The following is a 144,179-nucleotide window of genomic DNA, read 5'->3' as shown; positions in this document are numbered from 1 at the left end:
TCTCTCAATAAGAAGCTCTCTTTTTTAGTGGCTTTGTCTAAATAGATAGGATGTATGCTCAAGCTTATGCTTAAAAAAGGGCTTCAAATGGAGTTGGAATTTGGGTGTGAGTGTATGGTTTTGATGTAAAATGGCTTCTTAAAATGGCATTATGACTTTACTTCATGGATTGTGTTAAAATGGCTTGGGAGAGGATTCCTTAAATAGGCAAAGGGCTTGAGGGATCAAGGGCTAGGATGCAAGGATGGGAAAAAGCTTATGGAAGGCTTAGATTGCATGAGAGGAGAGCACATGGATTGTGCTTCCTTATAGCCAATCAGGGAGTGACACATGTCACAGGGTGAGAGGATGGAGGAAAGGGGAAGGATGAGTCAACAAAGGAGGCTCAAGGGATAAAATCTTCATAAAGACCCTCATAATGGCTTGTAAGAGCAATAAAAGGGCTTGGAAGAGTCATTTATGGCCTAGTGGGCTTCATAAAGTTTTATGGTTGGGATATTTTGAAGGAGATGAGAGGAATTTCGACTTGGGCTTGATTAGGAAGGTTTTAAGCTTGCTTAGGATTGTGCAAATGATTAGAGGATGGATTAGGATGGTTTAGGATTAGCTTAGGGATAGGCAAGTGGATGGCATTTAATGAGGGTGGGTGAAGGAGGAGATATTTGTTAACTTTGGCTTGGGTTAGTAAGTCTTAACCCATGTTTAGGGAATGTGACAAGGTTAGAAGGGGATTAGGATTAGGTTTAAAGACATCTTCTAGAAGAGTCTAGACTTTGGATGAGGATAAAAACTTTTTAGAATAGTCTAGAACTTCCAAGGATGAGGATGAAGACTTTCTAGAAGAGTCTAGAACTTCTTAGGATGAGGATAAATTAGATTTTTAGGAAATAAATAAAGTTTTATTTATTTCAAGGGTTTGGGTTCAGGAGATATTTATTAAAACTTTTTTAATAAACAAGAGGATTAATATTTAATCTTAATTAAATATTTTGAGTTGGGATTAGGGGTAGGAAATGATGGGATTAGCCTTTAATCAAAATTAAAGAAGGATTAGAAGATTTTGGAAGAGACTAGTGATCTTAAGGAAATTGGCCAAGTTTTGGGCAAAAAATAAATTTTTTATTTATTTTGGGTTTTTTGGTCAATTTATTAATTAAATAATTAATAAATAAGGAAATAATGTTTAAATAAGATTTAAACATTTTTGGGAGGGATTCCTTAATTAAATATTTTTAATTAAGATAAAGGGATTTAATGGCATAAAAATAAATTAATTATTAATTAATAAATGATGATGTCATTAGGGACTTTTTTCAGAAAATAAAAATATTTTATTTTCTAAAGGGTTTTTAGGTGTCTACAGTTTGATGTGATCTGCAACATGCTTGGAGAAAATCGTGATATCATCCAAATAGACCAGAATGAATTTGTACATCAAATTACTGAAAGTCATTTCCATGGCCTTTTGAAAAGTTGTGCCTGCATTAGATAAGCCAAAAGGAATTCTTCTATATGCCATAGTACCCCACTTTGTGTTGAATGTAGTTTTGAACTGATCTTCTTCTTTAACAAAAACTTAGTTATAGCTCAAGTATCCATCAAGAACTGAAAACCTCTTAGACACTAAAATATATTGGAGCATTTGTTTCATAGATGGCTAAGGTTGGTGATCTTTCAATGACACTCTATTAAGGTCTCTAAAGTCAACATATAATCTTAGCTCCCCATTCCTTTTTCTAATGAGAACCAAATTTGACACCTGACTAGTGTGCTTGATAGAGAATATTAAACCACTCTCAATGAGCTTGAAAACCTCTTTTTGTATTTAGGGTTCAAGCTTTGGGTTGAACGGCCTTTGCTTCTGCTTTATGGGTTTGGAATTGGGTTATAACTCAATAGTGTATTGGACAAGGTATGGATAAAAACCCTTAAGATTTGCATATTCCCAGGCAAAAACATCATTGAACTCTTGGAAAAGTTGAATGTAAGATTGCATTTCTTTAGCAAGAATTGCCTTACCAAATTTTAAATTCTTTCCCTCTAAAATCTCAAGGTCTTCATAATGATTTTTCTAAACCAAAAAGCTAGTTTTATTCCTTTTGACTTGGTCATATGTGTTAAAGAAGAATTCTAGAGTAACCAACCCCTTGGTCAGTTTATTGGAATTTAACTATATAACCTGATCACCATATTGTTGTCTCACTTTATGTTGATTAGAGGCTAAAAGCATGTCTTCTTTAAGATGAAAATTAAAAATTTGTTCATCACTATCAAGAGCTTGCCAATTAACATCATTTTCTGGTATAGAGGGTCTGACCACAACTTTGATATGTTTCTGTATATCTTCCTTGTTAATATTTTTAGCTATATAAAATTGTTCTCCTGCAATAGCTAATTTGTTGGCATGACAATTTAATCTTCTAGGGATGATGACCATATTAAAATCATCAAAATCTTCAATCATATCCCAAACTCTTTCTTTTTAGCTTTTTAATTTGTCATTTTTGGCCATGTGCAACCCTCTCACCTAGTTAATAACTAACTTGCTATCCCCAAATACTTTTATGCATTTGACACTGCTCATTCTGGCCTATTCCAAACCTTGAATTAGCCCCTCCTATTTAGCTATATTGTTTATGCATGTAGAACTGAAATGGAAAGCTGCATAATATTTATCTCCATGAGGGGAGGTCAACATTGCTTCCCCACCTAAACCATTTTTTCTCCTAGAGCCATCAAAATATAATTCCCAAACCTCATCTTGCTACTCAAAATGATCAGTTGTGTCTTTGAAAAGGTTTGACATTACTAACTAAGCCTCTTGGAAGACATAATTTCAAAGACTAGCATCTGTAATATTGTTGGTCCCATCTATTAAGGTGTTTTTTTCTCACTCGTCTAACAAGACATGAGGGATACTAAGAACTTGAGTATTTGAATCTTGGACAAAAAGGTCTTCTTCTTGGTCAAGCACAATACAATTGGTATTAATCACACTGGGTGTATAAGGATCAAAGTGGTCTTTTGTAAGTAACTCAGACCTTATTTTTACTTTGGTTCCATATATAGTCCTAAATAACATGTTTGAGCAATCTACAGATAAGTAGCCTCTTATCTTGGTTGTGAATTATGTTGACAAACAAAAGGTGACATATGGAGGAAAATCTAATACAAAGATATCTTGGGGAATAAAAAAGGTGGGACATGCATGGAGTGGCAAACTTGCATCCTTTATGAGACCCACTGTGTTAACACATGAACCATCTAGCTAGACTACACCTTTCTCTAAGGGTTCATACTTTAAACCTAGCTAGTCTGCTATTTTCTTGGGCATAATAGAGCTTGTGGCTCCACTATCTACCATACAATTATGAACCAACTTGTTTCCCATAATAAATGAAATATAAAATGGTGGAGGTTTTACATCCATATCTTTGATTTGATTTCCCTTCTTGCTACCTTCTTGAGTAACAACTCCTTGGTTTGTGAATATAACCCTTTGAGGTTCATCAACAACTTGATTTGGAATATTTTCTACCAAGGCCTCTTTCAATAAGTTAGTTTTCCCAAGAATAGCTAAAGGATCCCACATAGACATCATGATGCTCACCCTCATCATGTTTTCTATAATATTAAATGATATAGGAGTGTGCACCTTTGATTGGACTTTAGGAACAACGAGATGTATTTTTTGTTATGGTTGTTCTTGAGTGGAAACAAGAGGATCTCTTTGTTGTTCTCTTTGTGCCTATCAAATAAGAAATTCCACTTCAAATTTTGGACCTCAACATCCTGCTACTCATGGTGTTCCACGATCAGTATCAAAAATGGATGAAGAAGTGGTGGAACATACAAAACCACATATTGGATCACTCCATAGAGGTAAAGAGAAATTGATAGAGTACAAAATGTATCTTCAAGTTGTACCCCATTCTTATCATTCAAAGGGTGATCTCAGGGTCACTTAATCAAGTCCATTTATTTTGATTGCAGAGATAGCGAGGCAGAAATGACTAAGTGACATATATAAGATGGCGGTGACAACAACATGTCATATAGAGATGGCTCGATCTGTAACTCCTCAAGCGACAGTGGAACAATGTGAATGCAGGATGTGGAATGATTAATTTTTTTCCAACTCCTCCCCTGTGTTTCAAAGATCCAAAGTGAGTGCACCATAGAGGGGATGCATGTAGAGGGTGAATGGAAGGGATTCACACTGCAAACATCAGGTCATTTTTTACTGCATGCAGAGATCTTCCGCTCGACCTACCTATACCTATCAAAGGGCCTACAACATATTGGCTGGGGAGTTACGGGGGGTAGGGCTCTCAAAGAAATTGAGAGGCATGCTAAACAAAGCTTGGGGAACTAGCAGTATTGGCATTGGTGGGCATAACCACACACTCACATGGTCTTTGCCAAGAGATAGGAGCATTCAATGGAACCAATGAACTACACTTCTGGATGTGTGGGACAGAGGGCTTGTGGTACCTACTACCTACCCTTCTACTTTGTTTCTCATGTGAACAGAGAGAGAGTAGAAGGGAAGGAGGTCCTCATATGGATGGATACAATGAAATGGGTTGCATAATGGGGTGACAAAAGAATGGATGGAATTTGAACTTCTTTGATGAACACTATAGAACCACCATCACCCATACCATAAAATTATAGGCTAGAGGCCTATTATTTTATTACACCCCACCAATATAATAGTCGGCCCCCCCTAGCCCCCTATCATTTTATGGCCTATAAGTAATAGGATGGGCCCTACCCTACTCTACTATTATATCCTATCCATCCTCGAACCCCCCCTACAATTTTATGGTGGGTATGGGGCTAAAGGTCCTTGGCCCCCCCAGTGGGGTGGGCAGCAATAGGGAACTAAAGAAGAGGGGTGGGGGGGGGGCTAAGGTTGAGTCGAGTTCTTCCCCCTCCTTAACCCAATTGCCTTAGGGATCCTTTTCTTCACCAATAAGATTGGGTGCTCGTAGGGCAAGCCAGATTGGCAGTGGGGGGTGTTCTTTTGACGGATAGGTGGATAGGGCATTGCCCTCGACCCAACCACAAGTGCATAAATGACTCACCCTCATAGAGAGATAGGGGCCCTCTGCATGCATGTAGTCCTCTATGGGATGAGCGGTTCACCCCCGTTTCCCACTGTAGGGCTCACTGTGCATGCAGGGTGGGCCCCTACTATTCTATGGTGGAGGCCCTACAAGGTTGCAGAATTCTAGTATAGCTTTCTACAGCTTGTTAGGTGGGTAGAAAGGATGGGGCTAACCCCCTAGGCCACCTCTGCCTCTACCTCCTCATGCAAGGGTGGGTGGTCTCTTTATAATAGTAGAGCAATTCCCAGGTAGGGAATAATCCCCTTCCTCTAAAATAGAGGAGAAAGGTAGTAGGGCCCCATAGGGGTAGGGGGAGGAGGGCGAGTGTTCATGTGGCCCAACAATTCTATGGCCCCTACATGCCCCTACCCTAGAATAATTTGTTTGGGGGCCCTAGAATTTTTAGTTATGGTATGGTCCACTAAATAGACCCTATAATTTTATGGTATGCCCCCCCCTAGCCTAGGTCTAGCCCTAAAATTTTATGGTATGGTTGGGGTCCCCTAAACATATTATTCATATTATTGTAAGTTATTCGACTAGGGTGTGTGTGGAGTTGGGTGGGGGGCATAGTATGGTAAAGATAGATTAACTAGTTCTAGTTGTAGATTAGCCCTACCCCCTACCCCCTACATTTATCTTCTAAGGGAGGGGGCTAGGGTCGTGTGTGCAGGGGGTTGATTGTTTCTTTTGGGGTCTCCTTCTTTTTATTTTTAAGAGGACTATAGATAGTCGTCACTCCCTGGAAGAGAAGTTTCCCCACTCTCATGTAATGGAATAGATGGGGGATCCATCTATTGGGACAGCCATGTTATGCTAACCTTATTGCATGGTTTAGAGAGCACTTGTGCATGCGATGTGAAGCTCAAAGTAAGGAACTTTCTGAAGGTTGGGCACTTGACTAACATTGCAGAGGGCTAGGGTTCTCTCGATTGATCAAGGTGTGGGCATAGTGAACCCCTCAGCCTCCTGGCATCGGTCAAGTGCATTTATGCTCCAGAAGACCAGTAGGGGGAGGAAGTTGATGGTTGACCCCCCCTCGACACTATGGCTATAATTCCCCATGAACACTACCTTACAATAATCTACCTTTCTCAATTTGGCGGGGCCAACTAACTATAGGGCTGCAAGGTGGGCCATGACACTTTATTAGTCCTACTATAGCCCTACCCTACCCCTACTATTATAAGGTAAGGTAAGGTAAGGTAAGGTAAGGGGTAAGGCATAAGGGGCCTTTCTTGTCTGAGGTTCTAAATTAGGCGCCTTCTATTCTATATGCACCCCCCAAATCCCATAGTAATTTTAATGTAAGGGCCACTTAGTGTTCTATTTGGTGAAGCTACTCTCGAAAGAATTTTTAATGTTCTTGGGGAACATGTGGAAAAATTAGGTCCTATAGATTCTCTCACAACATCTCCTATTCATAGATATTCTCCTACCTTTACACAATTGGATACCAATTTTTCAATCTTTGAAACAAGCATTAAAGTGGTGGATCTTTTAGCTCCTTATCACTGTGTGTATAAGGGGCATGATGACTTGAAATCATCCTCACCTTCCTCTGGCTTAACACTGATAGTCTATTTAGAGTTCCAAACTTTATGGAAACTAAACATGAGGGTTGTGCTCATTGTAGGACTTAACCCAACACCTTGTGACATGAACTAACAACAACCATGCACCACTTGTGTCTGCGTTCCCGAAGGCACTCCTCTTTTTCAAAAAGATTCATGGAATGTCATCCTTGGTAAGGTTCTTCGCTTTGCATTGAATCAAACCACATGCTCCACCACTTGTGTGGGCCCCTATCAATTCCTTTGAGTTTCATTCTTGCGAACGTACTTCCCAGGCATGATACTTAATGCATTAGCTGCAGTACTATACAGGTCGATACACACAACACCTATTATCCATCATTTATAGAAAGGACTACTGGGGTATCTAATCCCATTTTCTCCCATAGCTTTCATTTTTGAGTGTCAGTAATGGCCAAGAAGAGTGCTTTCACCCTTGGTGTTCCTCCTGATCTATACGTATTTCACCGCTCCACCAAAAATTCCCTTTGCCTCTACCATACTCTAGCTTGATAGTTATAGGAAACTATCTTGACAGACATAGGAAACTATCTTTATTGCCCAAGTGAGCTCAACATACACTAATTGGCAATGATCTAACATTTTGTGTGACATCAAAGAAAATACACAATTAATCAATTATTTTCAACAATCTCCCTCTTTTTCATTGATGACAACACAAGATGTCATAATACAATGAATTTTTTAGAGAAAGAATAAAGTGAGGAACATTTCCTTAGTTTCATTCTAATTCTCATCCATGAGAACTCTCCATATCGATGTGAATTCCCTTTGCCTTCAGTTTCTCCCCCTGTCAGCAAAACTCTATCTTCAACATCTTTTTCTAATAGCAACTTTCCTTCTTTGATATCAGGCAAAGTTCTCCTTCTTTGACATCTCTAAAGTAATAATTTTTTTGTGAGATATGGTAGCAAACTTCCCCTCTTTGACATCTCATGCTGAAGATAATATTTAATAAATAGCAATGTACCTCATGTACTAATTCCTTTGCAATGCACCTTGTTAATACTTCATCAACTATATGATCTTCAACATGCTCTAGTTGATACATCACTAAATTACATTTAGTGAGCTTCAGATAGGGGAATGACCCCTAACTTACCTCTTAGATACAAAACTTTATCTTTAGGTGATGGCTTGATGAATATATTTACAATTTTATCTTTAGTATTCAAATATTCCAATCTTACCTCTTTATCTTGTAACGATTCTCTCAAAAAATGATATTTTATAGCAATGTGCTTGGTTTTTGTATGCATCATAGGATTTTTTGATATATTAATTATACTGGTGTTATCATAAGAGGTAAACACTTGATCCTTGACCTCTATCTTCATACCTACCAATAGTTACTTGAACATCTTCAATTAATCAGCTCTTTAGACTTAGTCTTCTCTATTTGGTCATGTTCTATATAGTGGAGGTTCTTCATGTTATTAGTTTGATAGTGTTTCTAGCTTCATGCTTCAATGGTGTTCTTCATGATCATCCTTTTGTTCCTATCTTCTAGAACATTCTTTCAATCTCTTTTTGGAGTAGTTTTTTTCTCATGTGGTTTTCTCTATTTCTCATCTTTTTAGAGATTTGGTTGTGCTTGGTTACCTCATCATGCCTTGTTGTCAAGACCCATTTCTTCTTTAAGTAGTAGTTTCTAGGTTTTTAGCTACTCTCTAAGTTTATCTTAAGGGGGGTTTTTAGTGCAATAAGATATTTCCTTGTTAATTAAATCATTTTGATTTAATTATTAAGATACTTATTATCTCTATTTTACTTAAGCTAAACTTTAGGCATATAATAATTAATTCTTTTATTAATTATTATTATGTAACCTAGGTTAGACCTTTTTAGGGTTTTGATACCCTTTATAAGGATGATATCTTTTTTTAATTATTGATTAATTCACTTTTGATAATAGCAATCTCTTTTTTCTCATCAGAAATGTTTTCTCTTCTATGAATCTATGAATTCAAGCCTCCATAGGTTTTCTCCTCTATTTTTGTGATAGGTGTTTGCATGCAAGTGATTCTTGGTAGCTGTGGAGTTGAGCTTTCATCAAGTTGAACATTGTATCAGAGCTCCAAATCTTCATGCCCCTATTTTGTTTATGAGAAGTTTGGTTTGGCTTTTAGATCTATGCTTTTTCTTTTCAAGGGTTTTATTTTTTAGATTTATTTTGTATTAAATCTAGGGAGTCACTCATTTTTGGATCACACTAAGCCTAAATGAACATCACTGTTGAGCTCAAAGCACCCAAAAACTCCTATTTTCATATAAAATTTGTCCAATTTGAACACAGTTTGAATTTGACACTGAACAATATTGCTTCCAAATTTGGCAATCTATTTTTGTTCATCAAGAATGTTTCCTCTTCTATGAATCTGTGAATTGAAGCCTCCATAGATTTTCTCCTCTATTTTTGTGATAGGTGTTTGTATGCAGGTGATTCTTGGTAGTTGTGGGGTTGAGATTTCATCAACTTCAACATTGTATCTGTAATTTTTGGCATTGCATGTTTGTGACTAAACATCTTCAACTTGTTGCTCAAAACCCACTTGTTGGAAGATTGAGAAGATTGGTTGAAAGAATGAATTTTGATGATATTCCTATGGGGGAGTACTACTATGATGATATGTTACATTCATGACTGAGTTTGTCATTGATGTCAACATAGCAATTTTTTGTGGTATCTAAAAAAAGAATAGTGAAAAGATCAAGTTGGTACAGATGACTAGTTGAGCATTATAACTACCCAAGGTTATGGGAGATAATTCTAAGTATCTAGCATATGAAGTTAACATTGAAAGAAGAAAGGATAAGTCTAGAAGAAGTTATGTAAGTTTTGGTGATGTCTGTTTTGAGATAGATTTTACAAAGGCATGTTCTGGTAGACTTGTTATATCTCTTAGCAAAGTTGATATCCTGAGGATCGAGGTTGAGGACATAGAGAAGACATGTTGAGGATGATGTGGCTAAGCTAGCTCATCATAATATTGTATGTACATAAAGTTATTCAAGTTGCAAGGTGAAAGATTAATGTTATCGCTAAGTGTAATGTGTTCTTAATGTGGTCCTATAATAATTAATTGAGAAGGTCTAACAAGCAACTTAGGGAATTTTTTTATGGACTCAATATAAAGGAAGGACATTTTCCTTTATCATAAGTGTGGATTTTAATTATTGAGAAGCACTAGTAAAGTACAGAATGTAAAGTTGAGTAGAGCAGTACAGAAGTGAAGGAAAATTCATTGTCGAGGTTTTAATGAGTGATCTATGGTTTGGTATTTGGATTTGAGGTTCATGACCTAGTCTACAAGGTTTGATAGTAATTGGTCTAGTTGATAGAACAAAGGAAAGAGCAAAGGAAAAAGGAAGGTAACAGTAAATTACTTGTTTGAGTAGTGAGCTTTTCTTGTAGTTGAAATTGCATGTTTGGGTAGTGGGCTCTTCTTGCATATATTGTACCACAACTCCTAATAGGATTGGCACAACTCCTAACCAGGTTGGAATATCCTAATAGGGATTCAAAGTCTCCTAACAAGGACTCATTGTACTAAATTTTGTAATAGACTCCTATCAGGGTCCATACTCTAACAAGGAATATTTATATTAGTACATCATCTTGTGGGCATCATTCCCACTGGGGTTTTCCCTTTGATCAAGGGTTTCCATAGTCAACATATCTGGTGTGATTGTCTATGAGCATTTATTATGGTTTTTGTTTACTTTCATTGAATGGTTGAGTTTGTTTAAAGAAGATAAATGTTTTAATTTTTTGATAACTGATTCACCCCACCCCCATCTCTCAGTTATCTTGGTGGACTATTATTTCTAATGATTGGTATCAGAGCATTAGGTCCTTCAAGATAAAGTTTAACAAATTTGGGAGATCCATGATGAATATGTTTAGGAAAGATGGTAGCTAGAAGGAAAAGATGAAGACACATTTGTTATGTATGGGTCTGGGATATTGGATCCTGACAAAATCGGTGAAGACAATCATTGTTGAAATAGATTTGGAAATTTGCACTAAGGTAGAAAGAGATATTTTCATGTGTGACATGAGAGCTAGAGAAGCACTATTGACTACACTTCCTACAAATGAGTAAAATCAAGTAAAATCACTTGCTACTTCAAATTTTATTTGGAAAGCTTTGAAAAATAGTTTTGAAGGTGATGCACATTCTAAGAAGTTGAGGCTACAAAGTTGGATTTGTGCATTTCAAGATGCTAAAATAATAGAAAATGAATATGTGAGAACATATATAGGTAGGATATTAGAAATTATTATAGGTATTAAAGCTCAAGGAGGAACCAAAGAAGATGATGAGGTTATATGGAAGATATTGAAAACTTTAACACCACCATTTAAGTCAACAGTTTAGATAATACAATTGTTGATATCTTGTACCAAATATTTCACAAAGGAGACATTGCTTGGAAGACTTGAAGTAGGTGAGAATAAACTTAGAAAGTATAGAGAATTGACCAGAATAGAGACATCTTACAATGCCTTGAATATTCAACATAACTTATCAAGGAGCACAAGTGCTAGAGGAGATTTTGCTAGTAGTAGCAAATCTAAGGAAGACAAAAAGATTGAAGGAGTAGCCCTTCTGGTAAGAAGAGAAAAATTTGTGATGAATATGGTCATTATGCATCTAAGTTTCCTAAAAGAGAGAAAAAGTATAAGGGAAATCATAAGCCTAGAAAAGATAGAGAGAGTTTGTATGCAAATGAAGATAATGATTCTGATAGACAAGTATTAAGTGCTAGTGATGATGAAATTGGATTTGTGGCAATTAAAGAAGAAAGTCCAAAGAAGGTAGCTTTGTGTCACAAGTTGAGAAGAAATATAATTGAATAATTGATAGTGATTATTTGCATCACATGATTGGTGACATGAATAAGTTTGTTGACTTCAAAAGTTAGGATGGAGGAATTATCAGAGTTAGAAACAATGTAGCATGCCAAGTAAAAGGTATTAGATCTATAACTCTTGATGGTAAAACTAACACTAAGGATGTATACTTTGTTGATAGTTTAAAGCACAATCTTTTAAGTGTTGGACAATTAGTAGAAAAAGGTTATCAGTTGCAATTCACAGAAAAGACATGCATGATCAAAGATAAAGATGGAAATGTAATTGGAATAGGAACCAAATCTAGAGGTAATGTATTTAGGTTGAATCCTACTGAAATGATATGTTTGGTTGCAAAGGTAGATGATAGTTGGTTATGGAATAAAAAATTTTGTCATATAAACTTTGACAGTATTGTGAGGACTAGTAGAGTGTTTGCAGTTAGAGATTTGTCAAAGATTGTAAAGCTTGCTAACACAATTTGCAAGGAGTGTGTTTTGGCAAAGCATAACAGAACTTCTTTTCCTAGCAAGAAGTTTACCACTACAGTGAAGTTGGAGATTGTACACATAGATATCAACGGTCCTACAAAGACTAAAGGATTCTATGGTGAAAGGTATTTTATGATTCCAGTTGATGATTTTTCTAGACTGATGTGGGTTGCATTTCTTAAAGAGAAATTTGAGGCATTTGACCAGTTCAAAATATTCAAGAATAGGGTTGAGAATGAACCTAGCATGAAGATTAAATGTTTAAGATCAGATAGAGGAGGGGAATTTACTTAAAATGAGTTTAACATATTTTGTGAAGAAAATGGAATTAAAAGGCATTTATCAGCTCCAAGAACCCCTGAACAGAATGAAATTATAGAGAGAAGGAACAAGTTAGTTATAGAAGCTGCAAGAGCTATATTAGCTAAGAATGATGTATCCAAGAAATTTTGGAGAGAAGCTATGAGTACAATAGTTTACACTATGAATAGAGTGCAAGTTAGGAAGGACACAAACAAGATACCTTATGAACTATGTTTTGGTCACTCACCTACAGTTAAGTATTTCATAATATTTGGAAGTAAGTGTTACATAAAGAGTGATGATGATATTGGTAATTTTGATGGTAGAATTGATGAAGGTATGTTTCTTGGTTATTCATTGAAAAGCAAGGCTTATAGATGTTATAATCAAAGAACTAAGACTATTATGGAAAGTGCAAATGTGAGAATTGATGAGAAATTCAAAATACAAGAGAGAATAGTTGATTACAATTTAGATGATGTTTTTGTTGGTAAGCCAATGAATGATGAGGTATTTCTTGAGATTAACAATAATTTGTAGAATGAAGGAGAGCCAAGGCAAGAACAAAGCTTAGAACCTTTAGTAGAGTCAATAGTTGAGATAGAAACTCCTACTTCAGGAAAGAACATGATAAAGAATCACCCATCCAAATAGATCATTGAAAGCAAAGACAAAGGTGTGGTGAAAAGAAGTAGAGTAAATGAAGAACTATGCTTGATATCTCAAGTTGAGCCTAAGAATGTAGATGAAGCATGTAAATATGACTATTGGAAGCAAGCTATGATAGAGGAATTGGATTAGATAGAAAAGAATGAAACATGGGAATTGGTCCCTAGACCAGCAGACAAAAATGTGATAGGAACTAAATGGGTATTCAGGAACAAGATGAATGAGCAAGGAAAAGTTGTAAAAGAAAAAGCAAGATTGGTATGTAAAGGTTATTCTTAGCAAGAAGGAATAGATTATGAGGAGACTTATGCTCTAGTGGATAGAATAGAAGCAGTAAGATTATTCTTAGCCTATGCAGCATAGAAAAAATCAAAGTATATCATATAGATGTCAAGTCAGCATTTCTGAATGGAGAACTTAAAGAAGAGGTATACATTGAGCAGCCTAAAGCATGTTCTTTGATAGATGATAAGGACATAGTATGTAGATTAAGGAAAGCATTGTATCGATTGAAGAAAGCACCTAGAACCTAGTATGAAAGGTTGGCCAAGCATTTGACAAAGCTTGGATATAGTGAAGGTATGGCAGATAGTAATCTGTATTGGAAATAAAATGATGATGGTTTGCTGATTTTGGTAATATTTGTTGATGACATTATATTTGGAGAAAATGATGAAGAAAGTGAGAAGTTTGCAAAAGAGATGAAGAAATAATTTGAAATGAGTAGGATAGGAGAGATGAAATATTTTCTAGGATTGTACATTATACAGAATAAAGAAGGAATCTTTATTTCTTAGATTAAGTACCTAAAGGATTTACTAAAAAGGTTTGGTTTAAAAACAAGCAAACCCGTTGGAACACCTATGGTAACTAGACACAAGTTATCTATGAAGGATGAGACACCTATTGTTGAGAAGAAGAAGTATAGATCTATGATCAAAGGATTGCAATATATGACTCACACAAGGCCAGATATAGAAAATGCATTTGGAATTGTTGCAAGATTCCAGGCTGATCTTAGAGAAGCACAATATTTAGCAATCAAAAGGATATTTAAATATTTGAAGGGAACATCTGAGTTTGGATTATGTTATGAAAAATGTAATGATTTTACTCTAAGTGCTTATATTGATGGAGGAGCTTTCTTTCTTGGAGGAAGATTGGTTTCTTGGTTAAGTAAGAAGTAGGATTGTACATCTCAAAGTACAGCAGAAGCAGAGTATGTTGCAGCAATAAATAATTGCAATCAAGTGATTTGGATGAAGTAGATGCTGAAGGATATATAGACAAAAATTAGTGAACCTATTGTTATCTATTGTGACAACACAAGCATGGTAAATATGTCTAAGAATCCAATATTGCATTTGAGGACTAAGCACATTTCTATTAAGTATCATATGTTGAGAGAAAAAGTTGTAGAAAAGGAAATCGGATTGGAGTATGTGAGCACTAAAGAGTAGATTGCAGATATATTCACTAAGCCTCTTTCCAGAGAGATTTTTGGATATTTGTGAGATGTGCTTGGGGTTACACCTCTTCCTACATTAGAGTAGAAGATGCAAAAGTGTATTAGTCTAGGGTAACAAAGCACCATTATTTGTCTGGACTAAATTCTTATGCTTTTTGAAAGGAGGAGTATCTGTGATGGATAGAGTCATCGAGGACTCTTGATTGGATGTTGTTTTGAACAATGTCTTTTGACACTTGAGCTAGTAAGTATTAGTTGTTGCAGAGTTTGATGCAGAAATGTTGGTTACAAAAACCTTTGACATTGATGTTAATGGGGGAGAAGTTTGGCATGAAAAATAGTATGTTGAGGAAGATGTTCAACATAAGCACAATATGTGGAATGAAAGTTTGGTATAGAGTACATTGAGGTACATCAATGGGGGAGTATGATTAATGAAGAGGATTTGAAGATGAACTGTCTTTTTTTTTTTTATAAGATAAACAGGTTTTAAGGGATCCTGAAACCCATAAGTTTTACAAAAAATAAGGCTGATAATAAGCAAAAGAAGCCCAGCCAAAACAAAGGTCCAATAGCTGAAAAAAGCCCAAAGGCCTAGCCCAAAACAAAGGCCCACAGAAAGGCCAGAAAACAAACAAACTAAAACAAACTACAGAAAGCCTGTCCAAAAGCCAAAAAACAGAAAGACAAAAATACAAAAGACAAGAAAACTAGTCTTCAGTAATCTTCTCCATTTCCTGCATAGTCTGAGCTGCCTTGACTATCTTTTGTTACTCCTTTGTCATTTGATCCTAGACCTTCTCCATGCCCTGATCCATACTAGTGAACGTATTGATTGTGGCCTTGTCATCATCGGGCTTGGCCTTATCCCTGTTCTGTCCTCCCTCCTCCACCAGGAAGCCCCTGTCCTTAAGTTTACCAGTAAGGGATTGGATGTTGTCATTCATTGAACTCAGGAGAGAAATCATCTGACTTACCAGGTTGTGGTTGTAGTTTTCAAGATTTCTAAATCTCCTTTCATTTAAGCTTTCTTTGTTATCCTGGTCCTCCTAGCTGTCAATACCTATCTTATTCTTAGTACTTTCCATTTGGGATACCCTTTCTCTAACTTCCTCCAGCTCATGGAAGAGCCATTTGATTGATCTGAAGTTGTTAATAATACTACTGTGGGCATTATTCAGAAGGTTCATTCCATTCTCCCTTGCATTGTCTGAAATGGCCAGGATAGTTGGGTCTATGAGCTCATTGAGCCTAGGCTCCTCCAGGTTGTCCACCAAGATCTGAGGGTTCATAACTTCCCTAAAAATCCCCATAGTAGCAGTCCTCACATTAAAAAATTTCCAGGCCTTTCTTCTATTATTGACCTACACTTCCCCCTCGTTCTCACCAGTGATGACATTCACTTTTTCCTCCGAAGGAGGCTAAGACTGGATAGGGGAGAGGGGAAGAGGAATAGCATCTGTCCTCTAATTTCTAGTCTCCTCAACTCTCACTAGCTCCCTCTTCCATTTTTTCCCAGGTTTCTCCTCTTCCAACTCCTCCTCTGACACTTTGTCAGAATCTTTCGTATCCATTTCCTCCTCCTCCTCAGCATAACTCTCTTTTTCTTGAGCTTTTCCGTGATCCCTAGGGATTTTCCTGCTGGGAGTTGTAGCTGTGGATTGTTTCCTGTCTTGACCTTTTTTCTTCTTTCCTGAGGTAACATTCTCCTCCTCTGAGCTAATGCTCTCAATGTCATCAGAGTCTGAAGAAAAGCCGGAGCTGCCTTTGTTAGCATCCTCAACTTGAGGGGGGTTATTGCATATAGACTGAGCTTTGAAATGCTCATGGATGAGGAGCAATAATCCCTCATGCAAAGCAGGGTTAACAGTGGCTTTATTCTTGAAACTAGAGATTTCCTTGTTCATAGAAGTGAGAAGGTAAAAGGGAATGGAAATTTTACTCTTATGGAAAAAATTATTTAAAATCACAAAATGGTGAGTTCTAACCCGATCAAACCTAGGGTCTAGGGTAACATAATCAATGAGGGCATATAAAACATACCTCCAAAACTTCTTTATAGTCTCCGTCACATAGAAAGACTCTTTCTTTTCCAGCTTGTTCATCCCTGCAGAATTTTTCATGAACTCCTTGACTGCATTGGATGAAAGTTTCTTGTCCCTGTAGAATTTGAAACCCTCCATAGGGATACCAGTTACCTCCGCAACCACCTCCTTTGTGATTTGGAAAGAAACCCCGTTCACCTTGACCTTGACATTGTTCCACGAGTTCACTATGTTGTTGGTGACCTTAGGGTCAAAACCATGGAGTTTCTTGAAAAAATTTGCAACCCTACCCTTTTCCAATTTTTTCTAGACTTTGCCCATATTCTTCCACTTCTCCACTTCACCCACCGGCTCCTTTCTGCTTCATTCTCTAGTCATGACATCCGTTTTTTCTTCAACTATTCTCATGAGCCCCAATCTCTGCAAATTTTTTCAGCCAAGATTTTGGCTCGGTTTCTATTATTGGGTTCGTGATCATTTGCCTCTCTAATACAATAGCAAGTGAAAATGATAACGATCCTCCAAACATGTCGAAATGACAAAAAAAATCCCTTGAGATTACGAAAAACAAGAAACTTATTATGGCTCGTGCCAACATCCAATCTTTCTTTATTAAACATGATAACAATTTGATTGACCCATACTTCTGTGGATTTTCTCCAGCTCGATTAGTGATTTAGCCTCCATCGAAAAATCTTTTCCAGAATGCCAAGTCATCTCTTTGTCTGCTCCCACCCCTTTGTTAGCGAACCAGTCAGCAATTGGGTTTGCCTCTCTAAACGCATGAGTGATGTGGACCTTCTCAAATTTTGTGAGGGCGGCACGTGTCTCATCAATTATATTTGCAATCGACCACGAGGGGGGGAAGAGATTCCATTAATATTGTTAATTATGTTTTTGGAGTCCCCTTCAAGCCAAAGCTTGGAAACGCTAGCTTCAAAAGCCAGCTTTACCACACTGCATGCGGCTCTGGCTTTGGCCAAATGGTTGGTCTAGGTTCTAAGAGGGAGAGAAAAGGCCGCAATCCCCTCCCCAAAACTGTTTCTTATAATTCCACCACTTCTAGAGGGGCTAGGGTTTCCCTTAGAAGTGCCATCAAAGTTGGCTTTTAACCATCCTTTCGGGGGTAGAATCCATATGGCATCCTGTCTTTTGGGATTCCTGTCTTTTTCTTTAACTGTCTTCCTGTCCCCTATATCAACTTCCCCCTCTTTCATCACTTGAAGGTTTTCTTTTATGTTTTTCAAAATCTTCCTTCCCATAATTATTGTTGGCTCCTCTCTATCCCTGAAAATTTTGTTGTTCCTTTCCTTCCAGATGCTCCAGCAGAAGTGAGGCAAAAACAAGGCATAATTATCCTATCGGCCGGCAATTTTACAAAGGCTTTTCCAAAGACTGAAAAAGTCAATAAGGTTATCTGGCCAGCACCAGAGAATCTCCATTTCTTGATTAAGAGAACTCCACACCTCCCTAGCAAAGTCACATTGAATGAAGATATGATTTCTCGACTCAGACTGGTTTTTACAGAGCAGGCATCTGCTGGGCATAATATGGCCTCTCTTCATGAGATTATCTTGCGTTAGGATTTTGTTTTGAAGGGCCAACCAATAAAAATGTTGATCTTTGGAGTGAGGCCCGTGAGCCAGGCATCCGTCCAAGGGGGTTTCTCCTTTAAACCCCAGAGAGAGTTGTAGCCAGAAGCAACAGAATAACTTCCATTGGGATTATCCATCCAGACCAGCTCATCCTTATTATTACTAGGGATCGAAGAGTTAAGCATAGTCATTATTGGTTTCAAATCCTCAGAAATGAGGGAAAGGTCTCTCCATTCCTAACCAACCCTATAATTGCTTACTTTAAACCCATATAGCTCCATGCATTCTTGCACCCATCTCTCAAATACTGGGTTGTTAGAAAGTGGGCCTTGACATAACCACCTGTCAGACCAAAACTGGATATCCTCCCCATTGCCTAGTTTCCAAGAGACCCTTGCCTTAGCCAGCTCCCTAGCCTTCAGGATACCATTCCAAATAGTCAACCCTTTAAGGATGTCCTCATTGAATAAAGTAAACTGAAGAGAGGGTCTTCTGAGGTATTTATTTTCTAGAATGTCTCTCCATTCACCAGTGTTATTGAACATTTGCTAGATTTGTTTTGCAAGAAGCGCCTCATTGAGATGGGTAAGCTTTCTAATGCCCAAACCACCATACCTCTTGGGGAGGCAGACCTTCTCCCAGGCAATAAGAGGGTACCTTTTCTTTCCTTCAAGTCCGGTCCATAGAAAGTCTCTTTGGATTTTCTCCATTTTCTCTACAAATTTCACAGGAATTCCAAAAAGGCTCAGAGCATAAATGGGAAGGTTTTGAAGAGTGGATTTGACCAATAAACATTTCCCAACCTGGCTGAGAGAGGCACCTTTCCATCCAACCATCTTCTTGTTGAATCTGTCTAGAATTCCATTCCAGAAAGAGTCAAGGGGAGAGGAGCCCAAGGGGAGTCCTAGATAGGATGAAGGGAGAGAGCCCACCCCACAACCAAGGATTCTAGCAATTTTCCTTTGTTTGACTTCAGGGGTGTTAACAAAGAAGGTCGAGCTTTTGTTCCAGTTAATCAGCTGTCCAGTCCCTCTGGAGTAACTATCGAGAACCTCTTTCAAAGTCTTAGCTTCTTTCACAGAAGCTTCCCCCCCCCCCATTATAGTGTCATCCACAAATTTTTGATGAGTGAAGGGGACATTTCTCAAAGAAGGCTTAATTCCTTTAAGACTTCCTTCAGACTTTTTACATTCAATAAGCCTCCCAATGCATTCAGCTAAAATAATGAAGAGAATAGTAGAGAGGGGGTCTCCCTGCCTGAGACCTCTAGAAGGTTTAAACAAATCAAAAGGGGCTCCATTAATCAGAACAACAAGAGAGGAAGTAGACACCAATTGAGAAATGAGTTTACACACTTTATTGTCAAAACCAAAGGCCTGAAGGACCTTCCCAAGAAAGGACCAGTCCACCCGATCTTAGGCTTTTGAAAGATCTAGTTTGAGCAACATACCTTCCCGCTTGGAAGCTTCTAAAGAATAAATAACCTCATGGCCCATCAGCACTGAGTCCAAGATTTATCTCCTAGGAACAAAACTAGATTATTGCTACGATATGATCAGATGCAGGATTTTAAGCATTCTGGAAGTGAGAACTTTAGAGATGATCTTGTAGAAAGAGTTGCATAAACTGATAGGCCTGAACTTGTCGAAAGAGTCAGCCCCTGGGGATTTAGGGATGAGAACCAAGAAGGTAGAATTTATCTCCTTAAGAATACTTCTAGCTCTGAAGAACTCCTGAACTGCCTTAACCACATCCCCCATGACCATCGGCCAATACATTTGGAAGAAAAAGGTGGGAAACCCGTCTGGACTAGGAGATTTGTCACCAGGTAGGGAGAAAAGGGCCTCTCTAACTTCTAAAGCATTAGGAATAGCATAGAGAAGTTTATTATGGTGGGGTTGAATAATCTGAGGAATAAAAGAGATGATATCCTCTTGGTCCTCCTTGGAAAGCAAGGGGTCCTTGGAGAGAAGAGAAGAGAATAAGGAGACCGCTTCAGCCGAGATATCTGGATCTTCAAACAACAACACCTGCCCCTTTGTGATTCCAAATATCCTATTGTTAGCCCTATGTTTTAGGGTGGAGAGGTGAAAGAACTTCGTGTTTTGATCTCCATCCCTAAGCCATGAGATTCGAGATTTTTGCCTCCAGAGCTTTTCCTCCGTGTTGATGATGTTATGAAGATCTGACAGGATCAACAGCTCAGCCTCCCTGTTACTCGCATTATATCCTTCCTTCTGTATACTATCTTGGATAACAGATAGATTGTCTGACAACTCCTCCTTGTCATGGAAAATATGGCCAAAATCAGACTTGTTCCAAATTTTTACCATCCTCTTCACATTGCTGAGCTTTCTGGTGACTCTGAACATGGCTGAGCCATCAACACCAATCCCCCACCATCTTTTGACATTATCCAATAGGTCAGGGTGAGTAGCCCACATTTTCTCGAACCTAAAAGGGCAATTTCTCCTAGGCTCAAGAGGGGACACCGCAAGAGATATGGGGGAGTGGTGAGAACCAACCCTAGGAAGCAGAGATAATCTATAGCTAAAAGAGTGCAACCAATCTGGGGAGATTAAAGCTCTGTCCAATCTGACTTGAATGCACTCCTGACCAGCTCTCTTGTTAGACCAGGTAAAGGTACCCCTCAAGAGCTCCAAATCCATTAGGGCCAGGTCATTGATGAAATTGGAAAGAGAGCTCCAAATCCATTAGAGCCAAGTCATTGATGAAATTGGAAAGATCCTACTTACTTTCCCAATCCGGGGGCAATCCTCCCATCTTCTCCTTGTCCTCCAACGGAGAGTTGAAGTCTCCCAGGATTATGCCTTTCTTAATGTCACTGGCTTGCACCAACTTTCCAGCTTTGACCCAGTAATTTTTTCTATCTCTCTTGTTGTTGGGAGCATAAATGTTCACTAAAAACCAGCAATCATTAGTTTGCAAATGTTGAACTCTACAGAAGAGGATGTTATCCTCAGCATACTTGGGCACAATATTGAAATGTCTGTTATTGAATAATAGTAGCAGCCCTCCAGATGCTCCTTCTGAGTTTGAGGCAATTCCATTCATGTTGCTGTTGAATCTAATTTTTTCCAGATTTTCTTTCTTCATTTTTGTTTCCTGAATAAGAAATATATTAGGCCTTTGATCCGTTATCATATTCCTTACAACTTATTACTTGTGGATTCCATTGAGTCCACGAATATTCCATGAGAGGATCTTCATGCTTTAATTGATGAGCAGGCTTCCTGGATGGTGCGTTGTGTTCCATCCATGATGTTTCTTCTTGCTTCCTCCTTCCTGATTTCATTCTTGGTTTTCCTTCCCACCAGGTTGGTTTTAAGACCAAGATCTGCCTTGGCCTTGCTTCTAGTTGAAGCAGGAGAGGCAGGAGAGGGGTCCCGACTATTCTTCTTCTTTCTTCTTCTGACTTCTATCTAGGGTGGCTCTTCTTCTTCTTTACATAAATCAAACAAAGCATCTAGCCTGGCTAGTTGTTTCGATGTTGAAGTAGATAGCCATTCTAAGATTCTATTCACTATCATAGGGGGTTCCCTACTAATCAGGTTTGTGGAGTTTTGAGACATTGGTTTCCCTTCCTTTTGTTCCTCCATAGAGTTCGAGATAGAGGAAAGATTCAGATCAACCTCCTCAGAATTGTCAGGGATTTGGGACTCCATAATACTTGCCTCTTCAAGATTATCCTTGGTTTCCTTCATATGGAAGGGTTGTTTTTGTCCTTAGTTGTCACTTTCCCTTCTCCTTCCAGTGCATCCACTACAACCTGGAGGTCCCGGGGTTCAGCTTGGAGATTAGGAACAGTAGCTTTTCCTTCAGCCTCTCCATTTTTCTTGACTTGCATTTCTTTCTTCTTCCAAATCTTTTTGGGAACATGAGCATCTTTCTTCCCACCTTGAGGGCGAGCCTTTCCCCCCATTCCCTTTCCTTTGAATAATGGGCAGAATCTAGCCTTGTGGTCTACCTTCTTACAATGGAAGCACACAAAAGGCACACTTTCATAGTCAATCTTTTGGATTCTGCTTCCCAATCGAGATTGAAATTCTATAACTTGAGGCATATCATGTCCTTCAGTCACTCCTACACATATCCTTGCATAGGTAAGTCTCTTCTTAGCTGTCGTTATAGGATCGATGGAAAGAAGCTCTCTAAAAGACCTGGCAATGCCATCAAAGACGTCCTCATGCCAGTATTCCATGGGCAATTCTGGGAGTCTAATCCAAACTGGAGCCTGGGATAGGAAATCATTATTCAAGTCTAGATTGGAAGACCATTTCTACAAGATTAAAGTAGATCTCCCCAGAGACTAGTTCCCTGCGCACAAGATTCTAGAAAAGTCTTTCGAGCAAGAAAACTCAAAATTCATGAATCCTTTAGCCATTGTTGTCACCTCTACATGCCCCTTTAAATCCCATTTGTTTCTGGTAAAAACCCTCACAACATCAATGTTGGGCCTTGGCCCTATAAATTTTCCCACCAAAGTATTCGCCATACTGTGGATATTGTGGTCTATGATTTCTCGAGGAACTTCCAGAGCAAAGATACCCTTCTCCTTGTCTGATTTATCAATGACTTTTGAGAATGTCGACTTACCTGATGGTTTGACTCCAAATAGGTTTGACTAGCGCCCCCAAGCCCCAGGCGGCCCACCACCTGAGTGAAGAGGAGGAATCTTCTCACCTGGGTGAGGCAGCAACTTTTGTGGTCCCCATCCTTTGAGGCATCTGCATCATTCACCTCTGATTCCTGCCCTGTTGCTGCAGATTGCCCCCCAACGCCCGTGTTCTCCTGATTCTCGCCTAGCTGCTGATTCAAAATCCCATTCTCGCCTAGCTGCTGATTCAAAATCCCATTCCCGCCTAGCTGCTGATTCAAAAACCCATTCCCGCTCGCTCCGCATGCTCCACTCCCCATTCCGCTTGACACTAAATACTTAAAAGTTACTGATGTTACTATAATACTTTAAAGTTACTGATGTTAGGCACATACTATAATTTTATTTCTAACTTAGCACCTAAACTACTTGGCATCTACTATTCACTTATGAACAGTCTTTTGTTGGTATTCTTGGAACTAGATGTTTTTCATATATGTTTCCATCAATGCCAAAGGGGGAGATTGTTGGAGGATTGAGAAGATTGGTTGAAAGCATGAATTTTGATGATATTCCTATGCGGGAAGTACTACTATAATGATATGTTACATTCATGACTGAGTTTGTCATTGATGTCAACATAGCAATTTTTTGTGGTGTCTGACAGAAGAACAATAGAAAGATCAAGTTGGTACGGATGGCTAGTTGAGCATTATAACTATTTGAGGTTATGGGAGATACTTCTAAGTATCTGGTATATGAAGTTAATGTTGGAAGAAGAAAGGATAAGTCTAGAAGAAGTTATGTAAGTTTTGGCGATGTATGTTCTGAGATAGAGTTTACAGAGGCATGTTTTGGTAAACCTTTTATATCTCTTAGTAGAGTTGATATCTTGAGGATCAAGGTTGAGGACATAGAGAAGACATGTTGAGGGTGATGTGGCTAAGCTCACTTGTCATAATATTGCATGTACAAAAATTTATTCAAAATGCAAGGAAAAAGATTAATGTTATCGCTAAGTGTAACGTGTTCTTAATGTGGTCCTATAATAATTAATTGAGAAGGTCTAATAGCTGACTTAGAGAATTTTTTATGGACTTGGTATAAAGGAAGGAAATTTTCCTTTATCATAAGTGTGGATTTGAATTATTGAGAAGTAGTAGTAAAGTACAAAATTCAAAGTTGAGCAAAGTTGTGCGTAAGTGAAGGAAATTTCATTGCTGAGGTTTTGCTAAGTGATCTGAGGTTTGGTATTTGGATCTGAGGTTTGTGACCTGATCTAAAAAGTCTGATAGTGATTGGTTTGGTTGAGAAGACAAGGGAAAGAGCAAAGAAAAAAGGAAGATAATAGTAAATTACTTGTTTGAGTAGTAAGCTCTTCTTGTAGTTGAAATTGCATGTTTGGGCATTGGGCTCTTCCTGCATACATTGTACCACAACTCCTAACAGGGTTGGAATCTCCTAGTAGGGACTCAAAGTCTCCTAATAGGGACTCATTGTACTAAATGTTGTAATAGACTCCTAATAGGGTCCATCCTCTAACACAAAATATTTATATTAGTACATTATCTTGTGGGCATCATTCCCACCAGAGTTTTCCCTCTAATCAAGGGTTTCCATAGTCAACATATCTAGTGTAATTGTTTATGAGAATTTTATTATGGTTGTTGTTTACTTTGGTTGAATGGTTAAGTTTTAAAAAAAAAAGATAAATGTTTTAATTGTTGGATAACTGATTCACCCCCCCTACCCCAGTTATCTTGGTGGACTATTGTTTCTAACACCACTATCTGCTACTCAATAACCTATTGTTGCACCTCGTCATTTCTTGTATGTTGGGAAATTGTAGCTTGGTTCGCTTATTCATTTGGAGTTTTTGGAGAATCATCATCCACATAGATGAATACACTATAATCTTCAGGTTCTTTACATGTAAGGTCATTTCTTTCTACAAACTCATCAACTTTCACATTGTCACTTTCCACAACTTTTTTAGTGTTAGAGTTTAAACACTTGTAAGCTTTACTCTTGGTGGAATACCCTAGGAATATACCTTCATCACTCTTTGCGTCAAGTTTTCCATTCCTATTATCTTTGAATATATAGCATTTATTTCCAAAGACTTTGAAATATTTTACATTAGGAGCATATCCATATCATAGTTCAAAAGGTGTAGCATTTGTACCTTTCTTGACTTGTACTTTGTTTAGGGTATAAATAGCAGCACTGACATCTTATTTCCAATATTTTTGTGATACATTCTTCTCCATCATCAATGTTCTTGCACAATCCATTATTGATTTGTTTCTCCTTTCATTTATCCCATTCTGAGGAGGGGTCCATTTTAATTCCTTTGTCATTGCAGAATGTATTGAACTCATTGGAAATGAATTCACCACCTCCATCAAATCTCAAACACTTCAAACTCTTCCCTATTTATATTTTGACTCTGGCTAAATACCACTTGAATAACTAAAAATACTAGATTTAGCTTTAAGAAACATCATAATCATCATCCTAGAATACTCATCCACAAATAGAATGAAATACTTATCTCCACAATAGCTTTGAATATCAATAGGTCCACATAAGTCAGTATGAACCAATTCCAAAATTTCACTAGATGTATATGTTTTGCTCTTGAAACTAGACGTGGTCATTTTTCCCAATTGGCATTGTTTACACATAGTATTGTCAGGCTTCTTTAGTTTTGGCAACCATCTTACTTTCTTCATTTTACTAATATTCACCAAATTGTCAAAATTCACATGACATAACCTCTTGTTCCATAACCAGACATCTTCTTGTTATGCAAGCACACATGTTTGATTAAATAAATCTAGGTAGAACAAGTTACCTCTTGTCTGATCACCACTTCTAATTAACTTACCATCAACATCATATATCTTGGTCTTTTTGTGATGGAATTTAACTCTATATCTTGATTTTTTCAACTGTGAAACACTCAACAAATTATAGTCAAGTCCTTCAACCTAGCAAACATTGTCACACTTGATCTTGCCAGTCAATTGAATTGTACCTTTACCTTTCATAACACATGGAATATCATTACCAAATTTAACACATCCACCTTTGTATGGTCCAATATCCTCAAAAAAATAAATCACTAATCATATGATTATGGCAACCACTATTAGTAATAAATATATCACTCTTGTTCATATAAGAGATTAATGTAGTTTTCTCATCTTCATCAGAATCTTCTTTCATAGCAACATAGAAAACTTCATCATCATTACTTTCAGATTCAGTGTTAGTTTCTTCTTTAATAATATAACAAGACTTCTTACATTTGTCATCCTTGTTCTTCTTGTAACCTCAGTCATCTCTTCTTCCTTTGTACTTACTTTCCTTTCTTTCATCCTTGTCTTTTCTGTTAGGACACCTAGCAACAATATGACCAACCTTGTCACATGAAAAACAAATAATAGGTAATTTACCTTTGTATTTACCTTTGCCTCTTCCAAATCTTTTTGCAATTAGGGCTTCGGATTCATCAAGCTCATCATTAGAACTATCACTATCCCTATTCCCATGTTTTCCTTTCTTTTTGCTAAGAACTAGTTGAGACTTGAAAGAAGATTCAATAGTAGTAGGTTTGTAGTTACCAAAGTAAGACATCTCAAAAGTAGTAATTCTACCAATTACACCTTCTAAAGTCAAAGTGTTACCTGGAGTACATCTCAAATCTTGAATTCTAGAAACTCTAATGGCATATATGGGAGGTAGAGTCCTCAATACCTTGTTTATCACTGTTTCATCCTCAATTGTTCCATTTATACCTTGAACAACATTGACAACTTCCTTGATTCTTATGCAATATTGTACTATGTTCTCAACTTCTGTCATTCTCATGTCATCAAATTTACCTCTCAGGCTATCTGATTTGGCTCTCAAGACATTGTCATCTCCTTCATATATGGTCTTTAGTTTGTCCCACATTTTTTTTGCACTATCACAACCCTTTATGTCATCAAACTTGTCATAGCTTAGTGCTAAAGCAATTTCCAACATTGCTTGATTGTGTTCTTGTTTTTCTTTCAATTGTTGAGTAGTCAAAGGAACAGTTGTTATCTTCACATACTCATTGTCCACAAAGTTTATAGAAGCAGCACTAATACTGGATATATGTAGCCTCATCAATGTTTTCCATGTAGGAAAGTTCTCCTTGTTCAACTTTTGTACCTCTCATTTGTGAGTTGTGATCTTTAGCTTTAAGTATCTTCAAACTTCTCTTTGTAAGCATTGAGCTCTGATACTGATTGTTAGAATTGTTTAGAATAACTTAGTGGGGGGGGGGGGGGGGTTTGAATTAGTTACTCAAGATCCATAAGTACCATTTGAACAATCAAACATTAATCATTCACTGATTTTCTTATCCTATTGTAGCCTGGTCTTTACTGAATACTGATAAACAAATTACTAGTAGTTCACTGTCCTAAGATAACAAACTTTGTTGGATGTAAACTATGTAGATGTAAAATACCACAAAACATTCAACACAAGTTTGACACTAGGATTTAACGTGGAAATCCAATTTGGGAAACACCACTAGCAATATGTCACCAATTTTTCTCTCTTTTGAAGTGAGCTCTGTTAGGAGTCAACCTTGTTAAAGGTTAAAATACACACTATTAAATGTGACCTGGTTAGAGGATTTTTAATCACCCTTTTAGGAGCGGTCTTGTCAGGGGACTTTGATCATTCCATTAAAAATGTCACCTTGCTAAAGGATTTATATAGGCTGTTAAGTCCTTCAAATGACTATTGCATCAACCATTGATCAAAAAAATACTTCAATACAAATTGTTTACAATTATTACAAACAAAAAAATAGGGCTTTGATCTGTATGATTGCAACTCACTTTTGTAGTTTTAGATCACTATTTAGTTCATATGTTGATTCAATGATAAGTCCCTTTGTCAATTCTGTCTCTTAACTCGCTTGGCAACCCTTCAAGCAGTCAATCTTCTCCACATCAAACTCAAGCCTTCTGCTTAAATTTACTTGTCAATATTAGCAACATCTGCGTAAGAATTTTATTTCTCTTGTTTCACTCTCTCACACACACTTGTGCATTCATCCTTGTGTGCCTTTGTTCCACCTTTATCTTTGCACATGCATCTAAAGTTTGACTCTATACCTCCTTAAATAGGCAATTCTAGCTTTACCATTTTTCATGATCATCATAGATCTTAGGTTTGCAATCTAGTTAATCAAGTTCATTATATCTATCCATCTTCCTTATTTTCTAGAAACTTCTCATCCATTGAATTAGATCATAGGTATTATACCTAATCCTCTCCTTGAATTAAATGATCCAACTCATCAATCTTATCTTCAATTTGCTTTCATATCCCAAGAAATCAATTGAATCGGCTGGACATCACGATTCCTCAAATACATTCAAAATATTGTTACTCGACAACCACTAAGCTCTAACATTCGGTCATCACCTAATAACTAGGTCATTATAGAGTTGCTTGGCTCGACATCAACTAGCTTGCTTGATCAACACTAGATTTGCTTGGCTTGCACTAGAACTCAGTTGATACTAGCATCACTTGACATTCCTTAATCTTTTACGAGCTATTTCTCAATTAAGCTTTACATCGATGATATAGACAATCACCTTGTGTTATCAAAGTCTAACTAATAAAATGTCCATCATAGCTTCCTTTTCATAACTCAACCTTTCCTCTTAGGTGTTATTGTTATGAGAATTCTCTCAAATTCTCTTCATCAATCAAATAGATATGATATTTAGATCAGATAGCAACATGTCTTATCAATAGATTTGACATCAATGACCAAACAACAATTGTTCAAATTGTAAGTTTCCAACAGGGATGTCATAGAAAACCTTTAATGAATAGACATATACATGTAATGATATAATCCTCAATAAATTTAATGTTTTCAAAAAAATTAAAATCAAAGTATATTGACTTATATAAACTATTAAATCAATTGATAAGTTTGAAACAAAATACAAATTTGTGATTCACTAAAATTATTATTCATATGAACTATAAAATAAGGAACAATCGATTAAGAAAAAGAAAGGCAAAAGAAACAATATAAATTATAATCTCATTCATGAAAAGCCTTTCGTATAATCTTTTCAGTTTGACATGGAGAAAGTTATTTGCCTCATAAAATTAAAAATTTAAGGAAAATTTCCACTTTACTCAAATTATTAGTAATATGAACTATAAAGAAAGAACTTGCCAAAAGAAACAATATAATTAATAATCTCATTCATTAAATGTCTCGCTTAGAATCTTTTCAATTTGACATGGAGAAAATCATCTATTTTATAAATTTCAATTTTTTTTTAAAAAAACTATTCTTTGTTTTTTTCTTTACTCTTAATTTTTTCTTTTATATACATAAAAATATATATATTTTGAAACATTTCTTTTCACACATAAATATAAACATATACATATACATATACCTATATTCGTTTATATCTTATTCTCAAACACTAGAATTTAGTCTTAATTATTGTTGGAATTAAAATGAACATCCCTTTCAAATTGATCATCTAAACTAGCTTCCAATTTAAACCTAGTTCATAAGCACATTCAAAAATAGTATAAAAGCTCTAATTTTGAATCACTAATGCATTCATGAAACAAAAAAATAAAGAATAACAATGTCTAGTAATGATGCAAGAAGAGGTGAGCACATGAATCAAGGATTAGTAGGAGGTGAAGCAAAAAATGGAGGAGATGAATCAATATTAGAAAATATGGTGTGAGAGCCTATCATTTGTTCATCTCTCCAAGAAGAAGAAGGTGCTTTCCCAAGCATAGATTGTGCAACAAGAGCAACAACTAATCCAACATTTGCAACAATGGTGGGTTGAGTGAAGTTTGCATTAGTCCGATCATCAAAAAATTCATCTAGGGATCCAAGGCCACCCACCATGGACCCATTTAGGCAGTTAGGGTTGGCTTTTGTTTTTGTCAACCATTTCTTGCCTTCATTGTAGCTGTAGCGATGCTTGCCAATGGAGATTGAAGGGATTGATGCACCTCTATGATATACATGGCCTGGATATTTCTTCCCATATCCCACGACGTAGCTCATGTTCATGGGATTATTTCCAAGAATGTAATCCATCTGTATATTCAAGATTAGATTTCAAAATTCATATCTAACAAATCATGATTTTTAAACAACATAAATCAAATCAAAAGATTTTTAAAATAATACATTTTTTATTTTGATTTGTTTAGATGGCTCATTTAAAATCATACTGGTGAGTCTTATAAAAAATAGTTTTAACTTTATTAGATAGTTCATTTGAAATTATGCTAATAAATGGATCTTATTGAGAAGGTTTGACTTGTTTTAGTGCTTCATTTGAAATGATACTAATAGATGGGTACTCTTGATAAAAATTTGACTTGTTTAGGTTTTCATTTAAAATTATACAAATACATAGGTTCTATTGGAGACACTTTGACTTGTTTAGGTGGCTTGTTGAAATCATATTGATAGATGGGCTCAACTAGAAAAACTCAGTTGTTTAAGTGACTTATTTGAAAGCATAGCCATAAAAAAATTCTATTAACGAAACATTAACATGTTTAGTCCAGCCCTTCAAATGGCACTAGTACATCGGATTCTACTAAAGAAGCTTTGACTTGTTTATTTGATCTATTTGAAATCATATTAATGTGTGGCCTCTAGTAGAGAAGCTTTGACTTGATGGGGTGACTCATTTCAAATTAGGTCAATAGATGGATTCTACTAAGATGCTTTGAGGTGTTCAAGTTGCTTATTGAAATCACACTAATAGGACCTGGATTCTATTAGAGAAGCTTGACTTGTTTAGGGGCTCATTTGAAATCATATTAATAGGTGGGCTCAACTAGAGAAGCTTTGACTTGTTAAGATTGCTTATTCAAAATCATGGCAATAAGGAGATTCTACTAATTGACCTAAACACAATTTCACTTATTTAAGTTACTCATCTAAAATCACACAATAGATCAATCTTATTCAAGAATCTTTGGCTTATTCAAATAGATCATGTCAAACCATACTAATAAATTAATCCTACTTTATATGTTTCATTTGAAATTATACTAATTACTAGATACTATTAAAAGAAATATGATTTGAAGCTCCACGATACAATCTAAACCTTTAGATTTCCAAGATTGAATTGATTGTCATACTAACCTAAGATGTTACAAATTGTTGCAGTATTTTTGAGTGGTAATAATCAAAGCCACACATCCATCCATCAACCCCTATTATAGATAAATAATCGTTGTATAGTTTGTTGAGGAAGGCTGCAGTTGCAGCGTATTGTAGATGTCCACCATTGTCACTTGGCTTCACAAGTAGCATCCCTCCTTTGGGATTGAAATACTAGTGAATATCTAGATATATATAACTGAAAAAGTATGGCATGGGTATAAATGGAAAATATACCTAGCATGTTATCGAAGTTGGGGAAGCCTGGGAGATAGGAGCACATGGTCCTCTCGGTTGTTTGAGCACCTTTTCGTGGGGTAGAGAGGGTCCACCAGAAACCTCAACCTTGTTAACAAAACCTACAACCACAAAAATCCAAACATTTAGGTATGCATAATAATTAGAAATATTTAGAAATGTAATATGAAAGTAAACTTCAAATGTTCAAATATTTTGACATATAAATTTGCTTTAGGAATTAATTAGAAATGCAATATACAAAAGTAAATTTTAAGTGTTCTAATTGTCTTGACAAATAACCATCCTTAAGAATCATCTGAAAATGTAATACAAGCATAAACTTCAAGTGTTCAAGTGTAACACAAGTGTACATGGGAAAAGCTCTTCATAAGAAATATGCACACACTCCAAAGTAGCCCAATACATTATTTAGTAATCTAGACATGGTCTTTATAGGAGTATCATAAACTAAAGATTTAGAGTAACTCTAGTACAATATTCATCCACCTATCATAAATATCTCATGATCTACTTATCAACTTAGGTGTTTCATTTTGACTTCATTGCCTTCCATTCAAAGATGTGTTATAATGTGGTGTAACACCACTTAACTTGGTCAACAAATATAACTCCCTTTTATAGTTGTTTCTATGTCCTACAATTTCCTACATTTCTAATGTAAGAGGTCTAACTTCCAAAGATCACAACTTTTAATTTTGAAAGCCATTAGAACCCTTTAAAATTGTAGAACTCAAAAATATCCACACAGTAAACATTGCAAGCTTTTCTAACATATTATCCAATCACAACTTCTTCATTTCTCTATCTTTATTACTCAATTATTGATTTATTTCAATGTAGACTACATTTAATCTAATTCAAAATATAGCTATATAAAAGATATTTTATTTTACAAATATTAAATAAATAAATTTTCAATAGTGCTAAAGATATTCATTGTATGTTCATAACACTTTTACACATCAACGTATCAACATTATTATAATTAGAAGTGTTGTAAATTTATATGTCTAAGAAGACAAAATCTATGGTAAAACTAGAACTAATGTGAGAGCCGCTTCAATTGTGGTCAAATTAGAAATGAATACCATAGTTAACTCTTTTTTAAGAGCAATTGAATTGACTATCCTATCCCCTTCCAATTTGACTGACTTAATCGATCATTATTTAAGAAGCAAATGTTGAAATCAAGTTAGAAGTGGATATAACACCCAAAGAAGCAAATGTTGAAGTCATATTAGAATATTGCATAAATGTACATATACAATATATGAACTTAATAATCAATCTACATATACATTCAAAATAGTTCAAATATAAATTGATTGAACCAAATATTTTAAAGCAACATACTTTTAATTTCAATTACTTTTACCTATCACATTCTATTATCTATGATCAGTATTTCTAAAATCAAAATGAAACATCAACAAAAAATTGAAAAGATGATACATGTTGATTCACGTATTGTTGTTAGAGAAAGGCAATGCAAAATGAAAGAAGATGGGGGGTTCATACCTGTGTTGCCAAGAGTTTATTGTCCCAATCAAAGACTCAAACTAGGGATGCATTTTTATCGGCCTCAACACTGGCGTTATATCCATTCATGGCGTCTTGCAGGTATGACCAATTTCCCGTTGCAAAGAAAACCCAAACTCCACTCCAAACGAGCTCCTCGTAATATCCAGAGGAAGTATAGAAACCCACTGCAGCCCCACCACATGCAGAGTCATGTGTGTATGTTCCCTTCTCCTTTTTATGCCCAAACTCATACACTTTCTTGGCTGCCTCCACCAATTTGGCGGAGTACGCCGTGTCCTTAAACACAAGTGAAGCGGCGCTCACGGCAGCAGCCATTTCTCCTGCCAAATCGGTGGCAGAACCAGTGCATTCTGAAACAGGCCTCTTGTAGTCCATGTCTTCAGGCCTCTCCCATCATTCTATCTCCTTTGGTCCAGTCCCCACCTATTCATGTCAAACAAGAAAGAAAGGCGATATCAGATGTTGATAAGTAGGCGATACTTTTTACAATAAGTCAAATTATGATATTTCATTAATCTATATTTCATGAGTAGTAGTTCACACAAATCATCTCTCATGAGAATGAATGGAACACTTCCCACAATCTAAGATGGAATGAGTGCTAAGTGTTCGATTCATTTTCATGAGAAATCTAGATGCAATGAGTGCTAAGAGTTCCATTCATTCTCTTAAGAGACAGGGTTGTGTGAATCACTACTCATAAGACAAGGGTCACTATGTTTGACTCAAAAAAGTACACATTTGAATCATGATAACAATATTGCATATCAGATATTGTTAATCCTTCTTGTTTCTGAATTAAATTATTCATGGATTCTGTATATGGACATTTCAAATCATATTGTAGTGAATGTTTATCTTCTTGATCAACTTTTCAAATCACATCTAGATTATGAGAAACAAGAAACTGATGAAGTGTGTAAAACAGAATGAAACAGCGGAACTGTTGAGAAACAGGTATTATGGTAGAAAGTATGTTTCTGTTATTGTGATGCAAAATTTCGTCATGTCTCTGGTAAATATAGACCGTGTTTCATACAGAGTTATAAAAGTAAAAAAATTACAGCTTTCAATTATCTTGATGATGGATCATGGGATGTGATTTGATTTAAAATCTTGTACACGATGTAATTAATATACAATAAAGATCATAAATTTCTTTGCACACAATCTAATTCATTCCTCGAAATATTGTCGTATTTCAATTAGATTGTACACAAGTTTTTGAATCAATGTTTCACTGTGGTCCATCAACATTATAATAGAAGTCTTATCAGATTTAACAAATAATCTATATCTATTATTGTTTTTAGATACTATTTTGAATGAATTTCTCATATTTGGAATCACACTCCACTCATAATCAAGATAATACAAAGTTATAGCAGTTAGAAAAAAGATTTCTACTATCTTGATGATAGATCATAAAATTTAATCAAGTTGGAAGGAATTATGTAATGAGGTCTATCAATGATATCATAACTTTTTATTTTTTGTTCTTTATATTGTACAAGATTTAAACTCTATAGACTTTGTCATTAGACAAAGTGTGAGTTGACCTGATATCAGATTATTCATTATTGTCCCTGAATTCAGATTATGTATAAATTTATTGTATCAACATTTTGAGGATAAACACATTCATCAGTTATTGAAATCAAATTTTTTATTTATAATTTTCTATTATCTTGATTAAAAAACATAGAATATACTTCATTGGTATAAAATCCTACACACAATCTAATCTAAAACAAGAATGTTTATAAATTATCTAGAATCAATCTAATCTATACAGTCGACGATTACTGTATCTAAATTGAATTCTGTACAAAAAAAAAATTGGTATCAGTCCACAAACATAATGAAATAATAGAGAAAATTAAGTTCTCCAAATAGTATTCTGATGATAATAGAAACGACTAATTACAAATCCCTCAATCTAAATTCACAAACAACAAATGATGATAAGATTCTATCCTCACCTGCGAATATATAACGTCAATTTGATGATTCGAGGAGTTGAAAGTCTTGAGAAGATAATCAGTGCCCCACTGGATGATATCCATGACATGATCAAGCTACCCTGCAGCTTCATACTTCTCCCTCTATTCAAGCACGCTCCAGCTAATCAACGTAATCGTATAAGCCGTCGGAAACCCATATTTCATATTGTTTCCCGAATCATAAAACCCTACAACCAAATCAAGTTTTTAATCGCCAAAACTCCCATCTTGTAGCCCAGAATCTCCCCTAAATTCAACTCTCACGTTTGAGGAATTCAAAGAACCAGCTGCAATCCCCAATTTTAGCATCAATCACAGACTCAAATCAGGAACGGGCTCAATCAAACAAAACTCCCCAATTTTTTAACAAATCGGCGCAATTTTTTTTTTCTACTTACATTTCTGGGCATCGAAAAACAGGAGCGCTTGATGCAGAGCAAGTGTGTATTCATCGGGCGGAAACAAATGGTGGTGTTTTCTTGGTGCAAAAATGACAATGGCGGCAACCAATCCGGCCAAGAGAACCGCTCTGAAAATTGTGAGATGAATTTAGCGAAAGTTGATTTCTTGCAGAGGAAAAAACCGAGATCGACGGTGTTCTTCGAGCCGGCGAGATCGAGGGGATGAAGCAGCCAACTCTTTTGTGTTTCTTGAATCTCTTTGTTGGACATACCTCTGCCATACCCACTTTCTGAGCTGCTAACTCCGATGTATTCCTTGAAAGATGTCATGTTGTAGTATTGAGTTGTGGAGATACTGCAGTCGCCCATGCCTGAACCCTCTATTGACATTTCAAACGAGTTTCCCGACCTCGACAAACTTGTCAGAATGTTGACTTCCTCCCTATTGTGAGGAACAAAGGAGTTACAATATTGTGTATAGTTTTGGTCCTTGGGTATGGTGACCTCTTATAGCCCATGTTTGGAATTTTTAGACATTAGTGATAAGTGGAAGGGACTACTTACATATCATGGATCCATGGCCTGCCCAATAAGATATTGTATGTCAGCCTCAAATCCAGGACTTGAGAGATAGTTTCTTTTACTTCTGGGCCAACCTTTATGGTTAAGATAAGCATCCCTTTCGAGGATATCTCCTCATCATCATAAGATTTAATTGTTGACTTTTTCTTAGGATCAACAACATTAATTGTATACCTGAGTGATTTTACTAGGTTTAATGTGCAAATATTTAGGTCAGTTGTATTGTCAACCAAGGCTCTCTTCACTCTATTCATGTATATGAAGACTTCAATGTGCAATGGGGAGTTTTGAGGGTGAGTGAAGGACATGTCATCTTGTGCTGAAAAGGATACAAAATGAGGGACAAAAAGGTTGCTCACCATGTTTTGGAATTTGTTTACGTCAAGGTCATTGGGAACTAAAGCTTTGGTTGAGTATCTCCTTGTGCTTCGGGGATTTTTGCAATAATTCAAAATGAAAATATGAGCAGGATTTTTCAATAGTTTGTTGACCAAACTATATTTGTGTATGGTGGAACTTGTTGTAGCTTGGTCTAAACTGGTGGTTTCCCCTAACAAAATCACTTTGGAGGCTCAACCTCAGGTGATGATGTTCAAGGCTCGTTTCTATTGTTTATCTTTAACCATGATGACATTGACAATGTCATCAAATCTTGAGATCATGTTAATTTTGTTGTCATAATTATGAGTGTAGTTGACTTTGTCATTAGAGGATGTGGGCTAGTTACTTTGGAAGACTCACCTTTCTCATGATTCATGAAAGGATTTTTAAAAGCTGTGTGATCCTCATTATTGTGAAGATGTTGTACTTCAATTATATCATCATCAAATAATTTTTGTCTGGATCCTTTAAGAGCATAATAGTTATTCATGAGATGTCCTCAATTCTATTGATAAGTGCAAAAATGTTTTTTATTCCACCACTACGGTTTGACTTGTTGCTCATAAGGTTTAGCTTCTGGTAGTATGATGACCTCATCAACTAAGAGTGTTTTTAGAGCTCTCTCTAATGTCTCACCAATGGACCCATGTACCCTATCTTGGGTATGTTGGTGGACTTGTATCCTCTCGGGGGAGGAGCTTGGTTATATGTTGTTTGTTGATTAGGATTGTTCTTCGTTTGAGGAGTAGTTGTATTTTTTTTTGGTAGAATGGACAAATGTTATCTTCTTTTTTGTAGATTTTGGTGAGTATGTACATTGGTGTTATTGATCGTTGGGTATGGTTGATTTAGATAGGGGTGAGATTGTGGTTTGACATGATTGGCTTCTACCACCCCGTTATATACGATGTTTTTATTATTGTTCCTCCACCACAATTTATGTTTGTCATTCGATTTGTCAAATGAGTTATGTAGTTGTGAGGAGCTATTTGACCTTGCTAGTGTCATAGTGTCATTGCTTAACATGGTTTCTTCCACTTTAGCTGCATTTTCTAAAGTGGTTTTAAAGTCTTTTGGACCTTCGAGCCACAACCAGTAATTCATGGGTTTAGATAGGCTATTGATGAAAATATATGTTTTCTCTTTATCTAGAATGTCCTTGTGATACTTGGAAAAGGTATGTCTCCATCTCTGTAAAAATACCTTAAATGACTCTGCTGGGAGTTGTTTTGTATCGGATAAGTTAATAGTGGTAACCTCCCTTTCAATGGTGTATGAGTATTGTGTGATGAAAAATGAAGCTAGTTGGTTGAATGACTTGATATTGGAAGGGAGTTTTGAGAACCACTCCATTGCTTGTCCCCTTAAACTCCTACGGAATAACTGCATAAGGTAGGTTGTGACATGAAAAAATTCCATACTTAAAGTATAGAATTGTCAGAGATGATCTTGAGGATCTGATGCGCCAAAATACTCGTCCTATTTTGGTATTTGCATGTTCTGTGGAAAAGGTGTTAAGGTAATGCTTATTTCAAATGGGAGAGAGCATACCTTCTCAAGGCTGAACTCAGTCGATTGGACTTTTGCCCATTTCATTCTCTCCATTTCCAATTGCAGGTCTTGAAGTTTTTGATTGACAACCTCTAGAGGTGATTCTTCTTAGTCCCTCCTAAGGTTTGATATATTGAAGTTGGATGGTAATTTCACACCTTGTTATGCCAATGATAGAAAATAGAATTTTGTATGTCATTCTAGTATCTTTCCATTAGGTCAACAAGTTTAGGATTTTGTTGTAAATTCTCAATCTTTGTTTCAAGTCTATTATCTTCCCACATTTGAGATGAACCCATTTTATTGGAGGGTTTTGAGTTCTATTGTTTGAACAAGGGTGATTTGTTGGCAATGGTGGTTGATAAGCTATCAATGGGCATAACAAGATCAATGATATTTGGAGATTGTGCATATTTGATAGTTCATTTCACTATTCTGGCACTTACCTATATGGGCAATCTTTAAGGTTCCTTTTGTTTTGCACCTACACTAGTTTTATGCACTGGCATGAGACTCAAATGAGGCCCCTATAATTGTTCCACATTTCAATGGAATGAGTTTTTTTTAGACCAAAATGTGTTGGAACATCAAGCTATGTTTCAAAAAGGTGTTAAGTGACGTTGATAATGATAAGACTCAATTTTGTGAAGTTAGGTAAGGGATGGATGCGTGTTTACATTTGTGTTTGACTTGATGTACAAAGTTGAGGTAACAATGGCTATTGGATAAGAGTCCCTATGTAGGGTTGGAACATTGCTTGCTTTAAAGATGTGGGTCATTTTCAAAATTCCTCAGTTTTTCAAATGTTAATGAAGGAAAGGATATCCAAATCTATTGTCTATTTCTGGATATCCTATGTGTATATAGCCTATATTTTGAAATTTCTGTTAGATGTATTCTAGGAATTTTCAAATGCATTATTTAAGTGCTTATATGTGTCATTTCATGGTGTGCCAAACATTGTACTATAGGGTGAAAGCATTGTTACATATGCAAATGCATTATTATATTATTCAAATGTGTTGTTTCACTTGTCAAATGCACTAGTATAGGATTTAAATGCATTAATGAAGTGATCAAATGCATTGTTTAAGGTGTTTAATGCATTATTCCAAGGTATATAGCAGTGTTTGTATTTAATTTAGTGTTGGTTTGTAGTTGCATTTAAACTGGCTTGTTAGGAGTTGCAAACTGAAGTTCATTAACATGTATTAAAGTTGACACATCCAATTGCAACAATAGTAGAAATGATAATGAAATAATCCTACACATATCTAGAAAATGACAAAAATGGCTTCCTAACAAGGTTTGCTAAGTCTGGTGCTTACTAGGATTTAGTGTTCTTGACCAATAGTGTTCAAATTTACCTCTCTTGCGATAGAGAGCTTCCGACCAATGGGAAGGAGGTTTGGCTCAATCTCTTGCTAGACTACTAGAGGAAGGCTATATTTCAAATATGATTTAATTGCATTTGATTATGAATACAAGATGGAAGACTTTCCCTCTCACCAGCACGACTAAGAAAAATCTTGGAAGTTAGTCTTTCTCCAGCTGAATAATCTAGCTAGTAAAAAGCAGGAAAAATAGAAATCAAAAGCATGTTTGGGAATTTGATCACTCTAAAAGAATGAGAGAATATCCCTACTAATCTGATCTCTCAAACATGATAAACAAGATTATTCAGCTACGAGCCTTTACTTATGAAAGGCAACAAACTCCTATTTAGTCAACATGTTGGTTCATTCCCAGATTGATTTCTACTGAGCCTTATAGAAGGTTTGGCTTTTTTATCAACTCAATGAGTTGAGAGCGTAGACCTACTTCCAAACAGATCGACTAAATCAAACCTCTTAATCAAGCTAGGTTATGAATTTGGAAATTTCACGATCTAACTAAAAAGGGTTTAGGCCATGTGTAAGATCATGGTCAACCAAACTATGGCCTTAAGTAGTAGTGAAAAACTAGCAAATTAGGGTTATGTTGACACATAATTTTAAAGTAGTTATGGGCTTTATATTAAAAAATTGTAAGAAAAGAATATGTAGGAAATTGAATGTAGTTTCTAAACTACTAGGCCTTATCTAGAGAAAAAATTATTTGATTTTCTCAAAATTTTGGATTTTAATGCAGTACTACAAAAATTATAGGGCGAAATAAACAGTAGGTGTATGTCTGACCACCTTAATCAAAATCAAATGATAATATTTTTAAATATAATTATAGATATAAAAAGTAGACTCATGCCCAAATGTGACACATATTTTTGTGTATTTTTATTCCAAATAAATTATTAAATATGAATTTTCTACTATAAATTTTCAGAACTAAAAAACTCTTGTGTTTGACCACCTTAACTAATTAAGAACTGTACATTTTTTAAATTATTTTCTTAAACTAGGCGAAGCATAGAATCTGACGCAACTTTGGATTTCAAAAAGGTTATACCATTTGAAAGTTAGAGCTATTTTTCAATCAGTAGTTTAAAGACATCTTCATTAAAAATTGACTAATAAATACTTATTTAACTCATAATTTGACAACAATTATATCGATGGAATCTTGAGAGTTTTATCAAAAAACTCTTTTTGTTTCATTGAATTTTGATGAAAAAATATTTTCAGGTGACTACTCAAAGTCTGAATGTCACTAAAACATGTCTCAAACACATTTTTTGAGTTGACCAAAGAGGTTTAGTAAATACCAAGCCTAATCAGGTACCTGATTCTAGATCGGGTATTCGAAATTTGGTGGCAAAATAAAATAAAAAATTGAGTGCCTGAATTTTGGAGGGAAATCAATTTGGTAAGTGTGGGAAATCAACAACTATTGTATATTATATTATTATTATTAAATATATAATAGTAATATATGATTATTATTATTAAATGTAATATAGTAATATATATGATTATTATGATTATTATAATATAATCTAGTAATATATTATTATTTTATTTAATATATAGTCATATATTATTAATATTATTATATAATATAGCAATGTGTTATTATTATTATATAATATAGTAATGTTGAAAAAAATTGATACAAGTATAGGAATGTGCTAGAAATGCTTTAGAATAACTGAGAGGGGGGGTGAATCAGTTATTCAAGGTCCAAATGTCCTATTCAAACTTTTTCACTTATTGAGCCAATTCAGTCATTCATTCATCCAAGCTTTAACTTTTCTAATCAGCAAGTTACTGTGAATAAACATGCAAGCATAACACATAAGAAATCAACTCATAACATAGTGATTTACGTGGAAACCCAATTTGGGAAAAACCACCAGTAACATGCTACTCAATTCTCACTCTTTTGAAGTGTTGCCCTGTGAAAGGCATGCCCTGTTAAAGGCTTACAACACACTATCAAATGTGACCTTGTTAGAGGATTTAACCACCCTATTAGAAGTGGGCCTGGTTGAAGGACTTTAGAACATTCACTTGGAATACTACCCTATTAAAGGATTTACAAATGGTTGTTAAGCCAACCTTAGTCCATAGGATTTTCATATCTAATACAATTGCTAGAGAGTATTAGAAAATCTTTGACCTGACTACAACATACAACTTATCTTGCAGATCTCATATCACTTCCCAGCTCATACCATTGCCTGGCCTTCAATCACTGCAACTCTTTACAGATTTCCCTCCTTTCAAGCTCACTCTCCTTGAGTCTCCATGCTCAATGTACTAGTGCAATGATCTCTTCATGAGAACTCATAGAAGCAAAGCCTCTGTGCTCTTCCTTCTCCTAGATGTCTTCTCTTTGACACCCTTCTAACTACTTTGTAGTTTGGCACTTTAGCAGCAACAATATTAGCAGCATTTTCTTCTTGGTCTATTACTCCTTAAATAGAAGTCTTGGAGTTCTTTTCCTACTCGATTCTTCCATCCTTTAATTTCAATTTTCATGGATTAGGTAGGATTCATTGCATCTAACTCATATTTTGTTTCCTCTAGAAACTTCTTGAATAATCCTCTTGAATTTGCTCAAAAATGGTTTACATAGAATTCTGTGCCACCAACTCATCATCCTTATCTTCCAACTCATTAACAAAATTCAAGGCAACCACTTTGTCAGCTCAGATTTGGAAAATCTTTGTCATTTGAAATAATGCATCAGCTCAGCACTATTGAAATACGGGTGCTTAGCACATATTGAGTTACTTGGCATCAACTGTGTTTTTCTTGATGCTCGGCACCTGAAGATCACTCGGCACCAAGATTTTCCTGATGCTCAGCACCTAATCTTCACTTGCAACCTTAAGATCACTCGACACACACTACAATTTCATGTTACTTAGCTCCAATTGAGAATTTCTCAGCTTCAACTAACTTTCCCGACACCCACTAATGATCTTAGTTTAAGCTTTGGAGTCAACCTTGTTTAACTTATTCTTCCAATGTTTCTAAGTGTGACCAACCTCTGTATCTTTGAGTAAGTTATCAATACATCAATTAACCATTTTCTTAACTGATCCTTGCACTTCATTACAACATCATAATTCAACCTTTACCTTAGGTACTCTTGTTACATCTTATTGATCATATCCTCTTCATCAATCAACTAAGTGATAGTACTTGGATCTTATAAGAAAATGTCATTCCTACAAGTAGTAGGTTTGACATCAATGAAAAAACAATGATTGAAATTTTTTTTTAACAAAAATCTTCTTTCTTTTCAACAATCTCCCTCTTTGATCTTCAATAATGAGCTTTTCAATCAGATTTCCAACAATCTCCCTCTTTGGCATTGATGCAAACCAAACTGATCAACCATCAGACTAAACTATTTAACCAAATGCTAAAATAGTAAGTCAAATGCCAAAAAGTAAATTGTGACTTCACATCTCCTTCTACTATTCTAATTGCTTCATTTCTACTTCTCCTTCTTAGCTGTTGTATCCTTGTTCTTTATGTCTCTCCCTCTGTATTGCTCATCTTTTGTTGTTCTAATCAACTTCTGATTACTTTAGTCAACTTTCCCTCTATCTTCTTTTGATCAGTATTACCACAACTTCTCCTATTGATCATTTTCTCACAATTTCTCCCTCTTTGACAACAATGCCAAAGACATATTAGCATCTTAGTATGCAAGTGTAGCTTTTGTAGGTTCATTCATTTTCTCCCTCTGTCACCTTGCTTGTGACTGATTTGGAACTTCAGTACTTTTACTACTTTAGGCATGAATCCTAAAGTAAACATCCTCTACATCAATATGTAAAATCTTTTAACAATCAGCTCATTTGATGCAGGGCAATCTTGCTTTTGCTTCAAGTAGCCTTGGCTAGGAGTATCACCCCTAATTTACCTCTAAGATATTCAAAAGCATCTTTAGATAGTGCTTTTGTGAAGATGTCAGCAATCTATTCCTTTGAGCTAACATATTCCATCTTCACTTGTTTTTCTTCCACCAACTCTCTTACATAGTGATACTTTATTGCAATATGCTTGGTTTTAGCATGCATTACAGGGTTCTTTGATATGTTGATAGCACTTGTATTATCAAAATAAAGTATCATAGACTTAGTTACCTCTTCCTTCATACCTTGTAGTAAATGTTTGATCCATACAATATTGGTGTAATTTATAGCAGCTACAACATATTTAGCTTTAGCAGTGGACTATGAGGTATAGCTTTGCTTTTTTTTGGTCCATGTAATCAACCTTTTTCCTAAGAAAAGTGCTCCTCTGTTGGTGCTTTTTCTATCATAAATGTTACCTCCCCAATCTGCATCAATGTAGGCTCTTAGTTCAAATTTTTCACTTCTTTTATAGTACAAACCTAAGTCATTAGTTCCTTTGAGGTACCTTAGTATTATTTTCACTACCATTAAGTGATTTTCTCTTGGATTTGCAGAAAATCTTGCCACTATTCCAATAGCTAATGCAATGTCCAGTCTACTATGTACAACATATTGTAGCTTTTCAATCATTGACCTATACAATATCTGATTCACTTCAGCTAATTCATCATTATTGGATAGCTTATGTCCTGTTGCCATTAGTGTGCTAACTAGTTTTGAATCTTCTAACTGAAATGTTTTGAGTATCTCCTTGATGTATTTGGATTGAGTCACAAATATGTCATGCTTCAATTGATGTACTTATAATCCAACAAAGAATTTGATTTCTCCAAATATTAAAATTTCAAATTCATGCTTCATTTGATCAGTAAAATCTTTGCAAAGAACATCTTTTCCTCCAAATATTATATCAACAACAAAGATTTCTGATATCAAAATATCTTTACCTTCTTCAACTTTGATGTACAAGTTTTTTTCATCTATTCTCTCAAATCCTATCTTCATAAGATATTTGTGTAGTCTCTTATACCAAGCTCTAGGTGCTTGCTTTAATCTATAAAGTGCTTTGTGCAGTTTGCAAACCATGTCCTTGTTTTTCTCATTTACAAATCCCTCAAGTTTTTCTATGTAGACTTCCTCTTCTAGTATACCATTTAGAAAAGTAGACTTTACATCCATTTGGTAGACTTTGAAACCTTTATATGCAGCCTATGCAAGTAATGTTCTTACTCCTTCCATTCTTGCAACAGGGGCAAATGTTTCTCCACAATCCAATCCTTCTACTTGTGCATAGCCTTTGCAAACTAATCTAGCTTTATTTCTTGTTACCTCACCATTCTCATCAAGTTTGTTTCTAAACACTCATTTGGTACCAATCACATTCTTATCAGTTGGTTTGGGAATTAGGGTCCATGTTTTTTTCTTCTCAATCTGATCTATCTCTTCTTCCATGGCTTTATACCAGTCATCATCTTGTAGTGCATCCTTCACTATTTTAGATTCAACCTTGCTTATCAAACATGATTCATTCTTGAGTCTATTCCTTGTCATTGGTTTGACATCCTTGTCACCAATGATTTGATCAGCAAGATGATGTCTTCTCACATACTTGGCTAATCTTGGTTCTATCCTGCTTTCCATGTTTGATCCTTTAGCTTCAGAGTCATTTTGTTCTTCGTCATCTGGCACTTCATCATTCTTCTCACGTATATTGTTTTTAGAATCAGAATGTGAATTTTCTACATTCTACAACTCAGCTTCTGAATGTAGCTAGGCATTCATAGGTTGAGACTCAGTAGATACTGAAATTTGTTGTTGAATCCCAACTTGATTTGCAACATTGTCTTCTATAGTCATTCCTTCATAGAAATATACAAAGGATCTATAACCCTCTGATTGCTTAGTTTCATCAATCTAAACTTCTGCATGCTCATAAAAATTTATATTTGCATTCTCCACAATCTTATTAGTGTTAGTGTTCAAACACTTATATGCTTTGCTTCTAGTGGATTACCCAAGGAATATGCCTTCATCACTTTTTACATCAAACTTGTCATTTCTAGTATCTTTAAGAATATAGCATTTATAACCAAATACTTTAAAATGTTTAACATTGGGTGAGTGACCATACCATAGTTCAAAAAGTGTTGCATTTGTACCTTTCTTGACTTGGACTCTATTCAATGTGTAGACTGCAGTACTTACATCTTCTCTCTAGTACTTTAGTGCAACATTTTTCTCCACCATCAAGGTTCTAGCATAGTCAATCATTGACCTATTTCTTCTTTCAGCAATACCATTCTATGGTGGAGTTCTTGGTGTTGATGTTTGCCTTTTTATACCTTTGTCATTGCAAAATGTTTCAAATTCTTTTGATGTGAACTCACCTCCTCTATCTGACTTTAGGCATTTCAAATTCTTTCTTATTTCCTTCTCAACTTTAGCCAAATACCACTTAAACATTTGAAATACATCATATTTTTTCTTTAAAAACATAGCAGTCATCATCCTGGAATAATCATCTACAAATAGCATTATGTATATGTCTCCTAGGTAGCTTTGTACTTCTATTGGACCACATAAGTCTGTATGGACTAATTCTAGTACTTTTTTAGAAGTGTATGTTTTGCTGTTGAAACAAGACTTAGTCATCCTCCCTAGTTGACATTGTTTGTACATTGTGTTTTCAGGTTTCTTTAATTTGGGCAACCCTCTGACCTTATTTTTCTTGCTGATGCTAACTAGATTATCAAAGTTAACATGACACAATCTTTTATGCCATAAGCACACATCATCAAGTCTAACAACAAGACATGTTGCATCTTTCATATCTAGGTAAAACATATTACTCCTCGTTTGTTCACCTTTTCTTATTAGATTTCCATCAGTGTCATAGATCTTGGTAGTTTTATTTACAAATTCAACTTTGCAACCTACATTGCCTAACTATGATACACTCAATAGGCTTTAGTTCAATCCTTTAACATAGTATTCATTTTCACATGAAATTTTCTCTGTGAGCTTAATAGAACCTTTTCCTTTGATTTGACATGGAGCATAATTACCAAATCTAACATTATTTCCATCATATTGAGTAAAGGTAATGAACTTACTTTTATCTCCTGTCATGTGATATGAGCATCCACTGTCTATGATCCACTTGTCATTCTTGTTCACATAGGTAACCAATGTTGTTGCTTCATCTTCATCTTTATTTGATTCATCCTTCATGGCCACATAGACTACTTCATCATCATTCTCATTAGAATCTTCTTCAACAATGTAGCATCTCTTGCCTTTTTCCTTGTAGTCTTTTCTGTCATCTTCTCTCTTGTTCCTATAGTTGTTTCCTTCTTTGTAGTTCTTCTTCTGTGTACATCTTGTAGCAATATGACCTACTTCATTACAATTGAAACATATGATAGGGATCTTACCTTTGAATTTACCTTTTCCTCTATGAAATTTCCTAGCTAGTAGTGCTTCTAATTGTTCTACATCTTCCTTATCTGCACTGCTATCACTGGATGCATGTTTTCCCTTTCTTCTCTTTTTTCTTGATGTCTCCTCCTCAGTCTCTTTTATTGTCATCTTGGCCTTGAAAGTAGATTCAAGGTTCTCAGGTCTATGTTATCAAAGTTGGATAGCTCAAATGTAGTGAGTCTTCCCACTATTCCTTCAAAGGTTAGTGTGTTTCTTTATACACACCTTAGCTCTTGATTGGCTAAAACTCTAATAGCATAGATAGGGAGAAAAGTTCTTAAGTATTTTTTGATGACATTTTTGTCTTCCAATTGACCACCTATACTTCTTATTGCACTTACCACTTCTTTTATTCTTGTAGCATATTGAGCAGCATTCTCACCTTCCTCCATTTTCATGTCATCAAACTTTTCTCTTTTTTCTCTTTGGACATTATGATCTCCTCCATAGATATCTAACAAGGCTTTCCACATCTTGAATGTATTGTCACAATCTTTGATGTCATCATATTCTACATAATTAAGTGCAAAGGCAATTTCCAACATTGCTTGATTGTGCTGCTTCTTTTTATTCAAATCGTCTGTAGTAAGAGGTCCTACTGGATTTACATGTTTTATTCCAATTAAGGTTTGTGCATTGTCACCTATTGATCCAAGGTGTAATTTCATTCAACTCTGCCATGCATCAAAGTTTTTTTTGTTGAAGTTGGGAACTTCTCTCTTGGACATCTTGATCTTCCTGCTTCTAGTACCTTGAAACTAAATCAGTAGTTAGCTCTAATACAAATTGTTAGAAATGCTTTAGAATAACTAAGAGGGGGGTGAATCAATTATTCAAGGTGCAAATGTCATATTCAAACTTTTTCACTAAGTATAGTGATCCAATTCAATCATTCATTCATCCAAGCTTTAACTTTTCTAATCAGCAAGTTACTGTGAATAAAATTGCAAGCATAACACATAAGAAATCAACTCATAACATAGTGATTTATGTGGAAACCCAATTTGAAAAAAACCACCAGTAACATGCTACTCATTTCTAACTCTTCTAAAGTGATGCCCTGTGAAAGGTCTGACCTATTAAAGGCTTACAACACACTATCAAATGTGACCTTGTTAGAGGATTTAACCACCCTATTAGAAGTGGGCCTAGTTAAAGGACTTTAGAACATTCACTTGGAATGCCACCCTGTTAAATGATTTACAAATGGTTGTTAGGCCAACCTAAGTCCATAGGATTTTCATATCTAATACAATTGCTAGAGATTATTAAAAAAAAATTGACCTGACTACAACATACAACTTATCTTGCATATCTTAGATCACTTCCCAACTCATACCATTGTCTAGCCTTCAATCACTGCAACTCTTGACAGCTTGCTCTCCTTTCAAGCTAAGTCTCTTTGAGTCTCCATGCTCAATGTACTAGTGCAATCATCTCTTCATGACCACTCGTAGAAGTAGAGTCTCTATGTTCTTCCTTCTCCTAGATGTCTTCTCTTTGACACCCTTCTAACTACTTTGTATTTTGGAACATTAGTAGCAACAGTATCATTAAAATTTGCTTCTTGGTCTATGACTCCTTAAATAGAAGTCTTGGAGTTCTTTTCTCACTCGATTATTCCATCCTTTAATTTTAATTCATATGGATTAGGTAGGATTCATTGCATCTAACCCATATTTTATTTTCTCTAGAAACTTCTTGAATAATCCTATTGAATTCACTCAAAAATGGCTTACATAGAATTTTGTGCCACCAACTCATCATCCTTATCTTCCAACTCATTCACAAAATTCAAGGCAACCAATTCATCGGCTCAGATTTGGAAAATCTTCATCATTTGAAATAATGCAACAACTCGACACTATTGAAATACTAGTGCTTAGCACATACTGAGTTACTTGACATCAACTTTATTTTTCTTAATGCTCGACACTTGAAGATCACTTGACACCAACTAATATTTTCCTAATGCTCAGCACCTGATCTTCACTCGGCACCTGAAGATCACTCAACACACACTAGAATTTCCTGTTACTCAGCTCCAACTGAGTATTTTCTTAGCTTCAACTAACTTGCTCGACACCTACTAATGATCTTAGTTTAAGCTTTGTAGTCAACCTTGTTTAACTTATTTCTCCAATGTTTCTAAGTGTGACTAACCTCTATATCTTTGAGTAAGTTATCAATACATCATTTAACCATTGTCTTAACTGATTCTTGCACTTCATTACAACATCATAACTCAACCTTTCCCTTAGGTGCTCTTGTTACATCTTGTTGATCAAATCCTCTTCATCAATCAACTAAGTGATAGTACTTGGATTTTATAAGAAAATATCATTCTTATAAGTAGCAAGTTTGACATCAATGACAAAACAATGATTGAGGATTTTTTTTAACAAAAATCTTCTTTCTTTTCAACAATCTCCCTCTTTGATCTTCAACAATGAGCTTTTCAATCAAATTTTCAATAGAAAGTGTTTCAATCATTGTTTTGTCCTTGATGTAAAACCTGCTACTTGCTAATTCGATAATTTCTTAAATGATTAGAGTATTATCATTTGTTTGATTGATGAGGAGTTTTTGATCAAATGAGATAACAATAGCACCTAGAGGAAAGTTTGAGTTATGGTATGAGAAATGAGTATAAAGATCATCTACTTAAGGTTACAAAGGATTGATGCACTAATTAAGTTCAGAAGAATAAGTAAAATGAATTAAGTCTGCTAAGCTTAACAACTTGCACATTAGGTGTTGAGCAATGTTAGCACAAGCTGAACAAAAAACCAATTAGAGTCAAACAAAGTCAAATTTTGATGTATACTGAGTGATACAGTGTAAGCCAAGTAAAGTTTAGTTGATGTCGAGCACTAGTAAACTTTAGTTCATGTCAAGTGATTTGATAGTGGATGCCAAGAAATGCGACTTATGTGTCGAGCATTCGAAGCAAGTTAATGTCGAGTGAAAATATTATAAGAAAGATCATGAATTTGATGAATTCAAGTTCACAAGTTTGATTTCTTGGATTGTGTGAAATGTGTGGAACATAAGCTTGATGAGATGGTGGCATAGAATTCAAGATGAACCATTTTGAAGAAAATTAAAATAGGATTGAAGGAGAAGTTTTTAGAAGGGAATATCAATGAAAAGATGGGTGGATTCATTGAATCCTACCTAATCCTACCTAACCCTAAAATAGATGGTAGAGGTTGAAAGGAAAAATATCTTGACTTTCTATTTATAGAAATGGCTAGTAAGAAGCAAAGGTTGTCATGTGCAAGAACCTAAGGAAGACAAGGAGTCTAGTATATTTCTTCACTCAGTGACCAAATAGAAGAGATCGATATTGTGAACCAAAGATAGAAGGCTTAAAGGTATGGATTCTTGAAGGGTAAACAAGCCATCAAAGCTGAAGTGTGTGAAAGTCAAGAAAAGTGGAGGACTGAAATAGAGATTTGTAATCTACAAAGTGAGTTGTAAGTTGTTATCAGATAAATCCTTGCTGTTACTTTCTAATCATTGTACTAGTCTAGGGTAAATCCTTTGGATTAAGGTTGACCTAATAGTCATTTGTAAATCCTTTAACTGGTGACATTCCAATCGAATGATCTAAAGTCCTCTAACAAGGCTCACTCCTAATAAGGTGATTGAAATCCTCTAACCAAGTCACATTTAACAATGTGCATTATAACCTTTAATAGGGTTGTTCTTTCATAAGGCATCACTTAAGAAGAGTGAGAATGAGTAGCATGTTACTGGTGGTTTTTTCCAAATTGGGTTTACACATAAAATTAATATATCAAATATGTTATTGAATCTATTATTTTTCATGCTTACATTTCTACAAAGTTGATTTGAAAATAACCTATAGGTTTAAATGATTGTATGATCTAATGGATGCATGCATGATGAATATATTTTATGGATATGGGTTCACTAAGCTATGAAAAGTTCTATTTGTATATCTAAACCTTGTATAACCAATTCACACCCTCCCCCACCCCCCCTTCCTGTTATTCTAAAGAATTCCAATAATTGGTATCATAGTCATCTACTTAATAGTACTAGTTTGAAGGTTGTAGTTCCTGCCCCTAGTTTACATTTTTGCTATCATTGTTGAACTCTTTTAGGTTAGTTTTATGCTTGATGTTTAGTAGCATTAATTTCAGTTTATCAGATATTGTTTCAAATTAAGTTGATTATATGATGAGATCACTTGGGCTCTATATTTCATGTATACATGATGATTATTACAGTGTTTTTAGTTATTGATAGTGATTAGTTTAGATGGATTATCATACATTTTTTCTTAAGGATACTTACCCTATACTATATGTGTATGGTGTGTGTGTTTGTTTTCTTTATGTATGGCATTTCTGATGTGGTTAAGGAAGGGAGTTATAGTCACCTGCTAGTCGAGATCTACACAATGCACCACCTCCTATCATTGCCTATTTAGTTTAGAATATCGTGTTTGTACATGCATAGATTTTATGTAGGTTGTAGGTGCTGGGTATCGACTTCCCTGAATTGTCATGAAGAGCATACCCTATTGCATTATCTCAATGGTAAGAGAGGGGAGATAAATTCTTAAGTCCAAATCCTAAACTTTTAAGCCATTTGTCTAAGAAAATTAGGACAAGTATCTGAGTCGAGTACCCTCTGAATGTGTCAATGACGTTAATTCATGATTATTAACCCTTTAGTTTGATTTGTGCATTTTTTTTTTCTATGATGGGTTTTCGTATTTTACTTTATGTCTTTGGTAAATTTTCTATTAATTAAGCCAAATTAAATAATTAAATTAATGATTTAATTTAATGGAAAAAATTTATGGCATTTTAATATTTAATTATATTTAATTAATTGGGAAATTAATTAAATAAAAAGAATTAAATTTGAAGATAAAAGGTATAAGTTTAAATTTATAATGTGATAATATTTATTTAATTTAATAATAATATATTTAGAATACATTTTTAAATAAATACTAAATAATATTATTATTTAAGTTAATAAATAGTTATCAAATTTAGCGTTAAAAAATAAATTTAAAAAGTGAACAGATATTTATTTATTAAAAGTTGTTAGATTGCATGATGTATGCATGAGATTAAAATATAAGAAATTAATTAAAAAGATAAAACAAGTGAATTTAATAAGAGTTGCATAATACATGCATGAGATTAAAATTAATTAATTAAAAAAGGAGTCAAGTGGAAATTAAATAAAGTTATAATTCAATAAACGTGCATGGGAAGAGATAAAGAAACGATAAATAAAAGTTAATAGGAGTTGAAGTCCGATGAGCACGGAGTTCTTGCAAGTGAACACACAATTAGTGCCCCAATTTAAGGAGAGAGCTTTTTATCACAATTGGAGGGTTCATTTTTGGGGAAGGCAAATTTTGATCGCAAATTTTGGAGAAGGAAGGAATTTTTAGAAGGAGAGGGTTTTGAGAGGAGGGATTTCTCTACCATCTTCTTGGGTGTTTTTGATTTTAGCATTAGAACCAGGTAGATTCTTGAGTTTTGCTCACCCAATTAAAATTGTGTAATTTAGATAATCTTATCTTTTTCGTGATTGTTGAAATTGATTCTCTGGATTTTGTTGCATGAATCTAATGTTTTCTTATTCTAAATCTATGATATTTGTATCGTATCTCATTTGTATAATATGATTGAAAGAAAAATAAATCAATTTGAAACTTCGTCTGTAGGTAAAAGAAAATTGTATTTAATCCGAGAGGGTTTGAATAAATAGAATTTTAGTTGGAAAATTGAAATGGTGTGCATGAAGTTTCCTTTCAAAATTGTGACAAGAAGGATTAAATAAACAAAATTATATATATATATATATATATGGTCATTTTATTGTAGGGGAATTATTTGTTTTAAATTTTTATAAAAAAATAAATAAATTTATATATAAATTTTATTAAATTTAATTAAATGTAAATTAAAAATAATAAATATTCCCAACCCTGCTTGGGTGGATGCCTAAAAACAATACACACTGCGAGAACAGTGTACAACTATCCTATGGACAGTTTGTCAATGCCTTGGGCAGCACCCCATTAAACGTAGTTGTTAAAAAGAAAACAAAGATGATACAACTTAGTTTACACCTTATTTTAATAGGCTGAAGAATTTGTGGAGATCGTCCATACAAAGAGGATTGTTAGTAATGAATATAATTAAGTGAGCCGGGTTTTCAAGAGCCACTATCCATACAACTAAACTCTCTATTGAATTAATTCCTTATATTGAATCTATTCCATTCCTTAAAATATATTTATATATATTTTTAAAAAGATTAGCTAAGGTTTATAAATTGTTAGGAAAGTTTAAAATTTATTTATTAATTCAATTGTAATAATTAAATATAAAATATATTTAATAACTTTAGATAATCTATCTTGCTAAGGATTTAATTTATAATATAAATTGAGTGTTGATTAAAATCAACTAGGAATGATGATGTTATTTATTTTATTTTAAATTTGTTATTGATTTAATTAAATAATCATTTATCTAGAGAAAGTGAAATTTGTCAACTTTATTTGGAGACTTGAAAAGAATCAAAACTAAAACCCCAATTGAGATCAATGACATTATCAACTCATGTTATACTTGGAAGCAAAAACTAAAACCTTGGTTGCTATTTAATCTTTGTATTTTGAAAATGAAAATGAGAACTTGGAAATCTATATAATAAAAATTAAACCATTTTCTTTTCTAGACCTAATATTTTGTGAAAGTAACTTTTGTATGCACTCTTTTTATGACATGTGATTTTACTATTGGGTGTCAGTTTGACCTAGCTTTGACCAATCTCAGGATGTTACCAGAGGCTTGGGGAGTATGTGTTTGTGATATCATGCTGATATTTTTTAATCTTGATCTTTTTTAACCCAACCACGGTAATGTGATGGTAAGCTCTATAATATGTTTGTATTTAATGATTGTTATTGCTTTCTAGTGTTCTTGTGTGACACTGAGGTGAATGTATGACCTACTTGACTTAATCATTTTTGAGTCCTCGATTAGCTATATTGAATAGCATTCCAGTCACTTTGATAAGACTAAGGTGTTTGTTTTCTTGTTCTTGGAGATGTCATGTTGTGAAACCATTTTGAGTCATTGATCAATATTATTGGGATACTTTCTATTTGCTCATTGAGAACCAATGGGTATTGTGATCTTACCAATTTGCAAAAAATGCAAAAATTGCCTAAAAGTTGCTGACAACTTTTAAAATGCTGATTGGTAATTATAAAAAGTTGTTGTTTGTTTGTTTCATGGTTGGAAACGGCTATTTGGTTGTTCCAATGGTCCTATAGGCCTAAAAATATGTCATTTGAGGTCTCAATTGGAGGGAGAGATTAGGTTGTAGCAGATGCTTGGAGAAAATGAATAAAAACCTCTAATTTACTGGTAAAATTGTTGTTACAATGGATTGTATGGTTCCGTAAAATACTTTCATGATTACTCTACAAGTGGATTAGTGGTGGATGTGTGTTCAAAAGGTTTTGGCTTTGATTTTATTCAATTTTCAATTGTGGTTTGTGAGTTATTATCATTTTTGTCCTAAGAGGTTTGAATAGCCTTGTTTTCTAGGGCCTTGTACAAATGCAGCCCTAACTTGCAAATCCACCAGTGGCAGTCTCTGAAACTTAGGGATATGCAAGTTAAGGGACCTGTCTAGATGATTCTAGGAGTTGGAGGCATGGTGAGCAGGGAAAGTATTTTTCCAAGCCGGCCCTAGGTCAAGCAAGACCATGTGCTTGACTGGTTTTTGCTGTTATTGTGGTGACAATCATGTTTGGAGGAACTTCTAATCTGTGAGTGTTGAAGTTAGATGCATTGAATGTGTTTAGGATTTCCATAAGTGATTGGGGTCTTGGGAACCCACCTATTCCATCCTTCCTTGAAGCCCTAGCCTAACTTGATCAACTAGGCCTAAGTACCAAGCAACAATTTGGAGGGTGCTGGAGCAAGATCATCCTAGAAGCTTTTGGGATTCTAGCAAGTGTCTTAAGAGGTGCCTAAAATAGTGGAGAAGTCCCTATTCCATAGAGGGATAGTTGGTGAAAGTACAAGAAAACGAATTGGAAAGGCCACAAGGATTATAGGCCTAGAAGTGCAAAGGATTGTTTTGGATTTGGTAGATTCCAAAAAAACTGAGGATTGTAGTTGGACTGAAGGTCCTGGTTGCTGTCACCATTTTTTGTGTTAGTGAGTGAAGTTTTTGAAATGGATTACCCCATTTGGGCTCAACAGTTGTGTATACCCAGTGTGGGTAAGGGACTTATACCAAGTCCTAGATCCAAAAATTGGATTGTGAAAGCCTTCTAAAGGCTAGTAGAAGTGGTTGCTAGACTTTGCATCAGAATATAATTGCGATAATATAATACAAGAGAAGATGATCTTCAATATTACAATCTTTCATAACTAAAGACAACTAATTGAAGTTTGACCTATAACATAACCTTGTATATCCAAGCTATGAATGGAGTCGAGTTCTTTTGGTTTGGAATCATAAAATTGTGAAAAAGTTTAAACATTGAGTGACTACCAAAGGGGGGTCATTACAATCTACATCGTAAACACATAACAAAAGAGAGAAAAAGAGGGATTTGTGTACCAGTAGATGGTGCAATAGTCGATGCATGTAAGCTGCATGTTGTCGACTCAGTAGTCGAAAAGAGATTTGTGGTTGTCCTAGATGGAAGTGGCATCGTCATAGGATATAATTGATTTGAAGCTGAAGAATAAAATTGTTAGAGCATGCATAAATATAGAACGCGTGGACTAGCATGGACAAGATTGTTAGAGCATTAAAAAAAGGATTGTTCGAGCATGTATTGTCAATGATTATGATCATTCCTATATATACTCAGTGGAAAACACAAGTGGGGAATGGAACATGCGATCTACCTGAACCACCTGCCACCTACAACACCCTCATCATGGGAATGGGGCTTGAAATCATGCAAAAAAATTTGTAAAGACAATTCATCCATATTTTAATTAATGCCATAAAAGAGCATAACATAAAAACCATTATTGAACTCTTTTTATAATTAAAAATTTCATTAATACTTACTTTTAAGGTTTCAGAGGTGTGCAACAATTCAGATCCCATATCTTTTATTTCCTGAGTAGTAGGCTTTATGGTTGCCAAATGTATAATTTCTCTACCAATTTTCTTTAGCACCTTTTTAATCAAACTGATAGGGTCATTGGTCTCTGCTAAATCAATATAGAAAGGGTCCTCCTTAGGGGGGGCTACTGAGGGACTGCAAGTTCCTTTCCCTCCCTCTGACCACTGGCCCTTTATGACAACAATAGTATTAGTATTATCAAAATTACTCCAAAACAATGAAGAAAAAAACATTAAAAAAATAACATTTTTCTTCTATCTAGTTTGCACAATTACAATGAGTTTTACCTGCTCATGTGTAGATGAGTCAGGAACATTGCCAGCATACCCTCTGGGCGGTTGCTCCATATTGTGCCCCTGTGTCAAAGATCAAGTATAAAAATGTTAGCCAAAAATTTATTGACTAAATGGTATGTTGGATTCATTGATTAGAAGTTGGTTTAATAGTATATACCACCCCCATGATAGTAGCCTCATTTGTATCTACGCAGTTCAAATTGTAATCAATAAGAAGCTCTTCCCCTGCACGTATTGATTTTATTGCATAGATGAATACACAATTTCTCTCGCACACCTCAAATATGCAATTGGGTTGCTTTATAGTTAACCTAGGTCATGTACTATTAATAAAACTTGCAATATTCCCTGTTGCTTTTGGCCTTCCATCAATGTATATAGCCACACTTTTACTTTGATTATTGTCTTGTTGTTGTATATAATTTTTCGAGAGGGCATACCTATGCATACTTTTTTTATATTAAACAATATGCATCCAACTTTTGTAATCGTAACATAATACAACATACTCCATCAATTCAGAAACTTTTTTGTAAGACACCTTTATGCCATCCATAGAAAATTGGCCCAAACCATGTAATGATGATGGTGCTATGTGATATATCCTCTCGTTAACACAAAAATCAGCGTTTATTGGAGGAAGTTCCTTGGGTACCCAATGTTTCTATAGATGTTGGTACCTCAAGGGCACCTTGATGTCGCCTTCCATCTCATCATCATAAGAACATGACCCCCATTGAGCAAGAAAAAATTTCATGTGTTTATTGAATTTCCTTCTAGTCCTTTGACCTCTAGTTAATCTCCCTATTCTAGATAAACTGCATGTCTCGCTTTCCTCTTCTATTCCTATATTTCCCTCACTCAAGGAAGACACTTCTGACAAATACCTATTCGTTGGTACCTGCAAATGGGAGAGATCTTAGAAGACATCAATCTTACTATTGATAAGTCTATTAAATAGACTGTCTATAAGGAGTATTGACTTATACATGTCGATCCATGAGACTGTGTGGGATGCTCCTAAAAGGGGTTCAGTTTCCTACAAATGTAATTCAATTATCGTGAGCATAATCACATCATAATCATAATCACATCCATCATAAGCATCACATAAAAATTAAAAACATTAAAAGGTACACAATATAGCACTTAAAGCAAGCTCACATTACAAGCCTACTAGGGAAGTAGGCCTAGTGAAGGGCTAAAATTGGGTTTTTGTATCAGCTGATGAGTTGAGGGCTTAGTCATCTTGGGGACATGCTATTTTAAGTTGTTTGATTTGTGGAGGTCAAGGAAACACCTAGTTAAGGTGAAGCCAAGTTTGCCGCCTATTGAGGCATTGTGAGCATTTGATAGTTTGTTGATTAGATTGCTTGGATGAATCCATTGGATGGATTGAGGGACATTCATGGGATTATTTCAAAGATGTAGAACCTAAGGTGGCATAAGCATTTGGTGTGCACTCTGATAGGTTATGGAGTTGGCTTGGATCAAGGAGAGGGATCTTATGAAGATGCTTGGTTGGTGCTGTGAGAACACTATGGAAGTCCCTCTTGTTATGAATGATTGGAAGTCCACCTAGGGTCTCTGCATCACCTATAGAGGCAAAATTATTAACCAAAAAATTGGGTAAGAACTTATATTATGTTTTCCCTATGAATTTTATTCTAGGTACAACTCCCTTTTATAGATATTTAATGAATTCCCTTTTCTAAAAAAAACACTTACAAATGCTTTTGACTTGAAAGAAAATAAGGCTCAATACATTCACGCATCAATATGTTTTTTAAATAGTTTTATTTAATTAATTTAGATTAATAGTTAATTTAGATTAGCAGTTTTCCATTTGTAGTTGAAACTTGTAGCTGTTAAATAGATAATGAATAAACTATGTAACCATATAAGAAAAATATATTTCTATCAAGAAATGAATATTAAATAGATTAAGGATTTATGGCATACCTCTAAATTTCATCATCATCGTCGTCATCGTCGTCGTCATCATCATCATCCTCCTCCTCCTCATCATCATCATCATCCTCTTCGTCATCATCATTATCATCATCCTCCTCCTCCTCATCCTCATCATCATCATCATCATCATCATTATCATCCTTGCCATCATCATCGTGATCGTCATCATCATTGTCGTCATCATCGTCATCATCAACATCATCATCATCAACATCAACATCATCATCATCATCATCATCATCAGTAGCAACATCATCATCTTCTTCTTCTTCTTCTTCTTCATGAAAATTTGTGTCAAGAACATCATCCAATAACTATCGATCGTGATCACCATCTACATCATCTTCTACTTCTTTGGTATCTTCTTCTTCCATCGCATTATACTTTATTGGCCTTCCTCTCTATTCATGTCTAATAACAAATGACCAACCTGGTTTATGTGGAACCTCTAAGTAAAATACCTGCTCAAATTGGCTTGGAAGAACATAGGGCTCATCCCCAACTAGCTCAGACCTTGTATTAACCATTGTAAATCCATTATCATGTTCAATAACAATTCTATTAGGATCATTTGGATTAAGTCGTAGCCTGTACCATTTGACAAAAAAAAGTACTAATTTGAAGGAACTAAAGTCACACTCAAGTATATCATCCAAAATGCCATAGTATCAATTTTCAGACTCTTGAGGATGTAAGTCGTTTATAGATGAAATATTAGTCACTTGAAAGACTATAGTTATTCTTGAATCACAAGTTTTCTTCGTGTCATCCAACACTTTGACATGAAATTTCTGACCATTACAAAACATAGCCTTGTGGTGTTGAACCTGCAATAATATGTGAAACGTGTAAAAATTATTGTATCATGAGTTGATAAACATACGGGTGATTAATAAATTTGTACGTACTTGGAAATCTCTTAAACCACGTGCTAAATCTATTTCCCTTTGCATAACATTGGAATTTCCATTACAATGAGCTTCTTTAACCAATGAAGGTACACCTTCCCATGTTAATATGCAACTAGAATGTTGACATCGTTCAATCCATATTATCATCCAATCAAGATTGTTTGCAATATACAAATGTAGTGCATCCCAATCTCGAGCACCTATACAAAAAAAAAAATAGACAACTTACAACCGATTTATTTTGAAGATTAAGAAATAATTTATTACAATAACATCTTATAATTTATTACCTCTCACTTTCCTCAATGTACATTTCCCCATCAAGTACTCCCCTTCTAATTTTTTAAAAGGCTCAAGATCCCAAATGTGATCTACATGGATATTTGATGCAAACTTAGGAAGATATTCAGTAATGTACACCACAGTCTAGTATACCATATATCCCTCTACCATAGAATCCTCAGGATGTGCTCTTTGTCGAACCAAAGCCTTCAAAGATTTCAAGTGCCTCTCAACCATCCATATTGACCTAGTGTGTACAAGTCCATTCAATTCAATCTCCTCAACTAGGTGTATGAGGTAGTGTTCCTATGCATTGAAAAAAGTTGGAGGTAGACACTTTTTCATTTCACACAGTAAATGAGGAATGCTTCTCTTCCAATAGTTTATATCTTCTTTATGGATTTCTTTAGATGAAAACCACCTACATTAAGAGATTCAAGTTACAAAAAATATATAGATACGAGACTTTACAAAATAATATACAATAGATTACATAGCAAGAAAAAAAAATTGGGAATATAATAAATATATACAACAAATTAAATAGATATTATTGCTTACCTCATCTATTTTCCAAGATCGTATATCACTTGTTTGATGTTATTGTTGAAGTGCTCTGGGAGAGATAGAGGAAGCACGTACTGCAGTAATTATAAACCAATCATTTTATTATTTTCTAACATAACATAACAAACAGTACACGTAGTTTATGAATATATTGTAAATACAAAAGAACATAACTTACCTTGACGAAAGTATGCCAATCATGCATTTTGATCCTTGGCCCAAATTCACATTTTTTTGATATGAGATTGTTTATGTTCACAGCAAACCCTATGGGAAATCAAATTTTTCGTATGACTTCTTTTATGGCATCACTTTGCTGCTTCATTAATAACCAAGGAAGGGCACTTATATTAATCTGATCTCTATTGCTATTTGAGTGAATGAAATTCTTCAATGCATGATTGGATTCATGAATGTCATTACAAATTTTGACAATTTTTTCTTTGTCACATCTTCCATCCAATATTTTCCACAATGTCTCTATTATATTCTTTCCAATATGCATGGTATCAAATAAATGCACAATTTGTAAGTGCTTGTAGTAGGGCAACCTACTAAATTGTCCGGGATAGCTTTTTAGTCCCTTTGGAAGGTTGTCAGTACTGCCTTGACGACCTTCACGATCATCAATTACACAATTAGTAAACAAAAATCACAATAGAAATATATAAATTACAAACATAAACCATTAGGTGGAGCAACATTACCTCAACGATTAATTCTATTATATTCCAACTTCCATAGGCGAGGTGTCATTCTTCATGGCTTTGATGTAGTCTCTTCTTTCCCATTGAAAAGATCTATTTTCGTACTTTGAGAGGAAGTGTCTACATTCATCAAACATCTACTTTCCTAAACTTTTTGAATGATGATATTTCATCTTTGGACCAAAAACTGGACATGCAAATTTTCCTTTTGTTTGAAGACCTACAAGATAATGATATAATTGGATTATTAAATATGTTGATTTTTATAATTAGAATTATCACGAGCAACTTGAATTCACTATAACATACCACAAAAATGTGTTAGCCCTGGGGCATCATGTATTGTCCATGCAAGTATTGCATGGAATTGAAATTTTCTTTGTCCTATTGGTCTAGACATGTCATACATAGTGACACCATTCCATAACTCCACCAACTCATCGATAAGAGGTTCAATATATACATTCATATCTTTCACTTGATATTTACCTACTTGAATGAACAGTAACATTATGTAATTATTGTGATCGTTTTACTACAAGATTTGTAAGTACATGTAAGTTAATAACTATCAAATGCTAAGATACCTGGAACAATCATTGCCAACATAATGTGCTCTCTCTTTATTAACATCCACAGAGGAATGTTATTGTTGATAAAAAAAATAGGCCACATCGAGTAAACAGATCTCATCTCTCCAAATGGATTGACACTATCTATTGCCAATGAAAACCTGAGATTACGAGGTTCTTCTTTGAAGTGTTGTCACTTTTCTTCTATGTGCATAAATGCTGAACCATCATAGGGATTCGAATAATTTCATCTTGACTTCTATTGCATGCATGATAATCCATAAATTGAGCCAAGCTACTACACCTGAATAATTGTTGCATCCGTGGAATAATGGGGATGTAAAAAAGAACCTTTTGAGACACCTTTTTTGTTAGTCAATCTATTTGATATCTATGTATGACATACAGGGAATTGTGTTGCAAATTTATGTTCTTTATAATATATAATATGATCATTGGGACAAGCATGTATTGCTTCATACTCCATTCCAATATCTTTCATAATAGCAAATAATTCTCAATATGAGCAAGCTAGAATATTTGATGGTGGTAACAGAAACTCGCCTATCAATCTATAGCAAAAAATATAAGTTGTTAATATAAACAATATTAGTGGTACATTATTCACCCTTTGTTAACTATAAAGACATATATGACATACCTTAACATATGTGACATTGTTATGTTGGATAAATCATTCATAACTTTCAAGTTCAACAACAACAATACAGCAGAGAGCAGAGTTGTTTGGGAGTCTTTGTATAGGGGCTCGTATTCCTTCTCAAGTAGAGGTACATCAAGGCTATCATCACCATCATGATCAGATACACTTGGACTAAATGTGTCAAGGATCAATGTATTTATACCATCATCTTCAATTGTGTTTTCTGGAGCATGATTTTCAGTCAATTGCTCTAGGCAAATTTGTGGATAAGATTATTTGTAAAACTTTGACCAACCGCCTGAAGGTCTTATTTCAAGAGACCTTACAACATTAAGCCACTAAAAGCAATTTCAAAATATATAACCTAAAAGTCTAGTCAAAATATAAATTAGATTAAAAAATATACAATTTTCATACTCGAGCGCGTGGCTATAACTTGTGCAACGACCTTCTTGCTTAGCTGTAGAAGCTGTCCAGCAATCAAATTATACAAGCTACAAGGCCTAACAGCAATTTCAAAACATATAAGCTACAAGGCAAGACATATTACATGGCATGGCAAAAGGAACAAAATTTACAAGCTTTAGCAAGACATATTAAATGACATCATACTGCTAGAGAGATCACAATTATATGAGTCAAACATAGTCATGAAAAAGCACATAAATTAGTTATTATATGCAATTAAAAGATATATAGTTAGATAGGGACATCCATAGGGAATATTGAAAATGGAGCAATGAGATCTGGTGGGAGTGAAATAGGTGGCCAAACACAAAGGAATAGCATAGCAGTGACAAATGCAGATGGAGATGCAGATGAGATGGATCGATGGTGGGCAGTGTCAATGGGGTTGTGTTTTGGAGTTGGATTTGCCAGCGTGATTACAATGTTGTGCTTTCACCTAAAATCAAGGTACAAGTGTTTTACTTTGATGGATAGTTTTATCCAATATCTTTTTGAATGTTGAATTCATGAAGGTTTTATGTTGGTCCTGATGTATTTGAATTTTTATATTTAACTTCTTACATACAGTTAGAAGTCCCACAAAGTAGTTGTTATATGGGTTGAACTGATTCTTCCTCTCCTTTATTTTATTGACCAAATTTCTCAAAATTAACTGTTCACATATTGCATTTGATTCCAGTTTTCCCTAAATGCTTGCAATTGAATATTAAAGATATAACATTTTATTAACAATCAAGATAATTTTGCGCAATCAGATTTTATTCAAGAAGCAACTTCTTATCACTTTGAAAGGTGACCAATATTTGGTGGATCTACACAATAAAATATATAATTCTTGCATAATTTTGATAATGACTAGAATGTATGTGAGAATTTCAAAATACATTTCAATTGCCCCAAATACATATTCTTGATAGAATCTTCTTAACAGTTTGCATTTCAAGAGTGCAAACATAAGAGCTTATTTGTACTGAATTAAATATGATTAATGTTTTTTGTTGATATTCTTTTTGTTAAAAATTGTTTTGGAGCTTTGGTTAGAAATTTGTTGCAATATATTACAAAGATTACAACAAGTAAAACATGGAGGCTCTTCAATACATTTCCAGTGACGCGAAATTTGCAACTGTCTTATTAACTGGCTCTATTTCGCTATCTATATGTCTTGCGAATAATATTTTAGTATTTTTGGACTTTTCAAAGAATGTACTAAGTGATGTCACTCCTACAAATATGGTCAGATGTTCTCAATTGAGAATTTTGAATTTGACTCAAAATTATTTCAAAGGTGGGGTACTAGAAGAGTTAGGGAATCTTCCTCTGCTTGAGACACTAAATCTGAGTAAAGAAAAAATTGCAAGCTATTATTCTTCCTCCTATTGCAAATTGCAAAAAAATTTGAGTATTTGACTTGCAAAACAAAATTCATGGGGGAATCTCAATTTGGATTGGAGAACTAGCAGAGTTGCAATTTCTCAGCTTGTCTTTTAATGAGTTGTAAAACATTCTCTCACCAAAGTTGTTTACATTCAAGAATCTTCAAATTCTAGATTAATCTCATAATAATTTATGAGGACTGATTCTTGAGAGTTTAGGGATGTTGAATGATACGGAAAATGTGACACAAAGTGAAAAACATAGAGACAACATTTAGAGTTTCAGACCGGATTTCACGTTGGCTCCATGTTTCAAATAATGTTTATGAATCAAACAACATTTTGGATTAAAGGACTAGCAATGCCATACCCTAAGATTATCAATGCCTTCCAAATTCATTGATTTTTTTTTACAAGAATCTCCCAAGAAATATTCCTAAGGAAATGGAAGAGTTGAAGGGTATAATTGCTCTGAACATTATAGGATTGTTTTATTCAATATATTTTTCAACATTGAATCCTTGAAGGATATATTCTGGATGCCATTTCAAGTCTGATACCCTTGAACATCTTCACCTCTAATGACTATGTGTGTGGAACAATTCCAGAAATCAATTCCATTTTTTGTCAGATTAGAAATTTTGTTGCTTTGCTCTAATATTGCTCCTTCCATATTGGATTTTCTAAAGATCAACTTACAAATAACATCTCTTGCAATTGGATTCTACAATTTGCGCAATTGCAATAGTATCTAGGGTTGAGGTCTTGTAATAATACAATAAAATGAAAAGATGAAACAAGGGAAGTGTGGATACTCACAAAATAATACAAAGTGAATGGGGGCAATCCCCATGTACAAGAAATTTAGAGTTGGCTAAAGTTTTTGAATGTGTATAAGAGAAGGGATCCAAAATACTAGTTGCACATTTGTTATATCATATTCCTCCGTAAGCCTTGTCTAATACCAAAGAACAAGAGGCCTTTCTGACAGATCCCTCATGGCTTTGAAGAACCAGTAAAACAGGGCCTTCCTTTCATTAATGCTCACATAACTAGCATACTAAGCAAAACCTACGGGGGGTTGGCCTAAGAGGCTTTCCACTCTCTCTACTTCTTTAGCAGCTCCATTACTCCCCTTCACCAGAAAAATGAAAGCCAACTCAAGTTAGAATGTGAATAGGAGTTTGAAAATGGCCTTGCCTCAAACTTGCCCTAAATCATCCATCCATCCGACATTGCGTCTGGTAGCAGAGAATAAAATAGTGGTGAGCCAAATGAGGTGATGTTGTATAAAAAATTACCCAAATGAGCCACAATTTCTTTCTTTTTTCTCTTATATCCCATTAGCATCACAATTGCGACATCATCGGGCTATAATTGAAAAAAAAAAAAAAAAGCCAAAAACACATTACATTTTTCTGACGTCACAAATTGACCCCTAATGTATTAGTGACTAAGCTTCTTCCAAATATAAACTACAATCTTCTCTTCATGGACATTCAAGAGAACTAAATCAATTTAAAAGTCTTATTAAACCCTTATATTTTTAATCCATCTTATCTTAATCGCCTTGCAGTGTAGTGTGGGGTACTATTGAGAACTATAGAGCCCATGGATCTTTATCTACAAGTGTGTCTTCCGTTTTAAGCTTCCACAACTCAAATTATTGTCATTAAACTTACACATCTCTTCTCTACTATGTGTTCTTCCCATATCTAGCTTGAAAAAAGGTTATGAAAAATCATCTACAAAATTCCCATCGCTACTCAATTAGTACAAGAAACCCTTCCACCCAACAATAATATCAAATCTAGCTAGAATATGATACCAATTAAAAGGAATCCAAGGGTAAAATAATGCTTCCAAATGCTAAATCAAATAGGAGGATGATGCATAATTTTTTTACAAGCACTTAAGCTATTGAAGACTAGATAAATACACACAAAAATAGATTGAATCAAATAAACTCACAACATCAAATATACATCAGAAAACCCTTTTGGGAAAACAGCCCACCCTCTAAAATTTAGACTGTATTATATTATCAACAACAAAAATGGTTACAATACAATCCTTGATCCAATGCTCATCAACCATTAAAAAATAAGTAGAGAAATTAGGAGAATATCTTACACATTGATGCTCCTCAAATGTTATTTAAACATACCACATTAAATACACTAAGTAGATACATACTTATAGAGCTCAACACGAGTGCAGATATCCCATGGCTTCCAAAACTATCTCTAATACTAGAGAGGTATGTGGTGTCAACATGCTGAACCAATGCCACATTGCACATAGAAACTTCCATTAAAACAAAAATTAACTCAACCATACTATGTAAGGAAACTTGGCAACAAAGAATATAACCGTTTCCACATAACCCATAATAGATCTAAAATAAACACGAAATTAAAATCCACATGCAAGAGAATAGACAACATAACCATAAAATGTGACACAAGATATACCTTGGGAAACCCTCATTGAGGGAAAAACCCAGCCTCCAAAAGCATCCATCACCATGTATTAATCAGCAAAATAACCATTGCCATACAACCATGGAAGCCTTCATGGCCATAGCCACAACCGAGGAAACTATGTGAACAAGCATGAATCCACACATCCCATTCCATGCTTTCAACCTTCACAAATGCTCCCTTGGCTAACCTGTCAAGCCTTGTCCCGCTCGACTCTTGCCTTTTGTCTTCTCCTTGTCACTCTCTCTCTCTCTATACAACAACTACCCTTGTGGCTGCTTATATAGTAGCAAGTCCCACAAAACCACTAAGTGGTATTACATAAACCATGTGCTACCTAACCCACTGACCCCACATTTAATATTGGGCATTTAATTCTTTTCCCCAATATTAAATAATTACATCAAATATTATCACAATGTTACAATACAACTCATCAAGAATATTCCATGGGAATCTTTACATGTTGCACGTCCATCTAGGTACAACATTACATAATAAAAAATAAAATAATAAAATAACAATATTATGCAATGTGTGCAACACCCATTATCTCAACAATCTCCCACTTGTTGTATACATTGCATAGGGTCAATTCGTAGCCACATAAATGAACAAGGGAACAATCCCTCCCAGCACATCCACCATCATGGATCAAAATACACCAAGTGCTCCATCCTGGTACCCGCGACAAAATCAAAGTATCCAGCATCTCAAACATGAATGATCTCACCTCCTATTATGCCACTCCCACTGGACATACATAGAAGCCATCCAAAGAGAAAACCACCCAACCTGTCGCATTAGAAGATCATAAAATCCTGTACCAACTAAAATTCTAAGCACAAAAACCTGATCCAAAGATAATCACATGTATCTGTAGTTGTCAAAAAATATCCATAGCTGAAATAGCACCCACAGCAAGTGTCAAACCCATCCAACTATCCATACCTCAAAGGTATAACAAGTGAATCTCATATCACCAACATATCCAATCTACAACCTGCAATCACAAGCCTCAAGAGCAATACCTGCCACATATATACCAAGAAGCTCCCACTACAAAAGATAATGTCAAATCTATAACCAATCCACTCAACAACATCTTAAATAAGTGAATCCATGTAGTATCAAGGACATCCACAATACATAAACTGATATCTTGCAAGAACAACTCTCATAACAAGTCTCCAATAGTCTCCCAAATTCACCACAACCAACAGAGGAAAGAGATAAAGGAATAACCATGTCATCTCTCACATGACATACATGAGCACAAACCAGTGATCACAATCTCCAACCAATCTCAAATCCAATGTAGGCAAAACTGAACATCCAAGAAGATAACCAAGACCAGAGAAACCATGCAAATCATAACCTGTATCATGTCCTTCTACACACACCTCTAGATGTAAACTGTGCAAGTATGATCTCCTCCATAAAACCCCAACAAGAAGCCTCAACAACACCCAAACCATACCATATAACTAATCATGGATGTAAGCCTCTCACAAGAAGATCAAACTCAATAAACCCATTCCTAAACCAAGGAATAACCATTCCTAATCCAAGGAATATGCCCAATATAAAACCATCTCCCAAACTCAACCAGCATAACAAAATATGCACATGGAGATAACCAATGCTAAACCATCTCTCAAATGAACCCTTCAGAACTAACTCATGTACCATAGCTCAAGATCCATATCCATGAAAGACAAGCATAAATATAATGCAACTGAAAGAAACAATGGGCTATACCTCTCAAGTAGCAAACTGTCGAGTAGACCAAGAGTGGGGAATGAGAATGCTCATCAAGATACCCAAGTCTCCAACCAAGACTCATCTAAGAACAGTCTCCTCTCAAGTCCATATCAGGTGATTGCCCCTCGAACTTCCTGATGAAACCATCAACTGTCCCAACAAATACTTCTCTAATCTAAGAGAAATCAGCGTCACCACCATCTCTAAGTATCCATGAGCACCTATAACCAATCAATCCATGCTAACTCCAAATGCAACATAGCAATATCATGAAGTATCCAGCTTATAATCAGTGTACTCAATACCAAGAAACTAAACCAAGATCAATGTCAAAGTTCCAACCATGGCCTCAAGAACATAAACATGACAACAAGATCTTACCATCTCAACTAAAGAGATAACATGCTCCATATGAACGCACCATAACATGTCACAACTCTAAACGCGTATCAAGAGTATACCATGACATAATAATGATACCATCCTCATACCAAGGATAACATGCCAAATAAAAGCATAAACCACGCCTTTTCCAGGAACCCTGTAAGTCCTCAAGATGCAACCATCTCCATACATCATGAAGAAAACCATCTCTACATACTAGGAAGAACCATCTCCACATACCATGAAGATAACCAAGAACTCCATGAGTCCTCAAGATCTAACCATCCTCATACACCATGAGAATCAACTAAGGCATCAAACCATCAAAGAACTCAGTGCACATCATGAGCTCCTTAAAAGAAACCAAATAACCATGATCCTCAACCAAGAAGATATACCACCATAACTATATCAGAAATCCAAGCTAATGAACATCAAGGATGTACCTGTATAACCAATCATGTCATGCCAAAATCCATGGCACCATGATCACATCCATGAACCGAGCATCTGTCTCTCAAAGTGTCCAACCTGTCAGCATAGTCAACCACAATCCTCCACCATGACTGTACCTGGTAACAACATCTCATCCCTTCTACATGAAGAATAAAATTAGAAAATCATGTGACTCAGGGCATAGACAACTCAAATCCAAGCCACCAATTTGAATATGCATCAATAATGAAAGATCAATGGGCAAAGACAACCCATAACCAAGCTATAAATGCAACCTGTAAGTATAGACCGCTTACAACACTGCACAACTTGTAGACCCAACAAGTCATCATGCATATCCAAACCAAACACTAATAACTATATCATCATGAGACCAATCTAAAATATGAACTGAGTATACAATGACATCAAATCTTAAATCTCCAATGCCATAAACTCACAATGTTACCATAGTCAAAATATATCTATAAACTGTTTAGATAAATATATCACCAAATAAATCATGCCAAACCTACACCAAATCTGAACCAATGTGTAGAGCTCTCCAAGAGCTTTACGTTGACTACTTGAAGTCCAAAATCTGACTCCGTATGCCCAAGTTATGCCCCAATCCATGCTCAAAATAAATAACATCTAACTTTAGGGCTCTTAAAACCTGACAAAATTTTAAAATCACAGAACCAAACCTACACCATCTTGTAGTTCTCTGAATTAGCTTTCCAACGCCTGTAAGAACTCTGAAATCCGATATTTTAAGAGAAAGTTATGGCCATTTTACTAAGACAATCTTTTTACCATTTTCAGTACGATTTTTCATTTTTAATTTTTTTTTCAGTGACGAAAATTCCGACGGGATTAAATTTGACGGCCATCATGGGCTGAAACCAAAAAACTTTTTCATTTCCTCTGAACATGGCCAAACTAGGGCATATTATATATCAAAATTTATGGAAATGTCGACCTGGATCCAATGGTGAGGTCTGTTTTTACCCAAAAGGTCATTTCTGCAAGCTACCCCCCAAAACCCTAATTTTAAATGAAACATCCGAAAAACTCTTTGGTCTAACAATTTCCCATGCCCAAATCTTTTAACATCCCATCATAATAGCAAATCCAAAAAACCTTAGATCTGCAATAAATCATTCATATATCTTGCCCTTTTCTTTTATCCTCTCATGCATTCTCATGGATTCAATCTAGGGTTACAATAATAAAACCATAGCTCTGATACCACTTGTAAGGAAACTTGGCAACAAAGAATATAACCATTTCCACATAAACCATAATAGATCTAAAATAAATACGAAATTAAAATCCACATGCAAAAGAATAAACAACATACCCATAAAATGTGACACAAGATATACCTTGGGAAACCCTCATTGAGGGAAAAACCCAGCCTCCAAAAGCATCCATCACCATGTATTAATCAGCAAAATAACCATTGCCATACAACCATGGAAGCCTTCATGGCCATAGCCACAACCGAGCAAACTATGTGAACAAGCATGAATCCACACGTCCCATGCCATGCTTTCAACCTTCACAAATGCTCCCTTGGCTAACCTGTCAAGCCTTGTCCCGCTCGACTCTTGCCTTTTGTCTTCTCCTTGTCACTCTCTCTCTCTATACAACAACTACCCTTGTGGCTGCTTATATAGTAGCAAGTCCCACAAAACCACTAAGTGGTATTACATAAACCATGTGCTACCTAACCCACTGACCCCACATTTAATATTGGGCATTTAATTCTTTTCCCCAATATTAAATAATTACATCAAATATTATCACAATGTTACAATACAACTCATCAAGAATATTCCATGGGAATCTTTACATGTTGCATGTCCATCTAGGTACAACATTACATAATAAAAATAAAATAATAAAATAACAATATTATGCAATGTGTGCAACACCCATTATCTCAACATACTAGTCACAAATTTATATGAAATACCTATTTCACATTAGTTTCAACAAAAAATTCCACCATAGATATAAATTCTAAACATTAGCTCTCCATGAATCTTCCACTAAACTACTAACTACCATAATCATTACATAGATTCAAGATAGAAACTCATACACTGGCTCCTTAACATCAATACTTCTAAAGTGGGTTGAAATAAATAAATAAATAAAATATCATGTTTAGATTCAAAGGTTGAACTACCTTTATATCATCTTTTCAAATGAAGGTTATTTTATGAGGAAGAGAGTAGTCAATGTTATTATCCAAGAGTCACAAGTAAATTTGGACATATTTTTCAACACTTGTTCGTTGAAATTGCAACTCAAAAATCTCAAAAACTACCATCGCTAAACTGGAGTCAAAATTTCAATGCACAAAATGGGTGTCGATATATTGATGACAAAAACTGTCAAAAATTATTGCCATCATTGTCCCATGGTGGCATCAAACAACTAGTTTGGAACATCAAACTATCGATGACTATGAGAGATGATTCTACGGGTATTCCATATCATCAATGACAAGATGCATTGAACTATCAACAACCTAGAGATATGTTTCGATAGGTTTTTCATAGTTGATAGCAAGATGGATTGAAATAGAGATGACTTGTAGAGATGTTTTGATGGGTTGCTTATACCGTCGATGACAATAAACATCGAAAAAGTGACAATAGTCAAAGTTTTTTTTAAAAAAATGTATTAGCAAGCAAAATTCTATAAAATAATTGATATTCAAATAATTTCTATTGAAGATGACATATTAGATATCATTTGTTAAGAATGGCTTGTATCTTTAGTTTAAGCATATTGTTTTTTTCCATTTACGAAGAGTTGTTATTCATAAACGAAAACTTGCATGTGCGGTGAGTTAGTGCAAAGTTTGATGTGTATGGATTAGAGAGATATTTTTAGCTAATTCTTGAAAATTAATGAAATAAATTATAATTTTTTCCTTAAACAAATATTTTAATGGCTTCCATCACTTCACATTGGGATGAGTTGATAGTATGTTGAAAAAACATGAGAATGCAATTCCTTCAAAATGATTTGTAGTTGTTGTAGAAAATGCATCACACTCAAGTTTTTTCTGACCTCGTCCCATTGTATTTGAATATGTTCATCATGACACTTCTTTTAGGACAATGCACTAACCTTATTATAAATAAAATGTAATGGTAAAAGGCCTCACTGCTCACTGTTAGATAGTAAATATTGTGCAAATTCAGAATTAAGAATACATTGATTGTATGATTCTAACTATAAGGGGATTAGGAAAGGTGTTAATTATTTCTTGTTTGTCTTAATAGTTATCTTATGGGTTTGAATCATAACCATTGCTCCTTGTGAAGAGTTGACCATGAAACAACATGTTAACTATTATTGCAAGCAAAAACAGTGGATCTACATTTTTTTCAAAATGTGACTAAAGTTTATGAGACACATACCTATTTTTTTCTGGGTGGTGGGTTAATTCCTTTATTCCTTAGTCTCTTCTCTTTTGCATCTTCAATGATTTTATTCCACTCTAGTTGTGGCACCATAGGATGATGCTTGTACTTTGGGTTGAGCTTTAGAGCCCTTCTGTACTGGTCTCTCATAGTCTTTAGAAGTTTGCAAGCATTTTTTTATAAGTTGGGCTCAGTCCAAAATATTTTGACCAAAGAATTCCTCCATAGTTTTTATGAGATGATTTTAATTCAAGGGCTTGGTCAGTCTAGCTTTTAACAAAAAAAAAAAAAATTAGTTCAAGGATGAACGAAAAAATGTAGCAACCAATTATATCAAGCTACATACCTTTTACATAATGTGGACCTAAATATATTCAATGTTAAATCATAAAAAGTTTCATAAAAAAGATCATTTCCTACAAAATCATCACCACGTCATTAGTCAAAAAAGAGTTATGAATAAGTAAACTACAATTACACTTTAAATAATTACAATTTTAAAGTACCTAGAAGCTTAGGAAATTTTAAGGGAATCATATCTTTCTTGGCCATCAACAATGATGCCTCCAATGATCTAGTACAAGTAACATGGGTTGCTCCAGGAAAGGTTGGTAAATTATTAGCAGTACTGGTATCAGTTTTATCATTGGCATGGCAAGGTGTACCTGTCACATAACAAAGTTAATCAATGTCATAATATACTCAAATGAACAAGAAAGTACAAATATTATCATATTTAACACATAATAAAATGTAGCAAAACAAGGATTTACCATCTCTAGTTGCAGCAGGTGTGGATGTTTGCATGCTCCTTGATGATGATCCTGCAGTCGACAATCTCAGAGTGTTGGCTAGCCTTGTGGAAGTAGGCATATGGAAATCATCAACACCTAAAAAATAATCATACACACACACACAATTTATTTTTCATGTCCTCTATTTTCCTCTAATAGAATTTAATAGTAAATAATAAATAATAATGGTATCGTTATCAGGAGAAACTCTCCACCCATGAGTCATTCCAAATAAATATTATGAAGTTGAGGGTAAGCATTATACCACTATAATAAGAACCATCCCTATAGAAATGTATCAGGAGCAACATATCATCATAGTCACAATAAGAAATATTTGAAAGATAATTGCATATATTTAAGGATCAAAATCAGACACAATGATAACATCATTGAGAACACCATCAAGTTTTCATGAATAGATGAAGAATAGAAAATGCATCACTATGAGAGACATTAATTATAGTGAGAGTAGGAATAGATTGTAGCTTACTTACACTATCATATCAAAGACAACTACCAATCTCATAAGTTGCATAGTTCAATTAAAGATCATCCTTGCACAATTGTTATCAGTCATATTAGAAACAAGATAAATAATCTTAACATTGTTGCATTGGACTAGGTGCAGATATATAGACCAAAATCATCTTACATATACCTAATTTTCATATCAAAGATAGAAGTTCCATTGTTCTCATATATCATTCAATTGTATAACATAAGAACAATCATTTAAAAGTGTTACCGTAGACTATATTTCTTACATCAACCATTATCAGTTTTAAGTGTTATTTGAGACTTTAAGGAAAGAAGTCTCTTGCAATTGATTTTTGTAAGTTATTTGTACCTACTTCCCACATTTTAACAAAAGGAGACATTACATCAAGGGAATTATCAATGAGGAGAAACATAGATATCAAAGGCATATATAGAAAGTTTCAAAGGCATATTTTATGACAATGACAATGAAATCATATTAGAGGAAACAATAGAAATTTTTAGACTGACTATTATGTACAACACAGATATTAGAATCATATCATCACAAGCTCATGGATATGGAACTGATCATGACGATATACATTTAAGACTATATCATCTTAAAGGTTCAACAATGATAACTAGAAAAGATATATGAGTTTTCCACATACAACAATTATCTTAAGTATCAAAGAATGAATACAAGTGGCTAAGTAAAGGAGAAGAGTGAACATGACAATAGTAATATAAAAATTGTCAATAATCATCATGAAGAAAAAATGTCCCTTCTAATGATTGAGAACTAAAATCACATACCTGTAGGACATACACTGGTACCCTTGTTAGGTGGAAGAACTTGGTGTGGTCTCAAAAATTCTTGTAACAAAACATACATATTGTGGTTCATGATCCATAAATTAGTATAAAACATAAAGCTTTATTGAACTATTATCCTAGCAAAGACTCATTGTTAATTACTTCCAGACAACGTGCTATATGGCACAATTCATTTATTGTGGCCTCTTTTTCTTCTGTTGGATGTGGATCCATCACAAGCCCAAGAATTTGTAGATTAATGTTCTCTGGGGTCTTTTTACACAGGTTAACAAGGTCACTACTATATGTGATGTCATCATTGCATAATACAGTGGCTGCCATATTAGCAAGTAATTGTTGTTGTACAATTTGTTCCTTTCCCTTTCCCTTTCTCTATGAATCAAATTGTGACAAAAAATATCAGTAAAATAATCAAAACAAGTCCAAAACCTTCATTAAAGTAACATAATAATCTAACATTTTGTAAATTAAAATTGCATTATTTTTTATACGAAAGGTTCACTTGCGCTAGAGAAGGGGTGGGAGCAACATCCTCATCTATGTCATTTGATGGTTCGGTCATGTCACCTCGTGACAAAGAATATATATAAGAACATCAGCATAATCGAAGGAATAGTGTACTTAACAAAAAAACTTATTATTAAAATGGTATATTGTATATTAGAGTTCTAATTGGAAGTAATTAATTTAAATTTTACATATATAGTACTTGCAAGTCCCATGATAGTAACTTTCTTTGTATCTATGTGATTCAAATTGTAATATATTAGAAACTCTTCCCTTAAACTTATTGATTTTATTGCACATACAAAAACATGATTTCCCTCATGCACCTCGAAAATGCAATTGGGTCGCTTATTAGTTGACCTAGGACACATATTATTTATAAAACTTGCAATGTTCCCTATTGCTTTTGGCCTTCCATCAATGTACACAACAAATCTTTTACTTTGATCATTTTCTTTATGTCATTTTTTATCAATTTCTTTAGATGAAAACCACCTAGAAGATATTCATCATGCAAAAATATATTAATGAGACTTATAACACTTCTATATAAAAAATCAAATAAATAACACTTCTAACCTCATGTATTTCCTAAGATTATATATAATGTGTTTGATACTCATGTCAAAGTTGTGTGGGAGAGATAGAAGTAGAATGTACTGTAGTAATGATAAAATGATCTTTTCAATATATTGTAAAATAAAACAATAAAAAATACATTATATTTTGCAAATTTATTGTAAATAGAGAATAATATGACTTACCTTGACGAATGTATGTCAATCATGTATTTTAAACCCTCACCCAAAATCACCTTTCTTTGATATGAGATTGCTTATGTTTATAGAAAATCCTATGGAAAATTTAGTTTTTTTTATGGCATCAATTTGTTGCTGTGTTAATAACCAAGGAATGATGTTCATATTAGTCTAGTTTCCATCTCTTTTTTATTCAATGAAAAACTTCAACACATGATTGGATTCATCAATGTCATTGCAAATTTTGACCAATTTTTCTTTGTCACACCTTCCATCCGATATTTTTCATAGTGTATTTGTTACATTTTTTCTAATATGCATAGCATCAAACAAATGCACAATTGGGAGGTGCTTATAGTATGACAACCTACTAAATTGTCTAGGATAGCTTTCAAGTCCTTTTGGAAGTTTCTCATCAATGCCTTGACGACCTTCATGAACATCAATTATATCATTAGTTAACAAAAGATAGTATCCAAATTTAAATTTCATATGAAAACCTACATCAGATGGAATGACATTACCTCAACGATTCATTCTATAGTATTCCAAATTTCACATGTGAGGTGTCATTCTTCGTGGCTTTATGTTGTCTCTTCTTTCCCATTGAAAAGATGTTTTTCATCAATTTGATACTTATGATTTTTTTGAACAAAGTGTCTATTCTCATCGAACGCCTACTTTCCTAAACTTTTTGAATGGCGAGATTTCATCTTTGGACCACAAATTGGACATACAATTTTTATCTTTGTCTAAAGACCTACAAGATCATGTATAATTGGATGACATGTGTACTATAATATCCATGTTTACAATTGTCACACACAACTTAAGCATACAACAAAAAATATGCATTAACAGTTTTACATACCACAAAAATGTGTTAGTCCAGGGGCATCATGTATAGTTTATACAAACATTGCATGGAATTAAAATTTTCTTTCACCAACTAGTCTAGAGATGTCGTATATAGTGACCCCATTTCATAACTTCAACAACTCATCAATCAAGGGCTCAATATATATATTCATATATTTCACTTGGTACTTAGTTGAATGAACATAGATAAAACATAATTATTACAACCATTTTGATACTATGCTAATAAATTAATTTAGATGACTATTAAATGGAAAAATACATGGTACAATCATTTACAACATTATGTGCTCCCTCTTTACAAACATCCAAGGAGGAATGTTTTTTCAATTAAAAAGCAACCAAACAAGGGGGTTGACCCTTAAAATAGTCAAAACAGACAACTACTAGCAAAAAACTAGCAATCAAAATTACCCTCTAATGCTTATAATCCCAAAAACATCACCTGAAAGAATCAAAATAAGAGTTTTAGCAAGCATTGAACTACTATTGCATGTAACATAAAACCATAAACTATAAAAATCTTTAAAAAAAGGCACAACTGCCTTAAAACTATCAGAGTTCTTGAACCATCAAATTAAAAGCATAGAAAACAAAGAGAAAATGACCCTAATTGGGCTTCTTCTCATCATTCCCTTTGAGGAGGATGTTAGCCTAGTCCTCAGCCAAGAAGTCGAACAACATTTTGCAATCTTCTTTAGTCAAGTCTTCTTCCTGGTTATCCTTTAGCAAGTGCAATGTAGTAGTCATAATATGTGTCACCTTGATTGTGAATTTGGCTAGAAGTCTCATTCTTTCCTCCAGGGCATACACTTTCTCCCTCATCTCTTTGCCAGCTAGTTTTTGAGCCTCTTTAGGGTCCTCCTATTTTGCACATTGATTACTATCCACCAAATCCTTAGCAACTTCTTGCAAAATTTGGGGGTTAGAGATAACATCTTCATTGGTTAAAACCTTAGCGGGTGAGGACACCATCATGGGGGAGGGTTCTCTATCCACTGTGTCAGGGAACTAGTACCACGTGAGGTCCACACACCCGAATGCAATGGAAGCCAAAACATGAGTCATCTCTTTCCCACCTTTAGTCACACCCCCTGACCTAGACATTGAGGAGTCCAAGACCTCCTCCTCCTCCTCCTCCATATTCCCCACCAAAGTTTGAAGTCATATGTTTTAATTTCTTTTAGGGTGGGTCATCTCCTCAAAATCATAATCCTCCTCCTATGAGCCCCTAGACCTCAACTTCCTTTTAGCATTAGACTTAGCAATTCTCTTGGACCTCCTCCTACCTCCTCTCCCCATGTCCTCTGAATCCTTTAGCTCTTTCTCCTTACCTTTCTTCTTCATCTCTACAGGGGACCCATTAGGAGAAGGTTGGGGGGTCAGCACTCTAGGTTCAGTTATTCCAAGCAGGATTTGTTGGGGGCTAGGGTTAGGGAGAGCTGGGATGTCAACCTCAACAATCTTGGGGGTTAACAGAGCTAGGTAAAATTGATATAGGTGGAACATCAACCCTTTATGGAGAATACTATAATTAACCCCTTCCTCATTTTCTCCTTACCATCGACAACCATAACAACCAAATCGTGTAACAGAAAAAAAAATTGAATAGAAATATGATCACGATGATAGAAATGGTTCAGAAGAGGGAAATGATAATAGTAGCAAACACCATACCTCCCTTCAAGTGTTAAATAATTCATCAACACCCAACAGACTTCATTCCAAGGCTCTATAAGCTTCTCCCTCATAAACCCTCCCCTATGATGAACAGGTTCTTCACCTTCTAGGAAAATTTGATTTAGGCCTATCTCATCAGCAACTCTAGTCACCTTTAGCCACTTCCTCCCCTTCATTACAAGGACTATAGCTAAAGAGATTATTTCCTTTGAAATATGGCATGAAATCCCATTAACAGTAACCTTTCTATCCTCCAAGGAGTTAACAAATTGCAGAGAACAACTTTCGTCATATTTGTTCAATGCTTCCATGAACGGGATAAACTCTCCCTCTTTAAGCATATATCAAACCATTAGTTTATGAGCACTTTACTCAACCATCAAAGGCTCAATGCATAGAAGATCACCACCCATCTCAACAACTTCCACCAAAGTACTCTTTTTTTTCAAAAACTAGAGGCAATTACTAATAGTGCAGTCACACTTAAGCAAAAAGAGGGTGGCTTTGAGTATTCATAAAGGCCTTTATTGTAATGAATAGTCACATTACATCTTTTCTTAGGTGTCACATATCGACTTTTTTTTCCCCAACTCCAATCCTTTCCATCATTCTCAATAAACCCAAACCTTTTAAAAGTTGAACTTTTACTCAACACCAAGTATGAGGACATGTACAATAAAATTATTAAAAAATACACCCATATCATACTTTGATATTATTGGTGTAAATAAGTATTTACTATTTACACCTTACTTAAGTTTACTTAGGTTAATGCATATTCATATTAGTTGTCATCTAGACACCTAGGAGCTTTCATATTCATATGAGTTGTCATGTAGACAACATAGTAATTTGTACTCCAATTGACCACATGTTGTCTACTACATCTCTTTATGAGATACACCTTTACATTATTATCCTCTCAATGTTGCATATACATTCATGCACCATGGAGGATAATCTACTCTTGGTAGACATGTGCTTAGTTGGTATGCTTATATCTTTGTTGAATCCTAGTTATTTAAGTTGCCTTTATATACAAGGCATTTCTGTGATGTATTCATCCAATGATCTGATATCCATTCTCATTTGATCATATCTTGTCTCTCTTGTGCTATCTCTTGACCTTCTAGATCTTGGCATTTCATTCTTGCTTTAGAAAAAATTTTGCATAGTATCAGAGTTATATAAAATTCTTACATGGTATCAGAGCCATAAGAGTTTCATTACATAGCCATTGGAGAGAAATTTTTTTGCAAGTCAACATTGGAGCTTGCTAGTGCAAATTAGATGTTGACATCACATTTTGAAGGTCAAAAAACCCCTAAATCAACTCTTATTTCATCACAATTGCACATTTGAGGTGAAATCTAAAGTCTTTTTTTTGGAGGTGCAACAACGGCAGTTTAGAAAAAATAAGTATAGACGTGATTTTCAAACAAAAATCTCTCCCTTATACGGATTCCTTTTTTCAAGCAATTTTTTTTGTTTTAGGGTAGAATTTCATGATCTACACATTGGTGCGGGTTGTTTGTAATCCCTATTCTTGGTTTTTTTTAAAAGCACAAATCCCAATTCTTTCAACTTTAAAGGCTTCATTCAAGCTCATATGGACACATATTCAGGTGCTATTTTTTTGAAAGTGCATAATTTTTTGTTTACTTTCTAGATATAGTATCAATTTGGAGTAATTCTAAGTAGATGTAGTACTTTCAGCATTTGGTCATTTTTGGCCTATTTTGGCACTTGTAATTAATTAGATCCTTGAGAGGTCTTGTGTCTTATCTTGTTGAGTCTAATATAGATTCATATTTGTTGTTGTAACCATCAACATTAGAAGTCCATTTTGGTTCATTTTGACAAGTGGCAGTTGTATATGCACTAAGTATAAAGTGTCAAAATCATCTATTTTGGGGGGTCCTTTGATTGAGTGATTTGGGGGTTGTGTCTTGAGTGTTTGTACTTCTCTTTCTCTTGTGTTCTTTTATTTTTCATCATGGGTTCTCCTAGGTTTCCACTTTTAACTCCACATAATTATGCTACATGGAAAATTAGAGCATGAAGTAAAATGATGGAAAAAGGTTTAATTGATTATGTTGATAAAACCACGGTTGCACCATTTGATCATGATAAACTAAATGAATGGAATCATAACAATAAAGTTGCTATTGGTACTTTGAAGAAGTATGTACATGAAGATCTTATCTTCCATATTGATAATTATAAAACAATAAAGGAAGTATGGGATAAGTTTGCTAGCTTGTATGCACAAGTAGACAAAGCTAGGGGTTTTGAACTTAGTGAAAATCGCATGTCATTAGATCCAAAGGAGTTTGACATAATTTAAGACCATATCACCAAAGCATATGAGCTAAGGTCAATGGTTAAGGATTGTGGAATTACCACAGAGGATGAAAAATTGATCTATAATTTGATGAGAAAACTTCCTCCAAAGTATGCATCATTTGTTTCAAGCTTCAACACTCATAAGTTGACTTTAGGTTCTTCCTACACCATGCCTTCACTTGATTCCTTCATAGATATTTTGATGTTAGAACAATAAAATTTGATGAGCATGGGGATTCTCAAGTCTTCAAAGTCTAAAGCATTGGTGGCTAGTAAAGGAAATCAAGGAAAAGAGTCTAACGAGAAGCAGAAATCATGGCAACAAAATTCACAACAAGAGAAAGAACACTCAACCTCCTCACCACAAGACAACTCCAACAATAAGAGAAAGTCATCCAAGAATGAGTTTCTTACTTGTGCATATTGCAAAAAGAATGGACATGAAGAATATCATTATTATAAGAAGGAGATAGATGAACTCAAGAACCTTCTTAAGAAGAATCAAATTGGTCTACAATCAAGAATGACTACTTCATCATCTTCTTCACATTCAGATTTTGATAAAGGAAAGGATCACATGGGAAAAGGTCAAGCCTTAGTAACTACTTCAAGTCAAGATTTAGGGAGATGGCTTCTAGATTTAGGGGCTTCTCATCATATGGCATCTTCACGGTCTATGTTTTCATCATTTGATCCTTGTCATACTCCACCTGTTTTGATGGGAAATCATACTTACATGAATGTGATTGGGAAAGAAAATACTGATAAGGGGGAGGGATACTTCAAAGATGTGTTGTGTGTACCTCACCTAAGTCATAATCTTCTTCCCATCTATCATCTCACTCATGGAGATAGAAGAAGGACTGTCGAATTCACACTTGATTCAATTTTATCAAAGACGTGGAGACTAGACAAATCATTGCTATAGGGGTGGTTGATCATTCATCTAGGCTATACTACTTCTCAGATTTTGTTCATGACGATGACAGTGATTTCTCAATAGATTCTTTAGTAGATTTTGATCACACTTCTAGTGTTGATTCAGATTTTGAGGAGAACTTTGGCTACTTGAACTTGAGTGTTCTACCATGTGATCAAGTTCTTGAGCTATCTATTGCTTCTCCTCCTACTTATATTCCATCTAATATTGTTCTTGATGATTCTTTTATTCACATAACCATGGATTCAAGTGATTCAGTGTAGTAGGATATTCATTCCCTTCCAAACTCAATTTCATGGGATGACTACTTGACAAACATTTCTAGTTTGTTTGTGGAGTCCTACATTGCATATTTGGGAGACACTATTGATGACATTCATCTTCTCTTTGGTGAAGATCCTTCTTTAGTTGGTGTGAGAGAACACTTTGATCTTCATCTTCATTCTCTACTTGATTGAGTTTATTAGGTTGACATGATGGTAGATCCTTTCATACAATAGTTGGAGGAGATCACTTTCTCTTCAAAGGAGACACTTGATTCTTTGATACATGTTCCTAATTTGTCTTTTTTAGTAGAGTGACATAGTTCATATGATTTAGAGGAGGCACCTTTTAGTATTGACATGGGGACACTTGAGCAGGATTCAGAGATTTCTTACATTTTGAGGTTTCTTCCTACATATAGGAGAGGTTTCATTGATACACCTTTGGTTTTGTTTCTTCCTAAGGGTAGGAATGTTGTTCTACACTCATGGAGGAGTTTCTACATTGAGCCTTGTGCATCTACCACAGGTGTACATTCTCTCTTCTTCTCTCTTATGGGAGCGATATTTTCCTCACATGAGGTCTTCTTCTCTCTCATTTTCTTTTATTGTTCTTAGCTCTCTTTTTGGAGGGGGTTTTTCCCATGTGGTTTTCCCTCTTTCTCCACTTTATGAGATATTGCATTGCGTCTATCCTTTTCACTTGTGTATTGTACATGGGTACCTAACATGACCTAGTAGCTAGGACCCATCTTGCATTATTATCTATCTTTTGTGAGCTTAAGTACATTTCCCCAAGTTGCACTTAAGGGGGGGTGTTGGTGTAAATAAGTATTTACTATTTACACTTTACTTAAGTTTACTTAGGTTAATGCATATTCATATTAGTTGTCATCTATAGACCTAGGAGTTTGCATATTTATATGAGTTTTCATGTAGAAAACATAGTAATTTATACTCCAATTGAGGACATGTTGTCTACTACATCTCTTTATGAGATACACCTTTACATTCTTATCCTCTCATTATTGCACATACATTCATGCACAATGGAGGATAATTTACTCTTGGTGGATATGTGCTTAGTTGGTATGCTTTTCTCTTTGTTGACTCTTAGTCATATAAGTTTCCTTTATATAAAAGGCACTTCTATGATGTATTCATCCAATCATTCGATATTCATTCTCATTTGATCATATCTTGTCTCTCTTGTGCTATCTCTTGAGCTTCTAGATCTTGGCATTTCATTCTTGCCTTAGGAAAATTCTTGCATGGTATCAGAGCTATACCAAATTCTTACAGATATCCTTTCCCGTTTGGACCATGCGAAATAATTATCACATGTACTCCTTTCTTCATACCCTTCCATCTATCCATAATGATCCCTCCTCTTTAGCCCACTCATCAACTAGTTGTCATTATTAATCAAAAAAACTCCCCAACTAAACTTAATCATGATTTAATGTCATATTTCACTAAGATTCTTACCAAGTTTGGTAAGACTCTAAATTCTCTCCAACATTGTAGGCCCTGCATGTTCAATCCTATCACCATCATTTTGTCTACCACCTTGTTTCCCTCCTGAAAAATATGTTGCAACTCAAATCTTTTCAAAATGATCAATAAATGTCTAATATCTTCTATGACCCTTTTGATTTCCCAACCTTTGTTCATGATGCCTTTCACAAATCCAAGGAGGAATGTTATTGTTGATAACAAAAATGGGGTAGATTGAGTAAACATATCTCATCTCTCCAAATGGATTGACACCATCTAGTGCCAATGAAAGCTACAAATTATGAGGTTCTTGTTTAAATATTGGCCACCTATCTTCTATGTCCTTAAATTCAAAACCATCCCTAGGCATTTTCATAATGTCATCTTGACTTCCATTGTGTGCATGGTAATTGATAAATTGTGCCAAGCTAGTACACCTAAATAATCATTGCAGAAGTGGAATAATGGGAATGTACCAAAGAACCTTGTGAGGTACTTTTTTATTATTTGATCTGATCGATATCTACTAATGTGACAATTAGGGCATTCTTTTGCAAATTCATGTTGTTTATGATATGTAATATGACCATTGGGACATGCATGTATTATTTAATATTCTATTCTAATATCTTTCATAATGGTTGATAATTCTCCATAAGAGTGAGGTAGAATGTTTGATGGTGGTAACAAACACTCACCTATCAACCTATGGAAAAATATTGATATTAATATAAAGCACATTAATGGTGTTCTAACATAGGAGATGATAAAAATGACACTATACCTTAGCATATGTGAGATTGCTACATTGGATATACTATTCATAACCTTGAAGTTTACTAGTAATAATACATCACAGAGAAGTGTTCTTTGGGAGCCTTGGTACAAGGGCTCATATGACTTTTCAATTGCAGGTATATCAAGATTCTCTCCATCATCATCATTAGATGCATGACTATCATTGTCTTCATCATCTTCATCAATTGCACCAGTAACATCTTCTTCAATCCTATTCTCTAGCACATTATCAGTTGCACCAATACCAACATTTTCAATTGTGTTCTCTGCCTCATGATCATCTTCTTCCATGGGAGCATTACCTTCTAATTTGATATTCACACCTCCATGTTCCACTAGTTTTTAATTCATATTCACTAAAGGACAAGAATCATTTCCCCTTTCAATGTGATCGTGTTGCCTACAATGTCTCTCAACTATTGTGATTAGAATTTTTTGATTCTTTAACCCCTTGCATTTTTTGCAAGTACAATAACATTTTTCATCACCATGTCTTTTGAACTGAGACCATAATCTAGAAATTGTCACCTTATTTTGTTATGAATCCATATTGTTAGGCATGGACTTTCTTTAGAAGCAAATATTCAGGCTATAAAATTGTAACAAATATAAATATAAAAGCATTAGTAGTATGTTGTATATAATTGATAATAATAAAATAATTAGATATTGTTATTTGTTCAATACATATGGCATTTAAACAAATCAAATGAATTATACAATATAAATATTGGCATTAATTTTGAGAAATATAGCATTAGCATTGATTTTAGACTTCGTTCAACTTGGTAGAAAGCTTTTGAACTATTACATCCATGAGGTAAGGTCAGATAAAGTTCACACTGCATTGTGATGATCCATGCTACCTAACTATATCCAAGGCTACCTAACTATGTCCAAGGTGTCTACACACTGGAGGCATACTCTGCTTACTAGGCTTCGTACATACCCATATACATGAGATCAAGATACTTGAACTATTCACTCTAACAAATATGTAGTTCCGGTTTCTAATTGTTTTGATGTATTTGTATTCCTTTAACCACTGGTAAGCTTTACTCACCTAATAAAACTCTTCACCAATTGGAATTCTTTAAAATAACTTGGGGGGATGAATCAGTTATCCAACGTCTAGATGTATAAATAAAACTTTTCACAGATTAGTGAACCCATAAAACATTTATCATCATGCATGCATCCATAAGGTTATGCATTCACTTAAAATTTGTAGGTTATTGTCAAATCAATTTGCAGAAATGTAAACATAAAACATAATAGATTCAACAACACATTTGACACAATGACTTACGTGAAAACCCAATTTGGGAAAATCCATCAATAACATGCTACTCTATTTCACTCTTCGAAAGTGATGCCCTGTAAAAGGCTAACTCTATTAAAGGTTACAATACACACTGTTAAATGTGAACCTGTTAAAGGATTTCAATCACCCTATTAGGAGTGAGCCTTGTTAGAGGACTTTAAACCATTTACTTGGAATGTCACCCAATTAAAGGATTTAAAAATGAATATTAGCTCAACCTTAATCCAAAGGATTTACCCTAGACTGATACAATTAATAGTAAGGCTTTGATCTGATAACAACTTACAACTCCATTTGCAGATTATAGATCTTTGTTTTAGTCCTTCATTCTACTTGGCTTTCATACATTTCAGCTCTGATAGCTTGTTCACCCTTAAAGCATTCATACCCTTAAGCCTTCTTGCTTAACATGACAATGCAGACTCCTCACTTAGGTCACTTAATAAAGCAATACCCTTAACTCCTTTTCTTCCTTAGGTTATTGCACATGACAACTCTTGCTTCTGACTAGCCATCCCTATAAATGGAGAATTAAGATCTTTTGAAGTTCATTCTCCATCATCCAAATTAGGGTTAGGATAGATTAGGTGGGATTCAATGAATCTACCCCTCATTCCATATCACTTCTACTCCTTCAATCCTCTTTGAATTCACATCAAAATGGTTTACCATGAGTTTTGTGCCACCAGCTCATCAATCTTATCTTCCACCTGGTTCACATAATCCAACAAAGAAAATTTGTCAGCTCAGATCCATTGAATTCATGATCTTTCTAATAATGTTGGCACTTGATATTATCTTGTTTTTGATGCTCAACATAAACTTGTCTTTCATGCTCGACATATACTGCATTACTTGGCATCCTCTAAAAAATCACTCGGCACAAACTAAAGTTTACTGGTGCTCGACATCAACTAAACTTTACTTGGTATCCATTATTTTGCTCAGCATACACTAAAATGAACTTTTACTTAGCTTGAATTGATTTTCAGCTCAACTTGCACTAACTTTTCTCGACACCTACTATCCATTCAGTCAAGTTTGGCAGACAAACTCTGTTTAACTTGTTCTTCTGAACTTTCTTAGTGTAACCAACCTTTGTAGCATTAAGTAGATTATCAATGCACTATGATATCACTATCTTAGCTTATTCTTGTACTCTTTTGTATATCATAACTCAACCTTTCCTCTAGGTGCTTTTGTTATATCTTTTTGATCAAATCATCTTCATTAATCAAACAAGTAATAGCACTTAAATCATATAAGCAGTTCTCTTACCAATAAAAAGAAATTTTGACATCATTGACAAAATAATGATTGAAACACATTTCTCATATTTGTATCAATCTATTTTCAACCATCTCTCTCTTTGGCATTGATGGCAAACCAAACTAATCAATCAAGTTGACTTGGTTAAAACAATAAGACCAACAAAATACCAAAAAAAAGAAAAAATCCGTGTACATTGATAACTCTCCCTCTATCAGAAACTTTTATCTTCTGAATAGGTTACAAATGTCTTTTGTGTCGTCCTTATAACTCCCTCTAAATTACTTCTTATATCTCCCTTCTACAGTCTCTCCCATATCTCCCTCTTACCAGGTAGATGATCTTAGTAGATACACTATCTTTCTCATCAATTTGCATTTTCTCCCTCATACTATGTTTTAGGATTTCTCCCTCTATGTTCAATCTCTTGTATTTCTCCCTTAAGGATCATTTTAATGCTTATATTTCTCCCTCTTTAACAATAATGCCAAAGACTTATCATCTTAATATGCAGATATGAACTTCTTCAATTTCTCCTATGTCACCTTTCTTGTGATTGATTTGAAGTTTTAGCTCTTTGATTACTTTAGGCAGCTCCTAAAGTATGACCCACTGCATGAATTTGTAACATATGACAATCAGCTTGTTTGATACAAGGCACTTCTTTTTTTACTCATATAGCCTTTGATAGGGGTATCACCCCTAGTTGGCCTCTTAGATACTCATGAGCATCCTTAGGTAATGCTTTTGTAAAGATATAAAAAAAATTCTCTTTTGTGTTAACATATTCCATCTTCACTTCTTTATCTTGAACTAATTCTCTCAAGTAATAATACTTGATTGCAATGTGCTTAGTCTTTGTGTGCATCATAGAATTCTTGGATATATTTATAACGCTTTTATTATCACAATAAAGTGTCACTAGTTCAATGATCTCTTCCTTCATACCTTTGAGTAGATGTTTGATCCATACAATATTTGTATATTTTACAGCAGTAGCAACATATTCAGCTTCAACAGTAGATTGTGAAGTGCAGTTTTGTTTCTTGTTAGTCCATGTAACCAACCTCTTGCCTAAGAAAATGCTCCTCCATTAGTGCTCTTTCTATCATCAATGTTTATAGCTCAATCAACATCAATATAGGCTCTTAATTCAAATTTCATATTTTCCTTATAGTATAGACCATACTCCTCTATTCCTTTCAGATATCTCATTATTCTCTTTATAAACATCAAATGATTCTCCTTGGGATTAACAAAGAATCTCGCAACTATTCCTACAGATAATGCAATATTAGGTTTGCTATGTACTATATTGTAATTTTCCAATCATAGACCTATATAATGTTTGATTCACCTTAGCTAGATCATCATTCTTTGACAATTTATGGTCTATCACCATAGGTGTACTTACTGATTTGGAATCCTCCAGTCCAAAAGTTTTTAGTATCTCCTTGACATACTTTGACTGAGTAATGTATATACCACATTTCATCTGATGTACTTGCAAACTCATAAAGAACTTGATCTCTCCAAACATAAACATTTCAAATTCTTGCTTCATTTCATTTGCAAAAGCCTTACATAAAGCATCTTGACCTCCAAATATGATATCATCAACAAAAATTTTAGATAACAAAATATATTTTCCTTTCTCTATCTTCACGTATTATTGTTGTTATCATCAATCATTTCAAATCCAATCTTGACAAGATAATTATGAAGTTTCTCATACCATGCTCTTGGTGCTTGTTTCAAACCATATAGAGCTTTGTGTAATCTACATACCATATTCTTATTGTTAACATCAAAAAATCCTTCTGGTTGTTCTATGTAGACTTCTTCCTCCAATATACCATTCAGAAATGCAGATTTAACATTGATTTGATAAGCTTTGAAACCTTTACATATAGAATAAGCAAGCAAAGTTCTCACTCCTTCCAATCTAGCAATAGGAGAAAATGTTTCTCCATAATCAATTCTTTCTTCTTGTGCATATCCTTTGCATACTAATCTTTCCTTGTTCATTGTGACTTCACCATTTTCATCTAGTTTATTTCTGAATACCCACTTGGTGCCAATCATATTTTTGTCTTCTAGTCTAGGAACTAGAGTCCATGTCATGTTTTTCTCAATTTATTCAATCTCTTCTTCCATGGCTCTACTCTAGTCCACATCTTCTAAGAAATCTTTTAATAATTTAGACTCTTTTATGCTCAGCAAGCATATATCATTTCTCAATTTGTTCCTTATCATTGGTCCAGCATTTTTATCTCCAATGATTTGTGTAGCAGGATGACATCTCTTGACATATTTGGAAAATCTTAGTTCAACTCTGATTTCTTCATTTAGTCTATCTATTTCAGAGTCACTATGTACATCTTTGTCGGGTATTTTAGCATCTCTCTCATGTACACTAATTTTTTAATCAGAAAGTGCCTCAACTTCATTCTGTAACTCAGCATCTGAATGTAGCTCAATTCTTAAATGCAACTCAACATTCATATTATGTGACTCAATAGTTACTAAAACTTGTTATTCATTTGTAGCTTGATTTATAGCATCTTCTTCAGCATGCATACCTTCATAAAAGTATACAAATGATTTGTATTCTTCTGGTTCTTTCATAGGTTTAGCCTCATGTACTTCTATATATTCATCAAACTTAACATTTTCATTTTTTACAACTTTGTTAGTGTTAGTATTTAAACACTTATAAGCTTTAATTCTTATGGAATAACCTAGGAATATACCTTCTTCACTTTTTGCATTTAATTTACCAAACCTGAAATCTTTGAGAATAAAGCATTTGCTTCCAAATACCTTAAAATGTTTTACATTAGGTGAGTATGCATACCATAGTTCAAAAGGTGTTGAATGAGTACCTTTCTTGACTTGTACACAGTTCAAGGTATAGACAGTTGTACTTATAGCTTCTCTCTAATATTTCAGAGCAATATTTTTCTCCATCATGAGTGTCCTAGCATAGTTCATTGTAGACTTGTTCCTCCTTTCAACAATTCTATTTTGTGTAGGGTTCTAGGAGCAGATGTTTGTCTTTTGATTCCTCTATCATTATAGAACATCTCAAACTCATTTGATGCAAATTCTCATCCTCTGTCAGATCTCAAAAATTTCAAACTTTTAGCTATTTCCTTCTTAAATCTTGCTATGTACCATTTAAACATTTGGAAAGCATCAGATTTCTATTTTAGAAACATGATTATCATCATTGGTCCACACAAGTTAGTATTAACAATCTCTAGTATTCCTTTAGAGGTATGAGTTTTACTCTTAAAACTTGACTTTGCCATTTTTCCTAACTGGCATTGTATGCACATTATATTATTAGGCTTCTTCAACTTAGGAAAACCTCTAACTTTTCTCATGTTACTGATATTGATTAAGTTATCAAAATTAACATGACAGAACCTCTTGTGTCATAGCCACACTTCATCAAGTTTTACAATTAGACAAGTAGCATCCTCTATTTCAAGATAGAATAGATTACTCTTAGTTTGATCACCCTTTCCAATCTGTTTTCTATCAATATCATATATCTTAGCAATCTTGTTTTCAAACTCAACCTTACATCCTAAATTATTCAATTGTGACACACTCAATAGATTATAGTTAAGTCCTTCAACATAGAAATCATTGTCACATAGAATCTTTTATGTGGGTTTGATAAAGCCTTTTCCCTTTATCAAACATGGTGCACCATTACAAAATCTTATAATGTTTCCATCATAACAATTCAAGGTAATGAACTTACTTTTAGCTCTAGTCATATGATGTGAACATCCAATGTCAATGATCCATCTATCATTCTTGTTCACACAAGAAACAAGTGTAGTAGCCTCATCTTCATCAGATTCGTTCTTTTATTGCAACATACACCACTTCATCATTATGTTCATCAGATTCATCTCTTGTTTCCTATTCAGCAATGTAGCAAGACTTCTCGCCTTTTTCTTTGTAATCTTTGCTATCTTTTGAAGTGATGCCCTGTGAAAGGCCAACCTTGTTAAAGATTACAATACACACTGTTAAATGTGACCTTGTTAAAGGATTTTAATCACCTTGTTAGGAGTGAACCTTGTTAGAGAACTTTTGACCATTCACTTGAAATGCCATCTGGTTAAAAGATTTACAAATGAGTGTTAAGTCAACCTCAATCCAAAAGATTTACCCTAGACTAATACAATTATTAGAGAGTAACAGTAAGGCTTTGATCTAATAACAACTTATAACTCCATTTGCAAATTACAGATCTTTGTTTCAGTCCTCCATTATGCTAGGCTTTCACACATTTCAGCTCCAATAGCATGTTCACCCTCCAAGCATTCATACCCTTAATCCTTCTTGCTTAACATACCAATGTAGACTCCTCACTAGGTCACTTGATGAAGCAATACCCTTGACTCCTTTTCTTCCTTAGGTTCTTGCACATGACAACCCTTTCTTTTGACCAGCCATCCTTATAAATAGAGAATTAAGATCTTTTTTTGTTCATTCTCTATCGTCCAATTTAGGATTAGGACATATTAGGTGGGATTCAATGAATCTACCCCTTAGTGCATATCACTTCTAGAAACTTCTCCTTCAATCCTCTTTGAATTCACCTTAAAATAGTTTACCATGAATTATGTACCACCAGCTCATCAATCTTATCTTCCACCTGGTTCACATAATCTAAGAAAATAAACTTTTCGGCTCAAATCCATCGATTTCACGATTTTTCTAATATGCTAGCACTCAACATTAACTTGTTTCTAATGCTTGGCACATGTTACATTGCTTGACATCCTCTAAAAAATCACTCAACACAAACTAAAGTTTACTAGTGCTTAGCATCAACTAAACTTTTCTCGACATCTACTATTTTTCTTAGCATATACTAAAATGAACTTTTACTTAGCTCCAATTGATTTTCTACTTAGCTTGCACTAACTTTGCTCAACACCTACTATCCATTCAGTCAAGTTTGGCAGACAAACTTTGTTTAACTTGTTCTTCTAAACTTGCTTAGTGTAACCAACCTTTGTAGCCTTAAGTAGATTATCAATACACTATGATATCACTACCTTAGCTGATTCTTGTACTTTTTTGTATATCATAACTCAACCTTTCCTCTAGGTACTTTTGTTACATCTTTTTGATGAAATCATCTTCATCAATCAAACAAGTGATTGTACTTAAATCATATAAGTAGTTGTCTTACTAGCAAAAAGAAGGTTTTACATTAATGACAAAACAATGATTGAAACACATTTATCATACTTGTATCAATCTATTTTCAAAAATCTCCTTCTTCAACATCGCCTGCATACACCCACTAGGGTGAATCAAGTGGTTTTTTATAATTAAAATCTTGTAATACCCTACTGCAACCTTTATGTTGTAGTTTACAGTTAATGTAAGGTTAATCTATATACGTCCTAAATCACTCCTTATATAGTTATTTTTTAAATCTTGTGACAATAATCAATGGGTCTAAATAGACCAATCAAGTTAATGCTAGCTGGGAATAGCTGATTGTTCATTTTATTTTACCTAATTTGATGACAGTTCTATAGGAATATGTAATCAACCTAGCTAATCAACAACTAGACCAATTGACTTGTATGCATCCTAACTCATTCCTTATATGGTTATGTTTGAAAGCTTGTGGTCATGCTACTTGTTGAGTGAGTTTTATTGTTTATTTACATACATGCATACATACATATACGTACACACACAAACATATATATACATATACAATATGTATATATATGTACCTACATACATACATACATACATACATATACATTGATCAAAAGGGCACAATAACGAAATCCTAAATTTTGGTACAAGGGCCCTAGGTCCTAAATAATGGTGTCTAACACCACATAGGATAGTATAGAAGGTGATCAATAAGTGTCCAAGTTGACACAAGATAGTTTAGACAATCTCAAACATACATTTAGGTAAGTTGTTTACATGTTGTAATAAGGTTATAGGCAAGTCAAAGGTTGGTCAATGATTGGTCAAACATTGTGAGTTGACCAAAAATCTCCATTTTTATGTTTTATAATCTTTTTGCATATTGTGGTATAGTTTTGAATGCATGTGGAGTCTTTTATTTGAAGTTTGTGTAAAAGTTGTAAAAATTGCAAAAGATGCAATAAAAGTTGTCATGCAACATTTTGCAATTTTTCTTGCGATCTGGAAGTGTAACAATCAGATCATTATTTTGATCGAACATGGAAGGATGAAGCTATAAGGTCAAGATTTGTGACCTATAAATTGATTATCTTCAACCTAGTTTGGGGTTGGAATAGTACTGTATGGATTTGGAATGAAGTAGCAATCCATTTGGTGGGAAATCCTTACTCTTTTTGATTCGGTCTTCATCCCACCATAACATAAACATACATATATACGCACATACATACATACATCTACATATGTAATTTTATCACCTCATTTAACTAACTTTACTTTCAAATGAAAATTTAGGAACTAAAATATTGGAATCATACAAAGGAATCATGGAGGAAAGTCAAATAGCTAAGAGAATGAATGTTGGAAGACATAGCCATTAATGATAGGAAGAACCAAGCATCGTGAATAGATATGGAATTTGATGGTTCTTACTTTGTAATTTCTATGTTCATGATGGAAAGTAGCAGTTACCTTCACGCTATCATTCATGGTTTAATAAATTGTCTATCGCCTACTCTTATTTTTGATTGCTTGTTATCGAAGGAGATATATGATTACCTTTTATCTGAATAACAAACATGATTGTAATTTTGGTCTAAACGTTATGAATTTGCAATAAGGAATCTATCAAGTTAGAGTAATAATGGAGGGAAGTAATATGAGAAACTTGGGAAGAGGCTATTCATCTTCTACAATGAATGGTACAATACATTCACTAGTCTGCATATGAATCAATGGAATAATATGAGGCAAGATGGAGCCCTATTTTTTTTTTAAAGTTAGGTCCTCCATTTATGATGTTGGAAAGTTGAAAATGGGAAATCATTGATGTCACTTGATCTCATAAAGAAATACTATTCAAAATCTTGAGAAATAATATGGAGCTTTGGAAATATTCTTTCAAATAGAACATAAATAAATTTATTATTACTTGTGAGCCTGGTGTTAGAAAATTTTCAATTGCTGAAGGACTTCCTTAATGTATTATACAAGGAGTTATTCCTGAACTACTTATAAATTGAAAATATGTCTCAGTAGATATGGATGCACTTATTGTTGAAACTAAATTATGTGGAGATTTTGAAATCATTGAAAATATTATAAAGAAAAGTTATAGCATTGAATGATCACATTGTTGCTTCTATTGAAAATACACCAAATCTTAAGTCACAAGGAGGATGAATTGGAGCATAGACCAAAATGATATATGAAATAGCATGCAATTATTCTAATGCAAAACTACAAAATATGGAGTATTAAGATTAGATTTCTCCTAGCAGTTATAGCTCATAATTATAAATCTAAAGATGCTATAGCAGAATGCCGAGAGGACTTTCAAACTTGATTCAAGTAAATGATTAGATATGCATCTTATGGAGGAAATAGATTAAATTAATGAGTTTCAGGGCTAAAAAAAATTTCAAATAATGGTCACATCAACATCAAAACCCATAACAACATGATTTTCTTCATTACTTTATTAATGTAAGCAAGAGAACTTCAAATGCACCCATTACAAATTCCTAAATAGAAAACATCCTTGAAGATTATGAAATAAATCCAAAAAAAAATCCATCTTTTTGATTCCCAATACAAATATTTATCATGAAGAGGGCTCATTAATAAAAGATGGAAACACAATAACCAAATTGAAATAGGGAGAAGAATGGAGACAAACCAAGCCAATGTTGGAAACGAAGCAATAATAGATATGCAAAGGATAAAGAGGATGACAATATTCCTATGGTTCAATGCATAACGAAGGAAACATCCAAATTAGAACCAATCTCTATAGTCTAACAGATTCAATCAATTAAAACTTTCAGATATAATGAAAATGCAAAAGAAAGTCACAAATGAAACCCATTTTATTACCACACTCAACAACACTTTTTTGGTTCAATAAATCTTAGATGGCTAGGTCTTTACATAATCCAATCAAGAAATTGGGCAATATGAACAATGTCTGAATTGCCATAATCGATGCCAAACTAAAAATTACCTTAAATCCTTAACCTAAAATTATACAAACAAAAATTACCTTGAACCCTTACAATGAAAATGAAAAATACCTTCAACCCTTACGTTGAAATTAAGCATGAAAATGGAAGAGGATGAGACCTTACCTTGAAAGCAAGTTCTAAACAAAAGATGATGCGGATAATGAAAATGAATCCATCAAACTTACCTTGATGGTGCTAAAAATCTCTTAATTGGTCACGCCTGAAGCCTCCTGGCCGCACTTTTCCACGAGATATGAAATGAAGTTTCACTTTTCTTTTTTTGTTTATATCCCCAAAAACATTGAAAGTTCAATGCCAAACTTAACTGTTGTCAAAATTTTGACGTTATTAGGATCAATTTTTAAAATAAAAAAATTTGACAAGACAAATTGGCCTACCCTCAAAAATTAATGTCAAAAATCACCCCCAAATGTACTAGTGAGTTCATTAGAAATAGGAGAATTGTCAAAGGTGAGAACATCTCTATCAATAAAAAAAATTGTAGAAGATGCATACTCATGATTGATTGAATTTTGATCCATGAAAGGGGAAGCATTCAATGAAAAATAAGGTATATTACCATCCTTAACCAAAGTATGATCATAGATGAGGTTTATATTAAGAGAAGAGTTAATATCACTAAGAGAAAAACCATTCAAAGAAAGGTTAAAATCATATTCTTTCTCCAATATATCCTTATAAGGTGACAGAAGAGAGAACAAAGCAACATTACACACATTAAATTAACTTTTTTTAGGGGTGGCAATGTAAAGGAGAGTAAATAGGAGGATTTTGTTTTATCTCAAAAAGATGGAATATTATTGGGATAATGCTTCAAATAACTTTTGCAATGCTAGAATAAAGAAATAAGATATATACAAAATAAATCTAACTAAAAATATACAATTTAATAAAGAGGTGATCAAAATAATGAATACAAAGTGTGTAAATGCATAAAAGGGGCATCTAACACCAAAGTCAAAATGGATTTGTAAGAAGTTGAGCTCACCAAAATGTAACATAAAAAATATGGTTTGGAGCATTTTGTTTGTTAATTTATATCACTTCTTATGCACTTTAGGAAAAGTAGAAGAGGGACCTTCCAACATAACCCTCAAAAGGACCCAAAGTAGATTAGCACTCCATCAGTGGATGCAAGAGCACCAATGCTAAATCCAATCCATTTCAAGGATGTATGAAAAGGGGTATCTTTATATAGGATAATCATTCTATTTAATTTTTATGTGTTTGATTAGTTTTATTATATATGTGTAAAGTGCAAATAAATTGTCCAATTAAAATGCATGTAATGAAAAACCATATATGAAATCTAAGCACATGTACTAGTCAAATATAATAAATGAATATAGATGATATTAAATGAAAGTGAAGCAAAAAAGTAACCTTTAAGTCTAATGAGGGAGATCAAATTAGATCTGAAAATTTTCTATCATGGATTTAGAACCAAAATGCTAGTATTTTTTGAATGTAAAAAATATGAGAGCCACTAAACAAAGATGACTTGGAGGTCAGGGATGACTTATTAAGGTCAAGGATAACCAAAGGGTATAGATGTAATTGTTAAAGGATGAGGTATTTTTTGAGATAATGGGTGTTGCACACATTGCATTATATTTTTATATTGTATTATTTTTATTTTATTATGTAATGTTGCACCTAGATTGATGTGCAACATGTAGATATTCCCATAGGATATTCTTGATGAGTTGTATTGTAACATTGTGATAATATTTTATGTAATTATTTAATATTGGGGAAAAGAATTAAAATTCCAATATTAAATGTGGGGTCAAGGGGTTACCTAGCACATGGTTTATGTAATACCACTTATTGGTTTTGTGGGACTTGCTACTATATAAGCAGCAACAACGGTAGTTGTTGTATGAGAAGACAAAAGACAAAAAAGGCAAAAAAGGAAAGAGTTGAGCGGGACAAGGTTTGATAGGTTAGCTAAGGAAGCATTTTTGAAGGTTGGAAGCATGCCATGAGATGTGTGGATTCATGCTTGTTCACATGGATTGCTTGGTTGTGGCTATGACATTGAAGGCTTCCATGGTTGAATTGGAATGGTGTTTTTGCTAAATAATGCATGGTGATGGATGCTTTTGGAGGCTAGATTTTTCTCTCAATGAGGGTTTCCCAGGGTATATCTTGTGTCATATTTTTTGTGGGTATGTTGTCTATTCTCTTGCAAGTGGATTTCAATTACATATTTATCTCAGATCTATTATGGGTTATGTGGAAATAGTTACATTCTTTATTGCAAGTTTCTTTACAAGTGGTATCAGAGCTATGGATTTGTTATTGTAACCCTAGATTGAATCCATGGGAATGCATGAGAAGATAAAAGAAATGACAAGATCTATGAGTTGTTTATTGCAAATCTAGGGGTTTTGGGTTTACTGTTATGGGGGGATATTGGTAGATTTTGGACATGTGAAATTGTTCAACAAATGGATTTTTTTGATGTTTCATTTAAATGAGGGTTTTAGGAGGAGCTTGAAAAAATGACCTCCTAGGTAAAAATAAACCTCACCATTGGATCCAGGTCGATGTTTCCATAAATTTTAATATCTAATATGTCATAGGTTCCCCATGTTCAGAGGAAATGAAAGAGTTTTTTAGTTTTAGCCCGTGATGGCCATCAAATTTAATCCTGTTGAAATTTTTGTCACAAAAAAAAATTGTAGTGAAAATGGTAAAAAGTTTGTCTTAGTAAAATGACCATAACTTTCTCTCAAGATATCAAATTTTAGACTTCTTCTAGACATTGGAAAACTAAATCAAAGAACTACAATTTGGTGTAGGTTTGGTTCTACGATTTTGACATTTTGTTAGGTTTTAAGAGCTCGAAAGTTAGATGTTATTCATTTTGAGCACAGATTAGGACATAACTTGGGCATACGAAGTCAAATTTTGGACTTTAGGTAATCAATAGAAAACTCTTGGAGAGCTCTATATATTGGTTCAGATTTGGTGCAAGTTTGGCATGATTTATTTGGTGATATATTGATCTGAATAGTTTATGGTATATATTGACTATGGTAGTATTGTAAGTTTATGGCATTGTATTTTTTGAGATTTAAGATTTGATGTTCATATTTTAGATTGGTCTCATGATGATAGAGTTATCAATGTTTAGTTTGGATATGTATGGTGACTTGTTGGGTCTACAAGTTGTGTAGTGTTGTAAGTTGTCTATACTTATAGGTTGCATTTATGACTTGGTTATGGGTTGTCTTTGTCCATTGATCTTTCATTATTGATGCATATTCAGATTGGTGGCTTGTATTTGGGTTGTCTATGCCCTAAGTCACATGATTTTCTTTTTTTTTCTTCATGTAGAAGAGATGAGATGTTGTTACTAGGTATAGTCATGGCAAACGATTTTGGATGACTATTTTATGTTGATGAAATGGACACTTTGAGAGTTAGATGCTTGGTTCATGGATGTGATCATGGTGTCACAGATTTTGGCATGACATGATTAGATATAAAGGTACATCCTTGATGTTCATTGCTTTAGATTTCTGATTTGGTTATGGTGGTATATCTTCTTGGTTGAGGATCATGGTTATTTGGTTTCTTTTGAGGAGCTCATGATGTGCACTTTGAGTTCTTTGATGGTTTGATGCCTTAGTTAATTCTCATGGTTAGAGGATGGTTTTTTCATCATGTGGCATGGATAGCTTGGATACATGGTTTAGTGGGAGTTTTTGACAGTGATGAAGTGGAAGTGTAGGATTAGTTTATGGTTTGGTTTGTATCTTCTTGATTTGGAGATCTTGGTTTCACTTGGTACTGATACTTTTGGTTGTGTAAGTGTAGACCTAGAGGATCTTCATATATGAGATGGATTTTATGATGCCATAAGTGACTTGGTACCATGGTTGAGTTGGAGTTTTTGGCATTGATATATTTATTGAGTGTTTGTAGATGTTGGAAATTTGTCTTAGATCCTATTGCTATAGAAGTGTCTTTAACATTTGCATGGTGCACTTGTTATCTTCATGGTGTGTGATGATGGTTAGATCTTGAGGACTCATGGGGTTCTTAGTTATCTTCATGGTGTATGGATATAATTATTTATGGTATGTGGAGATGGTTTTCTTCATGGTGTGTGGAGATGGTTACATCTTGAGGACTAATGGAGTTCTTGGTAAAGGTGTGATTTATGCTTTCATTTGGCATGTTACCCTTGGTGTTGGGATGGTTTCATTTTTATGTCATGATATACTCTTGATATGCATTTAGAGTTTTTTTGACGTGTTATAATATGTTCATATGGAGCATGTTGTCTCTTTTGAGATGGTTAGATCATGTTCTCATGTTTATGTTCTTGAGGCCATGGTTGGAACTTTGACATTGATCTTGGTTTAGTTTTCTGGTATTAAGTACATTGATCATAAACTAGATACTTCATGATATTTATATGTTGCATGTGGAGTTGGCATGGATTGATTGGTTACAGGTACTTATGGATACTTAGAGACAGTGGTGATGTTGATTTCTCTTGGATTAGAAAAGTAATTGTTGGGATGATTGATAGTTTCAACAAGAATTCTGAGGGGCATTCACCTGATATGGACTTGAGAGGAGATTGTTCTTAGATGAGTCTTGGTTGGATACTTCAATATCTTGATGAACATTCTCATTCCCCACTCTTGGTCTACTCAGTGGTTTGCTACTTGAGAGGTATAGCCCATTGTTTCTCTCAAATGCATTACATTTATGCTTGTCTTTCATGGATATGGATCTTGAGCTATGGTACATGAGTTAGTTTTGGATGATTCATTTGAGAGATGATTAGCATTGGTTATCTCCATGTGCATATGTTGTTACACTAGTTAAGTTTAGGAGATGGTTCTATATTGGGCATATTCTTTGGTTTAGGAATGGTTATTCCTTGAGTTAGGAATGGTTTATGAGTTTGATCTTCTTGTCAGAGGCTTACATCCATTATTAGTTATATGGTATGTTTTGGGTGTTGTTGTGGCTTCTTGTTGGGGTTTTGTGGAGGAGATCATACTTGCACAGTTTACATCTAGAGGTGTGTGTAGAATAACATGATACAGGTTATGATTTGCATGGTTTCTCTTTGGTCTTGGTTACCTTCCTGGATGTTCAATTTTGCTTACATTGGATTTGATATTGGTTAGAGATTATGATCACTAGTTTGTGCTCATGTATGTCATGTGAGAGATGACATGGTTATTCCTTTATCTCTTTCCTTTGTTGGTTGTGGAGAACATGGGAGAGTGTTGGAGACTTGTTATGGGAGTTGTTCTTGCAGGATATTGGTTTATGTATTGTGAATGTCCTTGATACTACATGGATTCACTTCTTTGAGATGTTGTGAGTGGATTGGTTATAGATTTGACATTATCTTTTGTAGTAGGAGCTTTTTGGTATATATGTGACAAGTATTGCTCTTGAGGCTTGTGATTGCAAGTTACAGATTGGATATATTAATGATACAAAATTCACTTGGTATACCTTTGGAGTTATGGATAGTTGGATGGGTTTGACACTTTTTGTGGCTGTTATTTCAGCTATGGATATTTTGATAACTATAGATACATGTGATTACCTTTGGATTAGGTTTTTATGCTTGGTATTTTAGTTGGTACAGGATTTTATGATCTTTTAATGCAACAGGTTGGGTGGCTTTCTCTTTGGATGGCTTCTATGTATGTTTAGTGGTAATGGCATAATAGGAGGTGAGATCATTCATGTCTGAGATGTTGGATACTTTGATTTTGTTGTGGGTACCAAGATGGAGCACATGGTGTACTTTGATCCATGATGGTGGATGTGTTGGGAGGGATTGTTCCCTTGTTCATTTATGTGGCTACAAATTGACCCTATGCAATGTATACAAGAAGTGAGAGATTGTTAAGATAATGGGTGTTGCACACATTACATAATATTTTTATATTGTATTATTTTTATTTTATTATGTAATGCTGCACCTAGATGGACGTGCAATATGTAAATATTCACTTGGGATACACTTGATGAGTTGTATTCTAACATGGTGATAATATTTTATGTAATTATTTAATATTGGGAAAAATAATTAAAATTTCATTATTGATTGTGGGTTCAAGGGGTTAGGTAGTACATGGTTTATGTAATACCACTTGGCGATTTTGTGGGACTTACTACTATATAAGCAGCCACAAGGGTAGTTGTTGTATGAGAAGATAGAAGACAAAAAAGGGAAAAAAGGGAAAGAGTCAAGCGAGACAAGGCTTGAAAGGTTAGCCAAGGGAGCATTTGTGAAGGTTGGAAGCATGGGATGAGATGTGTGGATTCATTCTTGTTCACATGGATTACTTGTTGTGGCTATGGCATTGAAGGCTTCCATGGTTGTATTGCAATGGTGTTTTTGTTGAATAATACATGGTGATGGATGCTTTTGGAGGCTAAGTTTTTTCCTCAATAAGGGTTTCCCAAGGTATATCTTGTGTCACATTTTTTGTGGTTATGTTGTCTATTCTCATGCATGTGAATTTCAATTACATATTTATTTTAGATCTATTATGGGTTATGTGGAAATAGTTACATTCTTTATTACAAGTTTCCTTACAGCATTCCTTGACATATTTCATAAAAAAAATTGAGATATAAAGCTTTGTATGCAACTTAAAACCTCAATTTTGATAACTGAATATGTTATTTTGAAGAAACTAAAGATCTTTACTTGTACACACACAAAATGATTTTTTTTTTGGAGTGGGAGGGGAGGGGAGAGGTTTACATCATTCAAGACTTAATTGAGGAATCATCCTTAATTTAAACTAAATTAAATAAAGGAATGCTAATATGTAGTAGAAGTAAATCTAACAATGGAGAATATCAATAACAATATAAATGCAATTATGTTTAATAAGTGATCAAATATGTTTATGCAATAGATTTGAATCGACATTAAAATAATAGGAGATAAGTTAAGATGAAACCTCATATGTGTGGATGCTTTCAATATGCCTCAAATATAGATGGATTAACTTGAATGCATTAAAGTCTTGAATGATTAAATGGAATCCTTGATTGTGTGCTTGAAGACTCATTAAGTGTAAGTTGGGTGCATAGATAACGTCTATGAGATGTGCATGTCCAAATAAAGTGGTAAGTCCTCCTTTTATAGAAACTTTGGACTCAAAATTGAAAGGGCCATTTGCATTGTGTGGAAAATAGATTGAAAATCCCAAGATTGGGTCCAGGATATAAGGAAAACCCCTCAAGTCAAGAATGAACTCATCCTTGTGTTAAGGATCAAGGATGATCTCATCCTCTAAGTGTCAAGGAAAACCTTGACCTTGAGCTTAGGTTTTGGGGTCACATAATGGTCACAAGATCTAAGAAATATTATGGGGTCGAGGAAACATATTAACATATATAGGAAAATGGTTGACAATACATTTAAATCTTCATTTATGTAATTTGAGAGATAAATGAGAAGCAATGCATAGAAATTTATGGCAGCATATAGTTTTGAGCAATATTCAAGGAAGAAAGGGACCTTGATTTGAGTTATTAAATGCCAAAGGAGGTTCTAATGTACCAAACCACACTAAGGAGGGCTAAAAATTATTACAATTAAGTTATTTCATTTTAAGATAACACAAATAATATCTCTCATCTAATTGATAAAAATGTCAGGCCTATTAGAGATTATGCCCAACAACTAGGTCCATTCCACCTACCAGTAGCATTGAGACCTCCATACATTTTTCTACCTCCATTCCTAGTGTGTCCACTTATGATTAATTCATTATCACTACTTCCATTAAAAATATCAAGCTTACACATTTGAGCATTCATAATTGCACTGTTTCCACTATTTATTCAAGTATCAGATTTATTTCCTTACCTTCATAAATTTTCACTTAAAATTATGTTCCCTTTTCTTATTTCACCATTCCTTCTATTTTTCACAATGATTGAAACATCTTGTACATATCTCCTACCACTCTATCTAATAATATATACTAATATTAGTTTGGAGACTAAACTATGTCTTCCTTCCAAGAACAAATTGCTTCCATTACCCAATACAAATTAAATGTTCCTACTTGTAGCATTTCTCATCCTTTGTCTTTGGATATCATTTTTTATGGTATTCCTCAATACTTGAAAATTATTGACTTAGAGACTCATTAATGGTAAAGGTGATCCTTTGACCTATGTCAAAACCTTTCAAAATCATGCAATAATTTTTATCATGATCATATGTTCATTGGAGAAAAGTTTACATTTAGCTTTCAAGAGAAAACCTTTTAATTGTATTATTCTTTGCCTCCTTATTCTATTTATTTCTAAAAAAATCTTGTTAATCTGTTCATCCAAAATTTGTGAAACAACATTGGTCCCTAAGATTTCCTTGTCTGATTTAATATACTGTAAACAAACTATCAAAGTAGAAAGTGATTGATTTCATTAGTATATTTAAGCATTTGCATGTTGGTATTTCTTGTCATGTGTCTGAAATTGATGTACAATGCATTTTGATGCAAGAGCATCTTAGGTGTAAAGGCAATCTTGCATCACCCAAAAATATTTCTATTTCTATTTTTGTATTTCAATAAGGTTTATTTCAGTGTAGAGTTTCTATTTATGGAATCTTTCTATTTTTAGTAAGTTGGTCATGTGAGCTCAAAATGTTCTAATTTCATATGTGGAGGTTCATCTTAGATATTTCATACTTCCAAAGGAGATGCATTTTCATATCATATGTATTAATGAAGTTATTGCATATTTTTTGTATGAATTTTTTGTATAAAAACTTCAAGCTCGGTGATAAAGGCCTAAATGGCTCTGAAATGAGGTCCAATATCAACTAATGGATGCTTACACAATTTTTTATTGTAGAACAAGAGCTACCATTAATAAATAGGGGTTATAATAGCCAATCGGGTCAAAAATTTGTAAGTTGTTGCCTCTGAAAGTTGAGCCATCTAAAAATGTAACTTGTAATTTTCTTGAGTTGAATCTATGTAATAAGGTGTAATAAAATAATAGAGTCAGGGCTAAGTATCTAGAACCTTTTCAAGAAGTGGAATATGCCTATATAAGTAAGGCCAATATGTCATCTAGGGAAGTTATGGGTGGTGGTTCGCAGTTTTGTCTAGCAAAATATTGTAATGAAAGTGTTCGTGTGGGTTTGCATTTTGTCTTTCTAAATTTTGTAATTCTACACTTGTGGAGATAATAAAAAGCTCATAATTTTTTCCTAAAATTTAATGTTGTTTATTTATTTATTTTTATTTTTTTGGTATTAAGGGGGGCACCCTTCATCAAGTGGTATCAAAGAAGGTTTTCCTAAGTATGTAGTAAGATCATGGACTATGAGGTTGTTTGTACTAGGACCATGGTTTGAGCTCAGTGTGTAGATAGATTTCTAATTGTCAGGCAATTTACACTAGATTTTTAGTGATAGGCATGAAAATGTCTCTGTTGGAAATGATTGAAAAGATCATGAGGAAATTTGTTGGAATGATCATATGGGACTGGTAAAGAATGTTCTCAATCATTGTTTTGTCATTGATGTCAAACTTGCTACTTGCAGGAATGACAATTGCTTTAGTGGTCCAAATACTATCAATTAGTTGATTGACAAGAAGGAGGCAATCAATAAGATGTAACTAGAACACCAAGAGAAAGGTTGAAGTTATGATGTTGTAATGAAGTACAAGGATTAGTCAAGCCATTGATGAAATAAGTGTGTTGATGACATACTATAAGACACAGAGAATGGGCACACTGAAACATATCAAAGATGTAAGGTTTTAGCTAAGTCTTTTGTAAAGCCCAACTAAGATCATTAGAGAGAGGGATCTGAGCAAAGCTAGTAGGTGTCGAACAAATTCCTAGTTGAAGCCAAATGAGTAAACTTCAGATGCCGAGCAAGTTAAACTTTAGATGTTGAGTGATACAGAGTTTATCAAGTGCCGAGTGATATCAAGTGTCGAGAAAATACAAGTGCTGAGAAAATACAAGTGCTGAGGAGATATAAGTGTCGAGTAACATAGAGGTGCTGAGCACCAGTAAAACCAATAGTGTTGAGTAACACAGAGGTGCCGAGCACCAGTAAATCAATAATGTCGAGTTGCTGCATTATTTTGAAAATTGAAGATTCGCCAGATCTAAGACAACAAGGTTGTTATCTAGAAGTCTGTGAATTAAATGGAAGATAAGAATGATGAGCTGGTGGCATAGAACACCATGTAGAACATTTTTGAGGTTACAACTAGAACCTAGACAAAGTTTCTAGATAAGAACAAGATATGAGGTAGATACATTCTATCCTACCTAATCCATTAGAAACCCTAAAATTGGAGAGGGAGAATCGAGCAGCAAAGGAAAATCAAATTTCTATTTAAGGAGTCATAAGTTCATGAAGGAGAGAGAGAGGCAGTCAAGCATGAAAGCATAAAATGTTGAAGGAGATGCTAAGGAGGAAAGAGAGCATAGTTACTCTATTTCAATAAGAAGATATCAGATATGGATGCATTGGTATGATGAGTAAGAAGACTTAAGGAGACGAAGCTTGAGAGAAAGACAAGCAGTCAGAGCTGAAGTGATTGAAGCCAAGAAAAAGATTGAACTAAAAGTGTGATCTGAAATCTGTAAAGTATGTTGTAAGTTGTATCAGATCAAAATTCCATTATCATTACTCTCTAGCAATTGTAACAGTTAGTTTAAATCCTATGGACTTAGGTTGGTTTAATAGCCATGAGATAAATCCTTTAACAGGGTGACATTCCAAGTGAATGTTCTAAAAGTCCTTTAAGCAGGCCCATTCCTAACAGTTTGGTGAAATCCTCTAACAAGGTCACATTTAACAGTGTGTTGTAAGCCTTTAATAGGGCAGGCTTTTAATAGGGCATCACTTTAGAAGAGTGAAAATCAAGTAGCATGTTACTAGTGGTTTTTCCCAAATTGGGTTTCTATGTAAATCATTGTGTCATGTGTTGATCTTGCATGTTTTATCTTTGCATGTTGATTTACTGTAACTTGCTAATATGGTTGATTTAAGTTTGGATGAATGAAAAGTGTATGGATTCATTAAAAGTAGTGAAAAAGTGTTATTAGGGCATTTGGACCTTGAATAACTGATTCACCACCCCCCCCCCCCCTCTCCCCCCACTCTCAGTTATTCTAAAGAATTCTAACAGTCTCCACAAAAGGAAAGAGGTGGAAGATCCTGAGGTATGATACATGAGGGTTTTAGATATCTCTAGACACAATAGAAGCATTGCAAGAACATATGCGTAGAGGGATGGGTCTTTCCATAAGAGATGCAAGTGGGGATGAAAGAGAAGGAGAAGTTGATTAGGAAGATGAAGAGGAAATTTTGAACCCAAAGGAAGAAAGGCTTTTTAAGGTCATTTCCAAAATTTGGAAAGACCTAAGTTTGAGGTTCTCACATCATCCAAAAATCTTAATCCAAGGGAATTGATCGATTGGATCAATGAATTAGAAGAATATTTTGAGTATTAAGATATTGAGGATCTTGATAGTATCAAGTTTACAAAGACCATACTAAAGAGTTGTGTGAAGATTTGGTGTAAGGATATTCAATTTGAGTGAAATGGAAGAGGGGCGGATACAATCACAAGATGGGACCAAATGATAGCCAAATTGAAGAAAAAATAATTCTTTGTAATTATGAGCTTGATCTACTCCATAAAATGAAAGGGTTGAAGAAAGTGGAAAGATCTATGCACGAGTATACAAAGGAGTTCTACAGAGTTCTTATCAGAACATGCCATGTAGAAGTTGACAAAAAGGAAGTTTCCAATTATCTTAATGGGTTGAGACCAAGACTTCAAGATGAATTAATCATGGTCTGAATGAATAGTATTGAAAAATCATATCTATTTTCCCTAAGAGTAAAGAAAGATTTGAATAATAAGTTTGAGATTGGGCAAAGTAGAAGAGGATTCGGTGGAAGCTTTGATACAGTCTTATGAAGACCACAATGAAGACCAAAAGGAGAAGGATGAAGCTAGTAGTAGAAATTAAAACCAAAGAGGAACTTCAATTTTAATCATTTCCATGACTAGGACAATAGAGATCAGAGATGAAGAGGAAGAGGGAAAAGAACTAGAAGAGGAGGTTTTTATGGAACATGTTTTTAGTACGATGAAGAAGGGAATAGGGAATTTGAATGTCCCCAATGCCAAAGAAGAATATATATGATAATTGAAGTCCAAGCCAAAGTTGCACATGTGGATGAAGATGCAAAATCATCACATTTTAAAGATGTTGAAAGGGGACTTGATCAAAGGCAGAGCTTATTTCACACCAGGTGCAAGTGTGAAGAAAAGTATTGTGATGTGATTATTGATCGTGTCCAAGAACTAACAATTTGTTTATAGAGGATATGGTAACTAATTTAAATATCAAGAGGAAAATGTACTTGTGTCCATACCATATTGCTTGGGTGTAGGACGACCACATGGTCATGGTCAATAAATAGTGTCTACTGAAGTTCAAGATTGAAAGCTACTATGATGAGGTACTATGTGATATCATACATATGTAAATATGTCCTAGCCCCTAACAATTAACCACATAGCAGAATATAAATAATAATATAGAGATTTAGATCCAAACAATTCTAGTTATCATGATAAAATCTTAAGATTTTCATTCAACATGCTCGACTGTAAGGCCTTCTAGGTTATGACCAAATACATAAGAAATTACAATGATAATTCTTCAAGACCTCAAAAGATCCAAACTCCTAGCTAGCCCTAACCAACAATATGTTAGAAAACCTCAAGAAGAATCTCACAGTGTGTTCACAAGCCACCAAGTAACCTTCTTATTTTTGAAGCCCACACTTAGCTACTAGCTCTACTAAACTTCGATCATCTTAGCTACTCCATGCTAAATAGATCATAATGTCATCTCAAGAAAAGACAAGAACCTCTACTTATACTAAACCAAGCCACAGGTCAACCTAGTAACCCTTACATTAAATAAACTCCCACATTAAATACACCCTCAAGCCACAAGTCAGCTTGACAACAAACATTAAATACATGAAATAACTAAATACTTAGTAGAACCCCCAAGTTTAAAATGCATAACTAGCTCATATGAAAGCATAAGAGTACATGTCATTAGGCATAGATCCACATGACATCCAACTATCCAAATCCAAGAGCATACACGCCAACTCTCTCAGATTAAAGCTTGTGGAAACAATCTCCAAAGTCTCCTAGTAAATCAAGAACATGTTACCAACAACCACCAAAAAGGATCTAACTCCAAGATGGTTACTCCAATCATCGCCTACACTTAGGAAAAGGTTCCCAAATAAGCCTCAAACACAACCCCAACTGTGCAAACTATAACTCCACAAGTCTTAGCTGGGAGCACCTAAATATAATATTATTGAATACCTCAAGATGCTTCTACATTAGGACCTCAACCTTGTAAGTTTGGAAATCGGTGTGGCAGTTAACAAGCATGTTGTGCAAGATGGTCATGTGAATACTTATTCCTTAACTAAGGATAGAGTAAGACTTAAGCTAAAGTTATTGAAGGGAAAAAAAAAAAAAAAAAGGTATTTAGTATTTTCTAGAGCATGTTCTATTGATGGAAAGAATTTCTTGGATGGTATGAGGCATGAGCATATGTCTTTTGTTATAATTCCAAAAGATGGTAAAGAAGAAGAGGAAGAAGAGGCACCTACAAAAGTTATAGATTTGTTGGATGTGTTTCAAGACATTGTATCAGATAATGTGTCTGATGGATTACCATTAGTGAGGAAGATTAGTCACTAGATGGACTTGATTCTAGGAGCCAGTTTTCCAAATAAGATAGCTCACAAAATGACAACAGCAAAAAGTGAAGAGTTGAATAGATAAGTACATGAATTGTTGTAGAGGGGGTTGATTCAAGAGAGTTTGAGTCTATGTATTATACCAGCAATATTGGAACCAAAGAAAAGTAGAGTATGGAGGATGTGTATACATTCTCAAGCTATCAAAAAAATAAAAATCAAGTATAGATTTTTGTTTCCATGGATGGATGATATTATGGATTGTTTAAGCAAAGTTGTTTTTTTCACAAAGATTGATCTAAAGAGTGGATAGAATCAAATTCATATCAGAGAAGGAGATGAATAAAATACTACCTTCAAGACAAGGGAAGGATTGTATGAGTGGTTATTCATTCCTTTTGGGCTAACCAATACACCAAGAACTTTCATGTGACTCATGAATTAGGTAGCAAAGTAATTTTTGTATAAGTTTTTCATTGATTACTTAGATGATATTTTGGTCTTTAGTAAGACATTGGAGGAGCATATCATGCATATTCATAGTGTGTATGAGAAGTTAAGGGAAGAAAAGTTGTCGATTAATATGAAGAAATGTATTTTTGTGAAGGACTTAGTGTATCTAGGTATTTGAGAAGTTAGAGAATTTTTGGGTAAGTTTTTCATTATTTACCTAGATGATATTTTATACTTTAGGAAGACATTAGAAGAGAATATCATGCATATTCATAGGGTGTTTGAGAAGTTAAAGGAAGAAAAGTTGTTTATAAATCTAAATAAGTGTAGTTTTGTGAAAAAGAAGTTATTGTATCTGGGATTTGTATTTTTAGAAGAAGGTTTGAAAACCCTGAGAAAGTAAAGGTTGTTGTTGATTGATCTACTCTAAGTAATGCTATGAATGTAAGATATTTTCATGGATTAGGTGGATTTTATAGAAATTTTATCAAAAAAAATTTGCAATATTTGTGGACACTTAACTGAAGAAATGAGAGGGATAGGAAATATTTTAAGTGGATCGTGGGACAAGATAAAAAAATTAATTTGTTGAAGCAAAAAGCTATAGAATAGCCTATTTTAGCACTTCCACATTGTAGTTTGATCTGGTTTATGTATCTTCCTAACTAAACAGTTCCTTGTTTGTTAGTTAAATTCATAATTAAGGAGGTTCTCTTGTGATTCGCTTAAATATGATTATCTAGACTTCATGCATAGTTAGAATGGACTAACTAGACTTCATAGGTCCTCTAGAACCATTTTGGACTAACTCTTTGATGTGAAAATGTATATGTGGCACTTGTTATAGTAGGCTTATCCTTGCAAAGAAAATAATGTATTAGAACTATTAAACTTATGAGGAATTCCCTATGATTTCTTCTTGAATAAAATTTTAATGCCATTATTTAATGTAAGATTTTACACATGATAGGAAATACCTCTTTTAGGAAAGGTTAATTATTGTGCAAAAATAAAACTTGACTTGTAATCAACTAGGAATAAATTGTTCACAATTAAGGGTTGCAGATGCTCTTAGCAAGAGATGACGTTTACTAATAGAGATGCAGATTGAGGTAGTTGGGTTCAAGAAACTCATGAGTTTGCATCCACATGATCTTGATTTTAGTGAAGCTTGGAAAACTTTTATAGAACCTATTACACTTAACAAGAAACAGTGGTTGGATTTCATAATCTAGGATTGTATGTTTTTCAAAGGAAGTTAGTTGTGTGAACTCCAAGAAGCCTAATGAGGGAGAATCTCATCAAGGAGAAGCATAGTGGAGGATTGACTAGACATTTTAGTAGAGATAATACTATTGTTTTGGTTAATGATAACTATTAGTGACCACAGTTACAACAAGATGTCAAGATGTTTGTACAGAGTTGTTGAGTTTTTCAAATGGTGAAATGAGTGAAGAAGATTACATGGTTGTATCAACCATTACCTATACTAGAGAATTTGAGGGAGGATGTCAACATGAATTTTTTTCTCAATTTGCTAAGGACTCCATGAGGGCATGATTCAACTTTTTTATTTGTTGATAGGTTTTCAAAGATAGCATATTTTATTTTGTGCAATAAGACTAGTCATGTTGCCCATGTAGCAGAGTGTTTTTTAAAAGAAGAGGTGAGACTACATGGTCTTCCAAATAGCATAGTTTCATATCGAGATACCAACTTTATTGGTTATTTCTAGTTCACATTGTGGAAGAAGTTGAAGATAGATTTGAAGTTTAGCTCATCACATCATCCAAAAATTGATGGACAAATGATTGTGAATAGGAGTTTGGGTAACTTGTTGACATGCTTAGTTTGAGATAAGCAAAAAAAATGAGATTTGATTTTACCATATGCAAAATTTGCATACAATAATTTTGTCAATGGTAAATCATCAATCCATATCATATATGGGAGTACTCTGAGAAACTCTTTTGATTTGAGGAAGTTGGAAAAAGGAGAGATAAGTAGTACTAAAGCTAAGGATTTTTTAGAACACTTGAAGTATGTCCATTAGGAGGTGAGGAAGCATATTACCAAGATGAATACACAAACAAGGCTAAGGTGGTATAAGGAATTTTAGGTTGGGGATGAATTCGTGGTTCATTTAAGGAAGGAAAGATTTCCATTTGGTACAAATAACAAGATGAAAATGAAGACATTTAGACCATGCAAGATACCAAATAAGCATGATTCAAGAAATGTGTATGAAGTAGAATTGCCTACTAAACTGAATATTTTACCAATATTTAAAATTTTAGATTTGATAGAGTATCATGGCAAAGGCATTGAAGATGAGGTCACAGAAGGTTAGTTGAGTATTTCAACAACTACTTCAACTACAAAGAAGATTGAGGAGATATTGGACACTCATGTCAAATGAAGTACAAGGAATGAAGCATATAAATAATATCTAGTCAAATGGAAAGGGAGACTAGTAAAGGATTCATCATGGTTTGCAAGAGAGGAGCTTTTTCTTCTTGGTTTTCCTCTAAACACCTGAGATGTAACAAGGTTACTTCTTAAATTACCCTAGGTGTAAGGGAAATCTTGCATCGCTCAAAATATTTCTATTTCTATTTTTGTTTTTCAATAAGGTTTATTTTGGTGGAGAGTTTATATTTGTGGAAGCTTTTTATTTTTAGTAAGCTGGTCATCCAAGCTCAAAATATCCTAATTTCCTAAGTGGAGGTTCATCTTAGATATATCAACCTGCCAAATGAGTTTCATTACCATATCATACATATTAGTGAAGTAATTATAATTTTTTTCTATAAAAACTTCAAGCTTAATGATGAAGGCCTAAATGGCTCCACAATGACATCAAACCTTGGTTGATGGTCACTTGCACAATTATCTATTATAGAACAAAAAATCTCATTTCTGAAAAGAGGTTATAATAGTCAATTGGGTTAATGGTTTGTAAGTTTTTGTCTCTAAAAGTTGGGCTATCTGAAAATGTAATTTACGATTGTCTTGAGTCAATTCTATGTAATAAAATAATATAATTTGAGGTTGGTTTGCCTCAAGAGTTAGGGCTAAGTTTATAAAACCTCCTCATGAAGTGAAAAATTCCTATATAAGGAAGGCATGTAGGTTGCCTAGGGCAGTTCTATGTGGTGGTTCACAACTTTGTCTTGCTAAATATTGTAAGGAAGGTGCCCATGTGGGTTTGCATATTTATTTATGAATTCAATAATTCCACACTTGTGGAGATAATAAGAAGCTCATATAGTATTCCTACAATTTGTTGTTGTTTCTCTATTACGTGTTTGTGGTATTAAGAGGAGAAACCTTCATCACATTTTTATTCTAATTTAAAAAAAGACATTAGAGATAAGATTCTACTCTTTTTTTTTACTTTACTTAATTACATGCAATTCTTCATAGTTAGAAGTTTTAAGTGAGTCAATTTGAGAGCACCACTCAAATACCTCTAGTTGATAAAAGTGATGTTTCCTCCAATTCCTACAAGTTTCAAACACCTAATAATTTCATCAAAGATAAATAAATCAACCAATAATGTTGACAAGAATATGGTAACATCATCCAAAGGTTTGACTCCTTTTCTATATGTTTTTAGACATTCTTGTAATTTTACATAGCTTTCTAAATCATTTTATAATGTGATGTTGAAGTTGATTAATGTTGAAGTGTTGAATCTTCATCTTGTTAAGTCAGTTGAAACATACAAACCTTTTCCCAAATCCCTCGATCACAAATATTTTTATCAATATCATAATGAACCTAGTCATGATACTAAGAAATGTTTCCATTTGAAATCTATAATTCAAGACCTCATTAACTCTAATATTGTCTTTGTTCATGGTACTAATGATCAAGGAAACAAATTTGTACCACTTTCCAATTAAAAATAAAAACTTTTTACCAATCCTTTGTTGTCTCATTCGAGCAATAGAATTGACTCTACCTAGTATTTACCTTCTTCTACCAGTGTTGTTGAGTATTATAATAAGTGTTTTTAAGCCAATAAGCTGGGAATTAATTGATCAATCTGAATCTAACCCTAAGCCCAAAATTAAACTTGAGCTTTGCATTAAATCTGATCCAATTAAGAGCATTAAAGAACTTGTTGGTCCTTTTACATTGGTGGAAATGTTAATGATCTCTTTTCTTGTGGTGTCTTTATCTACCCTAATTGCATGGCGAAGGTAATAAATGAGCAACAACTTACACTAGTCAATGACAATGTAATTTATATGATAAATTTGATGTGATGATTCTAAATTGCAATGTCTTTAATTATCCTACACATTGATCTATTGCATATCCCATGAAATTTGGTGGTAAAACTTTAAATTTCACCTTTATTGTCATCCCTACTTCCAATTAGTTTCAAGTTAGATTTTCTCTTCCTTGAATTACATCCATAAAAATCATGGTATATCCTATTCATAAGTGTTTGAAGTTTCCCCATAAATGAGAAATCATCACTATCAATCATAATCTATATGATCCTTTAGTACCTCAGGAATCTTTTAACCTTGAATCATTTTGGCCTTCTATGCATCAACCAACTCAATATCACAAAAACAATCTATTTTGATCATATTAGAAATATAAAATCTAAAAGATTTGTGAACTTATCAATCTCAAAGATGTATTGTCTCTTTATGTTGGAATTGGGCCCTACACATTCTAGACCTCTTATATATTCTTCTATTATGTCTCTCATAAATTATAAATGTTTTTTTGATGCTCTCTCAATGTAGTAAGGTTCTTTCCACTCTTCCTCTTAAATAAGAAAAGGCCCCGATATTGATTAATCATAAACCAAACCAAGTCTCTAGAAAAACCAAACATAACCATTTTACTCATGATTTCTACCATAAACATCATGCTAGAGCATATAAATGTGTTTCCACAAAAGCCTTTCTTCACCTAAAGTATCTATCAATACTTTGATTCACTTTGATATCCTATACTTGACCCAAAGGAGGAAATCAAACTGAAAAATATAAAACTAAACAAACACGATAACTCGATTCATATTTTGGATTCTATTTAATTAATTTGGATAAAGGATATACTAGATTGATGATGATTCTTTGATGTTCCTAATACATCTAATGATGATATTAATTCTAATGATTCTAATGATATGTATGAACTCATTAATCATAATTTACTACTTATGTTTCCACAAAATCATCGCTTAGTCCTTGTGATTAACAAAGTAACCTAGCTTCACAACATGGTCCTTGCTTGGAATTAGATATTGTTGATCCATCTACCATTTTGGATGTTGTTCTTCTCAAGTACATTTCCCACCTACATCTAACACTATAGACTGGGATGGCAAGGCACACAATATGTTGTATTAGCTCCTCTTTTGTAGTGGATTCTTTGTTTTTTCCTATTGTAATGTGATTCCCTTCTTATGTGCTTCTTACATTAAATATTTTATTTAGAATATTTTAGAAGATCATTATTGCTCTATTGGTACATGGTGATAAAGGAATCAATATGTCATGGCATTCCTCTATTTTATATCATTTAATCTATATTTTGTCACATGTTATGTCATGCATGTGCCATTATTTGTAAATATGAATTTGTATTATCTGATTGGGGTTGATGCAAAATGGTCTAGATACCTATTCTTTTTGGTCTCCATGATTACAACCCAAATAGACTCTTTTTGTGACTCTTATATGTTGTTTTTCTATAACTCTACTTCGTCTAGGAGATGAAAATACTATTATCTTTGTGATCATGTTGATTCTTCTTATAGTTGATTCCTTATTTTTCCTTTGCCATGTGTTAATTTCCTTGGTATATTCTTTTGTGGGGGCATCTCATAGTGGAAAAATTTCTTCTAGATTCATGTATGATCCATTAAATCTATCATCTCCAATAAGACATTTTCAATCACTTTAATGTGGAAGCATACACACTTTGATTCGTGTTTCACATTTTACACACACATACAAAGTGATTCAAACAAAATATCTCTAGTAGATGGCCAAGGATACAATGCTTTCTCTGTGTTTATCTTTTTAATTAGATCCCTTAATGGAGGAAATTATTTCCTTAACGATTGATCTTCTCTCTCTCTCTCTCTCTCTCTCTCTCTCTCTCTCTCTCTCTCTCTCTCTCTCTCTCTCCCTCTCCCTCTTGGATTTAATTAATTGACTTGGGGGATTAATATTTCTTTGTCCCCTTGTTTTTATGCACTGATCTAATTTGTATTGTGAGGATGATTCACTCTCTCTCGGATCTAATTAATTGACTTGGGGGATTAATATTTCTTTGTCTCCTCATTTTTATGCACTGATCTAATTTGTATTGTGAGGGTGACTCTCTCTCTCTCTCTCTCTCTCTCTCTCTCTCTCTCTCTCAAATTTAATTAATTGACTTGGGGGTTTAATATTTCTTTGCCTCCTTGTTCTTATGCACTGATCTAATTTGTATTGTGAGGATGACTCTCTCTCTCTCTCACACACACACACACATCTTGGTTCTGGATTCTCTCTCTCACACACATATTAATTTTGGATTCTCTCTCTCTCACACATCTTGGTTTTGGATTTAATTAATTTAATTGGGTGATTAATATTAGATTAATATTTCTTTGTCTCCCTGTTCTTATGCAATGATCTAATTTGTATTGTGAGGATGAGTTTGACTTATATGCCTACTAAAGTGAGTGCTAAATGTACCATCCTAATAAGTCATAACTCATGACTTGGATGCTTCATTAGGACCTTTAGACCCTATTTTGGTAGTTTCAGGGTCTGGATATCTATTATGATTGATCCTAATAACCTATTATTCTACCCCAATTTTTCTCACCTATTACAAAACCCTTCCCAAATTATGACCCATTCTTCAAACTACAAAACACAAATGGAATTTTGTTCCTAAGGATTGAGGCCCAAATTTGGTTTGTTGCCCTGTAGTGGGATATTAGTGGAGATTTGATAATGTGATCAACATTGATTATTCTTTAATCCTAAAATGTTGGATTAAGTATAAAAACACATCATCTATTCTTATTTTTCATATCATAAGTATACTCAAACATTCACAATAAATATTTCAAGTAATCAAGAGTAATGAAGAAATTGTTTTCAAGATTTGAAGGAAAACATTAGAGACCAAGTTTTTCCAAGTCTCCAATTCTTCAAGATCATTAAAGTCAAAGGCAGTCTTCTCCAACTAAAGAAAGTTTGTCTCTCATGATGGTGAAGTAGACAAATTTAGGTTAATTAAGAAAGAACATCCTTCCATTTATTAATATTCTTTCTCCTTCATGGCAATTAATTATCTAGCATATTGACAATCATGATCTCGTATGAGTGAGATTCATAGATCTGTGCATTTGTGAGGATTTCTTGATCCTATGTTAGACTCCAACATCAACTTGTTAGGATAAACCACGGACAGAAATAAAAAAACTACATGCAAATATAACCAATAATAGAAAATAATAGAACACACAAAAATGAACACAAGGCACCAAGATTTAACGTGGTTCACCCAATCCCTAGGCTACGTCCACCAAACAGCAAGTTTGATCTTATTACAATCCAACGATTACAACTTGATTACAATCCGTAATCCCTTACAGCTCAATACCGCCGCAAGAACCAATTTCGTATCACAACATATGAAAAATACCCAACCCTAAGCCCTTTTTATACAAGTATTAAACCACTTTAGGGTTATAACATGTTGGCCATATGTCGGCCATAATATGTCGGCTACTGCCCAAAAAAAAATTTCCACTATTTATGAAGTATGTACAGTACTTTCCTGATTAGTCACCACAATCTAACAATCTCCCACTTGGGGACTGATCAGGCTCCACACTAAACAACAATCTCCCACTTAGAGATTGATCCTGTAGCAATACCACTACCACATGGGGCTCCCACTGGATCAAACCATCCTGGACTCTACTGTTCTTTTATTCATGTTCAGTCTAAAAGACCAACCGAAGCTGAAGAGGAGTTCAGCTTCTCCCTTGTTACAACCTTTGTCAACATATCTGCTGGATTTTCATTGGTATGTATCTTCTCCAGCTTTAACTTTCTATCCTCCAAAACTGATCGAATGAAATGGTACCGCAACTATATGTGTTTGGTCTTAGAATGCAGAGCTGAATTCTTAGCAAGATGAGTGGCACTCTGACTATCTGTGAACAAATAATTATCCTTCTAAGGATGTCCCAATTCTTCCAATAAAAACTGAAGCCATATCATCTCTTTGGCTGCCTCTGTAGCAGCAACATACTCTGCCTCTGTAGTGGAGAGAGCATTAATCTTCTGTAACCTAGAAACCCAGCTCACGGCTGCCCCACCAACAGTAAAGACATAACCTGTAGTACTCTGCCTGGTATCAATATCTCCAACCAAATTTGAGTCAACATAGCCCTATAAATTAGTAGTAGAGCCCCCAAAGTGTAAACACTTATTGGATGTTCCTCTCAAATATCTAAGAATCCACTTGACAGCATTCCAATGCTCAAATCCCGGATGACTCATATACCTGCTAACGACTCCCACTGCATGTGCAATATCTGGCATAGTGCATACCATAGCATACATCAAACTTCCTACAGCTAAAGCATAGGGTACCTTGGACATCTTATCCTCCTCTTCCTATGTCTTGGGACACATCTCCTTAGTCAATTTCAAATGACCAGGTGAAGGTGTGCTGACAGCTTTAGCATTCTCCATAGAGAAACGTTGCAACACCTTCTCAACATAATCAGCTTGAGATAGCGTCAATGTTTTGTTCTTCCTATCTCTGCAAATATTCATACCAAGGATTTTTTTTGCTGCCCCCAAATCCTTCATAGCAAATTCATGTGCTAATTGGCGTTTCAGCCCCTTAATATGATCCATGTTAGACCCAGCTACAAGCATATCATCAACATATAAACATAAAATAATGTAGCTATCATCATCCAATCTCTTAAAATAAACACAGTAATCTGAATGACACCTATTATATCCATGCTCATGCATAAAACTGTCAAATTTCAGATACCATTGCTGAGGTGCTTGCTTCAAGCCATATAAACTTTTCTTCAATTTGCACACTAAGTTCTCCTTATCTTTGACCTCAAAACCCTGTGGCTGAGCCATATATATTTCTTCATCCAAATCACCATGAAGAAAGGTTGTTTTAACATCCATCTACTCTAAATGCAAATCTTCAGTAGCCACAAGACTTAAAACAGTACGAATAGAAGTCATTTTAACAACAGGAGAAAATATCTCATCAAAATCAATTCCCTTTTTCTGTGCAAATCCTTTTACAACTAACCTGGCCTTAAATCTTTTCTTACCTCCTTCCTCTTCTTTCAACCTGTAAACCCATTTATTCTATAAAGCCTTTTTACCTGTAGGCAACTTGCACAAATCCCATGTCTTATTTTTCAGCAAAGAGTCCATTTCATCTTTCATTGTAGACTCCCACTGAATCTTAGTATCCACCTGCACAGCTTCATCATAGCTTTCAGGTTCACCAGCATCAGTAAGTAAAATAGAATACAAAGAGGGAGAAAACCTTTGTGGAGGTCTAATTTTCCTTGTTGACCATCTAACATTCACTGGTGTGTGTGGTATTTGTTGTTGCAGTTTTTGCACATCATGAAGAATGGCTGGAACATCAGCTTTTGGAGTATCATCTAGCACTACATAATCATCTTCTTTCTTCTCATGTTGCTGCAACAGATCTTTGTACAACACTTTCTCATTGAATATGACATCCCGACTTCTAATAATTTTAAGATTTTCAAAATCCTAAAGCCTATAATCAAATTCATTAATGCCATATCCAACAAAGACACATTTCTTTGATTTAGCTTCTAGCTTGGTTCTATTTTCAGAGTCTATATGAGCAAAAGCTTCACAACCGAAGGTCTTGAGAAAAGAATAACTCACCTTCTTACCAGTCCATGCTTCCTCTAGAATACCACAGCCCAAAGGAGTAGAGAGACCTCTATTAATCAAATATACTATAGTATTGATAGCCTCCACCCACATGTGTAAGGGCAACCCAGCATGCAACCACATGCTCCTTGCGCGCTCCATTATAGTCCTGTTCATGCGTTCAGCCACTCCATTTTCCTGTGGAGTCCTTGGAATAGTTTTTTTTCTATGAATACCATTAGTGGAGCAATAATCTTCAAATTCATGACTGCAATACTCACCACCATTATCAGATCTGAGACATTTTAATTTCTTACCAGTTTCATTTTCAACCAAGCATTTCCATTTCTTAAAAGTTTGAAATACATCAGATTTTTGTCTAAGGAAATAAACCCATACTTTTCTAGTTGCGTCATCAATAAATGTAACATAATAATGAGAGCCACCAAGGGAAGATACCTGGGCTGGTCCCCATACATCTGTATGCACAAGCTCTAATTTCTCCTTTTTGTTTTCCTTCCCTGTCTTTACAAAACTCACTCTCTTTTGTTTTCCATACACACAACTTTCACAGAAATCCATATTCACACATTTTAAACTTGGTAAAACTTTCTTTGAATGAAGTACTTTCATACCTTTCTCACTCATGTGCCCAAGTCTATTGTGCCACAGTGCTGCATCAGAATCTACAGCAGCTATTTGTTCTCCCTGCTCAACTGCAGTAATTGTTCCTGAATATTCATTTTTCTCTGAAACAATCAAAGTAGAAGGAACAATATGACCTATACAAAGATATAAGGTGCCTACTTTCACACCTTTTGCTACTACAAGGGAACCTTTTGAAACCTTCCAATTTTTATCATTAAAAGTAACTACACAACCCTCATCACCGAGTTGCCCTGCTGAAATTAAATTTCTACTTAGTTTTGGAACATGTCTTACCTCATGTAGTAGCCAATGATTCCCATTCTGCAACTTAATCTTAATTTTTCCCTTTCCAACAATCTGACAGGGTTCATTATCCCCCAAATAAACAAGCCCAAAATCCCCTTGGACATAATCAATGAAATAACCTCTATGAGGTGTAGCATGAAATGAAGCACCAGAATCTAAAACCCATGAATCATCAACACTCTCTAAAGACAGAAGCAAAGCATCCTCTTCGGATTTGTTACTTACCACATTTGCCTCCTTGTCTCCATCTGATTTATCTCCTTCATTTTTCTTTCGATTCCAGCAATCTTTCTTTTTGTGCCCTGGTTTCCCACAGTACCAGCAATCATTTGGTCCTCTCGATTGAGACCTCCTCCCCTTTGACTTTCCTCTTGATTTCCCACGATTTCCAGAGTTACTTCCTCTTTCAGTCGTTCTGCCCCTGCTTTGTGCATTTAAAGCACTTCCTGATGTAGATCCACCTGAGGATTTTCTATGATTTTCCTCACTTAAAATAACACTGATCACATCATCATATTTTAGGGTACTAGATCCAGGAATAGAATTACTCACCGCCATTACCAAGCCATTCCAGCTTTCACGCAAAGAACACAAAATCAAGAGAGCCCTAATTTCTTCATCAAAATTGACACCCACAGAAGATAATTGACTATTAATAGTATTAAACTCATTTAAATGATTTGCAACAGATCCACCTTCTGCCATTTTCATATTAAATAAATGCTTCATGAGAAATACCTTATTTGAAGTGGAGGGCTTTTCATACAGTGTTGCTAGGGTTTTCATCAAATCTTCTGTCATCTTTTCTTTTGTAATATTAAATGCCACCGATGGTGCCAAGCATAACCAAATGCTTTCGAGTGCCTTTCTATCCAAAAGATCCCATTCAGCCTCTGACATAGTTCCCTGATTCTTGGCTTTTCCTTCCAACGGCTTCCATAAATCCTTCTGATATAAATAGTCTTCCATTTGCATCTTCCATAACTGGAAGTTCTACCCATTAAACCTGTCAACCCTCAACTTACCCTCATCTGTCATCGCTCCCACTCAACTGTGAGACTCCCACTTAACCGTGAGACTTTCTTGCAGAGGATAACTGAAAGACAACCTTACTCTGATACCACTTGTTAGGATAAACCACGGACAGAAATAAAAAAACTACATGCAAATATAACCAATAACAAAAAATAATAGAACACACAGAAATGAACACAAGGCACCAAGATTTAATGTGGTTCACCCAATCCCTGGGCTACGTCCACCAAACAACAAGTCCGATCTTATTACAATCCAGTGATTACAACCTAATTACAATTTGTAATCCCTTACAGCTCAATACCGCCGCAAGAACCAATTTCATATCACAACATATGAAAAATACCCAACCCTAAGCCCTTTTTATACAAGTATTAAATCGCTTTAGGGTTATAACATGTACAGTACTTTCCTGATCAGTCACCATAATCTAACACAACTTCCTTCATTTCAAGTACGTTCAAGCATCTTTATGGTTACGAGAGATTTCTACATCCATCAATAAGGGTTTATACAAGGTGCATCAAACATTTAGACCTTTCTATATACTTCCTTTTATGAAATTTAATCTTATTTTTAAGGTTGACTCCTAGATTAAGTTTTGACCAAGGAAAACCCCTTTAGATAAAATTTTGTCATATTTTTGTGTGCACAAGACATGTTATAGAGCTATCACACAAAATTCAGATAGGTCAAAAACTTTTGGAGGATATTGTAACACCCCACCAAGGGATTCAAAAGAATAAACCTAAAGTTTAACTAAGTTTGCCAAACATTTTTTTTTTTTGAAACAAGAAGAATAACATACACATCAAACAAAAAGTAGCGAAAGCAATAACACAAAATCAACTAAAGCATGCATGACAGGTTACATTCCTTAAGGATCCCATGATGTTGAATTACATTTAAATTTAACTAATACTAACTCTAACAACTACCACATCCATATGAAAGAATAGTTAAAAATTTCAAAGTCCATAATATACATTTGTTCTGAATGCCTCTTGGAAAATTAATTTGGAATGCTCAATCATCCACTATACATGTCACAGGGTATGAAAGGCTAAGAGAATATACATATGTAGAAATAGAAATAAAGATACATCATCCTCCTCAAATCCATGATACAAAGTATAGTAAAATAAATGAAACCATCCACCATAGATGATACATCCATCCATCATAAAAGATATAAACATCCAACATAAAACACAACTATCCATCATAAAACATAACTAACTAAGTACGCGGTTCCTCCCAATTATCAATAGCATCATTAGACTATCATGGGCCCTAGCCATCCCCTATGTGTAACATCCCAAGCCACCAATTAGATCATCATTACTATTGTAATAGGGACGTCACTACTAACACATGCTACAACATATGCATAAGGAAATCTAACATACTAGAATAAAGCATAAGATGATCCTACAAGTAGATAACATCACCTATCACATGTTAATCATCAATATAAGGAAATGTGTCAGTAATAACATCATCTAAACATGATAAGAAACATCCCAAGAAGCTCCAGCCATAGTGACTATGGACGGATCTCAATGGTAAGAGTGGAAAAGCACTACCACCCGACCACATGAAACCTAAATGGTCCACTCCCTCCACGCTGAGGAGATAGTCTCGAGTCCCAAATAGGGTATCAAAAATATAACAAAAATACTCTCTAAGTCCAGGAAATACTAAAATCAATCTAACTCAAAGGTTCTAAAATAGATCGACATCTAGATCCAGAGGCATACAAGACACGTAGAAATCTACTATGTAAGTGAGCAAGTGTCATCGCATGAATCACGTTTAGAGTTACCCAAGCAGTCCCTTAGGACTCCCGAGTCCCTATTGATCCCACTGTGGCCACTAGTCTCCTCTTGTACTGACAAGGCATACTATGGAATGCAAGGTTGCAACCAAGCGTTCTCTCAACTCCCATCCTAGTCTGTAGTAGCACTTGAGGCATGGGTGAGAATATACAATTAACTCTTATTAGTTTCATTTCACTCTCATTTAGTGTAATGTTTTCACTTATTAAAACAACTTACAATGGGTTACTTTCAGAGCCACTTAAAGCCCCCGACCCCCATTGCAAGCCACTTCCTGACACTACATGCAAATAACCTACCATAGGCTCATAACATTACAAATCAATAATCATATAAAAATCACCTCAGCCCTATACAAGTGACTGAAAAGCATCCAAAGATAATCCACAATATTCACATCAATTCTCCACGAACAACTGGAAAGCACCAAAAGATAATCCTAATAATCACAACAATTCTCTATGAGCAACTAAAAGGCATCAAATGATAAATCACAATATCCATCGATTCTCAACGAGCAACCAGAAAGTATCCCAATAATACTGATCAATGACTCAACATGGTTAAGTCAAACATGAAATCATCAAGAACAAAGCAAACACTTCAGTCCCATCAAGGCGACTAGAAAGTAACCCAAGTATAACTGATCGAGGATTAAAATGGTTAAGTCAAATATCTCATAACATAAGTCTCAATATCCCACAAAGACACTGAAACATAGTAACCAATAATATAAACACACTCAACATAAATCATACCATCACATACCATGGTTGAGTAAAAATAATCAAGATCGAGATTAACATCAGCATAATATCACAAACATATAACCCCTGAGCCTCTAGTAACAACCTAAGACTAGTCAAAGCTAGATCAACCCAAAAACCACAAAGCATAGACAATACGTAGAAAACATAATAGTGTCACAATTCAATTTGATTTGAAAACACACAGTTGAGTTAAACAGTAATATTTAAGTTTTCTAGTTTAATGTATGTTTCAGGTAGATACAATTCATCCTTTACCCCTGCCATTAACATATTCTTTTATTCAAATAATTATGCAATCACCCCTATATTGGTTTTTAAGTTGATTTTCTAAAATATTCCAAGAGAAATTATTTAAATTATTAAATAATACATATCGATTTTCAAATAAAATAATTTACAATTTATTAAGATTATTATTATCGATAATTTAAATGAATTAAAATTCCATTAAGTAACTTTAATTATCAATTAAACTTACCTAATTTACAATGAATTAAGTTAATTAATAATTACATGACTATATTAATATCTCAATGATTATCAATCACTTAATAATTAAAAAAATTAACAATAAATTTTATTAATTAAAAATTAACTATATTTCAATGCATTAATATTTAAATTAATAAATAAAACTTATTATAATAATATTAAAATCTTATTAATAAATATTATTAATAAAATAATAATTACTTATTATTAAAATTGTTAATAATTTAATAAAACTATTGTTAAATTTATTAATAATTAACATTTAAAACAATTAATAAAAATTTAATTAAATAATACATTAAAAAAATCAAACAACATTACCAACAATTTAATAAATCGCTACACTGTTAATATAAATAAGGTCGTATGGCCCTACCCTCTGTCGCAGGGCCTGCGACAGCTATCGTAGTACCTACGACAACGGGTACAACTACCACTAGCACAGGTAAGGGAGTTGGGAGGTGGGGGGTGGTGGCCCCGCCTCGCCCCATAAATATATTTATTTTAAAAAAAATTAATATAACTTTTCCAAAACAAGACACCCTCCTCGCATATTATATATATATATATATATATATATATATATATATATATATATATATATATATATATATATATATATATAATGTTTTTTTTTTAATAACATTTACAATATTAGTCTGATAGGAAAAATAAGTTGAACCATCCAAATTTTCAATATAGGATTTTCATTTCCAAAATCAAACCCTTTCCAAATTTAATTTCTCAATTCCATTTTAATTCAAACCCAAATCCTAATTTAATTCTAATTTCTTTCAATTGTAGAACAAAGTTTTCTAAATAGTTTTTCAATCTAGATTTACAAATGAAATTGAATAGCAAAAGATTCAAAACGAACTAACAAAATTTGAGAAAAAAAAATTCTACAAGCATGAAGTAGACAGAACATATTGAATTACATAATTCATTTAGTGATCAAAACACAAGACCCTACCTGAGCCTGATGCTAATACGTAACCACCTGAAAATTGTGAGAGAATTTGCTTCTATCCAAAAATCTCTCTCTGAAAATTTCCCAGAAATTCCCTTCCAAAATTCACTTCCAGTTTTGTTTCCAAAAATTAACTTCCAAACTTGCTTCCAAAATTTGCATCCTCCAAAATGAACCTTCAAATTGTGATAAAGAGTTCTCTCCTTAAATTGGAGCACTAATTGTGCGTTCACCCAGGAGAACTCCTTACTCACAACCCTTAACTCATTATTAACTTTTAATAATCTTTTCTTTATCTTTTCCCATGCACATTTAATTGAATTATTAGATTACTTTATTTAATTTTTACTTGGCTTCTTTTTTATTTAATTTATTAAATTTAACTCATTCATGCATCATGCGAACTTAAAACTTTTTAATAATTTAATATATTTTCACTTTTTAATTTATTTTTGAAACTTAATTGGTAAAATATTTACTAACTTAAATAATAATAATATTTAGCATTTATTTAAAAATGAACTCTAAATATATTATTATTAAATTAAATAAATATTATCACGTTCTAAATTTATTCTTATAATCTTTTATCTTCAAATTTAATTCTTTTTTATTTAATTAATTTCTCAATTAATTAAATATTAAAATATCATAATAATTTTCCATTAAATTAAATGATTAATTTAATCTTTTAATTAGACTTAATTAATAGAAAATTTACCAAAGACTCATAAAACAACATACAAAAACCCATCAAAGAAAAACACATACAAATTCAAACTAAAGGGTTATAATCACGAATTAACGTCATTCGACGCATTCGAAGGGTACTCAACTTGGATACTTGTCCTAATTTTCAATTAGGACAAATGGTTTAAAGGTTTAATATTTGGACTCAAGAATTTTATCTCCCCTCTCTTACCATTGAGATAATGTGATAGGGTATGCTCATCCTGACAATTCAGGGAAGTCGATACTCGGTACCTACAACTTGCATAAAATCCATGCATGTACAAACACAACATTCTAAGCTAAACAGTCAATGGCAAGAAGTGGTGCATCGTGTAGATCTCGATTAGCAGGTGACTACAATGCCCTTCCTTAACCACATCAGAAATGCCATACATAAAGAAAACAAACACGCACACCATACACATGCAGTATGGGGTAAGTATCCATAAGAAAACACATGATAATAAACCATCTAACTAATCATCATCAATAACTGAAAGCATTGTAATAATCATCATACATACATGAAATAGAGTACCAAGTAATCTCATCATATAATAAACTGAATGTAAAATAATAAATGATAATCTGAAAACAATGCCACCAATCATAAGCATAAAACTAGCCTAAAAGAGTTCTGCAATGATAATAGAAATGCGAACTAGGGGTAGGCGCTATAGATATCCAAAACATTTAGTCAAAAACATCAGGTATAGATTTTCATTGTTGTCTTCTACCTAGGCACAAATAATAATTACGACTTTGAGCCTATATTTTATTCCCAAATTTTAGTTATATGTCATAGCTACTCTTTGGTTTCCATTTCTAAAGATTTCATCACTTTCTAAGTTAGTATTAGTCTTTTATTTCGAATTTTTCAATAACTTTTCTAATTTATCATCTACATTATACTTTTCCCATCATTTCTATTTTATCATTACAATATTTAGTTCAGGATCACTATTCCACCTAACCCTTAAGTCTCCTTTTGAGCCTAGTGGGGCATTATCCTTATATATGTACAATCATGAAAAAGAGGGAAAATTTACATATTTGCATTGCTTCCCTTTTCACCTTGTACAAAAGAATACACCAAATTTCCTTGATCATGATTAGTGCCTCTCGACTACAAAAAAAAAAAGGAATACATCTTAGAGTACCATCTCTCTATCAATCTATTAATCATATATGTATTATCCTGAATTTTGGACATATATGTAAGAGTATAACCCTAATGTATTCAATATGTCTCATCCCTTAATAATCAAAAGATGTCATAATGCTAAATATGGTACACAACTCTCTTGAGTATAAAATGGATGCAAGAGGAGCTATATTACTCAAAGGATATGATAGATGATGATGTACCCTTAAAATATTTAACTTACTAAATCACATGAATTTTGTTCCAAAAGTCAATATTATATGTCATTTGTTGGTTGCAATGCTAATATGGGAACTGATGTGCGACAATAATTGCTTGCAAACCAAATTGATGCACCTATGTAATCAATTTGAAATTGCAATTCACATATATGCAACTTCATCACTATAAGACAAATGTGTCACCAAATTAGTAGTCAAAATTAAATACATTTGACTATATCAATTCTCTTGTAGTTGCGATTAATTTGATAGCAATTGTGTTGCAACATTCTACACAATTATTCCACTCATCTTGGAGCATGAAATCTACCTAAAAACAATAAAATACCAAAAATAAGGAAAGGGCTACTTAATGAGGGATCCCCACCTATAGGTCATATGTAGATCTACACATGATGAGCTCAATGACCATGCTCTAGAATGTCAACCATAACCATAGCTTCAGTACTTTGGTCTTAGGGCCACCTCCTCTCCAATTAATCAAAACTAAAACAAACAAAAATGAGGATTTAAATCCCTAAAAGTGGTATTTATATATGACATTTGACCTAAAGGGGATTCTTCATGCACCTTTTAAAATTGCTTGTTGTACATTTTATCTTCTAAACCTTGTAGATTTGATAAATGGACATTGTTTTTGTAGTCAAGCATATAAAATCACATTGTGGACAAATCAAACTCAAATTTCAAAATTTTCATTATAATCTTTGGGGAGACACATATTCCTTCTGAATAGGACGTGACCTAAATTTTTTCTTTGAAACAACACTCAAATTCTACTGTCTCAAAGAAGGGCACAATGTAGACATTGAAAGCTATCAACAACCTACAAGAAACATTTTACTTACTTTTTTCCTAATTCATAATATTATTTTAATTTAATAATTAAAATAATATTATTATTCAATTTTAAATTTAAAAATTCAAATTTTCCTCTCATCGCATCATACATAACATATGGATGCTCACGAGAGTGTCTAAAAGAAAGATAAATTTTAAAGGGAAAAAAAGACTTTCTAGACTTAAAAGCATACACAAATAGTCTATTGACTGAAAATAAAACAAAATAATAAATAAATAATTATATGATTAAATCCAATTCCTAAAATTAAACTTAAATTACTTGTCAATCATTTCCATTAAAAATACATATATACCCGCATGCACACATTAAAAGATTAAAAAAGACTAAAAAATTAAACCAAACCCAAAACCAAACCTGCAATATTGGCATTATATTCTTCATTCCCGTTTGGTTGCTGGAATTAACCTGGAATAAGGAAATGAAAATAGGAAAATTGGAATAAATGTATTCCAATTTTGGCCCAAAATGAGAATAAATCTAATTCTAGGTTCTGCAATTAGATTTATTTTCATTTTGGGCAAAATTGGAATAAATTTATTCCAATTTTCGTATTCCCGTTTCCTTATTCCAAATTCCAGCAACCAAACGGGTTAACACAATTTCAACGAATATTGATCGTCACGATTTGCCAAGACGTCTAGGGTTCGAATCCAGCAAGTTAGAGGACCAGATAACATTGTAGAAAAAGTTGCATATCTCTTCAATGAATCTTCCGCTAACAGACTCTCTCGTAGCTGTAAAAAAATAGAGTGTCGTTGATAAGAAGAAAAAAATAGGTAACCGTTGATAAGTTAAAAAATAGAAAATTAGAGTACCGTTAACATCATCTATTATATATATGTGCGCAAATCGCCCTCTAATTTACACAGTTAACATTTTTAGAGTTTTTCTTAGCAGTGAGGAAACCCTAGTAGTTTTGGAGCTCTGTATTCAAAGATGTAGAGAGGGTTGGTTGATTAAATTTAGAACCTATGTCGCTGATCAGAATGGAGAGGTGTGTGGAAGGGGAAGAGAATGTGTGTGGAGGAATCCTCTCCCCTGCCTCTCTGAATGAGAAGGGGGAATTTATAGGGATTTTGGGGTTCAAAAGGGATGCCATTAACAAAGATATTGAAGCAGGAAAGCTCTACTTGAAAAAGATATTCAAGGGAAAGCATTTTCATGTCCTTATTTGCCTGATGTGGCATGTCTAGAAAATTCTATTTACATCAAATATTATTGTAATGTCCCCTTTTTAGCATTCATAGCATGATGTTGTCGTTAGCCTATTTCCCCACAGTCCCGTAGGCTAACCAGGACATTAAAGGGGCTTAGAGGCCATTTGGCCTAGATAGTTTCAGTTGCAGGTCTTTCTGAGGGGTTTTGAGGCAACTTTAGGCATACTTACTATTTAAAGTAAGTCATCTTGGACATGGGCGGACATCCAGTGGCAATGGTATGTCGAGATCGTAATTGTTTAAAATCAACAAGAAGACTTGTTCATCATTGATAAGATTTTTTATGCATTGATAAAGCTATTTTATAAAGTTAAATTTAAATATTTAACTTTATTAATGCATAGACTATAGTTTGTGGGAAATATTTAAATTAAAAGAGTCCCCTTTATTTTATAACACATTGGAGACATAAGTTACATAAAGGGAGTTATGTTTTATCCCACATTGAGAAAACGAAGGATTGAGCTCTTGTGAGAACACTATAAAAGAAAGGGAAGAGCTTCTTTTTAGTATGCTTGGAAATATCAAAGAAATTGAAAAAAATTCTGGAGATTATGTCTTAATAGTTTGGAGGACGAAATCCCTTCAAGCTGGAAATCTTGACACCATTGAAAGATATGGTCTTGAGATTCAACAGGGTAGCAGTCTGAAAAAAGTAGATATGAAAAGCAACCCGAAAAAGCGGAACCGAAAAAGCAGGCCAAAAAAGCAGTCTAAAAATATGAAACCGAAAAAACAGGCCGAAAAAGCAGTCTAAAAAAGCAGTTCGAAAAAGAAAATCGGAAAGGCAAAACAAAAGGGGCAGCATAGAAGGAAATTATTTCAGCCATCTAAAACCAGGTTCTTTGTTAGTATTGTTTTTTAGGGTGTTATAAGCTTTCATCTGTAAGTGTGCATTATACCAGCATTATCATTTTGTAATCCATGTAAATGCCAAAGTCTTGGCCATTTTTCATGAGCATTGTAATTTTCATTGCAATTAAGAAGATAATAGTTGCTGGTGTCATTTAAGCAATTTAATATCATTATTTATCAACTAGTTAGTTTGCACACCAACCATTTGTTAAAATGCCAGTTGGTTGTAGGTGTTCATTTCTCATGCTTAGATCATATACATGCACTGAATATTGTCAAAATTAGTAGCACACTCATGTTGGGTCATTGTGTAGTCCATTATAGTCTTCTAGCACAAGATTTTCATTGATGCAAATTGAAAAAAAGTCATTTGAAGCTAGCTGAAATACTATATCAGTCATACATCCCTTGCATGTGAATTGTTTGATGAAATTCTTTGAGCTTTCATCAGCATTTTTTTGAGGGCAGATTTGAGGAGGGTTATTACAGTGGTATCAGAGCTTTCTTGCAAAGTGTTTGACAAAATGTCAAACAACTGAAGTATAAAGATTTTTGGTGTTTGAAGGAGTTATAACCTGTTGGAGTTATTACAATGGTATCAGAGCGGTTTCCTGCCATCTTATGGAGGTCTTATAGGGAATTTGGATAGCCAGATAGAGAGAAAAATGTTTGACAAAATGAATGCCAGTCTAGATCAGGGAAAGGAAAGATTCTTACAATTATTAGACACCTTAGCATAGGGATAGCGATTAGCAAAGCAAAGAGCATAGGAACAGAGTCAGAGATTTGAGCTTATGATGCAGAGAATGGCTTGTCAAATGGGGTTGAATGCTAATGTGTGTGGAGGAAATAATCAGAATGGTAATAATCTAGATGGGACACATAATGGAGGTGAACAAGTTGAGAACAATTTCGGTCATGCACCCCAGCAAACTAGGACAGTGAGTTCGCGGCCCATGATTCTCATATTTCCTCCTAGAGCTCCAGAGCAGCCCGTACCAAAGCCCCAAATCACTAATATACAGGACTAGCTAAGGAGAGATTGGGAAGCTGGAGGTTCATATTTTATTGCTGCAATCACCTTTAGGGAGTATATAGATGTGCGGATGAAGCATATGCCACGTGGACATGACAGGAACCAGAGCTATGAGCTACAGAAGAAAGTAGGGAAACTTCAGTTACCATATTATGATGGCTCGGAGAAGTCTACAGCAAGAGCTTGGGTTCAAAAGCTTGACACATACTTTGAAATGAACCCTATGCCTGAGGAAGAAGCTATTAAGTATGCAGTAATTCACCTGGATGGGTTAGCACACGAGTGGTGGCATCATGGTATGGTCACTATGGGTCATGCACACATTACCTCATATGTGGAGTTTACGAAGAGACTAATTGAATGTTTTGATAGGCCTAAGGATCGTACCTTCCCTATGACAGGCAAAAACTTGTATGAGGAGTTTAACAGACATGCTAATTCAATACAGAGAGACATTAACAAATCTTCAAGTAATGGTTTATCTGCATCATCTTCACAGGCAGAAGGGGTTTTAGATGTTGTGCAGGTTGAGCCAATTGCATCGGAAGGTGATATCATAGGCACACCGGATTGTGTGATTGACACAGATAGTGATTCCAGTACAGTTGGGCTGGATGAAGTTATAGCAATTGAGGATAATGTCATGTTTGAGGATAGTACAGTTGATCAGAAAGTGAGCATTCAGGACTTTGCAGAAAATGAGTATCAAGCACAGTTGGATGCTTCTTCACATGAGATAGAGGCTAGTAGCTCTTCACTTGGTTTGGCAAGCCAACTGAAGACAGGGGACAAGGATATTGTCACGGCTTTATCTCATCATGACAGGATGCATGGATTGATTGAGAATCACATTTGGATGATTCAACTGCAAGAGAGACAAAAAGGAGTCACGACAGGTTCTTCTTGTGACGACTTACAGCAAATCAAGGAAGGCATGGAGGCAATGAAGGTAAGTTACATACACCTACTTTCAGATCGCGATCATCTCCTTAACCTTGCAAGGATCTATTTAGATGCATTGAAGAACAAGGAGGAGGAGGTTTACCGATTTTCTCATGAGCTCGAGGATACTCGAAATTCCTTGGTGTGTATTCAGTTGGCTCTCTAGGATTCTGAGAGACATGTAGACAAGCTTTGTCTTGAGGTGAGCTCAGTTCGGGAGTTAGTGCATATAGCAGGGACTCAGTTTTCTTTTACAGTTAGGTCACATGTTGATGATTTCTTAGAGATGACAGAGTTTACAGGAGAGTCCCCAAATCTAAGTATTACAGATGATAGCTATTCTGAGGTTACTCCTTTGGACAATGTACCAGGGATAGAGTATAGGAGTTTGACCAATCGGCACAATCATGTGTCTAGTCACCTGAGAGTTGGCAAGTGAGACATTGCTATTGCGTGTGAACATTTTGATGCTGCTCACCAGTTGTTAGCAGTTTATGGATGGGGTTCTCCTGGTAGTGATGAGCAGGGAGGCAGTTATCTTTCCTTGATAGAGATCCACTCTTTATGGGAGGCTATCTGGATTTTGAAACAGAATTATATGCAGTTGGTAGCCGATAGAGATTATCTTATGGAGTGGGGCAGTACAGCATACGATGCATTATTGGCCAAGGAAGATGAGGTGAGTGAGCTTACTCAGCAGCTCGAGGTGACTTCTGAGATTCTTGAGAGTACATAGTTGGCTTTCGAGGAGTCATAGTTTCATTTGGCTAAGGTGACCATGGAGTTAGAGAGACTACAGTCTTTACCAAATTTTGTACAGTCACAAGCTATGGTGTCTGGTGATCCAAGGATGTCCATGGTCGAGATTGTCAAAGACAGTAGAGATGGGGATGCATCCATCCTTGATACTAACATTGGCATATCGGTTCTGTTCCCACTAGAGTCAAGTTCAGTTGAGTTGGGTGCTATACCAAATTGTTGTGGTATGCCTAACATGGTGGTGGCCTCTAGTACTGATGGCACGGAGACTAGAGATGTTGTATCAAAGATCATGTGTGATGTTGGTGATTCGGCAGTTGGCATGGTTCTTGCTAGTGATACTACTCCCTTGGCGATGTCTTCGGAGGTAGTAGTCAGTTCCATCTTGGTTAGTGATCGATTGCATTTAGTTTCATCTGGGTTATAGTCTGAGCCACTGACTGAGATTGGCGCATTCTATCGGCATTACACTATGAGGTATGCTCATCAATTTACCTTTGATGACCATGTTGATGAGATGATGATACGGAGATATACTTTGATTCCTAGTGCTTGTCATCAGTTATGGGATGGTTTGATGCCACAGGATGAGAGTTTTGACGAGCATGACATGGCAATAGGTTTTGTGGTTGATAGCTTGATTATACATGACTTAGAGCAGGAGTTTGGGAGTGATGCTTCAGCGATTGTTATTGATTCTACTCCTTTGGCTATGACATCTCCTGACTTAGCTAGTGATCAGTCACAGTGGGTTGTATCACTTGTTCATGGTGATTTGTTGACTGAGATTGGTTCTTTTTACCGACAATATACTAAAGGATATGTTCATTGGTTTTCTTTTGATCCATGTGTTGAGGAGTTGATGGCGGATAGGTTTGGACTGGGCTCTCATTTTTGCTATCTACCATGTAATGACTATTCACCATTAGCAGTGCATGGGTGTTATGGTTATGAGACAATGGCCGGTAATCTACAAAGTTGTGTTAACTGCAGTAGATGTACAGTGTGTGGATTCTCTGTATTTGGTGTAGTTTCATGTGGGAGTGGTCACCATTGTAGTAGAGTTGGAGTGTGCATTTCGCATAACACGATGGGTTGTGTGGATGGTGTTTATTATGTTGATAGTTTGGGTGATCTACTCTACTTGGGGTCTAATATTTTGAGGGTTTGTGCCTCGTGGGTTCCTGACTGTGGTAGTAGTGGATTTGGAGTTCATTTGCACCGTGATTCATGATTCATTTATGGATTCCTCTTGGTTAATTTTCAGAGGTTGTTGCAAGAGCCTATGTTGACTGACAGCAGTATAGTTCATGACTACATTTGGGATCCAGGTGGATTGATTGGGTTGTTGTTCGGCCATTGCTTGGGGACAAGCAATTTTGGGAAGGGCGGACTGTAATGTCCCCTTTTTAGCATTCATAGCATGATGTGTTCATTAGCCTATTTCTCCATGGTCCTATAGGCTAACCAGGACATTAAAGGGGCTTAGAGGCCATTTGGCCTAGATAGTTTCAATTGCAGGTCTTTCTGAGGGGTTTTGAGGCAACTTTGGGCATACTTACTATTTATAGTAAGTCATCTTGGACATGGGCGGACATCCAGTGGCAACGGTATGTCGATCATAAATGTTTAAAATTGACAAGAAGACTTGTTCATCATTGATAAGATTTTTTATGCATTGATAAAGCTATTTTATAAAGTTAAATTTAAATATTTAACTTTATTAATGCATAGACTATAGTTTGTGGGAAATATTTAAATTAAAAGAGTCCCCTTTATTTTATAACACATTGGAGACATAAGTTACATAAAGGGAGTTATGTTTTATCCTACATTGAGAAAACAAAAGATTGAGCTCTTGTGAGAACACTATAAAAGAAAGGAAAGAGCTTCTTTTTAGTATGCTTGGAAATATCAAAGAAATTGAGAAATTTTCTGGAGATTATGTCTCAATAGTTTGGAGAACGAAATCCCTTCAAGCTGGAAATTTTGATGCCATTGAAAGATATAGTCTTGAGATTCAACAGGGTAGCAGTCTGAAAAAAGCAGATACGAAAAAGCTCGAAAAAGCGGAACCGAAAAAGTAGTCTGAAAAAGCGGAACCGAAAAAGCAGGCCGAAAAAGCATTCTGAAAAAGCAGTTCGAAAAAGCAAATCGGAAAGGCAAAATAGAAGGGGCAGCATAGAAGGAAATTATTTTAGCCATCTAAAACCAGGTTCTTTGTTAATATTGTTTTTTAGGGTGTTATAAGCTTTCAGTTGTAAGTGTGCATTATACCAGCATTATCATTTTGTAATCCATGTAAATGCCAAAGTCTTGGCCATTTTTCATGAGCATTGTAATTTTCATTGCAATTAAGAAGATAATAGTTGGTTGTGTCATTTAAGCAATTTAATATCATTATTTATCAGCTAGTTAGTTTGCACACCAACTGTTTGTTAAAATGCTAGTTGGCTGTAGGTGTTCATTTCTCATGCTTAGATCATATATATGCACTGAATATTGTCAAAATTAGTAGCACACTCATGTTGGGTCATTGTGTAGTCCATTGTAGTCTTCTAGCACAAGATTTTCATTGATGAAAATTGAAAAAAAGTCATTTGAAGCTAGCTGAAATACTATATCAGTCATGTGTCCCTTGCATGTGAATTGTTTGATGAAATTCCTTGAGCTTTCATCAGCATTTTTTTGAGGGCAGATTTGAGGAGGGTTATTACAGTGGTATCAGAGCTTGCTTGCAAAGTGTTTGACGAAATGTCAAACAACTGAAGTATAAAGATTTTTGGTGTTTGAAGGAGTTATAACCTATTGGGGTTATTACAATTATTTTGTTGGTCTATTTTTTCATCACTCTGTTTTTTTGGGTTATCTTTTCTTGCTGTTATTTGTTTTTTTTTTTCTTTTGGCATGGCCATGCCTCCTCTTTTTCTATTTTGTTTGTGTATTTAATTTTAATATGTTTATTCTTGGTATTTTTCTTGTTTTTAAAAAAATTTTATTTCTATTTTGAATTTGTCTTTGTTTCTGGATGATGAATTTTATGGTAGCAGTGATGACAAGAAGGGAATGGGAGCAAGAAGAACTACACATCACAAGCACCAAGAAATACATCAGGTACCATCATTTGAATTTCTTTATTATAAGAAGGGACATTCGAATTTGTAATTAATTATCAATTTATATGTTATCAGCCTTTTGTTTATTTAATTATGCTCTTAAATTAGAATTTGAGAAATCTAAAATCTAATGTTTTATTTACCCTAATCAAAATAATTCTTCTATCTGTAAAGCTGTAAGATACAAAGTGGTTAATCTGGTTACCATATTTAAATTTTTAGAAATTAGTCACTTTATATAGTCTAACAGAACATATAGATCAAATCTGTGGTCTTATAATTTAAAATAAAGACTGGAGATTACCTTTAATAATAACTCACAATCTCACATCTATAGATTCATGAACTTTGAAACCTTTGAAATCTGTATCATTCTCAAACCCAAAAGTCCATAGAAATCTTGCTTCACTAAAAGTTTCAAATTCACTTTAAATTAAATGATTTCTATATGACTTTGGATTTTAAACCTCTGACTACCAGATAAACTTAGCTTTATCTTTCCATGGTTGCATATGATATGTAAAGTCTTTTCAAATCTTAACTAGGATGTCGATTTTGATGGATTGCAAAACTCAAGTCAATAATAGTTGGCTGAATTTTAGCTTGAAGTGTCCATAGTTTACCTAGGTAACAGTTGTAAACAGGGATTATTCAGTTTTCCTGCACTTTACTTTAGTTTTAATTATTATCTATTACCTATTATATTACCTATTATACCATGTTGCTTTGGGTTGGGAATATTCATCGTAGGTTCTGTAACTTTTCATACATTTTTATTCATTTTTTAAATGTTGGCTTTTGCTCTTTGTTATTTAGCTATCTTATTCAAGGTTTGGGTATATACATCAAGGGCCTTATCTAGTTTCACTACACCTTAGTTTAGTTTTCACAATTGTCTACTATTGTTCCTTAATCTGCCATTCTGATTTGGGGTTGATATCATAGGGATTATTTTCAAGTAAATTTTGATGGTTTATTTTCATGATTTTATGTGGTTTGAACTTTGAGTTGTTATTTTAATTTTGTGGGTGTTCAAAATATAGACAAAGGAAAGACTGCATGTGCCAGATCTAAAAATCTGTGACAGGATATATTAGTTTTATCAAATCTTCAATAGAGTTGTTTACTATGGGCAGAAAACCAATTTGTACATATAGAACCTCAATTGTTGTAGCTATTTTATTATGAAGTTTAGATGTCCTTTACAATCAACCTTAGGGACAAACTTTGAAAATAGATGTTGTGCATGAGTTCTTATAATGTTGTGCAGTTCCTATAATGGAATTTTCAATAGGATTATATCATAGATTCATTATTTTGTGTGAAAAAGTTCTAATGCTCTGTACATTGGAAAAGTTCTTTTCCATGCCAAAAACCTATTGATTCTTTGTCTGAAAAGTTCTTTACATGAATAATCTATGTTTTTTACATGAATAACCTATGTTTAAGTTACTTCAAGGACCTCCAGAGTTTGAAAACCTGTCCTAAAATTATTGACAAGATCTATAATCAACTTGATCATATAGAATCACGTATGATAATGAATTGAAGTAGCTTGATGTAAAAATGATTTGGTTGATACAATCATTCTTCCCATGATTAAGTTGTAAAGAAACGCCTTTAAGTATTACCCACAACTGCAACTTGTTTCAAGTTTTAATTAGTTTTATGAATGGGAGAATATGCCTTATTGTTGGCAGCAGAACTCAGACTATACCTGAAGTGTAGAAGTCGACAATTTTTTCTTGAATTATAGTTGAAATTGAGATTCTTAACTTTATGAAATAAAAATATTTAGGAATTAAACCAAAATATTTTTCTTTATCATTTTATTTGATTAAATAGAAAGGGGAAAATCTCTTTTATATGTTTAATCGTCATAGGCCTCAGTGGAGGACTCCAGTTAGTTGGCAAGACATCCAATATAGGAGATTATGTGAACCAAGGTGGAGAACCAGGATGGATAAAGTAGAAATCATTGAGTTTGTATAAGGGAGTTTGAAGTTTTTTTGGCTAGTAAGAGACAATCCTTAGAGGGAGAAAAATGTTATATGTTTTAGATTACGGTAAAAGCAGGTTTTGAAGGGACCCCGAAACCCTTTCACATCCTCAAAAAAGGAAAAAACAAGCCATCCAATAGGAAAGAGCCCATAAACCTACCGCAAAGTAGATCCAAAATCAGGTTTTACAGGGACCTAAAACCACTAAAAAAGTCCAAATAAAGTACCCAAGTTTTACAAGGACCTGGAACCTACAGTACAAGATAAAAACTAAAAGCCAGAAAATAGGACCAAACACAGGAACCAGAAGTGCCAGCCAGCAAACAGGACCTAAATAGAAACCCGACCAGAAAAGAAGACCCAGGAAACTATTGCAGTTCCATTATCATCTTCACAGCCTCCTTACCAATTTTAGCCATGTCCTAGATGGAGTTAGCAGCCGAAGAAGCAGCAGCAATCAAAGCTTTCTTCCTCGAACTCTGTCTTGTCCTCTTGCTTGGGCCCTCGGAAGATATGGTTCCTTCATTAACTCTTTTGCCCAGTGTCGTCGCAGCTGCACAAATGCTTGAGTTTACTTGCTCCATTTTTGTTCCACTTTCCCTAATGAGTACTCTAAGATTCTTCTCATAATCCTTTAGTTTTTTTGGGATATCTCCCATTTGCACCTCCATCTGTTGAATAATAGCCCAATCAGCCTCCTGGTTTTGTTGCAAGGTATCCACTTTCTTCTTTAGCCCCATTATTTCATTATATAACCAAGAATCGACTTGAAGGAAAGAGTCAGCTTTTTGTTTAGCAGAGTGAAGGAAGGAGAGTTTGGTTTCCCTCACCGAGGAGTCACCCTCGTCATCAGTAGTGGTGTGTGGTAAGGGGTCAACTTTATCAATGTGAATCCCTCCATCCAACGGCTCCTCCTCACCAGACACCACTTGAATATGGTGGCTCTGGCTCTCCTTATCATTTCCCTCAGTCTCCTTTACAGGAGTGGAATCTTTCCCCATGTTTTCCTCCTGACTCAAGATGGCTAGATCATCAATTAAATTTTCTTTCTCTTTATCACCTCCCCCAGACACGATATGAGTGTCCTCATTTTCAAACTTGCTCTGTTCGAAATTAACCTCAGTAGTATCCTCCTCTCTCCCATCCTCATTTTTGTCTTTTGAATCTAGGTAACCATCCAGGTTAGAGCTAAACTCCCTAACATCCATCATCTCCTCTTCCTCAGGGGCATCCTTATCTAAGCCTTCAGTGCTCTCCACCTCTGTATCCTCTTCCTCGATTTGTCTTTGAGAGCTGGATGGTTTCAATTTAGCCTTAATTTTCTCTTTACCACTCTCATCCATTTTACCTTTTATGGGATTAGGACTCTTATGCTTACCAGTGGACGAAGATGAAGCAATGGACTTATTTTTACAAAAACCCTCAATGAGTAAAATCAGACCTTCATGTAATATAGGTCGAGACTATTTCTTTTTATGGGCATTCAAACTTTGGAGCAAAGAAAACTGCAAATAGAAAGGGAAGGAAATTCTATCCTTGTACCTGAAATGGTTGAGGAAGACAGTGGAATTTATGCACCCTTTTATTTCTTCCATCAAGGATGAAGTACTCGCGAATACAACCAAGCACATCACGCCATATACCTTTTATCTATTGCACATCATAGAAGTCGCCATTCTTTTCCAATAGCAATTCCTCTTCTTTCATCTTCGAGAATTTTTTGTAGGCCGCATTGGAAATGCTGGTTTGCTTCGAAAACTTGATGCCTTTCATGGGGAGGCCAGTGACCTCGGCAATGAATTCCTCCGTAAGCTTTACAGACATTCCATGTAAAGTAACTTTGTCGTCCACCCAGTTTTTGAAGAAGGCAGTGGTGACATGGGATTTGAATCCATGCAATCGCTCCAGGTAGCTTACCACCTTCCCTTTCTGGAGGATCTTCCAAACGTCCTACCTAGCCTTCCAATCATTAGATTTTTTGGGTTCCTACTTCTTCGATTCACCTCCCATATTGCAGAGCAAACAAAAAACCAGAGACACCTAGATATCGATAGCAAAGAGGTAGAAGTGAGACCAGTTATTTGTGACACGATATCGAGGATGCCTTTTTGAGGATACGTGCAGAGAGCGCATAGCCTTCACATGAATGTACCTACTTGGGAATGGTAATTTGACAATCGTAAGGCCACTCCTGCAAATCATTAAATTTCTAATCCAAGCAAATCTTTCTCACTCTAGAATGAATAACATCATAATTAATAATCACTTTAAGATCCACATGTTTGTTTAATTCATCGAGCCACCTCATCTTTTGCCCCATTTGAACTATGTGATTAGTTATCCGATCAGCAACCCTATTAGCTTCTCTATAAGTATGGGAAATGACCACCTTTTCAAAATTTTGAAATAAGGTTTTGATTTTCATAACCGTTGCCTCTATAGACTAAGAGATAGAATTTTTATTATTAAGAATATTTATAATGTTCAAAAAATCCCGTTCCAACCATAATTTAGAGTACCCCAGATTGACAGCTAAAATAGTGGTATAAAGGGCAGCAGTATCTTCAGCAATATGACTATTTGAGTGACCAATAGGGACAGCAACAGCATCAATAACATTTCCCATATGATCTCTAAGAACACCTCCACATCCTGTTCTTCTCGGGTTACCCTTAGCTGCTCCGTCAAATTTTCCTTTGATCCATCCACTAGGAGGAACAAGCCATTTTATAATCGATCTAGGATTATCAATTTTCAACTTAGATCCTTGAGATCTTAAAGGGTGATCAAGTTGGAACGTCTGAGCAGGCTCCCTCTGGGACATAAAATTCTCCTTGAAGGCTCTGATGATATTCTAACCAAGCACCCATCCTGGAAGATCTTTATTTATGAATATCCTATTATTCCTTTCTTTCCATATGCCTCACCAAAGGTGGGGGAGGGTAAGTTTCCAAATAAATTGGGCATCAGGATCCTTTGAGGGGCATCTCCAACTCTTGAAAGCAAGATCCACATTGTTTTGAAGTACCCATGTCATGCCCCAAAAATTCAAAATCTCAGTCCAGACTTCCTAGGTATAAGAGCAACTCAAAAACATATGATCTCTATCTTCAAGTCCCTTTCTGCATAAAGAACACCTGTTAACCAAATTTATACCTCTTTTTTGCAAGTTATCAAGAGTCATAATTTTGTTTTGGAGAAGAGTCCAAAACAAAATGTTAATTTTGGGAATGAGACCCTTAATCCAAGCTTGAGACCAAAGGGGTTGGTTATTCTTATCCTTAGGAGCAAAGATATAAGAGACTTTAAATTTCCCACCAGGGTCAACATGCCAGATAGTCTCGTCCTCCATATAAGGGTAAAGAGAAATAGCATTAAGGGATAATTGGATATTACTGAAGCCATGACTTACATCAGTTAAATTCACCCATGAATCATTCTACCAGTAATGACAAACAAGAAGGCCAAATCTCTACTTGCATCGATCAATTAAGGCCTTGTCATTAAAATCTTCAATCAAAGGGTGATCCATAAGCCAGATATCTTCCCAAAATTTCACTTTAAGTCCATTACCAACTTTCCAGGAACATCCTTTTTTTAAAGTTTTTTTGGTCCCCTGAATAGCTCCCCATATGGAGGAAGAGTAAATAACATCAGGAGATTTGAGGAAATCAAGAAGGGAATAAGCATTGAAGAGATACTTATGTTTCCAAATGGAACTCCATTCTTTATTGTTATGCTACACTCTCCACCCTTGTTTGGCTAGAAGGGCTTTATTCAAACTACTGGTTTTCTGAATTCCTAATCCCCCTTCACTGCGAGGTTTACAAACTTGGTCCCAAGCAATTAAAGGCATTCTCCTTTTATCCTGTGAGCCAGACCATAAGAAGTTTCTTTGAATTTTATCAATTGACTCAGCAAATTTAAAAGGAATTCTGAAAAGACTTAAAGCATAAGTAGGAATGCTTTGGAGACAAGCTTTGAGAAGAGTTAACTTACCAGCTTGGCTTAAAAGAATTCCTTTCCATCCTGCCAACTTTTTGCTGAATTTGTTAATAAGATCTTCCCAGAAAGCATCAAGGACATTAAATCCTAGGGGGAAGCCCCAAGTAAGAGGAAGGGAGTGAACCTATAGAACATCCCAAGATTTTAGCAATTTTAACTTGTCTGTGGATAGGGATGTTAATGAAGAACACAACACTTTTGCTCTAGTTAACCCCTTGTCCGGAAGCAGCAAAATATAAGTTAATAGTCTGCTTTAAAATCCTGGCTTCCTTCACTTCAGCCTTACCCATGAAGATGGTATCATCAAAAAATTGTCCATGGGAACAAGTTAACGGTTGAGAAGAAGGTTGTAAGCCCTTGAGAAAACCTCTTTGGACCAAGTCCCCAATAAATCTCCCCAAAAAATCAGCCATAATAACAAAAAGGATGGGGGATAAAGGATCACCTTGTCTCAGTCCTTGAGAAGGAAAAAAGAAGGGAGAGGAGGTACCATTAACCAAGACTGCAATTGAGGCAGTAGAAACCAATTGGCGGATCAAACCCATAACCTTATGATCAAAGCCAAAAGCAAGAAAAATATTACATAGGAAAGACCAATCCACTCTATCATAGGCCTTAGCAATGTCCACTTTCATAATGAAGCCCTGATTGTTAGAACAAGACAAGGAATGAATATTCTCATGAGCAGAGATGATAGAGTTAAGGATTTGTCTACTAGGGACAAACCCATTCTATTGATCAGCAATAATCAACGGGATCACCTGAACAAGTCTGGAAGTAACAACTTTGAAAATAATTTTATAGAAAGAGTTACAAAGGCTGATTGGATGAAACTGATCCGGAGAATCAGCCCCAACTTTCTTAGGAACAAGGCACATAAAAGTGGAGTTGATTTCTTTGAGCAGTTGTTTAGCCCCATAGAATTCCTTAACAACATCACAAACATCTTTACCAACCACTTTCCAAAGCTTCTGGAAGAAGAACATAGGGAATCCATCAGGGCCAGGGGCTTTATCTCCTCCCAGACAGCTAACAGCCTTGAGAATTTCATCATCCTTAGGAATTGAACATAACATTTTATTCTAATCCTTAGTAATTAGTGGAGGAATCACTTTGAGGGATTCAGCTTGACTTTCCACATTAATGTTAGAATCAGCCGTCATAAGGGAAGAGAAAAAAGTCACCATCTCATTCATGATAGCCTTGTCTTCAACAATTTTTACATCACCCATTTTAAGATATGAAATGCAAGTTTTGGCCCTGTGCTTCAGAGTGGAAAGATGGAAAAACTTGGTATTTTTATCCCCTTCTCTCAACCATAACAATCGGGATCTCTGTCTCCAAAAGATTTCTTCTTTAGTGATGATGTCATGGTATTGGACAAGCTTTTCATTCTCTTCAAGGAGGAGTTCAGAGGTATAACCTTCCTTCTGTATTTTTTCCTGTATATTGAGAATATCCTCCTTAACAGCAATTTTGTTCTCAAAAATGTTCCCAAAGTTGTTCTTGTTCCATTTTTTGACTTCCCTTTTAACATTTTTTAGCTTGGAAGCAATTCTAAAGAGGTAAGTGCCTTCATACTCTATATTCCACCATTCTTTCAATTTGGTTTCAAACTGAGGGTGTTGCATCCACATCTTCTTAAATCTAAAAATAAAATTCTTCTTGAGATTAATCTTCTCAGTAGTGAATATAAGAGGAAAATGATCCGATCTGATTTTCTGACAAGCCTCCAGTTTACAAATGAAGTCTTTAGTCTAGTCGGGAGAAATAAGAGTACGGTCAAGCCTAGCCTGAATACATTCATTACCAACTCTCTTGTTGCTCCATGTGTACTGGATACCATAGAGGTCCAAATCCATTAAGCCTTCATTATTGATGAATTCTCTTAGATCCAATCTTCCTTCCAACTGAGTAGCATTGCCTCCCATTTTCTCATGGTCATAAAGAGGGACGTTAAAATCTCCCATAATGATCCATCGGCCAGAATAGTTTTTGCTTTTAAAATTAGAAACAAAATCCCAGACCTTTTTCCTTGAAAGCTTTGGGTTTGGAGCATAAATATTCACAATATACCACTCTTCCTTCTGGTCTGAACTAGAAATTTTGGTTATCATAAGGTGTTTACTAGCAAACAAGATTGTTCCAAAGAAACAGTTCTTCTTCCATAACATCAAAGTTCCCCCTGATGCCCCTTTTGAACTGCTAGCATTTAAAGAATAGTTATTAAAAGCTTTAAGCTGTTCTGCTTTCTCTTTATTCATCTTAGTCTCTTGAAGCAGGAGAAAGTCAGGCTTTTGTTCTCTAACAAAATTCCTAACAATGTCCAGTTTATGAGTACTGTTCAACCTCCTAATATTCCAAGTTATGATCTTCATATCCATTTTTTAGGAGA

General features: G+C 34.5%; 1 pseudogene; it reads right to left on the bottom strand.

Annotated features, from left to right (window-relative positions):
- Window positions 1-29,477: 29,477 nt before the first annotated feature.
- Window positions 29,478-139,122, bottom strand: LOC149567188 (endoglucanase 25-like; annotated as a pseudogene).
- Window positions 139,123-144,179: the final 5,057 nt, after the last annotated feature.

The sequence above is a fragment of the Cupressus sempervirens genome, chromosome 3 (genome assembly GCF_028749045.1).
Source record: "Cupressus sempervirens isolate cs-2001-9-10 chromosome 3, ASM2874904v1, whole genome shotgun sequence".
NCBI classification, from domain to species: domain Eukaryota; kingdom Viridiplantae; phylum Streptophyta; class Pinopsida; order Cupressales; family Cupressaceae; genus Cupressus; species Cupressus sempervirens.
The sequence above is the reverse complement of the archived record's forward strand: the minus strand, read 5'-3'. Positions and strand labels throughout refer to the sequence as shown.